This window comes from Betta splendens, chromosome 7, assembly GCF_900634795.4.
Source record: "Betta splendens chromosome 7, fBetSpl5.4, whole genome shotgun sequence".
Classification (NCBI taxonomy): Eukaryota; Metazoa; Chordata; class Actinopteri; order Anabantiformes; family Osphronemidae; genus Betta; species Betta splendens.
Window position 1 is genome coordinate 13,178,046 of NC_040887.2, and position 121,896 is coordinate 13,299,941.

At 44.3% G+C, this 121,896-nt stretch overlaps 12 protein-coding genes across 32 annotated transcripts; 3 read left to right on the forward strand and 9 right to left on the reverse strand.

Moving 5' to 3' along the window:
- Nucleotides 1-992: 992 nt before the first annotated feature.
- On the forward strand, nt 993-9,748 carry LOC129604292 (uncharacterized). 10 transcript variants are annotated; one of them, XR_008695069.1, is made up of 4 exons: nt 993-2,108; nt 2,693-5,081; nt 5,215-5,308; nt 7,870-9,748. XR_008695069.1 is itself a non-coding variant. In XM_055510072.1 (3 exons), exon 2 carries the CDS (start codon nt 2,961-2,963, stop codon nt 3,876-3,878), a length of 918 nt encoding a protein of 305 aa, XP_055366047.1. In that variant the 5' UTR covers nt 993-2,108; nt 2,693-2,960; the 3' UTR covers nt 3,879-3,927; nt 5,215-9,748. The 10 variants fall into 10 exon arrangements, 3 of the variants coding, with proteins under 3 accessions (XP_055366047.1, XP_055366046.1, XP_055366045.1); XR_008695070.1 differs by having other exon boundaries at nt 5,218-5,308; XR_008695071.1 differs by having other exon boundaries at nt 2,693-4,886; nt 5,218-5,308.
- Nucleotides 9,749-16,683: 6,935 nt separating this feature from the next.
- On the forward strand, nt 16,684-49,753 carry tns2a (tensin 2a). Of its 6 annotated transcripts, none has more exons than XM_029155713.3 (28): nt 16,684-17,250; nt 27,696-27,801; nt 27,956-27,993; nt 35,203-35,241; nt 35,548-35,589; nt 36,229-36,278; nt 36,503-36,686; nt 36,958-37,008; nt 37,118-37,240; nt 38,254-38,318; nt 38,748-38,831; nt 39,623-39,735; nt 40,164-40,224; nt 40,546-40,621; nt 40,916-41,045; nt 41,928-41,993; nt 42,132-42,248; nt 42,368-43,969; nt 44,156-44,321; nt 44,410-45,578; nt 45,661-45,792; nt 45,907-46,002; nt 46,119-46,196; nt 46,588-46,665; nt 46,801-46,969; nt 47,077-47,145; nt 47,462-47,491; nt 47,777-49,753. In XM_029155713.3, exons 1-28 carry the CDS (start codon nt 17,122-17,124, stop codon nt 47,913-47,915), a joined length of 5,202 nt encoding a protein of 1,733 aa, XP_029011546.1. In that variant the 5' UTR covers nt 16,684-17,121; the 3' UTR covers nt 47,916-49,753. The 6 variants fall into 6 exon arrangements, with proteins under 6 accessions (XP_029011546.1, XP_029011547.1, XP_029011548.1 ...); XM_029155714.3 differs by having other exon boundaries at nt 35,551-35,589; XM_029155717.3 differs by lacking the exon at nt 16,684-17,250 and adding an exon at nt 21,126-21,276.
- A 182-nt stretch (nt 49,754-49,935) lies between these two features.
- On the reverse strand, nt 49,936-54,984 carry tmem106c (transmembrane protein 106C). Its single transcript, XM_029155720.3, has 8 exons — nt 54,830-54,984; nt 54,290-54,579; nt 53,446-53,509; nt 53,121-53,280; nt 52,792-52,932; nt 52,391-52,440; nt 52,081-52,134; nt 49,936-51,280 (listed from the first exon to the last, which is right to left on the reverse strand). Exons 2-8 carry the CDS (start codon nt 54,501-54,503, stop codon nt 51,181-51,183), a joined length of 783 nt encoding a protein of 260 aa, XP_029011553.1. The 5' UTR covers nt 54,504-54,579; nt 54,830-54,984; the 3' UTR covers nt 49,936-51,180.
- A 91-nt stretch (nt 54,985-55,075) lies between these two features.
- On the reverse strand, nt 55,076-56,705 carry LOC114858450 (PTB domain-containing engulfment adapter protein 1-like). The gene is made up of 7 exons (XM_029155721.2): nt 56,642-56,705; nt 56,476-56,549; nt 56,306-56,377; nt 56,013-56,111; nt 55,715-55,852; nt 55,475-55,579; nt 55,076-55,368 (listed from the first exon to the last, which is right to left on the reverse strand). The coding sequence occupies exons 2-7, from the start codon at nt 56,521-56,523 to the stop codon at nt 55,306-55,308; spliced, it is 525 nt and encodes a 174-aa protein (XP_029011554.1). The 5' UTR covers nt 56,524-56,549; nt 56,642-56,705; the 3' UTR covers nt 55,076-55,305.
- Nucleotides 56,706-56,882: 177 nt separating this feature from the next.
- On the reverse strand, nt 56,883-62,027 carry sars1 (seryl-tRNA synthetase 1). Its single transcript, XM_029157132.3, has 11 exons — nt 61,838-62,027; nt 60,758-60,828; nt 60,562-60,642; nt 60,277-60,435; nt 59,851-59,994; nt 59,581-59,736; nt 59,103-59,324; nt 58,731-58,860; nt 58,416-58,573; nt 57,968-58,097; nt 56,883-57,836 (listed from the first exon to the last, which is right to left on the reverse strand). Exons 1-11 carry the CDS (start codon nt 61,971-61,973, stop codon nt 57,679-57,681), a joined length of 1,545 nt encoding a protein of 514 aa, XP_029012965.1. The 5' UTR covers nt 61,974-62,027; the 3' UTR covers nt 56,883-57,678.
- A 223-nt stretch (nt 62,028-62,250) lies between these two features.
- On the reverse strand, nt 62,251-68,138 carry si:ch211-207e14.4 (interleukin-17 receptor D). The gene is made up of 12 exons (XM_029157423.2): nt 67,895-68,138; nt 66,325-66,394; nt 65,580-65,738; nt 65,209-65,327; nt 64,941-65,064; nt 64,823-64,861; nt 64,569-64,714; nt 64,367-64,441; nt 64,195-64,261; nt 63,709-63,843; nt 63,449-63,615; nt 62,251-63,315 (listed from the first exon to the last, which is right to left on the reverse strand). The coding sequence occupies exons 1-12, from the start codon at nt 68,006-68,008 to the stop codon at nt 62,770-62,772; spliced, it is 1,761 nt and encodes a 586-aa protein (XP_029013256.1). The 5' UTR covers nt 68,009-68,138; the 3' UTR covers nt 62,251-62,769.
- A 211-nt stretch (nt 68,139-68,349) lies between these two features.
- On the reverse strand, nt 68,350-73,753 carry fam50a (family with sequence similarity 50 member A). The gene is made up of 13 exons (XM_029156278.2): nt 73,488-73,753; nt 73,217-73,301; nt 72,473-72,572; nt 71,817-71,974; nt 71,587-71,663; nt 71,177-71,243; nt 70,914-70,975; nt 70,684-70,760; nt 69,853-69,907; nt 69,638-69,686; nt 69,467-69,537; nt 69,285-69,395; nt 68,350-68,601 (listed from the first exon to the last, which is right to left on the reverse strand). The coding sequence occupies exons 1-13, from the start codon at nt 73,596-73,598 to the stop codon at nt 68,593-68,595; spliced, it is 1,032 nt and encodes a 343-aa protein (XP_029012111.1). The 5' UTR covers nt 73,599-73,753; the 3' UTR covers nt 68,350-68,592.
- Nucleotides 73,754-73,875: 122 nt separating this feature from the next.
- cav4b (caveolin 4b) lies at nt 73,876-76,630 on the reverse strand. Of its 2 annotated transcripts, XM_029156280.3 has the most exons (4): nt 76,376-76,630; nt 75,717-75,949; nt 75,142-75,329; nt 73,876-74,624 (listed from the first exon to the last, which is right to left on the reverse strand). In XM_029156280.3, the coding sequence occupies exons 2-4, from the start codon at nt 75,939-75,941 to the stop codon at nt 74,441-74,443; spliced, it is 597 nt and encodes a 198-aa protein (XP_029012113.1). In that variant the 5' UTR covers nt 75,942-75,949; nt 76,376-76,630; the 3' UTR covers nt 73,876-74,440. The 2 variants fall into 2 exon arrangements, with proteins under 2 accessions (XP_029012113.1, XP_029012112.1); XM_029156279.3 differs by having other exon boundaries at nt 75,717-76,630.
- Nucleotides 76,631-76,762: 132 nt separating this feature from the next.
- arhgap4b (Rho GTPase activating protein 4b) lies at nt 76,763-94,420 on the reverse strand. Of its 4 annotated transcripts, XM_055510556.1 has the most exons (25): nt 94,259-94,420; nt 93,676-93,747; nt 88,626-88,982; nt 86,988-87,159; nt 86,730-86,892; nt 86,183-86,245; nt 85,930-86,103; nt 85,631-85,759; nt 85,305-85,526; nt 85,113-85,214; nt 84,839-85,024; nt 84,565-84,649; nt 84,240-84,267; nt 83,944-84,040; nt 83,099-83,159; nt 82,807-82,884; nt 82,588-82,716; nt 82,046-82,151; nt 81,732-81,959; nt 80,955-81,010; nt 80,374-80,545; nt 79,453-79,554; nt 79,227-79,334; nt 78,700-78,802; nt 76,763-78,522 (listed from the first exon to the last, which is right to left on the reverse strand). In XM_055510556.1, exons 3-25 carry the CDS (start codon nt 88,693-88,695, stop codon nt 78,337-78,339), a joined length of 2,820 nt encoding a protein of 939 aa, XP_055366531.1. In that variant the 5' UTR covers nt 88,696-88,982; nt 93,676-93,747; nt 94,259-94,420; the 3' UTR covers nt 76,763-78,336. The 4 variants fall into 4 exon arrangements, with proteins under 4 accessions (XP_055366531.1, XP_029012108.1, XP_029012110.1 ...); XM_029156275.3 differs by lacking the exon at nt 93,676-93,747; XM_029156277.3 differs by lacking the exons at nt 83,944-84,040; nt 93,676-93,747 and adding an exon at nt 83,402-83,429 and having other exon boundaries at nt 94,259-94,419.
- Nucleotides 94,421-95,956: 1,536 nt separating this feature from the next.
- zgc:103759 (U8 snoRNA-decapping enzyme) lies at nt 95,957-98,631 on the reverse strand. 3 transcript variants are annotated; one of them, XM_055510379.1, is made up of 7 exons: nt 98,511-98,631; nt 98,247-98,403; nt 97,844-97,991; nt 97,582-97,713; nt 97,306-97,346; nt 96,437-96,683; nt 95,957-96,361 (listed from the first exon to the last, which is right to left on the reverse strand). In XM_055510379.1, exons 4-7 carry the CDS (start codon nt 97,711-97,713, stop codon nt 96,128-96,130), a joined length of 654 nt encoding a protein of 217 aa, XP_055366354.1. In that variant the 5' UTR covers nt 97,844-97,991; nt 98,247-98,403; nt 98,511-98,631; the 3' UTR covers nt 95,957-96,127. The 3 variants fall into 3 exon arrangements, with proteins under 3 accessions (XP_055366354.1, XP_029012861.1, XP_029012862.1); XM_029157028.3 differs by having other exon boundaries at nt 97,804-97,991; XM_029157029.3 differs by lacking the exon at nt 98,511-98,631 and having other exon boundaries at nt 98,247-98,408.
- A 74-nt stretch (nt 98,632-98,705) lies between these two features.
- gss (glutathione synthetase) lies at nt 98,706-104,567 on the forward strand. The gene is made up of 13 exons (XM_029157025.3): nt 98,706-98,988; nt 99,198-99,330; nt 100,620-100,765; nt 100,916-100,991; nt 101,218-101,357; nt 101,450-101,566; nt 101,759-101,839; nt 102,044-102,121; nt 102,198-102,267; nt 102,715-102,909; nt 103,022-103,103; nt 103,180-103,369; nt 103,757-104,567. Exons 2-13 carry the CDS (start codon nt 99,199-99,201, stop codon nt 103,878-103,880), a joined length of 1,431 nt encoding a protein of 476 aa, XP_029012858.1. The 5' UTR covers nt 98,706-98,988; nt 99,198; the 3' UTR covers nt 103,881-104,567.
- Nucleotides 104,568-117,338: 12,771 nt separating this feature from the next.
- Nucleotides 117,339-121,378, reverse strand: pim1 (Pim-1 proto-oncogene, serine/threonine kinase). The gene is made up of 6 exons (XM_029157057.3): nt 120,959-121,378; nt 120,659-120,765; nt 120,491-120,541; nt 119,966-120,332; nt 119,211-119,387; nt 117,339-119,107 (listed from the first exon to the last, which is right to left on the reverse strand). Exons 1-6 carry the CDS (start codon nt 121,029-121,031, stop codon nt 118,893-118,895), a joined length of 990 nt encoding a protein of 329 aa, XP_029012890.1. The 5' UTR covers nt 121,032-121,378; the 3' UTR covers nt 117,339-118,892.
- Nucleotides 121,379-121,896: the final 518 nt, after the last annotated feature.

Consider the following 121,896-nt stretch of genomic DNA (forward strand, 5'->3'; position numbering starts at 1 on the left):
CCAACAAAAACAGGCTCCTGTGCGCTGTACACGAACGGACAGTTACGATAACCAATCAGATCTCGAGACTTCTTCTTCGTCTTTTTTCTTTAGGTATTTGGCACTTGGCAAACTGGGTAGTGCATTACCGCCACCTTCTGAGTTGGAGTATGCATTATTATGGCAATTTCTGGGCATTTTCAGCTCAAACGCCTGGGAAACATACCTAAATTCAAACGAAAGCTGTTCTTCAACCATTTGCAGTATATCTAAAGGCTTGGGCTCTTTATGAAGGTAACACTCTGTAGTTATGTTGAGACTTGGTGCACCTTTCTCACAGATGCAGGTAGGTTCGCTCAGCCTCCAAACCTCTACAGCAGTTCTGAGTGGGAGGACTGCTCACCCGTCTGGATCGCCTCTGACGAGATCCAACGAACTCAAAATCCAACCTCTACTCTGCCCGGTGAGAGAGATTCCGTTTTGTTGCGACTTATTGAAGAAGAGAGAGAGAAAAAAAAAAGAAAACGGGTTTGAAATTGGTTTCAGGTATTCAGGGTTTACTTGGCTCTGATCATTTGGTTTAGGGAAAGTAAGGCAAATAACAATTAATTATAAAACATCCCCAACTAGACTTTAACAACGACAAAAGAAAATATAATAATTAGGACCAAACAACATTTTAATTTTAAAATTTAATATTCGGGTAGGAAAATTAACTAGGTCAAAGTCTGCTCTGGGTGGTGAGACGTCGGTTGCTAAGGGTTGGCTCGTGGAACCGAGCTTCCGTCTGTACTGAGGATACAGACATGTTTTTTGATCTGTGCGTGGTCCACACGTGGGTGACTGAGTATAAAAGACGGCTTCTGAAAGAGGGAGCGCGTTTGCAGAGTGAAGTATTTTCAAGATACGAGGGACCCGGGCCTAGAGGGGCCTAACGTTGAGGAAATACTTCGTGAAAGGCTCTGTCGCCAGATCAGGTTGGTTACCTTTTTACGGAGACGTCCGATAAAAAGGCATTTTGGGAAGGTTCCGGCCGGAACACACAAAGAATCAGGCAGGATTCAGGCAGGAAACCGCTGGACTCTGAAAGATGGGTTCGGGGCAATCCAAGTCGTCACCACCAGACAGTAACATTACGAAATTAATGAGGGGTAAATATGGTGATGAGTGCGTGTCATGTCTTCACGACTGGACAAAACTTTATGGGTTTCAAGAAGGTGGATCACTCAGTGTGAAGGACATACACGCTTTAAAAGAAAAATTAGAAGAAAAGGAGAAACAGCTCCTTAAAAGCAAAACAATTAAAGTTAAAACTTTAGAGGAAATTGAGTTAAACAACAGGTGTCTTGAGATTTGGGTTAAAGAATCCGAACGCAGGGAAAGATTAAAATGCCAAAAAGAACTAGGAGGGAGAAAGGATGAGAGTGGTGACGTAGCTGGCAGAAAAGATAACAACTCTGTGGAAGCTTGCACACCGCCACCGTACACACATACATACACACAACATGATGAGAAACAGAGCGCTCCCACTGTTTCTGCTTTGCATCCTTTTGCAGAGCTGAGCGCGATCAAGGTGAATCCCGACCTGGACTCCTTCTAAGTCAGCAGGAGGGCCGGGCAGGGTGGACAGCAGGACCAACAGCCTGACCAACAACAACAGCCTGATCCACAGCAACAGCCTGCCCCATATCAGCCTGCCCCATATCAACAGCCTGCCCCACACCAACAGCCTGGCCAACCTCTGTTATCAGGAGCTGCAACATGCAGAGCAGTCAGAGCATGTGGAGGACAGTGTAAATGCCACACCAACTCCTGGAATGGATGTAGAGACGTTCTGGGCCAATTCACCTGTCGGCTTCATTCCTACATCATCCACTGCCACAAGCTCTGCCCATGTGTAGCATGTGAACTACGATGTTTTATATTTCACCAATTATCCATCCATTGTTTTTTGTTTTATGTTATATTTTTGTATTATGTGTATGGTTTATGTGATTTTTATTTTGAGGGAATTTTTGTTTATTTATTATTTTTTGAATTTTATTTTCTTTGTGACCTCTGCCCTTTTGGCTATGTAATTTCCGGCCAAGTCGCGCTTCTTTCCTCAGTCGGCTTCGAGCCTCGTTGAGGTAAGGCGAATTTGTGCGGGTGCTCCTGTATATATGTTAACACATGTTGTTGATAAACGATAATTCTAAACTTGCATTTCGAAGTTAATAAATTATTTTTGTTTAAGCGTCAGTATTTATTTATATGTATTTTGTAAGAATGTACAGCACTGAAATGAAATGCTAAAGTTAGCTGTTCGTAAGCTAGGTTTGTGGAGCATGTGGTCGGTCTTTCATGCGGTGATTCTGTGTTTTTTTTGAAGGCTGTGTATGTGAGAGACTGATTGATGGAGTCGCTGTACTGTTTATTTTATTTTACACAGGTATGTTTATTCCCTCATTGTCCTTTTTATCTTTGGTTTCATTAAGAGTTTTAATTCTTTCATTTTTGTATTTACTGTTAACATTTGGTGTTGTCCAATGGAAACATATTATAAAAGTTGCCACTGGTATGTTAAAGAGTAATAGTAGATTGTTTGAAATAAGTATATGTTTATTAAGCTATATGATCATCCTGTGATTTATTTTTGTTCATATTAATTTAGTAAAATGTATAAACGGTGTGATGCACGTCTTGGCCTCAGTCGGCTTCGAGCCTCGTTGAGGCTGTGTATGTGAGAGACTGATTGATGGAGTCGCTGTACTGTTTATTTTATTTTACACAGATTTGCAAATAAACCAGTCGGCAAGGCAGCAGTCGTCCTGTTCTCAACATAAGAAAACACAACGCAGAAGATCTTTTCGGCCAAGACTAAGAGTGAGGATAGGCCGGCTACACATGCACCAACTGCCACTACGAGTGCTGCCTCTGCAACTACCAGCGTTCGTACCCTGAGGAGCAACACACCAGTAGCTCCAGAAATCAGCTTGCCCATGGTGGAAGTGGCCGGCCCTGAAGGAAGCATGTTAGTGCACAGACCATGGACTAGCGCTGACATAGCTGACTTTGCTCAAAATCTCCCAGACATCACTGTATCAGGAAAGACATTCGGTGCCAACCTTCTGGCTTTCTGCCAGGAGTACAGACCCAATGGAGCTGAGATCCGTCGCATCCTGGCCAAACGTCTTTCAGCCTGTGAATATCAAAAACTGACTGGACAATTGCCTGATGTGACACTTGCTCTCAAACACAAAGACTGGACAAACAACTTAAATGATGGATTCGTTGACGCAGTGAGGACGCTTGTCACCCACCTCGAAACTGCGTTCCCCGACAAAGTCTGTATGATTAAAGTCACGACATGCAAACAACAACCAGAGGAATCAGTTGATGACTTTGTTCACCGCCTCACCACCGCATACAACACACACGGAGGAGTTCACCCTCCCCCGGAAGGAGTGGGAAGACTCATCTGTTCAACATACGAGAGTCACCTGTGTGAACTGGTGATGAAAGGCTTACTCCCTGAAGTTTTTGACGCCGTGAAGCAGTCATACATCGGATGGAAAGAAGAAGCGTGTCTGTCTGACCTCACAAGACACGCACGCCATGCTTATGACACTCTCCAGCAGAAGAAGCTGGCGAAGAAGGAAAAACAACAGAGCGAATTGTATCTGCTATCCTTGGAGATGTTCTCTGCAATGCATAACAACAACAGAGGAGCGAGCAGGTTTCGCGGGCGAGGACGAGGAAGAAGAGACCTCAGACGGAATTGGCACAACAGAGACACAGGGGGCGCATCTGGAGATCCAGGAAACGCTTGCCACATCTGCAGCGAGATGGGACACTGGAGGAAGTACTGCCCCCGGCTACGTCAGGTTCCACCCTCCCGGGCACTCTCGTCAGACTGACTAGAGGAGGAGCCCAGCGAAGGTTTCCGTTCACACGATGACGTAGACGGTATCGCACAGACACACACACACTCGCTCACACTTGATACATGCTCAATCGATTCAAATTCATGCTTGCCTGCTTGCAATGAAGACTTGCTTTCTGCTCAAAATATCCCACAGAGTGATTCTGAAAAGAATAACAAACAGCTAAATGACAACTGCTGCATGACTTTACAGTCAAATGGTTTCAAACAATTTCCTGAGTTTGCTCTGACGCTCTGACGAAGGTGAACGTATGGTGTTTTTAGTAGACTCAGGAGCAACACATTTGGTAATAAAATCTTCCATGTTTTCCAATCCACCTAAAATGAGTGGACGATTTGTGGACACTATAGGTTCGTCTGGCCAGACAATAAAAGAAAAACTTACTGTGCCTCTTTCTTGCACAACATCAGACAGCAAGACACTCAAACATTCATTTTTGCTTTCAAACTTATGCCCAGTTAATCTATTAGGAAGAGATCTCATGTGTAGTTTAGGTATTTCACTGATTTCAACAACCAGGTCACAACCACGGACAATGTGAATAATTTTTCTTTTGTTTGTGTTAATTTCAGCTCAGAGCCGCTGCTCTACTCTTATCAGTGGCTGCTGAAGGGAGAGGCTGTAACTGAGGCCCTCATACAGGCTGCTCGACAGCTTGTTTCCTCACAGAATACGACCTTTAGAGACGCATCTGACCTGTCTTGTACAGCACATGTGTCCACTGGTCCTGATGAGAAGTTTGAAAAATCATGGTTACGCACACATGCGGACAAACTGACCTCAACCTCTCTATTTTGGGATGAACATAGGTCTGCGCTTGCGATTTCTCTCACTAACGAACAAGAGAGATTTGTTGATGCTTATTCTACAGATCCACATGTCCTTCTGTCAAAACATGACGGAGACAGATGGCAGGACTTGGGTCCTTTCGTGGACAGATGTCAACGGGAAGGAGACTGGCAAACGACTTCCGACCCAAATGTGATGTATTCACCTACTTTGCATGCTTACAAAAAACTTTTTCAGTCTAACTTTCATGCGCAGCGTACAGTGCAGTTGGTACCTCAACATTCCACGCACACTCGACACCACGTGTTTTTGTCGGAGGACGCTCTGACGCAGTATCCAGCCTTACAGGAAGTTCCAGCTTCCCTGTGGGCGACACACAAATATGATGTAGGTTTGATCAAAGGGTGTGACCCAGTGGTCATCACGCCAAAATCTGACTACAGACCATGCAAACGGCAATACCCTTTAAAGAGAGAAGCAATTGAAGGGATAACACCGGTGTTTAACTCTCTTTTGAAAGCAGGAGTCATCGTCCCGTGTGACAACTCTCCAGTGAGGACTCCACTCTTCCCAGTTAAGAAAATCAGAGACAAAGGACAGCCAACAGAATGGAGGTTTGTCCAGGATCTGCAAGCAGTAAATGCGGCGGTCTAACCACGCGCGCCTACGGTACCGAACTCCTACACCATTCTTTCTTAGGTTCCGCCCAAGGCAAAATTTTTTTCAGTAATTGATTTGGCCAATGCTTTTTTCAGCGTGCCCATTCACAAAGACAGTCAATTCTGGTTCGCTTTTGAATTTAATGGAAAGTCATACACCTTTACCAGACTGTGTCAGGGGTATTCAGAAAGCCCTACAATCTACAATATGGCACTGAAAGACAGCCTGAATGATCTTGTCTTGTCCCCAGGCACCGCCCTGCTGAGTGAGGATCAGGAAACTTGCACAGCAGACACGATCAAGCTGCTGAAACACCTGCATGCTGCTGGACACAGAGCAAGTCTGTCTAAATTACAGTTCGTTCAGACTGAAGTTACCTTCCTAGGTCACATCATCACCGCTGAAGGAAAATCCATTTCACCTAAAAGAGCTGAAGCTATTCAGAACCTGCCTAAACCGTGCACATACAAACAGCTTATGTCCTTTTTAGGCATGTGCTCTTATTGCAGGAATTTCATTCCTAACTGCGCCGTCTTGGAGGCTCCGCTTAGAGCTCTGATGCAGACATCTTCTGCATCCACCACCCGCCTCATGTGGACGTCTGAGGCTGAACAGGCGTTCACCGACCTCAAACTTGCTCTTCAGTCGGCTCCTACTTTGGGTCTGCCTGACCCTACGCGACCTTTCACCCAAACAGTGGATGAGAAATCAGGTTGTATGACCTCGGAGGGCGTCCACGCCCTGTAGCCTATTTCTCTGCGGGGCTCCCACGATGCCTCCGAGCAGTGGCTGCGGCAGAGAAAGCCGTGCTGGCATCACGTGACATTGTTGGCTATTCTGATGTCACCCTGCTGGTTCCTCATGCCGTGTCTTTGATCCTTTTGGAACAAAAAAATCACATCTTTCTACAGCCCGATGGCTTAGATACAACACCATCTTACTGGAAATGCCAAACATTACTGTCAAAAGGTGCAATGTGCTTAACCCAGCCACTTTGTTTCCAGGCCCTGACAATGGCGAGCCTCACAACTGTGTTTCGGTCTTGAACCAGGTCTGCACTCCGCGCCCAGATCTATCGGAGGTGCCAATTCCTAACTGTGACCTCGTTCTCTTTGTTGATGGCTCCGCCTCTAGAGACCCTGCTTCGGGCCACTGTCAGGTTGGATATGCAGTCTGCACCTCTCATACTGTTTTACAGTCTGGCGCTTTGCCAGGACATTACTCTGCTCAGGCTGCGGAGTTGATCGCACTGACCGAAGCCTGTAAATTGGCTGAAGGGAAGTCTGTTACTATCTACACAGACTCCAGATACGCTTTTGGCGTCACACATGACTTTGGTGCTCTGTGGAAACACAGAAAGTTTTTGAAATCTGATGGCAAACCTATCTTGCATCATGATAAGGTTGCTGATCTGCTCGATGCAATTCTGTTACCAGCTGCAATTGCTGTATGTAAGTGCCCTGCACACACTGGGGGCACTGATCCCATCTCTGCTGGAAACGCACGCGCTGATGCTGCTGCAAAGGCAGCTGCCCGACTTCCCCTTCCCTTTGTTCCCTGCCTCTTATCCTCCACCTCTACCCAACCTCCCTCTCCTCCCTCTGCTCTCCCTGATCTTCAGACATTCTCTACCCCACAGGAACGCAAGCTCTGGCTGACGAATGGCGCCACCAGTAGCCATGGCGTTTGGTATGGGCCCGACGGCAAACCTTGCCTACCTAAACACTTTTTCCCTCATTTCGCGAAGTTGACACATGGATTAGACCATGTATCAAAGGGGGGAATGTTAGATGCTCTTACAAAACATTGGTACACTAAGGGATTTTCAATCTATGTGCAAAAATACTGCGAAGCATGTATGACATGCGCCCAACACAACCCAGGTAAGACGACTGCCAAACCACTGGCAGCTCACCCACCACCGGAACAGGCGTTTGACCATTTAATGCTGGACTTCATCGAACTAACGCCAGCAGAAGGTAAAAAGTATTGTTTAGTGATTGTTGATATGTGGTCAAAATGGGTGGAGGCCTTCCCAGCTAAACATGCTAACAGCCATGCAGTTACCAAAGCCTTGCTGACAGAAATAATTCCCAGATGGGGGATTCCATCTAAAATCAGCAGTGACAACGGCTCACACTTTGCAAATCAAGCCCTTGAGGAAGTGGGAAAGTTTCTGAACATCAACATCAGAAAGCACTGCTCTTACCACCCTCAAAGCGGAGGGGCGGTAGAGAGAGAGAATGGCACTTTGAAAAACAAACTGGCTAAATGCTGCTCAGAGACTGGTCTCAAGTGGACTCAGGCTCTTCCCATTGTGCTCTCATACATGAGAATGAGGAGAAGGATGAGAACAAACCTCAGCCCGTATGAGATTCTATTTGGTAGACCTCCTATGATGGGACTCCACCCTGAGACTGAGACTAGGATTTTACCACCTACTGAAATGTGCGAAGACGCAATGCTACAGTACTGTAAGAACTTATCCTCTGTTCTTTCCCAAATCTCCAAACAGGTGAAAGCGTCTCTGCCCAAACAGGCGACAGAACCACTGCACATCATTCAACCAGGAGACTGGGTGATCATTAAGGAGCTTCGCAGGAAGCACTGGAACCCAAAGCGGTGGCAAGGTCCCTTCCAAGTCCTTCTGACGACCAACACGGCTGTGAAGATCGCAGAAAGAGCGACTTGATCCACTCCAGCCACTGCAGGAAGGTCCCGGATCCGACAGACGACCCTCCATCTACATCTACACCACACGAGAAAACTACCACTGACGAAAAGAACTGAGAAGGACGACCCTCGCTGTGCTCACACACGCACTGAGGCGAGGCTGCGTTGACCGTTCAGCTAAAGGTGTGAGCCAAGCGCCGCCTGAAGCTGCGCCGGTGAATCACACTATCAGACCATACATCTACACACACGCTCCTGAGAAAACACACACACGAGCAGCCTTGAGTTGCCGACGCTGGACGACGTGTAGACTCTTCACATCACGGGGAGTGACAGTGACTCAGACGACATTGGGAGGAAACCTGGCGGTGATAACGAACCCCAAGTGTCTCTGTGATCAGCTGATCACAACCTGAAGAACCCCAACGAACTGTCAAGGTGTCAACACACAGGTTGGAAACAATCTAACACCACTGTTCAACAGGAAGAAGAAGACATTGATTGTGATCCTGTTGTTTTAATCTTCACTGTATATTACTTTAATATTTGCTCTAAATTGTGTGGTTGATTTACATGTATGCCTCTCTGTGATTTTATCCACTATTTTTGAACAAAACATTTTACGTTTTCACTTGATTCACACTTTCACACAAATTTTTATCTTCCACTGACGCAAAATGACATCCACCAGACGAAACAAGATAAAAATGATTGTCATATCGACGATGACAGCAATATGCGTGGTCACTCTGACATTAGCATCAACCGAAGACACTCTTATCCACTGCACACCAGAGTCACCCACAAATCGATCATGCTTAGTTTGTGCCATTAGAGACCTGATGACCATGACGGAACAATTGCCCTACATAGCGAAGACAACATGGCAGAATAGAATGGCCTTAGAGATGTTATTAACAAAGATGGGAAGTGTTTGTGTCAGGTTTGGTAAAACATGCTGTACCTTTATTCAGGATGATTGAACATGAACTGATTGGAATCAATTATAGGCTTATGTCCCTGTCTTTCCCATACACAAGGGTTATTCTAGTATAACTACCCACAAAAAACAGCTCACAATCTTTTATCCCTACGCCATTTACATCTTTATAAGCAATACATTTAACAAATCATTTTTAAAGAATGCTTTATTACTACAGAATGAATACCACGATTGACAATTTTTATTCTTTCAATGTTTGATTAATGTGTAATCAAAAGGGGGGAAATGTAATGGAAAAATTGTACTTTAATGCTCTTGTGTTCATTTCTGACTCTGTATAATAACCATGCATTCTGTACTTGTTGATTAGACCCAGAACTGAACATTATTAGACAAACAATCTATCTTCCTCTCAAGGTTCTGTCGCACATTAAGTGCTGACATCTAATGTTGTGTTTGACTGACCGATTGTTTATGGCTTGTGTCTGCCTTTTACCCCTGGTCTCTGGCTCCTTTCTATCTGATGCCCGACCAGACCCAAGGCTGTAGACCTTGTGTATTCCCTGTGTAATGTAAACATCTTCACCCACAGTGTGATAGGAAGATTCCACCAGGTCCCGGGAGAGAGGTTAAAAAGGCAGAGACAACCTCAGAACGGGGTGATCTTTGTAATATACCTCTGTGGTGTATGTTCTGATCTCCCCAGCTGGCTTTTTATTTGCTTTCCTCATTACTTGTTATTTTCTTTATTATTTCAATAAATCGCACAAAAGGACAACTCTCTCTCATCTGCCTTTATTGCAAAATTTCCACCACAAACGAGGGAACCAGGAGATGAGCAACGGTAAATTCAACTACAATGTTCTTCAAGTATTTCTCTGATCTATTTACTCACTCTGTATTCTAATGCTTTCACTTTACCAGAGACAACTAATCTGGACCAAGAGCCGGCATTCCAAGCAGCCCGGACCTAAGCTGTCAAACCGATCGCAGGGAACCACAGCTGCACAATTACGTTCAGTAAGAATGACACGTCCTAGCTTATTCGTAGTCTGTACTTTACTTTATGTGCTCCTGAAGCCAATGTTTTTCATTTTGGTTGCGACAGGGTGCAGCTGTGGAGGCTGGAGAACTGTGACAACAAAGACCATAGGAACCACCTGGAGAGAAGTTGTCACCCTGTGTCTATGGAGGCTCAATGCAAGAAGTAATTACCTGAGTAGTAAAGTTGTGGTAAGCTTAACGACAATTATTTATGACAACGACGTCGTTGTCATAAATAATTTGAAACCAATTGAAATAAATAAGTTTCATGTTAAACATCAATCACTTTGTATTGCTTTGTGTTTCACTGAGATGTAGAATGGTACAAATAACTGCTTATTACTTATAACACTTTCATTAAGTGCTAAATAAATAAATGACTGAGATCAGAATAGTGTTGTAACACTACTCAGGTTGTTCATTTGTCCATATGAACTTCTTCCTAACTAAGTAAGTAAACTTCAGTTTACTATATACATTAACTTATTGAATACATATGTAATAATTAGGGAGTCTGCAACACTAATGATGTAACTGCATTTTGTGACCACACTGGTAAATGGCAATCTCCAGCTCTTGAGCTCAACTCTGGCAAAAGGAGAAAAGCTGATCTGAGACCAGTGGGAGAAGTAGAACAGCCTGATAATCTCACATAGGACAACCTTACATGTCCACATGTCCACAGAGCAGTCTGTAGGATGTAGAATACTATGTCCTCACAAAGATCTGTGTACTTTTATAGCAGAGTTTAGGATTTATTATTATTTAAATGTGGCATGTTACAGTAACCACTCTCTTACTGGGTTCTGCCCCTTTCAGTTTGAAGGTATGAAGGGACATTTTAACCTTATGTGTTGATATTATTATTATTATTATATTTTCTTAATAATTCTTGTATCTTCCATCAATGTTCAGCTCAAATTTAGGTACAAGTTTAAGCATGTGTTACCTCTAGGCTGGATTACTGTCACTCCTTTCTCATAGGACGTACTAAAGCTACCTAAATAGCCTACAGCTTATTCAAAATGCTGCAGCCCCAGTTCTGATGGGACCTGGCTGCTTATAAAATGATAGAATTTGAAATTCTCCAACTCGCCTACAAAGCACTTATTGATAAAGCTCCTTCTTATCTTAAAGACCTTTTAGCTCCTTATGCTCCCAACAGAATGCTGGTCTACTTGTGGTTCCTAGAGTTTTAAAATGTAGAATGCCCAAGCTCCTCTCCTGTGGAACCAGTTTCCTGCTCAGGTTTGAGAAGCTGACACACTCTACACTTTCAAGGTCAGGCTTAAAACCGCCCTTTTTGATTAATCTTGTTGTTCGAGATGGTTCAGGTCACTGGCAAAGACTGTTAGTTACAGGAGTCATCTCTTAGGTAGGCTGCAATAGAAATGGACCGCTGGGAGACCGCCAGGGGGCGGTAATCAACCGTTAAAGATGGCAGCCTCCGTCAAACAACCCAGAAGAAGATGAAGAAGTCGACGAAGTCTTGGTGTGGATTCCACACCGTAAATGTCTGGACTAAGCCGTCCCGTTCCTACTCCCCTAGCCATTTGGATAAAAACTATGTGCTAATAAATATAGTTTACTCAAAAATAAGCCCTGTGATATTTACTTAGGATTTCTTTGTGTAAATTGTTACCAGTAAATGCTACTGCACATTTTGTCAGTGCAAAGCCTGGCCTCTGCTGGGCTTTATTGTTCTGGTCGTAACAGATATCTAGGAAGTAAACATGGTCTTGACTGTGTTTCATGGGTCTATAAGTAGGAAACAGTTTCAAAAAGGAGGATCACTTCAAGATTCAAGATTCCTTGTCATTTCACTCATTATATGCAAAATACACAGGCTGAAACGAAAACAAAAGTTTCTCACCAGCTGCTTACAGTGTAGAATAGTAATAAAAAGAAATAATAAATAATTTCTACTTAAAAAAATACAGAATAAAAAGAAAGACTTACAATAGAAATAAGAAGATACTTCACCTGCATACACATACATTGTCATGGTGACACAGTGCAGGTACAGTAGATGGCAATCTTTCCACTCATTTAGTGTAAAGGCTGTAGTCTGGCGTGCGTCTCACAGCAGTGTGGATGCATGATGGAATATGCTCTACCCACACAGCCCTGATGGTAAAGCTCTTCCAGAAATGGGAGAGGGGCAACAACAGTTTTGCTGGCAGTTTAAAGGATCCTGTCAAGCTGTGTTTGTCCTGGTACATGCAGCTGCCAAACCAGGACGTGAAGATGTGGGTCAGGATGCTCTCGATGGTGCCCCTGTAGAATGTTATGAGGTGAGGTGTAGACCAGCTTCGAAGTCTCTGGAGAGAGTGGAGACGCTTTTGTGCTTTTTTAAGACTGCTATGGAGTTGGTGGTAGAGGACAGGTCTTTAGTTAGGTGCACAACCAGGATAGAGAACGACCTGCTAGCAGTGGTGTTTTCTGCACAAAAACTCCACCAGTTTGTGTTTGGTGTGTCGGTGGTGGTGCAGTCTGACATTAAAGCTTGATCTCCACTTGAATTGAAAGGGCGTTGTCTAGCCCCGGCTATCCACAATCAAACGGCATGGCAGAGAGGACCATTAAAACCATTAAGTTGATGCTGAAGAAAGCAGAGCAGACTAAGGCACATCCTCACCTTGCACTACTGGCTCTGAGAAACACGCTGGTCACAGCACTGGTGTCAGGATCCTCAGCTCATCCCTGCCTCCGTCTCCCTCACTTGCTTTCCCCCCGATTCTGCCCTTGATCCCCACCTCCTCCCTGATCTTCCCCTCTGCCACCTGAAACCTGGACTGATTCATTCATTCCACTTACCTGTCCTCTGCTCATATACCCCACTTCATTCACTCGACCCCTTGTAAGTCTGTCCATGTTTCCACGCTTTAGCTCCAGTTAGGTACTGTTCTCTGCCGGTTCCAGTTTACTTCCTGTTTTTTGTCTGTTTGGTTTTGTGCCTGTGAACACTGAGTTGCTTTTTGTTGCTTGTGCTATTGCTTTCTTTAGTACTTTTGTGTTCCTAGTGTTCATCCCTCCTGGTCTCTGAGCTAGGTTTGATTTGAAGGAGTGTTTTTGGGTCTTTTTGGCCTTTTGGCCTTTTTCCATTTGAGTCCTTTTATTAAACCTGTTCTGTGCCAGTGCTGCGCGTTGCTGGGTCCTCAATTCTGCTCTCATCTCTCTCATCTCCTTCCATCATTTTGTGGCATTCCTTTACAACTGGGGCTCACATCAGCTGAGATGTTAATGGGCCATGTGTTAAGGAGCACTCTCCCACTACTGCTGCTGTGCTCAGACCAAAGCACCCCACCAATGTCAAGCAAAAACTGGTGAAAATGCACCAGAAATAGGAAAAGTACTACAACCAACACCTGAGCAATACCACAGACCAATCCACTCCATGCCACATTGATGCAGTGATTCAGGCAAAAGAAGCCGCAACTCAGTATTGAGTGCTGTGAGTGCTCTTCAGTTGGCCATGAGCTTTAGAAGAAGGCTTTATTGGTCATTATTACATACAATGTAACAATGAAATTGGCCTTCTGCATTTAACCCATCCCCAATGGAATTTGTGAAATAAAAGTGCTGTATTGTATTGAAATAAATGTGTACTGTTTATACTAACAACCTGGGGGCCGACACCTGCCACAGTCAGTTCTGCTAGCTTAGCTAGCTATGCAGCTAACTGCCATAGATCTGAACCATATTGGTGAGAGTACCTGTGTCCCACACACCCAGCGACCCTAGGTACCTTGTAGCAGTAAAGAGAGAGTAACCACTATGGGGTGCCGAATGTAAAAGGAGAACATATAACTAGTTTTCTCACATTTAACTAAATGTGCAAAAGTCTAAATGATTGGTGAGTGTAAGACTGAATATTCATGAATGTGCAAGTAGACGACCGCGTGGCCACACCGCAACGTCCAGTGGCACTACAGCATAAAAACAAAATAGCCTTAATTTAATAAAACCATGGCGCTGCTAGCAGTCCAATCCATACATATCTTACCCCGTACAGCTGGTTCAGTCAATACTGCATCAGTTCTACAAACTGAAATTCATAAATTACTAACCAGCTAAAATGAAAGCTACAAAGGAGTAGGTGAGTGACTAAGATCCAAAGTGAGGAGATGAAAACTGTGTCCATGTGGATGTGACACATTTCCAGCCTGGCTTGACTTTTACTTCTGTTTCCTCCCATATTTTTCCAGGGTGACTAAGCTATTTTCCTGTGTTTCCGGCTTTTGTATTCTGTATGAGCTCTGGGTCTGATGCTAAGCTGTGGGTATGACTTTGATGCCTCACATTATGAAAATATTTGCCCAATAGCCACAATGCAAAGCTGTGCTACAACTATAATACTTTTTCTAATTCTGTCTTCTTTCTCATTTCTCTGATAGTGTTGCATTTCTAAACCTCATGAGGTTTTTATGACTACATAGTTTCTTTATTACCAACATATCCACAAAGAATTGAAGCCAACAATGTGGCAGCCCATGCCAGTAATGTCTGTGGCATCCAGGCCCAGACCTGACGCCCCCCCCCCATGGTTGGTAATGTTGGCCAACATGTTGGCCATATGTGACTTGTAATGTTTAGAACAGTGAACAGCGAATCCCAGGGGGATTCAGATATTCAAACGTGTTGTCATGTTACGTTCTTTTGTAAGACAACATTGAATCAGACTGAACCTATTGACCCACTAGGGGTCAGACAGACCTCAAAGGAAACCCAGAAACACGCAGCCGTTCGTCATTTCCAGTCAACATGTCTGTCTGCCGTTGGTTCTGTCCCTGCAGTGCTGTAGGCCTCATACTTGATGGGATCTGAGCTGAACCAGTGCACACACCCTTGGCACGGGCGTCCTCGGTTAGAAAGTGGCCAGACAAACATGTTATCGTTGTGCATATTTCACAAGCGCTCGATGAAGCTGTGGCGCTGTATGCGACTGACCGACGAAGACAGATGCACGGATGCAGCAGAAGGGGCAGGGAGAGGGCTGAGAGATGTCCATGTCTCTGATCTATTGAACAATGTTACAAAAGCAGCAAATCCAGCGTTTGTGGGTTCGGCTTACCGTCACCTTTTTTTTCAGTCTCTTTTCTCCATATTTAGACATTTATCTTGTCTGTGAGATCGCAGCATTAACAAAATGATGCCCACCCTGAGTTTATTTACATGTTCCAGGTCTAATAAACTTACCAACTAGCTTTAAAGTAAGTTTTAAAAAGTCAGCTACAGCTGTTTTCTGTTTTTTCAGTTTCGGGTGTGAGGGGTTGAGGGAGAGGCTTTAACTATGTTTACATCCCTGCTTATTTATAACAGTAAATAATGGCCCAATATGCAAAAGCTGCCATCGTTTCTCCATATTTTCCAGATGCAAAACTTGGGGTTTTGGCAAGACCCGAGTTAATTAAAAATAATTAATTTCGCAGAACATAAAACCAGGAGGGGGGCTCCTTGTAAACACTGTTTACAGACTGAGCTCATGTCTAAGAAGCTGAAATATACATGGAGGAGAAGGACGGGAGGAAAACAAGAGGGGTTAACTGGTTGAGGGTCTGGAGCCCTGAGGAGTGTGTGTGTGTGTGTGTGTGTGTGTGTGTGTGTGTGTGTGTGTGTGTGTGTGTGCGTGCGTGCGTGCGGTGCGTGCTGCGTGCGTGCGTGCGTGCGTGCGTGCGTGCGTGCGTGTGTGTGTTTGGGGGGGTGAACGGATGCGTGAACGGATTTATGGCATACGGAACGAGAGGCAAACACAGACACCTGGAAGGTTGTCCTGGGCCAAAGAGACGAGTGTCTCGCCAGCGGCTTTCCAGTCTGACGAGAGAAAAGAAAGATGAGTGGAGCCACAAGAGAGAGACAAAAACATGCGAGGGAAAGGGGGTTTGGGGGGAGGAGGGAGGCTTTGGAGACGCATCAAGAATTTGCCTTTTAAGGGGGTACAGTCCTACTCCTCCAAGCCCTGTGAGCTCAGCCAAACACTCAAGGGAGAAGAAATAAACAACTGGAGGAATAAAGAGTCTAGCAGTGATATTTTTTACACTTTGGGGTGAAAATAATCTTGCAAAGTGCTTGAAATACATGTTTCCCTGCTTATCTAGACAAAAAACAAAACTTTTTTAAACGCTTTGGTTAGGTGTGGTTTCTGTGGTAAACGATACCTTGTTCCACAGTTGCAACAAACAGGCCATTGCGCTGTAAACAAGGGCAAGCTCAGTCCAGGCCACTGTGAATCACTGCCTCACTCAGCATCCCAACAGCTGCAATCGCTGTTGTGGCTTTCTTGGTTGTTTTCTAGACAATGCTAACAATGTATCCCGTGAGCTAAGGAGAGACTGCCTGTATCTGGGAGCAGGAAACCGAGGGGAGCTGCGGAGGAGAGATGGGTGGAGGGCAGTGGGTGGGGGAACAGAGAGGTAATTGTCTATGTAAGAGTGAAGCAATCCTCCTAGAGGGGTAGAAGCAGGAGGAGAGGAAGAAAGAGGGAAGGGGGACGTGTTATTGGGATGGGACGAACGGGAGAGAAGGCGCACAGGTAGAGACAGGGGACGCGGAGGAACCTTCACAGGATGGGAAGAGGAAGTGTTGACATTTGGGACAAAGGTCAAGTGTGAGGCCGAGAAGTACTGTACAGCAGCTGGGGACTGATTGGGTGACAGAAAAGCGGAAAGAAGAAGCAATGCAAAGACTTGATGGCACTGAAGTTTGTAACAATGTACGTGAAACGAAGAATGCATGGGTGAAGGCACGAGTGGGTGGAGGCACAGAAACGGGGAATGCACATGCAGCGGGGCTGAGTTGGTGAGAGGGGTGTTTTTTTAAGTGTGTGTAGAAAGAAAAGGGGCTGGGTGGTGGCAGGGAGAGCACGCAGAGTGTGTCCTTCGCCCTGTCCCCGTAACGAAGCCCAACGAGAGCCAGGAAAAGGGGAAGGGCCTCCTCCACTGCATCTGCAAAAAAAAAAACAAAAAAAAAGAAAACAGCAGCTCAGGAGTCCGAGCTGGAGCCAGTTTAGAGGACAGGGGGAAGAGGACGGAGAGGGAGCGAGGAGGAGGGAGGACAGAAGAAGAGAGACGTGGGAGAGAGACCAGGATCAGGACCGCGTCCACCTATATGGGTTGTGTCCTGAGCACGGACTGGTGCGGGGAGGAGGAGGTGCAACCGGTGCCTGTGGCCAGGAGCTCCTCGCTGAAGAGACGGAGCCTGGAGAGGAGCGGGAGCAGCAGGATGAGGCTGACGAAGGTGAGTGGACGCGTGTGTTCACGTGAGGGTGTGACGATATTAGGTGTGAACAAAGTCTCTGTGATTGTTCATGCAAATATTCAAAAGCGTCACCCTGGGCTCTGTGACGATGCAGCAGCACGCGGCGTCTGAAGCTTTCAGACGCATGTGTGATGGCAAAGTGGGAGAAATATTTTAATCTGGCAGACGGGCAGATGTGAGGATAGAAGAAGAGACTGTTTCTATTGGACGCCTGTGCTGCCCGTGCTTTGTTGCGTTTGGCCTTCGTTTAAAGGATGATGCAGATGACGCTGCGCACGGGCCGCATCTGTGCAGACACAATAGCGCTGCTGTGATGCCGGACAGGAGCACTGGGAACACTGGGAACCCTGAGCGCTCGGCGGTTGGCGTCACTCGGGCTCGTCCGGCCACGGCTGACGCGCGTCTGAGTGCGCGTCACCGCCTCCAACCCGTGCGCGGCGCTGGCTCCGCATCCCGCGCCGAGCAGCGTGGGAACGCCGAGCCCTCCGCTCGCAGCATCCAGCAGCCGCCGACCCCACTGCGGGGTTGTGGGAACCGCTTAAATCCCACTCTCGGGGGAGGAGACGTTGTCTCGTGGTTTGTTATGGACTTGTTTTCAGTTTTTCTTGTGGGTGCGTGGGCAGCCGTGCTGTAGTGGTGAGAGCGTCTGCAGATGGGTTATCAGTGAGAACCTGACATAAATGCGATTCTAGGGAAGCGTTAATGTCTCAATGATGTCATTCTCTGTGAGGTTCTTGCCAAGAACTTCCTGGAAACCTGGCAGCAACACATGATGTTTCCATTAAATTTGTTATCATTGTTATATAATTGTGCTATGCTTACATAGTTTGCTCGTGTTATTAGAGGTACATTTAACTTAATGTGCTTTACTATCTCTGTTGTTGTTGTTCACAGAGATTAAACAAGTTCGGAAAAGAATCAATAAATTAGACTGGCCTTCTTCACAAATATGGCAATAAGTGGAACCTGCAGGTTGTGTGTTTGTCTTTGTTGAAAAGATAAAGGTTTTAATATCTTGGAAAGCTTGGTGGTAAAGCTGTGTGTAGTTTGGCAGGTATGAGAGTCATTATTGGAATCGCTTGGCGGCCTCAGTTGGTTCCTTTCACTCGCACTTGCTGCAGGATGATGATGATGATGATGCAGATGTGCCGTGAGGTTTGATGCTGGACTATATCTGCCAGTTCTCTAACTGTACTGGTTGGATTAGCTCGTGGAATGGATTGTGCAGCTGTTCACAGGTCCCATCCTCACACAATATTTGTCTGATACTTAGTTTGAACTAGTTTGGGAGCATTTCTAAGGCGATCTAGTGCAGCTTTCTCACCTCTGTCACGCAGGTGGGCGCATGCGAGGCGGATCAGCTGCTTGACGATCAGCTGAGGTGACTCTGACGGTCCACTATTTACTGAGACCTTAAGCAAAGAGTCAGCATCATTTCAACATAACCCTTCTTTGTTCTTGATTCTAACTCTGCAGCACGAGTGGTGAACACTATCACTGGTAGCTGGTAAATGTTGACCCTTCTGTGGGCGGTAGAAAAATGCAGTTGCACAATTTTTTGCTTTTTCTTGTGTTTGCTGTTGACTCTAGAAATATACGGGCACTGGTTTTCAGTATTTTTTTAAACTATTTATCCGGCTTCTCTGTAATTTCTCATGGACAACATAGTTTAGATTGGCTGTGACCAGCACTGAGGCCTTCAACCACAGGCATTCTCCACAAAACACACCCAGCACAGGAAGGAACACTGGCCGCTCTGGAGTAAATATAGACCCCCCAACGTCCAGAATAGAATAGAAGTAATTCTCACTCTGAAAAAGGTGAATTCCCGGAGAGTTGTTTATTCTTCCCCAGAGTCTGTGCGGGGTTTGAGGAGCAGTTGTGGTGTGCAGCAGGGACGCAGACGAAAGCTGAAGCCCCCCCAACAAATCCGCGCACCGCCCTAAAGAGGAACACCTCACACCGAAACTATGCATGAAATATTTCCTTCTCCTTGTGCTGATGTGGTTGTTTGGCCAAGGTTTGAAAAACGTCTTCGGGCTTAGGGAGCGTTTAAAGCGGCCGATGGACAGGAGATCATTCCACTGTGAACGTGCCCGTGTGTGTCCTCTGGATCTTCCTGTCTCGCCCACTCCTCTCACTTCATCCCTGTGCTGCTCCTTCGACAGCTGGACTTTATCAAGCCTTGGCTCAGCGCTGTCTTGCACAATTCTTCATCAGGCGACAGAGCCCCCTTCACGAGCCTCCTCCTCCCCACGTTTCCTGTTTGCCCCGGTTCCCACTCCGACTGTATCTTTCCCATTTACCCCCAAGCCTGATTCATGTCCTCCCACTTGCTCAAGGCTCTCGACTTATGATAGACTTATCATCACTAAAGCACCTTGCTTTGCCCTGTCCACGATGTCTAACGTAATAAAAGATCTCATTCCACATATTTTATTCTACTCCAAGTCCTTTAAATTTCTCCCTAGTTACTCGGTTCTCTCTCCTCGCATATATCGTTAACGTAACCATCCCCCACTTTGCTCACCGGCTCAACCCCTCATTCCAATCCCAAGCACCAGCTTCCTGTCTCTCGGGGTACTTCAGCAGTTGCATACATCACCCTCCAAACCTCTCTCGTTACCTTTTCCCCCTCACCACTTTGCTTTCTCTTTCTTAATCAGTCTCCCCTCGTCTCATTCCCCCATCATCCTGCCATGATCCAGAAGACGAAGAGACACACGTTCCACAAACAGTCAAACTTTCCCAGGACCCTAAATCCACCAGTCCTCCCTTTTTTTTTACTATAAATTCTTTAGTCATGAGTGAAAGGAAGGGACTGCATAGTGCACGTGTTGTTTTCAGGATTACATCATGAGTCGCAGTTAGATTGTGCACTTAACGGCGGGGAGAAACTGTGCAGCCCAAGTACCTGCATGTCAGTCTATCACATATGGAAACAACTAAGAGGTACGGGCCGCAGAAAGAACCACTTCACTGAGGATAATCAGTTTGAAGCCGAATAAATTCAGCAGCTTAGATATAAAGACAGTCAAGACAAAAAATGTTTTAAAAAAAACAGGGACGTAAAAAGAGTAATCACAGCATTGAGCACATACAGGAAGGCTGGCAAGAGATCAAAGATTCAGTCAATGAAAACAATCAGAACAGATGTCTCAGATTTTCCTTTAAATTAAAAAAAATCTTTTCATTTTTATGTTTTTTCTACAATATACAAACACGAGCTAATCTCTGCCCGCACTGACTGAAAGTGAACGGCTGCTGTCCTGTCGAAAAGTGATTAAGATGAGGGCGCGCGCTCTGCTCAGCAGTGCTTTATTTCCCGCGTTTCACCACTGGGTGGCGCCATTTACACACTGCTGAGCTGCAGCTTTAGTGGAAACCCGAACGCAGGCACATCCGTGTTTACCTGGATTTTTAGTGCACTTGGCACACCTAGGACAAAAAAGAAAGCAAAGAGGCGGGGACCTGTGGATTGGCAGGAGGAGGTGCCTATGAATAAAAACAAAAACAGGCTATAAATAGATAACTATAGATGGACTGCGAGGAGATGCTCAACTGCGAGGGGGAGCGCAGCAGTTTGAACTAGCAGCAGTTTGAACTATCCCCATTAAGTGCTACTGTTCCTGCTGGCCTGCTGGAATTACTTCACAATTAAAGCATTTAAATATGTAAAATGCCCGTGATGTCACTTCTGAACCAGCTCACGCGTCGGCCACACTGCAAGCCTTTGCAGGAACATTCTGGTGCGTCCTTCGGCCAATCCAAGTGGCGCCTCCACGCGCTCCCCTCCGGGAACGGACCAATGGAGAGGTGAAGGCCAGTAATAGTACTCCACACATGCTTTGGGCTGCGTGGAGGCTCCGCCCTCCTGTTCCAGCGCAGAGGGCGGACCGGGGTAGAGAAAACAAGCCGTCTCACAGTCGCGGGCCGTGTTAGTGATGGCCTCCCTGAGAGTGAGGGGCAGCGATTAGACTAACGATTAGCGGGAAAATGAACAAGGTAAGTCAAATGTTAGTCTGGAGAGAAACTTTTAAGGGCTTGGGGCTGTTTGTGTGACTGTCTGTGCGCTGCTGGTTAACAATTGATACCTGGAAGACTTTGGATCAATGTTGCGTATGATGCGAACTTTTTGTGCCTCAGCAATTGCGCACTTGGACAATCTGACATAACATTTTGTGTAGATCCCACAACAGTTTACGCAAAGTTCTGCCAGTATATTTTTAATGTTGGACCATCTTATAGGATAAAATGGTTATTCAGATATTTTTGAAGGTCTTTTCCTGCTCTGTGTACCTTTTAATTAGACACCTAATTGGGTGGTCGCCTACGTTTTCAAATTTTTTCCCTTTTTTTGTTCCTGCGTAATTAGTGACTTGTTGCTGTTCTTGACGCGTCGCACTTAATTAAACTGACGTGAAATGTTCGGTATCGGGTCATATGATGCACTAATCAGCCCCCACCCACCGCCCCCATTGTTCGTGCGTCAGCGCCAGTCAGGTATTGTTAACTTCATATTAGTGGGGAAAGTTTCCTCTCTGAAGTTTCTCATGAGCGCAGTGGGGTGACAGGTGATTTAAGTACAAGCAGTAATAAAAACAATTATTCAAAGTGGCCAAACTACGTTTGAAAGCTTGAGTAAACATTCCAAGGACGAGAGCTGCAGAGAGTGTTTGTATCAGATGTTCTTCTTTCTGTTACTTTTTTATTGAATTTGGATTTGTTAGATGATGAAGAGCAGACCTTTCTCTTGCTGTGGTGTATTAGAACAATAGGCTTGAAATAAAAGGATACTGTGATCTGTGATGTGTGTGCGTTTCCACAAACAAGCTCACTTTGCCAGTCCACAGGTTTTTATATATATTTCAATGTGGATGGTGATTTATGGCTGTTCATCCATCAGCCAATTAGTTTTAGCGCCATATCATGATCCCAGCCTGTCAAAGTTCCTATCCCACCGTGCAGAGCGAGGGAAACAACTGGATTAACAACAAGATAACATTGTCTAAACCCACCGAGCTTTCCTTTACCGATAACGGTGCAGTTTTTTTGCTATTTGTACCATAATTCATGGAGATAAGCTTTGGTTATCAAACTGGACACAAAGGCAAACCCTTGTCAGGAAATGAATGATCAGTAAATATCCTGTTTTGTCATTAAGTAAGGTACTGCAGGTACTCTGGTGGAGAAGCTCATGGGTACAACACCATAGTTGTGTTCAGGGCACAGAGGCATCCTATATTTGTAATAACTGGGTGTAACCTGGTGCCTAATGGCACATGATGATGGTTGTGTTTGTCTGGGAGTCAGGAGGCAGAAACAGAGGCTGGTTCACGTCCCCTGATTTCAGATCTACAGTGGCAGCTATTCACCAAATCATGCAGCATTGAACCAGGGTGGTACAAATACTTCCCCTCAAGTTTGCTGGGCTGTCCTACGATCGAGGCCGCAATCAGATCAGATCAGATCAGATCGGGTTCTACTTAACATGCTTAGCCATCACTTAATCATGGACCCTGGGTGATGTCAATCACTTACAGAGGCCACTTTCAAAACAGATGGTGCACTTCACCAGTAAAAATGACCAACCTCAGTAGGGGGTGTCGGCCATTCTGGACTGGAGCAGTGAGACCTTTCTGTGTGTGTGACTCTTAGCAAAGGAAGCATTACATGGAGGCGCGCTGACCTCACCTCAGGAACAGGCAGTGTAGGGAACAGAGACGGCCTGTTCCTGAGTCCCACCCTTTGGATATACACGCGTGCACTTACATACAAATGAAGTGACGCACGTTTATTAATGCACACGACGGTGTGCGGGTGAAGCAGGAATTAAGATACGGGCACACTCTCAATGCAGGGTGGGATTCAAGTAGACGAAACAAGCACATCACTGTTACAGTATAGCACAGACCAATATACTACAACTAGCAGCCATGACAACATCACCAGTGTTCTTGCTGGTTGTTCAGTTCACCCATCACAAACTAGAAACTTAAAACATCTCCTGAAACGTAGTGTCATGTCTGTAAATTCCTTTTTGAAGACCTAAAAACATTGCATACAGCCAAGTCCTGGGCTTGTGTCTGCATTATCTACAATTATCATAAAACATGCAAATCTGTACAATCTAATCAGTCAAGTTGAACCAGGGTTGAAATGTATGCACCCCATCCAGCCAGTTTTAAAAATAATGTTCAACATATTTGAAGATGAAGTCCTCTTATAAGTGACAGATCACTTGCCGGTTTCCCCCCGCAGGGCATTTTTAGCGTTTGCCCTCACTGACCATCTGCGGCTGACGCTTAAGTCACACAGGGTCTACTCTTGTAATAAGTCACGAACCGCTCCCATACAATGCACATCATTTCCCAAATATCAGAACTATATTTAGATCCGACAAAGAGGGCAGCGCCGCTTCCCGGCCTGTGTCCATGTGCACGAACGACCCTCCGCTGCTGCATTTGGATGCATAAATCTCTGCCTGTGTGTGTCTGACTTCTTCGGGCTCAATTCATCGAGTGTTCCATGACGGCTGGCAGACGTCTGTGAGGAAGGGGAGGGATCCCTGATTAGAAAGCATCTCTTTGACTCCAGAAACCTCTGGTTCTCTTTTTCTGCCAGAAGGCTGAAAATATTAGAAAAAGGACCTTGTGTTTGTAGCATATGTTGTTGAGGAGGTGGGATCTGTCCTGGTGCAGGGGAGGGATGTGGGGACGGGAAGAGGGAAAGGGAAGGCTGTCCATTTCCACTGACTGTCTGCAGGGACACACGTCTGCATGTGGGTAGGTGTGTGTATCTTCGTGTTTTTCTTCCTGAGGTCTCTGGTAGTTGTTAACAACTTTTGCCACCTCGGTGGAAGCGTAGGCAGGTCCCAACTAGTGGAGGCGTTGGAGCTGCAATGGTCACATAGTGGAGGTGTGTCAGCGATGTTAGATGGACTCTTGGTTTGAGGAAATGTATATTTACACTATGAGTAAATAGTTTGTTCTTTTTTCCTAAAATTTAAAAATTTATCCATTTAGACATTGAAGGTTCAACATCCAGGGGTTCTGCTTTTTATTAGCTCATAGTACTGAAACCCAAATATCTTTTCCTGGAGTAAGATGTTTTGACAGTAATTGCTATCCAGGGGTTCCAGCTCATACACTCACATTTTACCAGCTGTTTTCCTCCCTTCTTGCGTTGTAATCTTCCTCTAAGTTGTAAACTTCTTTCACTGTGGTTTCCTCCACTGGCTCCCAGGTTTATTAACTCACTTTGCCCAGTTTGCAGTCTGTACTGAATCTGTGATCCCTGCGTGATTCTGGATCAGTGTGGCCAGATTTATTTAATTGGCGTCAGGTGTCTCTGTTAACAGGATCACAACCAGGTGTGGTCTTGCCGATGCTCCGCAGGCTTTAAAGGATTCACAAAAGAACATAGCGAGGACTCCACCAGTCAGCTGTAAGAGAAATTGTGTACAAATGGAAAACAATCAACACTGTTGTTACTCTCCATGAAGAGTAAACCTGCAAGGATCCCACCATCAGCCCAGTTAATAGTCTAGGGTCTCAAAGAACCATAGAGCAATGAAGGCAGAAGTCATTGCTCTCCAAAAAGCACATTTCTGGCTATTTACAGCTTCTCCAAAGCTACGGAGGCCAGTACAAAGGTCACTGGAAGAATGTTCTGTGGGCAGATGAGGCCAAACTGAATGCGCTTTTATAATAAACATCCATCCATTTTCTACCACTGAATCCCATGTGGGGTCGCGGGGGGAGCTACACCCTGAACAGGTCGCCAGCCTATTGCAGGGCCACACTTATAATAAACAGATGATTATTTTAGATAGTAAACAATGTTGGATTTTTAAAATAAATCATCCAATCAAGTTTGTTGACTGAAAACAAACAAACAAAGGGGCTTTTGTTTAGGACCAGGAGCACAGTACCTCTACCTGTGCTTTTTCTAGATGAAGGTTTGTAATTAGTTGAGCCGATCTTTCGTACATTTTGCATGGTACATATTTGCAATGTGATTAAGAGTTAAGAGTTTTTCTACACCAGGGGAGATTCTGGGACTTTGGCACCTGGTAAAGAAAAGTTCTAGGAACTGGTTGGAAATTAACCCAATTAACATCCCTGTGTGGAAGCTGTTAGTGTGAATCTCCATCTATGTCAAAGTTATAATTTAACCTTTGACAGTCCTTACAGCTTAATATAGAGCTGCAGCGATCAAAAGCTGCTCTAACATCTAACCCTTCTTAAAGTTTGGGCCATCTAAAGAACAAATATCCACTGTTAGAAAACTACAAAAATGGCAGAAAACCAAAGATGAAGAGTGAAGCCAGAATAATCGTCTCTACTACTACTGTTTGTCGTTGACTGAAATATTTCTCATCCATGTTGGATTGAGTGTTTGTTTTACTGAACCTGGCGGTGAGTTGTGGCCAGCTGCTTTGCCCAAGAATGGAAATGAGCCCCACTGGGATAATTGGTGTTTTTACTCTAAAATAACCTTCTGCTCAAACAGAATATTTTGCCCTCTAGTACCCCCGCACCAAGCACGCTGTTGCAGTGTGAGCTGGTGTCAACTACGCGCCCTCGCTCAGCAGTCAGTAGCAGTGATAAGTGCCACTGTCTGACCATGATTGCATGTGGTTGGGCTGTATAGCTTTCTCGATTGTTCTTAAACAGGAGGAATGCTGCCAACCTCTCCTATGTGTTTATCTCCCGGCCCGCATCACCACCGTAGTTTAGCTGACGCTAACCAGTTGCTTTTTTTACACACATGGTAGATCTGAACGCCAGGGCCTGTTGAATCAGTCTGCCCTCACACTCACACAAGAAAAACAATGTGTGTCAAAGGCCAAATGTGACATTTCTGGTCAGTAGCTAGGCCTGCAAATGTTGAGTCAGAGCTACTAAACAAGGAACACATGGGGGAGTTTAACTTAAGACCTAATCAAGGGGAAGAGGTGTTTGTTTTGTTTGGAGATCAGAATTAATCAAAACCAGATCAAGATATGATAACATCAAATTTTAATCAACCCTTTGTGGATTTTGGGTCGTTACTGTGAGTAAAATATGAACTAGAATAGTCTTGTCACAGCTGACAGCATCCCAAGGTAATGGCTGCAGGGTATCGTATGACGGACAAACCCTGAGCCACCCACTTGGACCACCTCCGCCATCCAGGCTGCTGCGGTTCGTACTACACTTGTGCCGGTGCAGGCCAGCAACCACTGAACACAGCTGGCAGAGGGTGATGCCAGGCAGGCAGCTGTCCAAACACCGTCCAAGCCTGAGAGCGGAGTCAAAGCACTGGGGATAATGGAAAAAGTGTGCAAACAGCTCCGTTTTTTGTTACCAAGGAGAAAAAGCACACTGAGGAAACAAAACCCCCTTTGTGCGTATATGTCAGTGTAATTATCAAAGCTGTGGAAACACGAGTCGCGATCGCCTTCTCACGCGTCGCCGTGCTTCTCTGCGCATCGCGTGTTTGATCTGCACTCTACGTAAGTGTGAGCGCGCTTTCTGTCCCAAGTTCGGCACTTTTGACTGGACACCTGCCAGGTTCCACAGTATGCGATTTCCACACATGACATGCTGCTGGTTCATGTGCTCTAATTTTCCCCCACCTTATCCAATTATGCATCCATGCTTGAAGGTACACAACGCTGCGCTCGGTGGATTAGGACTCTCGTGCTCAGAGCCACGTCATGTGTGGATCCGACACCACCCATGACAACGCGCACACACACTCTTCCTTGTACTGTACTTACATTGAAGTGAGGACCTCCATTGACATAATACCTTCCCTAGCACCTTACCCCAACCCTAACCATCACAACTAAAGGCAGAACCTGTAATGCACTAATCGAACCAAAACTCAATTCTAACCTGAGCCCTGAAATCACATCTTAACTCTCAAATAGGTCTTCAAAGAAGTGAGAACCAGCCAAAATGTCATCACTTTGGTAGGAAAATACGCTTTTTGGCTCTCACTTTGATACAATTACAAGTACACACACACACACACACACACACACACACACACACACAGTGACATGGGAAAGAACTGCTCTTCTTTTAACGATCGCTCAAAGCATGTGCTCTCTTTCTTTCTTAGCCACACATACACTTACATTCATTATAAGGGTTTTAGTCGGGTATGGGTGGGAACCACAAGGATTATTACTGTAAGACAGTTACACAACCAGAACAGAAGTTCAAGAACCAAAGGGAGTAGAAGTAAAAGTAGAATATTAATGACCACACACTCATTCACACATGGAGACATACTGATTATTTTATAGTTTTTCTGTTTGAGGAAAGAGTTGGGCAAGTCCAGCTCCTTTATGTGTTGACATCTGCAAGGTCACACTCTTAGATGAAGGCTAAGAGTATCAACCCAGATTTTGTGTGTGTGTTTGTTGTCAGGCAGGGAAGGGAGAGCCCCACGTTTTCAAGGAGAAGACCTTCAAGAAGAAGCGTCAGTGCAGTGTGTGTCGCCAGAACATCGACAACGTGGGCTCCTTTTGCAGAGGTAAATGAAATTGTTTAACATTAGCATTACTGCATCAGAACCCTGTGCAACATGCAATAAGGGCACAAAGGGCTTGTTGAAAGTTTGCATCAGTAAACAATTTGTGCATATAAGAAAATGGAAGCATGACATTACTCTTTTCTCTCCGTTTTAGTATGTAAGACAGCTGCCCACAGGAAGTGCGAGGCTAAGGTAAGAACATAGTCATAATTACTGCAACAATTTGAATAAACTGAAGTCCAGTAACCGATTTTCTGCAAATAAACATGAAGGCAGCTCAGTTGCATTCCTCAAGAAGAGCTTGAAGGCTTGCTCCAACCCCGCACTGCAGCTTCTGTGAAAGAGTCCTTATTGGAGAGATGGCATAATGAATAGACAGAGAGATGTGTGTAGGGGGGTGATGCCAGAAATGGGCAGAGTGGCGAAGTGCGGGTAGAGTCTGTGGCCGGGAGGCCTTGGCAGGGCAGGTGAGGGAGAGCCAGCCAAAGGCGAAGGCATGTGGATGAGTCGAGATCATTCGTCCAGCGTCCCGCCATCATGCTGTCTTTTATCTGAGGAGGAGAGCCTTAAGGATGAATCCAGAGATGAAAGGGTGGCTTTGAAGTGATGCACGCAATACAACAGTCAAATCCGGCTCATCAGTACAACTTGTGGTATCATCCTCACGGTCTTAAGATGGGTTGCTTTTGCAGATCATGGGGTGCAATTCTTTATTCAATATAAATAACATAGACCTATTGCAATTGTGGCCGTTTTTTGTCTATTGAGTCTACAATAAGATGTTGCAGGACAGCTGGACTGTAACTGTCTGATGTATGGTTACTGACTGCTTGTTAAATAGTGATATCGATCGCTGCAGCCCAGGAAGGGAGAGGTCAGATAAGAAGAGGCGTGGAAGGCTGACGCTCGTATCCATCTCAGCTATTATCTAACCTTGTATGTAAGGGGGAAGGGAGCCCCCGACTTCAGCAGCTGTTATTACCTGTTTATATATTTGCTCACATTTGGCTTTTATTAGCTTTGACCTTGTGCATAAATCAAACACATCTACCCACTGTTATGAGCTCATTTACTGTTTATGTGCGCACGCATCTGGAGGTCTGCTGCCCTCAGCCATCCGGTTCTCACCAGGATTCTATTTACATCCCCAGCCGGCTGGTGTTGCCGTAAGTTTGATGACAAATTGTCTCGTTACTAGTGTCTAGTATACTGCAAATGCTTTCTGCTTCAGTTCTCTTGACAACAGCCCTACACTTAACCTAAACGCACTTCCCAGAAAGAGTGATTGGTGGTAGCAGGTTGTCTAAATCCAGCCCCCAGCTGGTCCTCTTCAGTTCTGTAACACACAGACTCTCTTGTGCTCATACACACAAACAGAAGGACATGAGTGCTTTAATTTTAGCATGTTTGTCTCTCAAAGAACAGTTTCCTCTTTATCTTAGACTCCCAGTGAAGCCTTTAGCCCTAGGGGAACTGGGGAGAGGGAGAGAAAGAGAGGGAGTAACTGGCCCAGCTGCAAAAGTGGTGGAGGTAAAGTTTGCGAAAAATAGACCCAGAGATAGGAGAGAGAAAGAGAAAAACAAGGCTGGAGGAGAAAACGATTCAAATGAGTGAAACGTAGGCTTGAATGTCTAATTGGGCAAGAAGAGGAATTTCCATAAGCTAGGAACTCGCCGTTCTCACTGGTCACACAGAAGAACCTCCACTGGTGGGAACAATCTGACATCTGAGGCTACATTCCTACATTATCAGATGTGTCTTTAAGGAAGCCAGTATAATGTAGACAGAGAGAGCAGATGTAATTCCGCGTTCACACTCTTAGTCCCGGTTGTCTGCCTCTGGCTCCTCCTGTGGTGTTTTAAGTGTATTTTGGACAGACAAACTGACAAAGAAACACTAAATTTCACAACAATAAAAAGGTCCAGAGACTATAATGGGCCTCAAAATGGGACAGGACTACTGGCGGGTGCAATTATTGATTGACTTCGGTGTAATCCTACTACCTGCGCCCCCTCGGAATTCTTATCTATTAAACATGCCAAAATCCTGTTTTACTTGAATGTAGTTGCACTGTCCCATTCCTCATCTTTACACGATTATGTCCAATCAAGTAGAGCTATATCTAGCGGATGTGGGGAAGGGGTAGTAGGGGTATGAGGGGAGGAGCAGTCTAACCCTTCTGATGTTTGTTTAGCATAAAGGTCTTTCATCAGGACAGTTGTGGTCCCCCAGTCCAACCTTTCCTTATTTTTGGGTGAAGACTCTAGAGTTTAGATGAAAGAGCAACACAGAAAAAAGTCACCAAGTGACTCTTTCGTCTTCTGATGTCATTCTGAGCCATTTTCTTAAAATAATGGACCTTGATTGAATGGCTTCCTAGTTGTTGCATTGATGGATGCCGTAATATGTCCCTGCAAGACTCTAAACACAAGAACATGAATGAGTAACATTTGTCTGCGTTTGGGTTATTGAACACAGGCGTCCGGTGTCTGGTTTCCCTCCCGTAGTCCCACAACTTCGCCAAACACACTTTGTGTACAGTAACTGTGTGACTCATTCAGTGTAACTGGAAACAAGTGTCTCGTGTTAACGTTGTAAAGGCCACAAAAGGAGTCACCGCTTCATCTCAGACGGCTCTGGTAATTGCTGAGATAAGCTGGCAAGTTTTTAGTTCGAACTGTGCTTGGGCTTTTCTGCATAAATGTGTGTGGGATTGTGCAGCGAGCACAGGTAGATGAAGGGAATAAACATGGGTGAGAAATGTTTACGGGACTTAAAACCATAAGCATGACAGTGAACTTTGCCAGTTTGGACTTTGCCAGTCTGCTGTTGGTGTGTTTGTGTGCCAGCTAGGGCCTGAGACACACTAATTGGCCCTTCTTAACTATAGGAAGAACTTAACTGTAACAGGAAGAGACCATTTGGCTCAAATGGTCCATTTGGCACTCATCAAAGAGTAATATATTTTCATCAGTCATATCCATTTTAATTATTTGTAACTAAAAATTTTAAATTATAACAATGTACAAACTTTAGAGTCTGACAAAAGCAAAGTCTCTGTTAGTTTGCCTTTCTTGCATTTGTGTCCCATCTGTCTAACTATTTCTCCTTAGTCCACAACTAGAAGATGGAACTAAAATATAAGACAGTGCCATGAAGACAATACAGTGCTCGACCACTTCCTGTTTGTCAGTTGTGGCATACCTCAGAGGAGGATGGGCCCTAAAGCAGCCATTGGCAGTGCACAATGGCTGGACACATTTTTGTGCATATCATAAACACTATGCTGCAAATATAGAATGAGAAGGGGACATTGTGCTTTTGGGAATTGTGCCTGTGTAAAGCTATCGCCACGACGAATGACAGACTGCGCATGAGGATGGAAGAGCTGTAATAATCTCTCATGTTGGTTGGTCCACCAGACATTTTTCCGTTGTTGATCTCTCTCACAGTCTCATACAGACTGATATCTTCCTGATTCGTTTATTTACCCAAGTTTATTTTAGTCCAGCTTCAAACTCGCGACCTTTATTTGACTTGGGAGGAGGGTGAGGATAGATGGAGAGGGCTCACTCTCATCTCTTGTTTCTCATCCATGTACCATACCAAGAGAACCTCCCGCACCATGTGCACATTCCTGTTTGTGTTTTCCATCTGCAGAACTGTATGAGCATGTTGCGTTGTCGGTAAGCTCCATAACAGGGACTTACATACCCACTCGGTCATTAAATCTTCACCACAGGGAGCCATGTGACCTACGATGTCTTCGGCCTCCCTCTCAGCTGCTTGGAGCACAATCAAAACAGCTAGACACAGAGGCAGTTTTCTTTCCTTCTGGGGTCAAAGCAAAGTGTGGGAATTAAACCAAACGATTCAGAGAGGGAGAGAGACACAGCTATATCCTCCTATAAGGCAAGTCACTCCTGTGACTAGGACCTTTAAGTTAAAGGGATAGACATGTTTCAACCAGAGGTGTTGTTTTTGCTTAGCTGTGAGTGTGCATCGACACAGCTTCTTGATTTTCAAATGAAGTCCACCTTGTCATGATTAAGAGGCATTTGACATGTGGGGAGCAGTTGAAGATTAGATATGCAGCTAAGTGAGGTACCTCTCAAAGCAGCCTTAAAGTAATGATTCCTGTCGGTTTGTGCTTAAGGGACATCTGCATTTTGTACTGTGGCTTTTGAGTTACATTCCTGTCAGTTTCCAGTCAGTGAGTTTGAAGACATCATTGAAGCTTTCATCAGCACTTTCTGCTTGGCTCTCCCAGGGGGAGCTTAAGGAAAGGAGGGGACTGTTAAGCTGACCATCAAAGGAAATGCTGTGATCATGCAGCAGGATAGACATTCTTTACATCTTTCCAGCAAGTCAACCATAAAGTATCTAAACAAGTCCAGAGTCACAACAAATTTCATTACAGATTTTCCCGTAATAAAATTTCCAGGTATTCCTGGGAATTCAAGGAACTATTTTTCTTTAGAAATGAAGAATATATGTCTAATACAAGGTAAGATGTGTTAATATTCTATACTAGCTCGACTGTGCCAGTTCAGAAAGCAAGTGCCTTGAACCTGCAGCTACCACGCTACTTCTGTCAAACGCCCATTTCCCACAATAATGACATACCAAGACTGCTCCCTCATCTCCTAGTTATCCCTCTCAAAGCCCACAGCTCCAAACCATGCGTTGACAAGCGAGAGCTGTGCATTATCCATTAGCCATGCTTCCTCTGGTTTTGGTGGATCAAAGAGCGTGCACTGAGCAAAACAGAATGGACTAAAACTAGCAGGACAGAAGTCTGGCAGTGATGCTGCGATGGGGAAGAAGTGGAAGGAGGGGGTGGACTGGAGAGATGTGGGAGAGGGTTATGGGGGTCAGGGCTTTTTAACCCACCTTATGTGGGGTGGAGGGAAAGGCAGCTCCTCATTTTACTGCCAGTGAGGAAGAGGCTTAAGCAAAGATGTGTGGTATGGATGTAGAAAAGAAAAAGAAAATTACAAAAATTTGGTACTGATGAACATAGCATTGATCCACTGAACCTTTATGACCATGAAAAATGTAAAAACAAGAGTGGAGGTTAAAAGAAAGTATGCAGTGAGTAAAACAAAAACAAAACACTATAGGTGAGGAACTTGGAGAGGTGACAGGAAGACAAACGGGAAGCATTTTGTTGGACATAGATTAGGAAAGAAAAGGGAAGGAAATGTTCGATGACGGAAAGTTGATAAACTCGGAAAGAAAGGGTGAGAAATCAGTAGATGACAGTAGAACAGTAGAACAAGACCAAAAAGAAAGAAGAGAGAGAGAGATATAATATGGAGAACTTTAGATAAAAGAGTGAATGGGATCAGAGAAAAAGGATGCAAGAGGGATGAGAGCACAGAGGAGCAGTTGGGTGGAGGTCTGTTAGCAGGAAGTTTGTACGTAAGAGCTGGCCCGGTGAGATGGAATTTGGGGTGATGTTATTGTTCTGGCCTGAGAGCAGCCCTCAGCAGGCCTGTCCACTGCTGGGAGAGAGGGATGTAGAAGAGCAAATACGCAAGAACGGGGAAAAAAGGGTGGGTTACTGACCAGCATAGCAGCACCCACGTACTGTAGGTACAGACTTAGAAAAGCTCTAAAAATTACAAAAAGCAAAAACTGGGTTACTGTACTCATAACAATTGGAAATTTGAAATGGGTGGATATAGTCCCAGACTGTGTAAGCGAATAGAAACTGGAACCAATGGATAATAACAGACGATCTGGATTTCTCTTGTTAGAAGCTGGTTGAATGTCTACGTCTTTTCCTGGCATGCATGGCACTAAACAAAGCCTCTGCAAAGCCTAAATGAACATTTACTTACACAGTAACATAGACAAGGTGGCTAACGCATCATTCAGACAGCCAGCGAGATGGATGACTCAGAGAATAAAAATGGGGAAAATACGTATTTGATTGGGACGGGAAGTAATTGCTTGCCGTGATAGTGGGAAATTTAGAGCTGCTGGGCAAAATGACATGAACAGGCTGCGGGATGCAAAATTCTGCTTTAACCCCAAGATCAGACCCAGACATGCAGCTAAGATTACGAGGGCCCAACTGGAAGCCACAGTTTTATCATAGTAGATGAGTTTCATATGTGACTGTACAGTACACGCACCGTCTTTTCACACAGGGCCCCAGGGGATATGTGGAGAAATTATGATTCAATAGCAAACATAAGTTTGTGGAGCCCAAAACTAACTGGTCAGGAAAAAGGTTTGAACAAGGAATAAATAAGGGCAGGATTTGTGCTTTCAGTCCTATGGAGAATTAAGCATGACCCCTCAAAATGAGTCACAGGAACAGTATCCATTTGGGTGTTAGAGCTAATGTTCAACCTGAACCCATTTCCTGTGACTTCTGTCCAACACGGCAAGGCTCGATTTAGCTCGTTATCTGTTCCTCTGCTTTCCTGTTGACGTTTTTAGTTTTGCACAAGCAACGGTAAGTGAGCGCGAATCTGAGCTTGAGCTTGATTATTGAGAAAGGGGGGGGTGAAAGATTAGCCAAACAGTACTACACACGCACACACTGTGGTGACACACCCCCAGGTTCAGGGCCTGTGTGACTTCCCTTTTGTGCACAGCGAGATATACACAAGCCCTTGCCCTTTTCCTGTATCCAAATAAACAGTCCAAAAAGGGCTATGTAGCTGGAACATTGCAGTGTGTGTGTGTGTGTGTGTGTGTGTGTGTGTGTGTGTGTGTGTGTGCGCGCGTGCGTGCGTGCGCATTACGTAAGCAACCTCAGCCCCTTCATTAGGGCTGCTGTTAAGCTCTGGCTCCTTTGGTCACAGTTCACTGGCCTGTAGACCCATAACAGACATGGGAATCGGATGTGTCGCTCTTGGCTCTCTCCCAGACGCGTATCTGTGTTTTTGACTTCACATTTGCATATACTTGCTTTTCAAACATTAGCTGTCTCCTTGGGTTAACAAACACAGTTGTGTTCAGTTGTCATGTCTTAATCCCCATGTAACACATAAAAGTGCTGCTGTCTGTGTATTTGTCCCTCTGTCTGGTCTCGACATGTTGGAATGTTTAATACCAGATGGGTTCGAATGTCATTATTCCCTATTCCATCATAGCAGTACACTAATTATTAATTATTAAAAAAAAAACAAAAAAAAACATTTGCTTTAACTTCATCATCATCTTCATCGCATCTTTGGCCTAGACTACTCTACAACATTACTTCAGTTTCCTGAGCTTTTTGGGCATTCACATATGTTTTAAGACCCCCACCCCAGTGTTTTAGTTTGGGTCGATGTCTCACTTCATTGTATCGTCTGATGGAGTTTGGCTCCCGCCTCAACTCTGAGCCCTGCTTTTCATCTTGATTCAGTCCTTCACTCAGATGTGGCTGTTGTTTTCCAGGTGACCTCTGTGTGTATCCCAGCTCCCTCCAATGACCTGGTAAGTCGCTTTTATTTGCACATTTTTTTGTACAGTGTTTTGTACAGATGGCTAGATTTCCCAGTTCGTCTATCCATAGTTACAAAGTACGGCTTCTCCAAAACCACAGTATGGTTTCCTCTTGAGGAATTTCTTTTGGGAAGCCAAGGCCTCAGTTCATTATGGTCGCAGTTCATTCCTGGAGTACTGCAGCATTCCAGTCCAGGAAGAAATATTGGTGTTGCTATAGGAAGTGCAGTAGTAATGTTTATACATCTGTCCATTTGTTTCTTCTCTCCCTTTTCTGTCCTTCTCCTTTGCATCCAGCAGCGAAGAGGGACCGCTCCTTCCCGTCACATCCAACACCTGGTGAGCAACTTTAACTTCCATCGTCTCTCCTTTTGCTTCTCTCTGTCAAAATGTTTCCTCATCTTGCCTCGTCTTTTATTGTTCTTCCTCCCCCAACGTCGCCTGCATCTTGCTGACAGTCTTGGAAACTTCCAAACTCAAAAGAACTGTTTGTAGTTTGATTAAATTTGATAAGCTGCCTCATAAATTACTTGAGTTAAAGTGAAGTCTCTGAAACAAGCAGCATTAATAAATGAGCACAAATGAATACCACATCTCATGCCGTGAAGTCCTTCTTAATCAAGCAGATTTATTCCATCGGAAACTGGGCTGGCTCAGCTACTTAAACAGTTATTTTAAGTGAATCTAACATGTAGAGAATGGAGCAAACAAGAAAATCAATGGCACCTAAATCAAGAGGGTTTTGTGTTTGATTTGTAAAAAAATGTCGGTCTAATGGAACTGCACTGAAAACATCATGACCTATCACAGCATCATGAATGTTAATCATTGCCACTTGATTGGGGGGCGTGGGGAGAAGGACTGTGTGCTGCTGCCACAAGGCCAGCTTATACATAGACTGACTGATTTTACCATAATTATGTCATCAATAACATAGATTTCAGTTAGTGTTTTCTGTATTTGTGTTTCTTTCAACAGGGGTCCACCAAGTCTCTGACCTGTACTAAGCAAAGAAATACCCTGCCAAGGTAAAGGCCCTGTTCTAACACATAACTTATTCAACACTTAGTATAAGTCTTTCGTTTTGGGGTGATTGTTGCTTTTGGTCCAACCCACGTCACACACAGAAATCAGCTCCCCGTCCATTCAATCATGAGTTTTACTGCAGTGTATAAAAAAACGCATTAAAGAAATTCAAAACCAGCCAGAATCAACACTTACATTTTGCCCATGTGCACCCTCTCTCCTCCAGGAGCTTCAGCGTAGACCGAGTGATGGAAAGAGTGATGGAGCGCCATTATGACTTCGACCTGACCTACATCACAGAGCGGATCATCTCTGTCTTCTTCCCCCCAAAGCTGGATGAGCAGCGTTACAGGCTCAATCTGAAGGAGGTGGCGGCCATGCTCAAGTCCAAACACCAGGACAAGTTTCTGGTGAGAGAGCAGAGGAGCATCAATCTGACACACTAATTACAGCAGCTGTCGTGTACTTTCACTGTGGTATGTGATCTAGCAGTTGACTTTAGCAAAAGATGCTGGTTACACAATGGACAAAGGAGATAACATGTTTTGACATACGGAATAGCCACAGGAAGCCACAAAGTACACTAAGCAAGCCACAAATTAGCAGCCTCTTTGTTTTTTGTCACACCCATGTTACAATGCCATTTGGTCACAGTGCAAAACATCTTTTTTCTTGTTTTAGCTTCTAAATCTCTCTGAACGCCGTCACGACATCAGCCGACTAAATCCAAAGGTATCAACTTTTTTATTTAACCTTTTGCTTCCCTGATCTTCCTGAACATGATGACATGGAGGCAGTTCACCCCTCCATATTAATCTACTTAAATCCTGTCCACCACCAGGTTCATGACTTTGGCTGGCCTGACCTCCACGCCCCACTGCTGGATAAGATCTGTGCCATATGTAAAGCCATGGAGATGTGGCTGACCTCTGACCCCCAGCATGTTGTGGTCCTGCACTGCAAGGTCAGATCAGGAGGCCGTCGCAGTCGCTAAAATAAGCAGATGTATAGGATCCAGCAAACAATTCCATTTATACCAATGCATTAAATTAAATGTAGTTTGTTTAAAGTTTAGAAATAAAGTCCAATGATTTCAGAGGGGTAAAAAGTAGCAGAAAATAACTTTGGCCAAGTAAACCCTTGTAGTAATTATGCTTGGTTTGTATGGCAACACAGCCAGATAATGATGCTGTTACAAGAGCTTTAATCAGCGTGAATCTGTTCAGCGAAGAGAGATACTGCAGTTAAAACACAAACTTGAGTAAAACCATAAGTAAAGAGTGCTTCACAGATTTCAGTGAGCCGGTCTCACCCTCACCAGGAAATTAACCACCCCATTAAGATCAAACTATGTCAAGTCCAGAGCTCCCTTGCAGCCTGTCCAGTTTCATTCAGTGAATTAAAATATTTTCCTCACTACTGTACCAGCGTGACCAGTTTATACCGGGGGTAATCGAGCTCCCACGGGTTGTCTGGATGTTTTATTTATTGGTTCTGGTCAGGAGAATTTAAATACTAAAACCAGACAACTTCTGTGGGTTACTGGTGTTCCAGAACATTCCAATTACAGGCAAGTTTTTCCCTGCTGCAGATCGTGCCAGGAAGCGGGAATAAACACGTTTTTGTCAGTGATCCTTCCTTAAGAGATGAGCCAAACAAGCTTTAATATGAGCCTGGAGTGTATGTGCAGCCTTCTTTCTGATATCTGGATGGGTCATGGTGGAAATTTGAGACTGAAATGTGTCAGGAAGTGTAGAGCCCAGTGGGGAAAACGCACCACAGGGAGCTTTTTAATTTGAACTCAACCTGCTTGTCCACATCGTTCTATGACCCCGCATCGTCTCGTCTCTCTTGATTTCCCTGTCAGCTCTTACAAGCTGTGGAAATCAGCTGTTTTTAGTGTCAACAACCAGACCCTAAAGAGAAAAAATGCATGAGATGACTTCACTTTACTGTTATGCCTTTTTCTTCCTGCAGGGCAACAAAGGAAAAACAGGCGTGATTGTGGCTGCCTACATGCACTACAGCAAGATCTCTGCAGGGTGAGTGTTTCTGTGGTGTCCAAGGCCACAATGTTATATTCTTCATCAGAAGATCCACACATGGAACACGTAAAAGATTTTGAACATGATATAAAAACATTACATTTATACTGCATCTGACTTACATGCAAGCCAAATATATTTTTAATAATATAGTTCATCTAGTGGCTGTTGTTTAGTTTGTTTCTAGTATATGCAGCACAATGATTTCTATTCAGATTTTGCTGTTATACTGTTTGATAAATGATGCCCTGTGGATTTTGCACAGGAACAGTGGAAACTGGTTTATCCTGTGGTCAGTGCCAGCTGTATCCTCTCCATGTACTTTCTGGCATCTAGAGAGTCTGGTGCAAATCCCATGATGGAAATATTTGTGTGTGTGTGTGTGTTTTTGTGTGTGTGTTTGTGTGTGCATGTGCACACTTGCAGGGCGGACCAGGCCCTCAGTACTCTCGCCATGAGGAAGTTCTGTGAAGATAAGGTGTCCCCGTCCCTCCAGCCATCTCAAAACAGGTAGAGGCCACAAGAAGATCAGAGGGGAAATTGGGAGGAGGTGCAGGATGAGGGGGATGTGAGGGTAACCTACATAACAGCAGACATTTTTAAATGCATCCTTGTTTTCAGCTTTAGGTGCCGCAGGATTTATCTTTAACCTCACTCTAGGTCTAGAATAAGTAACTGAATCAGTTTTTGAGGATTTGTTCTGCCTGAGCAAAACTTGTAGACTTTTGCACTCTTTCGTGCCGTGATCATTTGTTTAGTACCACTCAAAAAAGAAAAGTGTTTTTTTTTTAATTGAAATCAAAACATAGATCCTGTGGAATGTTTAGATTTTCTGAAATTTAGTTAAAAAACTATTAGTTGTGTCCCCAGAGGCTAGAGAGGTTTATGACCAGAAGGCTGCCAGTTTAATTCCGTGACTGTTGGGATACATTTAGTGAAGTGAAAAAGCAGAACTTCCTCCACTTTCTTCTCTCATCAACAACACGGGTACCTTTGAGCAAGGCCCCTTAACCCCCGTCTGTTCCTGTGGAGCTGCTCTAGTAGTTGCAGGTCAGACGGTGACCTCTCAAGCAAATAATGCACTGAAATGTTAGAAAAAAATGTAGGGATATCTTCAGTTGATGGTTCTACATGGTTTTTTTTTGTTTCTTTGTGGTGTTTGATTATAAGGCTAAGACAAAAACAATGTGTGACACGTTTTTAATAATTCAAACCACTTAAGAGGTAGGTTCCTTCTTTCATTTTTTCTACCATTTTATCTCAGGGTATATCACGACTGTCCCTCATCCTTTTTTTTCCAGGTATATCTATTACTTCGGGGGCCTTCTCTCTGGGGCGATCAAAATGAACAGCAGCCCTCTCTTCCTCCATCAGGTTCTCATTCCCTCGCTCCCAAACTTCGAGGGTGAAGGAAGTATGTGTGCCTGCAAAATCATTCAACACACTGCAGTATTTCCGCCCATTTTTAATCTATCTCCATGGATGCATCTGCTCTTGATCTGATGGCCTCAATTTGACCTCTGAAACCTCAATATTAAGTAGTTTAAATCAGTAAATTATCAAGACACAATGAATTTAGACAATGTTATAAGTAAGACAATGATTATTTCACTGTATGAGTAATCTTCCAGCTGAGTGATCAGTCTGAGGCACCAACTCACTCCAAGGCGACATTGCTGATTGCGGCTCTTAGTCACCCTCCTCCTGCCACGCACACACGTTTGTCTGTTTATCTTTAATCAGATGATCAAATCCAGAAAGAGAGCAGGCAGTCAGCACATTCCTGTCATTACGCTGATAGCGCTCGCTGTGTCTAAAATGCTCCCTTCCCTCTCACTTCAGGTTACTACCCCTTCCTGAAGATTTACCAGGCCATGCAGTTGGTCTACACCTCGGGCATCTAGTGAGTCTTCCTTTCTGTCATATGGCTGACATGGCAGATGAACACAGGGATATGTTTGGAGGCATAGGAGTGTTTTCTTTTATGACTTCCCAACAGAATAATTAGAGACATGAGAAAATTACCCGGAGGAATTTTCACAGCTTTCACAGCACGTATCTTTGTTGCTTAACCTGATGTATTTTAATTTCAAATCCTTTTTCAGTGGTGCTAAATTCATTTATTCAAACAATCTTGATTTTGTCATATTTGGTCAGAATGTCTTCTGGTTTCAGTAAGTACTGCCTCTAACAGGATTGTTTGTGTTCCTTGTGTTGCCTGCAGTGACCTTCAGGGCAGTGGAGGCAGGCGTCTGTGCGTGACCATCGAACCAGCACTGCTTTTAAAAGGTGACATCATGGTGAGTCACATGGGGAGGAAATGACAAACAGAAGTCCCCTGATGTGGGCAGGGATGTAATTATGAAGACTAAGTATTTATTTATTTTCAATAAACATAAAACAGATAGCAACTCTTTGAAGTTGCCATATTACATTTAACAAATGTTTTGTCACTTAATGAGTTTTGGGTAGTCATTTCGACATGTACAGTAGGTGTCGTGTTGGAACACAAAGCCTTACATTTTCTGTGCTTCTCATTATCCCACATGCATCTTGACCTATGGCTCTTCTCTCTGCTCTGCCTCCCTCTGCAGGTCAAATGCTACCACAGGCAAGCGCACAGTGCCGACAGGGACACCGTGTTCAGGCTGCAGTTCCACACATGCACCATCCACGGGTCCCAGCTCTGGTTTGGCAAAGGGGAGCTGGACCAAGCTTGTACGGGTGAGTGCTGTTGGATGGTAGACAAGAAAACACGTGATCCAAGAATTCAAGCGAGCATCCAGGAAAGAAGCCTGGGTTTGGCAAAAGAAGAAATGTTATGAGGCAATATGTGAAGAACCATCACAGGTGCATTAAGCAGATACACTAATGCCATACAGTTATATTTGTGTTGGTCCACCAACCATATGTGGTCCTATCAGACAAAGTAGTGTTTTGAACAAAGGCTATTTTTTTAGTTTAGATGTTGCTAGATGCTCCTTTCAAGGCCAGAGTGTCTTTCCCTTGATCTTGCTTCTACATTGTCGCCGTGGCACAATTTGTTAAGGGTGGCAGGATAATGACCACATAACAACTAACTGACATAATGGCAGCTGGTTAGATTGGCATTGTGGGCATGTATTCACAGTGGTTTCGCCTCATTCTACAGTGGTTAAATAAATCCCTAAATAGTAGTAGTGGAATCCCCATCCTGGAAGTAATAACAGCGCTCTGGTGGTGAGCATGATGAAAATAATCTCTGTGCTGTGTGCCAGGGTTGGTGTCACTTTGTAACACTCCTTGTGAATGATACCCAGGCAGCACCGGATTCCTTGAGCACATAATGAATATGCTCATTTCTCAATCGCCTCCCGTTTAATTTTCTGAGAGGAGCGAACAGAAGTAGCTCGGAAGCATCAAAGAAGGCCATGAATGTGGTTGTCAGTCCATTACACAAATACAAAAACATGACAACACGGCCAGAACGGTCTCCCCGGGAGCTGGCATTTCTTCTCAGTCATACGTAAACTACCGTATACATTAATTTAATGTGAAAAAATATTTCTGTTCCTTGAGTAGTTAATGTGTTTTTGAGAGTTCTTTCTTCACTTTTCCTTTTCCCAGATGAACGTTTTCCATCTGACGCCACAGTGGAGTTCGTCTTCTCCTCGGGACCCGAGAAGATCAAAGGTTTGATTCTGTTTTATATACTTGCTCTAATATGTAGTTCATTATGCTAAAGGGCTAAAACAAAAATGCATGGAGTCTTTCTTTTCAGGACTCTCTAGGGGAAGGAAGGAAGTTGAAATTAAATGTTTCTTTCCTCAGGACGCGAGTACCACAAGAATGATCCAGCTGTCACAGTGGACTACAACACTGCTGACCCAGTGGTGCGATGGGATTCCTATGAGAACTTTAACCAGCGATACCAAGACAGCCTGGATGGTAACACAGCAACAGTTTATTTAATCATAACTTAATTTAATTTAAATGATTAAAAGCTGGCTGAGTAAAGTTGACAGTCTTCCTAACAGTAGTGTCACTGATCGTTCTTTTTGTCGTAGATATTGCCCACACCCGAGGTCCTCTAGATGGCAGTCTGTACGCGCAGATAAAAAAGCGCAGAGGGCCCGGCTCTGGTTCGCTCACCTCCACTAGTGGCAGCAGCCCAGGGTCAGGCATCCACGAAGACAGATCCGATCATCTCCTCGCTCAGGGTTCTGACCTCTCAGGCCACTCCATCCATTTGAATCAGTCATCTATCCATCCAGACTGCCAGGAGGAGCCCCTTCGTCCCCCGCCTCCAACAAGACAAGAGAGAGAAGAGCTTGAACGCCTTCTCGGAGGCATCGAAGGAAACCGAGACGGTGAGCGCGAGACTGCCATCTTGGATGATGGGGATTCTCTGCCCTCTGAGCAGTCTGGAACGTTGAGGCTCATGCGATCATGTTCCTGCCGCGAAGGTTACCGGTCCCAGCGCTGTGCTGAGCCTGGATGCGACCGCACCCTTCTGATGCCTAATGGATACTGCCTTGACAGGGCCCCCGGAACAAATGGACACTGCCTTGATAGGGCTCCTGGAGCCAATGGGCACCACGGGACAACCCCTGCTACCTCCAACCCTGTTGCTCCTCCGTCCCACATGGATCTGTGCCAGCACTACAGCCCCCACCCTCATCAGTCTCTTCCACCACCAGATTTGGTCTGGGACCGCCAGAGTGGCCTGCCGCACTATCTACACCGCTCCTGTTCAGAGAGTCCCTCATCTCGACATATGTGTTCATACCCATCATCAAACCTTAACGCTCACTCTCATAGCCATTCCCATCACCACCCTCTGTCTGCACCGGGTCGCCTCTGCTGTCGAGAAGAGGACTACAGCCCTTACCATCACCCTCCTACAACTCACAGCCACCACCACCCCCATGCACACCACCCTAAACCCTCCAACAGCCCTACCTATCATGATATAATGCTTATGGATGGCCTGCCAGCCCCTGGCTGCCCTTGCAGAGACTGCAGCATTAGGAGAGAAGATTCAACGGGTTATCACAGCTTAAGGCTGGACCGAGGCGACAGCTTTCACTGGGACAGAGAGGGGGAGCTTCCACAGAGAGAGGTGAGCCTTAGGAGAGCCAGGGATGCAGAGTTACCCCGAGGGTCAGAGCTGCACTGGGAGAGGGACCCAGGACTAAGGCGAGGCAGAGAGCTGTCCCTCCACTGGGAGCGAGACAGAGAGGCTGAGCTACAGTGGGAGAGGGAGAGAGAAGCCGAATATTGGCACAGAAGGGCCACAGTAGCCTCCTACGGGTCACAAGGTCATGATCTTCCAGCCTTTGCATTTGACCCCCTGCCATCGGGTCACCCAGCTTATCCTGAGGCGTCAAGGTCCCATGCTCATTCCCACCTGGATTTGAAGTACAGCAGCAGCAGCAGTGGTTACCAAACACCCCGCCAGGTGTGCCCATATTCACCCTACCAGCCCTCTCCATCTGAGAGCAGGGGCTACGCGTCTGGCTACCAGTCTGAGTCCACATCTCCACTCCCACCTGCTTCCTCCATGACGGGACCCTGCAGCCATAGTAACGGACAAGCAGAGCAAAACCACAACCACAACCACCATCACCCGAATTCACAGCAGGCATACGGCTCTGACTCACACACTGGTGAGTCATGGTAAACCAGAAATGCTGAGAACTGCATTTTCTTTTAATATGACTGAGTAGTGCTTAAGTTATGTTTAATCAGCAAACCTATACACTTAGAATGTGTGTTTAGCAAGGCAAAAGCCTTACACGCAAAACCGTTCGTTTTTGTAAATGCTTCATCCATTTTCTCCCATCCTATCAAAGACGGCCTTCGTAGCTCTGGTGAAAGTGTGGGCTGGAGAGACCACATCACACATGGGTCTTTTAGGAGGCCCCACAGAGACGGCCATGCCACATGCTCCACGCCATCTGACATGTCTGGCCCTCCCACTCCTGTCCACACAAGCAGCCCTCTGCGCACACAAGAAAGGTATTTTTAAATTGTACTATTTTTCTATGTACTATACATCAAAGCAGAAATTGTCTGTAGCAGTAAGACTGATGTCTGTTCATTTAAGCCCCAGTCCAGGAGGGAGGGAGTATGAAATCCGGACTACAGACATCATCAGCAGTGACTGCGAAGCCTCCCAGTCTCCAGATGGACACTATCAAGTCAAGTCGAGTAATACCATTCAGGAGTTGGCAGAAAGTCAAACAAGCAGCACAGAGGCACCATCCCTGCCAGCTTCCACCAAAGAAACACAGTCACAGACAACCAAGCTTTCTCAAACTGTCCTCCACAATAACTGCACTGTGCCAACAGACCCATCCCCTAAAGCTCTCCAACAGCAGCTCTGCAGCACAGATTTGGCATCAGCTTCTAGTTGTGACTCTGTGCCACAAACCACAACCAACCAAGAACATTCCCATGTTCATTTATCCCCTAGCCATGCTTCATCTGCGCTGGATGCGCCCCCCCAACCTGGCCCCCTCGCTCTGCAGACTCCTCAACCGTCAGAAGCCATAACACAGCTGGAGTCCCAGCCTCAAAGTCCAACTCAAACCCAAGTCACAGCCTCTGTAGGAACAATTCCAGCACAAGTCAATGGATCTTCTCCAACCAGGGAACCTCACACTGAGGCCATAAAACCTGCCAACCCCCAAGCCCCTGTATCTCCCACTCTAGCTTCTTCATCATCCCTCCAGCCTGCTTCCAGCAGCATGGAGGGCTCCCCTGTCAATGAAGCCCCAGTTCCTGGCTTTGCCACCCTGGGTAGGAGGTTGATGCTGACCGGGCTTGACTCCCACCACCCGAACCACATCCAGCAGCATCCACATAACCACTACCCACCCGTTGACCACAGTACAGCTGTGGACACTAACAAGAAGCAAAGTTACTCGGCTCACACTCCTCAGCTTCACCCATCCTCCTACTCCAATTACTCCACCATCTCAATCCCCCTTCCTCACCCCCAGCCTCCTTTACCAGAAAAGCGACACCTGCCAGCCCAGCCAGGATTAACCAGCGAAGGGGTGAGAGTAGCTGCGGGTTATGTGCCTCCATTGCCAACCAGTCCCACACAGCATCAGCACCATGTCACATTTTCCCCCACTGTGGGGGAATTTGCTCCCACTGCAGGCCAGAATGATGAACTGGCTGCAGTGGAGCCTGCAAACAGGGTCAGTGTAAAGTTTGTCCAGGATAGTTCAAGGTTCTGGTACAAGCCTGGCATTTCCAGAGAGCAAGGTAGGCCTGGAAGAGTAGGTTTTTATTTCAATTTTTCATCAGTCATATAACATAATTAACTTTTGGTTGTATATGGTTTTAGCAATTGCAGCTCTAAAGGAGCGAGAACCAGGTTCCTTTCTCATTAGGGACAGTAACTCTTTCCAGGGGGCCTATGGTCTGGCCCTGAAGGTTTCAACACCTCCACCTAATGTCAACAACCACAACAGCAAAGGTGAATGTACTGTCCTCTTACTAATCAGCAGCTGTACAATTTTGCAATTTAATTTCCAACAATAGTAGTAGAGAACAGTAGAGATATCTGCATATTGTATTTCTGCTGTTGCAGCGAACGACCCTCTGGAACAACTTGTCAGACACTTCCTAATAGAAACAGGCCCTCGAGGAGTGAAGATTAAAGGATGTCAGAACGAGCCCTACTTTGGTTAGCTCTTATCTGTTTTAATTGTTTTATTAATTTTTTGAATATTCCACTGATGAGACACTTTTAGAGGAGGTACCTTTAGGGAATGTAAAGGACTTTTTGTTGTCAATTCACAGGGAGTCTGTCAGCATTAGTCTACCAACACTCCATTACACCCATCTCCTTGCCCTGCACTCTGAAGATCCCAGATAAAGGTTTGTAAACAAGAAGAAATTCTTTATTTGTCATATGTCACACTTAAAATGTCACAATGAAATTAGTCTGAATTTAACCCATCCCCTGGGGGAGCAGTGGGCTGCCATGCAGGGCACCCTGGGAGCTACTGCAAACTGAGCTACCAGTCCAAGGCTGCAACTTGTGATTAATGTAATCTATAATATAGTTTTAAAATCTTGAAATTTTTTGTTTTACTGTCTTGTAAATCACACAATACAATTGAGCATCAGGAATTTAGTAAGGGGTTAGAACAATCAGTCCAGTCTTTTTTTGAATTTCAACAAACACATCTTGGGTCATAAAAATTTTAAATTTCTAATGTAAACTTTTAGCTAATATATCTGATTATATGTATTTGTGTGCTGGCAGATCTTATCGGGGAGGTGCAGGAAGTTCAACTAGTCAGTAATGTAAGCACAGCTGCAGACCTGCTCAAACAAGGAGCAGGTGAGTTCTGCATCCGGCCAGCTGTGTCTCCACACACACACACACACACACACACACGCACACACACACACACAGTTTAATGCAGATCTCCACCTGCTATACTCACCTATTATTCTCTCATCTCTCTCCCATCAGCCTGTAATGTCCTCTACCTGAACTCTGTGGAAACAGAGTCTCTGACCGGCCCCCAGGCCATCGCCAAGGCAACAGATGCTACTTTGGGGCGTAACCTTCGTCCTGTTGCCACTGTTGTGCAGTTCAAGGTGACGTCACAGGGGATTACGCTAACTGACAGCCAGCGCAGGTAAGAAATATCCTAATCTACAGTAATATCAATGTTGTCGTTAAATATTAGTTCCCTGCTTTGACTATACTGTCTAGACTTTTTATTATCTTGCTATATACTTACAGGGTTTTCTTCAGAAGACATTATCCAGTGAACAGTGTAACCTACAGCAGCATCGACCCAAAGGACAGAAGGTGAGAAATTCAAAGATTAACATTCTTCTGTACCTGTGGTTGGAACCATAACAACATAAAATCTGCAAAAATATTAACAGCATAACTGCAACCAATCATTCATTGCACTTGTAATCATTCACTGCATTTGCCATTTGATGCTGTTAGCTTTCGCATGGTTCTTTTATTTGGGAGCGTTATTGACGATCAATATGTGAGCGTGCACGAGAGACAGGTTCTAATGTTTGCAAGCATGATGGCTGTGGCTGTTTAGCAGCGCTGCCTCTGTATGTCTGAGCCCGGTTTCTGTCTCTCTCTCTTTCTTTCTCGGCTTTAGGTGGACTAACTCAGACAACACCACTGTTAAGTAAGTGCTTTGTTTGTGATTGGTGTCTCAAAGTGTGTGTGTGTGTGTGTGTGTGTGTGTGTGTGAGTGTATTTTAAGTGGTGTGTAGAGTAAACCATGGCTTAGAAGTCAATGATATTAATGCCTTTGCATGGCATCAGATTGCGTGTGAGCCCCGGCTAATATGGTTTGATGTTCAAAATTGAGTTTTATGTGGCCTCTTACACACGATACTAACCACTCTGTTGCATACATAGTTAATTCTTATTTGCACAGTTACATTGCTCTGTGCCATTTTCTTCTCAGGGTGTTTGGTTTCGTAGCCAAAAAGCCCGGCAGCCTGGCAGAAAACGTTTGCCACCTGTTTGCAGAATTAGACCCCGAACAACCTGCCTCCGCCATCGTCAACTTTATCAACAAAGTCATGTTGGCGCAGCGCCGGTAGATGGAGAGACGTCATGCAAGCAAGGCACATGCAGTATTAAACTGTTGACAAGGAATTTACTAATGTCCGAATACCAGTACTTGTATTCGCCAGGTTTGGACCATAACACTATGTTGTCTTTCTTGTCCAACTGATAATGTGACACAGATGTTAGTAATTGAAACACGATGATGCACACTGCTGTTCCCCATAAAACCTCTCTAAGGGGAACATATACTGTAACACTGCATTTCAGTTTTTATATGAATGATGTGGATGCAAAATACACAACAAAATACAGTGTTTAGAAAAAGTCGATGTATAGTGTTGCAAATTTTTCAAGGATGAGAAGACTTCAGTGGAGACGTCAGCAATCCAATCCGCAGGGGCCAGCATCATGAAAACATGTTTGTGTGTTGGCTCCCAGAACTGAGATTTCCTTACATGGAACAGGAGGATATCACAATGCAGGGTGTGGCTACACTGTTCAGGAACAGCTTTAGTTCCAAGTACAGTATAAGGAAGATATAACACTGCACACCCTGTTGTTGCAGCAGACAACCTCATTTTAGTGAATATATTTTTATTCTCATCAGTAGTCCAAGTATCAAACGCAAATAAAAAAAAATCTTAAGTAATGAGTCTGATGATGCTGTTATAGTTTCTGGGCTCTGTAGTCTCACAGTAATGTAGCAATAGCTGAGTGGGTGAGCCAAGAGGTAATGGAGCCAGATCAGATTTACACTGACTGAAGCCAAATATCCCAAAGTCAGCCAGACTAATTCTAACAGATCATGATACCGGCCCCTGGTAAAATAGTGGTTAAATGCAGTTTTTATTAGCATGGTGTCCAGTCAAATTATGAGCTAAATGTAGCATTGAGGACAAAGTGATTACAATGAGGATGTTTCCTTGCACTGGTAGAGGGCAACAAATCCCTAGAGATTTGACAAAAGAGCAGGTGTTTATATTTTGTAACGTTACAAAATCCCTTGTTTGTTTAAAAGAGCAACCAAAGTTCTGCTAATGTAATCTAGTTTCTGTATGTATGTTCAGGTATTGATGTATATAAAGCATATTTAGAGACACTCTTGCCTTCAACCACAGACCAGAGCATTTTTACCAGTATAACACATTTGACAATCAAGTTTTATTTTGTTGCCGATGTTTTTCCACTCAGACACATAGTAACTAAAGCAAGTGAGAAATATACAGTAACTCTCTAATGAAAGTAATCACGAAAGTGACGTGTTTAAGTGTGTGTGTGTGTGTGTATGTATGTTTTGAGGGTTCTGGTGCGCTGAGGGTATTAAGGCCAATATGCTGGGTCATGGTCCTGTGTCACTGTAGGTCTAGTTGTAGAGAAATGCATGTGAAAAGGGGAAGAGCTAGATGGGGAAGGAAGTAGGAAGATGGAGCACACCACTGCCGTGAAGTGTTTGGTGTCCATTTACTGCTTCACTTGCTGTGGCCAAGTCCACCACAGAGCATATTCACACACACTATAACCTGTCCAACAGGAGACACATAAGCAGATGTACTTAACCAAAGACGAAGCACTCGTGTATTAATGAGCTTATTCTCTAGCTATATTTTTATACTTATTGTCTCTTGTATTTTTACTACGCATTTATTTAGCGTTTCCCTGTTACAGTCTAGAAAAACACTTGTCTTATAGCGATAATATATTAACTGTTTTCTTGTCGACGTCTATATTGTGTAGTAATATATTTTCACATGCAGCTATAGGACAGTGTATGAGATATTAAAAGAAAGGGTTTGTCTTTGAAAAGAATATTATGCTATTTTGTATGCAAAAAAGAGAGAACCAAATTAAACTGAAAGATGTGGTACCTAAAGTGTTTTGGCTCAGGGGTCATTATTGAGTTTATGTTTACCAAGCAGCAACTGACTGCAACTCAATGTAAAAGTGTAAATGTCCCTGTTTCGCCGACGTAACATTTTGTTTCCAGTCCTATTACAAATAAAAAACCTCACATTTAAAAATGGCATTTGTTTAGAAAAAATTATAGAATCAATATAATGTACATGTTTTTTTTATTCACAAATACCTTTATACATATTTTTGATATAGAATCAAGCACAAAAATATTTTTTAAAAATTGTAAAAGCTTTCATTCTTACATTTACAAACAAGTGTCCCTTAAGAAAGGTTTACCTGCTTCCTCGTGACAAAAGGTATGCAGGAGATACTGAAGTCATAGGAACACTCAATAAATCAGTCAACCTTTACCAACCAACAGGCCCTGAGACAAGAGAGGACCTAAAATGCTTAATGCTCACATTATGAAAAGCATGCCGCAAATCCAGATGATTAATAGCTGGTAGTAGATGAGGTAGGTGGGTGGTCGTTTCACAAACTGTAAATGACCAACTAGAGAATCAGTAGTTCCACCTCAGAGTGATCTAAAACTAATCTGAGAACAGTTTTCCCTCTGTATGAACTGGGATCATAACCGTAGAGAAATACTTACTATATAAATACTGATTATTTCATTAAAAACCTGATAATTTAAATGTGCAAATGCCAACTTTAGAAATTGTTCAACATCAAAGCAAAAACAGGGTTCAACAATATGTCTTCAGGGCACAAGAACACAATATTGTCCCTTGTGTTAAACCCAAAATACAAATGGGTCAATTCCTTTCTTTTCATTTTTACAGAAATTACAGCTGTCAATTGTGTAACTGTGCCAAACATTATTCAGGCTGTGTCAAATATTTCCATCTTGGTGTTAAAACGGCAGCAGCAGCAAACAGAGTCCTGCATTGATACTTAATACAATTCATACATTTTGGCAAAAAGGCCATGTCTCCTTTGTTAGTTAGGAATGTCAACCATTCTCCTTAAAAATAATGGTTGATAGTCCCTTCTCCATCATTTGGCTATAAGGAGCTTATTGGCACGGACTTATTCAATTTGCCTCTTGGATTACGCAAGAGGAACGTGTGACGCATCCTTAGAACAAGTGCATTGTTCAGCCGGTCGCAGCAAAAGCAACACAACTGTCCTTTTGTCTCCAGGCTGCCTCATACAGTATTGCATGCTCAGAAAAAGCTGTTAACAGCAACTGAATCTAACCAAATCTGCCTAAGCTTTGAAAAAAGAGCAGCTAGCTATTGACAGCAAGTTAACACTGATACTTTTCTCCTCCAGACACTTGGCCCAAGTTGTAACATGCTTCTCAGACTTCTACACTCAACAAATGGGGCTAAACGATGTGGCCGATCAGTGGGTAGAGGAGAGGTCCGTGTGATACTTGGCTTAGTGGTGGTATGTGGAATTCGAACCGCAGTCTATGTAGCGATAGGCTTCGAGGCTGTTCTGGGACGTTCTCACCATGTACGAGGTTTTCACTGACGTTCTGAAAGCAACCAATGAGAGAAAAATAAGGTTCAGTCTGCCTCGCACCCACGGCTGCCTGTCACTATAGATTTGTTACAGACACAAAGCAGGATGGAACCACATAATAAATGTCAACGTGGCCTTTCCCACAGCTGCAGCATTTAACCATTCACAATGAAAATGCATGTGAGGAAGGGATCGTTCACACTCACACGCACACGCACACTCACATGTACACACGTACACACACGTACACACACACACACACGTACACACACACGTACACACACACGTACACACACACGTACACAGAGAGGAGGAAGTGGTTTAAGCAGTAACAAGTTTAACTAGCACAACGCAAAGCTGAACTGTGTTTCAGTTTCTCTGTCGAGTGCAAACGTACATATTTTTTTGCACCACTTCATCATGATGACGTCTGTATATAAATGCACAAGAACAGTTTGGAAGGTCATTATAACTAAAGTCAGTTAACACCAAGTGTGCCTTTACATGAGAACAACTAAGCTAAAGCAGTTATGGCCACAGCTACTGGATTTTCTTGTTTGGAGGTTAAGGCGTTAACATTCCAAGGTTCACTCGCTTCTTCCACCTGCACTGTTCATTTGCCTGTGAGTTGTTTTCATTGAAGACACAAAAGCATGTATTTATGCCCAAGCTTGATGTTCTGGTGTTTAAGTGTGTGACTAATATGAAGATTAAACTATGTTTTAAACATGCTGCTGCAGTCAGTCAGAACCAATCCAGACAATATTAAAAGTACAGTGTCTTCAGTAAAATGTAATTATTTCAAGGACTTACTGCATTAATACGACAATGTTGTGGACCTTGATGGTAGGCATGGTGCAAAAGGCACTGGAAAAAAAAGCACATGTTTAACTGCATGACCTTTGGTTGGGCCCATGTACAAACTCTTCAGCAGACAAATACAAATCACTGTCATGTAAAGATTTCTCTTTGGGTAGTTTACAGTACTACAGTACACAAGAATATCTCACATCTCAACATTAATAGTTAAACTTTATTCATTTAGGACCTTCTGTGCCGCTACATTTTTTTTATTACAAAAAAATTGTAATAAATAAATTTTAGGCCAAGAATTATTACTTACTAGACGTAGGGTGCACTGCTGCCAATCTCCACACTGACTGTGAAGTTCACCTACAAAACATTATTAGTTATACAACAGCAGCTGAATGGCAAACAGATTTGCAATCATCAGTAATAAAAAGTAAAATGTATTATTTTTATAGTAAAAATATTTGATTACACATACGTGTCAATAAATGCCCATGTTAAACTATAACTATAAACACATTAATTCTTGGTTATGTGAATGACATGTGCACAGAAGATAATTTTAAAACACTACATCAAACAGACACAACATCCTCCCAGAGTTACACTTGTAACAGCCCGCACTTGTTTGCAGACTGAACTCTGGAAAAAAAAAGGAATTGATCTTTTTAATAACTTTGTTTATATGACATGTAAATCTCAATTTTCCTATACCTGACTTTGACTGAGTGGCAGGATGGTGGTGACATTGTCCAGCTGTCCGGTTCCAATCACAGTCTTCATGTAAAGGACCTGGCAGCTTACACTCTGCACCAGCACTGAGAAGAAGTTTGGGTTGCGAAAGTTCAGCGTGCTCTGATGAGAGGTTTAAAAGATAAAGAATGAATTAACATATAATGCAGCATGGTTAATAGCAAAACGTCCACCGCAAACAAACAGTTGTTTTAAAAACAAGCTTGACCTGCTTCTAATCTAAATAACAGGTTTTATTGGAATTTAAATTATTAAACAGCGGTACATTGCAAATGTGAGCGAAAGCTTACCGTCATGTTCATCAGAACCTTTGAATTGGGGTTGTCGAAGTGCACAATAACTGAGCGTATCCCACCATCCACCACCACTACTGGTCGAGGGAAAAGGAAGAAGGCCACAAGCAGAGACACCAGGAGGCACAAAACAACCGACAGGACCACATACAGCTTCCTAAAACACAGTTTCAGTTCACAGTTTTCAGTACTAAAAGAAAAGTTTCACACATCAATTTTACTGTAAAATATATCCATTTGCTTTAGCACTGTACACACATAAAATAATAGGTAGACAGTATCCAATTGTAAACGCACCAACCACGACCAGTTGTGTACTTACGTTCTCTGAGGCTGCAATCTTTGGTCGTTGTATGGGATCAATGCAACCAGTTCATTCACTTGATCTATCAGAAAACATAACGGGTCATCCAACATGTTTATTGTTATTACTACTTGCATTAGAAAACTGTTTACACAATGCTTCACACTTTGTAGGGCATTGTTTTATTGATTTCGGTGTAGCTATGTCGCCATTAAGTGAGATCAAAGCAGAAAACGTGAACAAAAACACGCACAGGTCTGGAAACCTGTGACATTTATTCTACAGCTGGATCACCGCTGGAGACAAGCCGTGCATCCTAGAATACACCGCGGTCAAGCTGGTTTGAGGTTGGACATTCTGCAAACATTCGACTGTAAGCACATTCGGACAAGCGATCCGCATTCGCTACAGGGTCACAGAACGAGACCACTTCCCACATGAGGACGTTGACTGAGGGATCCTATTGATTAATTATTCGGATTTTCAAGAAATTAATAATTCAATAGCGTCCAAACTATATGACCTACTGGTCCAAAACCTGCTCCAAAATGTGTGTCTATATGTCCTCATTAGGGCACAACCAATTTTGAGACACACAGCAGGTTTTGGACCAAGAGGTCATACGCTATTGAAATTTTACTGTGTTATTAAGACTAAAATATTATTGAAAAATATGCAACATGACTACATCCTCATAAAATTGGCAAACCAACTTCACCGCGGTCTAGAACCGTGCATCAAGAGACTTAAGATTGTGTGTGATTTATGCACCCTGTTACTGTTCAGGATGTTCATCTAAACTTTGCCAGCTTCGAGTCGACAGAAGAAGTCTCGCTGCTTTTATCCAGCCGTGTCTACTCACCTGAGGGAATGCGTCCACTGCCTTGACATGTCGGGCACGTTATGCTGTCCCTGCCGGTGAATTCCACGTAGGGGAACTGCGCTATGTCCTCCCGTCTGTCGAGTCCGTCCAAAGAGTCATTATCGGCGTTTCTGTACTGCTCTCGACGCCCAGAACGCTGCTTCTCCGGTAGCAGCGACAGGCTGCTGCCGCTTCGGGACAACCGCGCCCCCATGTCGGTTAAGCTCGGACGCGCAAAGTTAAGCCAATGTTTGTCATGGACTACTGGCCGTCTGCAGGTAGATGAACCACTGAGCCAGACAAAATAAAACAGAACGTTGACTCCAGTTTCTACGTTCGTAACTTCGTAAGCTTTATTAAATAAACGTCATTAAAATACCGCTGGCAGCATGAGTCGGTGCTGCTCGCGGTGGCGTCTTTAAGCTAATTAGTTAGCTTGCGTTGCTAATAGGAATATTCTAATACACGACTTAGCTGTTGGCTAGAAGTGCCTAAACCGACCGTCGCATTAGTTAGAACAAAACCACAACTTGTACTCACTTTTTACACTAAACAAGTCGTCGTTGCCATCATAAAGTTTTGTTTACATCAGTGCAGGGTACGTCTGTCACACCGGGGTGGAAAAAAACTCCCTGTCACTAAAGTAAGCGTTCCTCGTGTGCTGCTTTCAAGGACAGTCCGCAATCCAAGAGTGACTGTGGTGCATTTAAGCCCGCTTCACTCGTGTTATAGTACCAACAACAAAAACACTAAACGCCGTATTTCAAATCCAATTTATTATTCAAATGCAATAATTATTTAACTGTTTGTCGTTGTCACTAAAACTATAGCAAAAGTAAAAGTAGAGTAATATTCCCGGTTTCTGTTAGTTATGGTATGTTAGTTCAAGCAGTGCTATTCAATTAGTTTTTCACGAAGACAGACATTCAAAGGTAATGTCTCTTTATCCAGTTTATGCAAAGCTACAAATGTCAATAAAAAGAGAAAAGAGGAAAAATACAACTAGGGTTTTTTGATTAGTCAGATTTTTCTGCACACATCCTCTTCAGCTCAGAATTTTCTCTTTGCAGCATTTTATTCTATACGATGAAACAAGAGACAGTTTTAAAATGTTGTTTTTAAATCAGCAAATAATTTAATTTAGTAAGTTTATCAATTATAATAAGAATAATAGGTAAAACTGACCTTGTGTCTGAGTGCCTCTACTATCAGGTCTCGTCCTCCTTTGATGCTATCCTCCTTTTTCGAGGCTTGAAAGGCATCCCCAATAATTGAGACCAGCACATGAGACTGGAAAGTGTAGAGATTCATATGTAAACTATGACAGCTTCAATGTGTTATTCAATACTTATCTAGGGACAATTATTCCTAATTGTCACATTAATATCTAGTGGTAATCTATTATGCTCAGGTAGGATTACTTACAAACTTCTTGCTCTGGAACAGATAACAGTGGTACGTGTCGGCTGCAGGGTGTCTGGCCACAAAACCAAAAACTTTAGGCGAGGACGGCAGGACGGCACAGAAGGAAATAGAAGAGAGGGGGCACGTGTACAGCAGAAACTGGGGAAAGATATCAATGATAAGAATAAGAATAATAAGAAAATGATCAACGGCCAAAAAAGCTTTATGTTTAATTATTAATTAAAATTTGAATGAATTTAATTATGTCTACCATGCAAATTTTGACTTGTATGACACCTTATACACTTTTGTTACAAACCTTGGTTTTGTTTTCCAAAATGTCTATCCCATTTCTGGACACGAAGAGATGAATTTTGCTCTTCTTAGCTGCTTTTTCTGATGAGAATTTATCTGGCGCCTGAAGGTGAAAGGGAAAAATTAAAAGATACATCATGTCATGTGGGCTACTGCCTCTGTGTGGCCAAAGTAAGTGCTTCAGTGAGGCAAGAGATTAGGATTTATTCAGAAAAATGTAAGTGCTTTTTCTTGCTGAAAACTTTTAAAACTGCCTCTAATGTAAATCACTGATTTATTGAGAGATTAATTGCTTACCTCGATGCTCTGGGCTGCTTCATTCAGGATCTGTAGTCCATTAGGGCGAATCACCTCAACTCGACCTAAAAACTACAGTGAAGAAAAAACACAATATTTTGGTAAATTGTCTAACTGACATAAGTCCTAAATATTTTACCTTTTTGCAGACTTTTGACTCTACTGCTCACCTTTGCCTGAAAGGTGATCTCACTGTAATCTTCCGAGGTGTCACTCATCTCGACTCACCTGGCGCTTACTGTACCTGTTGTTTTTCAAATCTTATCAAGTAAATCAAGAATAAAAGTACATAATGTGCAGGTGTTTGAAATAAGCTCCGTAAAATATACTTGTTACCTTTTCACAAATAAATATCCAGTGAATCGACTTCCTACTGAATTTCGAACAGACAGGTATAAAGTCTACTGGAGTTAATAAGTAACAAACATCTTCCTTATTGCCTCTGTGGCCGGGAAGTGATACACATTTAAGTTTTATTTATTATCCAGTGGCTCAAGTATTTTTTGTAACATGACAGGCTTTTATAAATAAGCAATTGTGTAAAACTACACTCAGAAAACAGACACAAAAAAGAACCTCCATATCAACTATTTATTTGTTTACAGCGAGTGCCACTTCAGTGCTCAATCATATACTGTAGAGAGAGATCTAAATTTGCAAGTGCATACAAGGTCAGTGTCTCCATCACAAGCTAATGAGCTGCATTACGGTTGACAATGATATTTAAGGAACAAGGTCTAAAATGGTCATGTTAAATGAGCCTAAAACAGATGTTAAAATGCATGGTCACACTTATTGAGACATATTTTAAAGTTCCATACTTTAATGCCATTTCAGACATGAGAAGAAATTTAGGTTTTATTCTTAACAAGCCCCAAAGGAAAAAAATTTCCAACAGTTGTATAGGAGAGCAAACAAACCACAGCTTTCAACGATGCAAATATATGCCTGTATACAACCAGTAAGTGCCCTAACCGAAATAACTACCTGCTGTGGAAATGAGGCCAGACATGAACATTCAGCAAGACAGATCAAACATAGGAATCCGTTTGTTTTAGGCTCAGAGTGGCGGCAGATGAGAGAACATGACAGACAGCTGGAAGTGGACTCTGAGGTGCATTGTGGGTGGGAGGAGGACAGAGTTCTCCCTTTTTGTGTGGAGATTTATAAGAATGAGGAGAAACACTGGCGATGAATATCACCATCCATTTAGACAGACAGACGGGATAGAGCCAAGCCTTTAGATCAAGTCACCGTTTGTGTGAGTTCCCCACTGACTCAAAACTGATTTTATATTTTATTTTACATGAGGCTATATTCCATCACTTTCTATCTGTGAGGCTGGTGAAGTAATGCCATCATCATGTCTGAGTCTAGGAGTCATTGACAGACATGTTCTCCATGGCGTTAGGCAAGTTCTGGTCTCCTCCTTGCTTTTTCTTCTTGCCTCCTTCTTGCTGTTTCTTTGCTTTCTTTGACATCTCTTGATCAATAGGAGCAGGCTTGACAAACTTAATGATCTCATTTAAACCTGAAGAAGAATAAGTTAAAATAGATTTAAAAATAATTATTGATATGTCTTTCTAGACACATAAGTACATGCCAATATGTTTGCATTGAGCTATCAGTTGATATTACTAACACAACACCAGCACAGCTTACCAGGGGGCATGAAATCCCTGAGCTTCTCTGGAATAACGATGCCCTCTTCAGTTTGGTAATTCTCCAGAATGGCACACATAACACGTGTGGTGGCACACATGGTGGCGTTCAACATGTGCACAAAGTCTGCCTATAAAACATACAGGAGGTGAAGCATGTTTAGTGTGTGCAGCTTCAGACTAACTAGCATGTCAGAGAGGTTAAATGGTTCTGATTAATGAAAAAAAGAAACAAGCTAAAGCTCATTGGAACTGCATCAGTGTCTCTGCAACAGCTGAGGTTGCATTAGTGCTATGAGAGTTTTGATTACAGAAACAGCCAATATCTAAATCAAGGTTCTGATGTTTGATAGATAAGTAAAATGTGTTATTTTTGATTTATTAAACATATTTTATTATCTGACTTATTTGTTGAGATGTATAGCTGTGTTGAAATGGAGCATCCTCACCTTGTCCATCATCTTTTTGGTCTGGCCATAGCGGATGCGGAGGCGTCTCGCCTGGTAGTCCGTGCAGTTTGAACAGGAGACCAGCTCTCTGAAAGCGCCAGAGCCTGGGAACCAGGCCTCCAGATCCAGCTTCTTACTGGCTGCATGGTTCAGGGCACCTATGATAAGATGTAGTAATGAGAAGTTAAAGCAAGATATATCCAAAAGGGATACATCAATTTAAAAATTTTCAATATAAAATATTTAATATTGACTTGAACTGCTCAAAACGTAGGCAATAGCAACAGTTTCAGTATGTGCTTGTGTTTCTTTTACCAGAGACAATGTTCACAATGCGATAAGGAATTCCTAGAGACTGGTAGAACTCCTCTGCCGTGCCAATCATCTCATCAAACATCTCCCATGATTTGCCGTCATGTGGAGAGGCATAGACAAATTGTTCAATCTACAATGACAAAAAGAAAAATAATGATGGATCAGCTCCACACGAGTTACAATTTGTATAATTAAGGAAAATAAAAAGTATAACAGGTTTAAATAGTTTTCATTACGCAGTTTTGATGTAATTTGTGTAAACAGATTGATTGTTTTCTTTCAAATTGTTTGACGCATTGCCATTCGCTAGTATTCCAGATTTTTATAGAATTGCCTATTTATTTATTTGAACCAAAAGTGTATTGAACTAACCTTTTCAAACTGGTGCACCCTGAAGATGCCACGGGTGTCTCGGCCATGGGAGCCCACTTCCTGTCTGAAGCATGTAGAAAAGCCAGCGTATCGCATAGGCAGGTCCTCAGGTTTAAGCCATTCTTCCCGCAGAAAGGCTGCGATGGGTTGCTCAGAGGTGGCAATGAGATACTTTTCATCTATCGTGCTGTCATCTGATTTCTCACTGCTCTTACCGATGACCTGATATAAAACACATGAAGAAAATGAGGGGGAAAAAAACAATGACAGATTGTAGAAATCCAGAAATTGACTGCAATCCTTGAGATGTGATAGGATAAATTTATGCAGAATGATTTAAAACTCATTTATATTACTTTGACTTGCAGGGACGTAAATTGTGAGTGCAGCAACTGTGTTTTTTAAGTTGAAATGTGCAGCTCTGTTCTTTAAAGTTAGACCTCAAGGTGGCATTGTTGTGTAGTGTAAGACTCTGTACCTTGTAAAGCTCTTCATCAAACTGGCTGAGCTGGGCAACTTCCTGCATGACCTCCTTCCTCATAAAGAAGGGAGTATAGAGCATGGTGTATTTCTTGCTGTAGAGGATCCTCAAGGCATAATTGATAAGAGCCTGCTCTAGAAACACCAGCGGCCCCTGAACAGAAGTGTTAAGTAACACGTGATCAACGGATCTCCTGGTTAAGTAAGTATTGTTTGTGTTTCGCATCCATGTCCATACATAAATGTTGGCACTTATTATTGAATTCACCTTCAGAAAATATCCCCTGCTCCCAGCCACTACAGCCCCCCTCTCTCCATCGAAACCATCAATCATGACCACCAGGTCAACATGAGAGTACTTTTTCTGGACAGTGCAGTCACCCCACGTACGTTCCACTTTGTTGTCTGCATCCTGTTATATGAAAATATAAAAAGTGAGGCATGACAATACAGAGGGATAATAACACTTTAAACTTGTGTATATGCATTAGTGGAGCCTCAAAAATAAACCAAAAACCTTGAATTAAGCATAGTAGAGGCAGTTTAAAAAAGACAGCAGAAAATATACATACATTAGAAACTATGTGCATATAATATTTACTAAATCTGTACTATTGATTTATGTAAACCTATACCTTTTGGTCCACTGATTGATCCACTTAATTGCTAAAGATAATATGAGTCTTCAACCCACCTCATCATTGCTGATGGGTACAGAAGGGTGCAGAAGGTTGCCAATTTCCCTCAGGTATTCAAAGCGCTCCGCCTCCAGCTTTATCCTGTCACTGTCAGTTTTCAACACTGCCTCTTCCACCAACAAACGCACCTTCTTGATTTGTGTTACTGTCAATGCCTGAGACAGAAAAATGCAGAGATACAATGTAGGCTTACAAATACAGAGAGATACAAAAAAAGAGAACCCTAAAATGAAACAAAGTCTTGATTCTGATTCTTTATCACTTAGAGCACACCATCATACCGATAGCGTTTCAGCTGTTAGAGACTCCAGGTTCTGTGCCTCCTCAGGTAAAGATTCATCATCCCCAACTGGCTCCTTCTTCTAAATAAAGAACAACAACAGAGCAATGTGTAAGGAATACAAAATTAAATGCTAAAACTTTCAAAACAGCTTCCCAAGTCTGAAAAACTGTGGAGAACAAGGCCTGCTTACTTACCTTCATTTTCTCACCAATGCTCTTGCTGCAGAGGTTCTTTGCTTTGTTGAGGTTGTCTGCAGTGAAGCGGCCTGTTATGGGGGAGATCACAGCGAGTCTGCTGATCAATAAACCAGGCTATGAGTCTGCGTGAATGAGCTGCAGTGGCAAGTGTGGTGTGCGTGGTGGCAGGTGCTGTCACAACAACCAGCACACGTAGGATGATAAAAATGTAAATAAACGAAAAGTAATTCTTGAACCGTTGCAACAATTTACAAATAAAATCAATACTCCCATCAACGTGGATCAATCACTGTAACTAGTTACACTGCAGGGCGAGGTAGACTTCTCATCGTCAGCTGGGATTGCATCAGATTGCACGTTACCCGGCATTGCTAAGCTAACACAGTATTAAGGTTAGCCAACCCTTCATATTACACTACAGGTTGCTAACAAGTGCTCGCTGGGTGTAAATTCTAACATTGGGTAAATTAAGTTATTGCGCCGACGTCAACTGCGTGGCGTTTAACCATATGGCTCATGTCGATTCGCTAAACTGAGCTAGACACGCTAACATTAGCATGCTATACCCTTCCAAACTACCTTCAAATCTTGCTCTAAATTAACCTGTGTAATGTGTTCTTAAATTTGACTGAAATAATCTTCCCTGAGGAACAATATGTATAAATAGTTTAATATGATGCACAATGCTCAACCTTAAATGTATTTTCTAATTTAATGTTATTGAAATGACTCATTCCCCTGCAGTACAGCGTTAGTCAACACTTGCTCACTGCAGTGACCGACGGTAAAGATCCTATTAGCATAACCAAGCATATTCATTATAAAAACATATTGTGTAGAGGTATTTAAAAGTCCAATACGCCGAATAGAGGACAAGGTCCTAGAAATAGATATGATCCTGTTTGTCCCACATAGGACACAATAATTAGCTATTTTCCAAGGTTAAGTAAAAACTACGACTTCTTAAAATTGAGTTTGGCGTTAGCTCGTCTCCACACACTAACACTACGCTAACACGAGCATCATTAGCCAACATGCTAACGTTAGCTACCTTGAACACAAACCAAAAACGCTTACATTTTCTCCACTCTGTATCCGCGGCGACGAGTTTATCGACAAGTGTAACATCTTTAAATCTCTTCCTCTGAGTCTCACGGACGATTTCTGGGTCGCCGCCTTTGTCGGTGCGAAACAGGTCCAAGTCGAGCACCATCTTTCCACGCTGTCAGAGAGCGACTGAATGAGCCCGCAGCGATGACGCTACCATCCGGGTTGCCAGATCCAGTTCTTCGTGTAACTAAACCGAAATCACGTCGTAACTTTTGTTTCGCGTTAGTGCGTTTGTTAATAATATGGAATCAAAATTATAATTTGTTTATTATATTTTATAATTTGCTGAGATTCATTTATTTAAAGCATCTTCATGCAGTTTGGGAGGTTATGTTCTAGTCAACGACAGATAAATATAACTGTGGTTAATTAACAGACAATACTTTTAAATGTTACTTTATTGGCTTGGTAAGGAATAAGAATATATATTACACAAACGTATAATATGAAACACAGGATGACTCAAAGATTAAAAAAATTAAATAACTATAAACACGCATGCATGCAAAGTTCAGGTGCTTGAAGGTAAAAAAATTCGTATATAGCAACTCAGAAACATACCAATGTATTCTGGTATTAAGGGAATTGCATTTTAATTGGTATTAACTTTATTATGACGCATAATGAGAATGCCTGTCAAAACGAGCTGCACCTTTGGTGACCACCTAACACATTTCTGGGCATATTTTACACACACAACACAAACATACACACACACACAGTGTGTAGCATACAAACATGAGGTAAAAGCGCACAGTTGATGCTGCCCCACTGAGGCAGATGTAGTTGTATGTCGCTAAATAGCGCATAGATTGCATACCAGTCATTCTCCAGCGGACTAGGTATGGGAGCAGCAAGTATATCTATCTATATCTATAAGGCATATTTATTGCTTGACTTTAGTTCCCACCCTTCACAGAAATATTGGCCTGCATTGCCATCCTAGCCTCTTGGATGGAGCCCTGCAAAGCTGCTCCAGCCGGTAACTTTGTAAAACCTTCCTCTGTGATGTGGTTTATCTTCAGAAACCCTCCTGGTCTGTGCAGAGGCACTCCATGGAGGTGGGAGAAGAGCAGTGGCAAGTCACTTGTCAGCACGTAGTGAGGTACCAACCTCAGCTCAATGGGTATGTCCGTTTCCTGGGAGTACTCAAAAATGGCTGCCATGTATTTGGACAGGTCATGACCTCTAGCCTTGGCTCGACCTACCTCTGCTCCAATGAGCTCGACTGCTGCGTTAGAGCTGAGGACACTAGTGTCAAGGTTTTGTTCTCTGGCTGCTTGTTCGTCTTCGTCGTCACCTTGTGGCTCTAGAGGCTCGGACCTGTGTTTGAGTCCCCGAGAGCAGATCACTAAAACAAAGTCGCACTCTCTGAGCTGTCGACAGTACCAGGCCATGCTGCCCTCCTCAGCCACACTCAGGAAGTCCCACAGGTCCAGGCACACCTGAGGAGGAAATGGTAAACTGTTCCTTTGGACCAGAACAAAGAATGTGTGAATGTTGACTACTTAATTATCCTACCATTTATAATACAAAACTAGTAAATGCATCAAAGTCATGAAATGTAGTGGCCAGTACCTGGGTGGCCATGTACTGCTGAATGAAGGCTCCTAACTGCATGACAGCATTGACATGAGCAGGGCCATCACAGCTGCTGTAGCATATCAGAAGACGAGGAGGAGTAAAGCTGCTTTTGTCCGGTGCCACCAGTTCCTCCTGAGTCTCTTTATTTTGCTTTATAATATCTGAATGCATGAAAAGAAATCCCTATTTTTTAGCATTTATCCGATTAAGTGAGATTTTTATTTTTACTTTATATGGTTGGTTGGTTTTTGCACCTGGTTTAATGTCAAGTTTTATCATCCGCAGTGTGGATGTCTTTTTGGTGATAGCAGCAAGGAATGCTGAAAGTAGGACTGCCACAGTCAGGCTCAGAGGAAGAATCAGGTCCACGGAGGGAGTAAAGGAAACATCTGCAGATGAATTTGCATTGGATTAAATGAACTGACCAGAGATAGAAAAAACACCTGGTGGCCACAACACAGTAAAAGGAAAATGATTAAAAAGCAGGAATTAATTGCCTGAAAAAAAGAGATAAGGACCCAAAATAAAACCTGACCAGTTCAAGATTCCTTGGACTGATACATGTAGAATAATGAATAATGAAGGATGAAGAAAATAAACATCTTACGATCCAAACTATCCAAATATATCATGTGTCAAACAGAGCGTTGAGCGCAAAGAAAATCTTTCCTCTTTGGTATTAATCAAGGATGAAACACACACACTGTGACTGTGCAGACCAGCAGCAGCAGTTCCTCTACCTTTCTGAGTGTGCGTCACATAAACTTTGAACTTTTTTCTCACCGCATCCATTTCATCAGCTGCAATCTGTGGCACAAGAAAGATAGAAATTCAAACTTTCACTAAATGATTGAAATCTGTGCTTTGTACACTTTAATTATTTGTTCTAAACTTAAATACATAATATTTTACCTCACAAGTGTAATTGATTCCTTCTTGAAGACCGTGAAGCTGATAACTGTGGTGAGTTTTGTTTTTCGTGAAATTCTAGGTAAATTAAATTAGTGGTTAATTGTAAAATATTTTTGCATCCATGGTAATGAAAATGAAATACAGTAAAAATAATGTAGGAAAGCAAACAAAATATTAAGCTGCATTAGATGAATCCACTCACAGGTGTTATGCCTTTGTACATTTTCCTACTGTTTGCATAACACAGTGAGAAGTAGCGTCTGATGCCAAGGTTTGCAGGTGCCAAGTTAAAAGTCACAGTGACGTTAGTCCCTTTCTGCTCCACCGTGACATTTTTAGGGTACCAATCTACAAACAGACAGTTGGAAAGCTGCTCATGCCAAAAATATTTTAATACTTGACTGTTCAACACTGGAGTTTATTGTAGAGAATAAGTGATAAAGCAGCTTCTTTCACCTGTTTTACATTGCTCCAGACTGTTCTTCTCTGCACATGCTGTACCAACATAATCAGCATATTACCTAAAATTTTAAATCATTTGTGACATGTAACCCAAAATTTAAAGTTTCATTACTGCGTGTAGAAAAGATCCTGCTGCGGTAGAATTTCTCCCACTCCTCAGGCACTGGTAGAGCCATGACAGTGACAGCATACTGGGACCCAAGGGGGAGCCCGGGGAAAGGGTCTGACTTGTACACCTGCAAAATACACTTTTAGTCATGACATTGGTTTTCTTTAAAATTGCTGTACACTAAACCTGACATGCTATTTAAAAATATCAACTTACTATGGTTTAACACTAACTACTTAGTAACCTAGTAACAAACAATAAGACTTCCTACCCTATGAGCATGTGATGGTGGGAGAGTGAGGTTGCGATTGAAAAGAAAAAGTTGGCAGGCGACACCGGTGCCTCCCAGAGCCTGGAGGGACACCTGAAAGCCTCGCAAGAAGGCAATTCCTGCAACGTGTACAAAAAGGACATCAGAGAAATCAGTGTCATGTACTGGACAGCTCTAATCCGCCATCCGAGCAGTCAGGCTTTTATCGTGCTGTTGAAATAATTCTCATAAAACAAGGTATGTTTATACCAATGACAGACCAAAGTTTGTCACATCTAATTTAGGCTTTTGAAGGCAGTTACTGCAACATAGTGCCTACAGAAAGCAAGAGTATATAATTTCTGTTCTAGTTACTACTCTACATACTGTACCAAAGTAACTGGGCTTCCAGGAAACAACAATGGTGTCGGAGTCAGGGTTTGGCTCATCCACAAACTCAACTTCCACATCATTTGGTGCGTGAACGTAGTGCTGACAGATTTGCGGGTCTTCTTTTCCTACCAGTTCAAAGCATGGCCATGGAATACAACCTGAGAGGAAACAGTGGTGCAGTGTTTTAGACATTTGCACTGCGTTATGATAATTCCTAGAAAAGACATCAAATTTCTCATTGGTAAAAGGTCAGGGGGTTGCCACTGTTGCCATGGTGACAACAACACTGACAATGATCTCCTTCCTTCACTGAGATTGACCAACATGTCCAAAGCTTGGGACACTGTTTTTGCCTAAACCTAATAGTTAATTTCATTCTGCATAACTTCATTCCTGAATCAAGGCCATCAGACCTGACATCTGCTACTGTGGCAGCTCTGCCGGTTTGTCTCCTGTTCGGTTTCTTTTGAGGTTAGTTTGTGTTCTGTTCCTTATGTGAAATGCAAACAATACAATTGTTACGCCCACACAAGCCTTGAAGTTGCAAGTTAAACATCATCATACAGCTGCCAAATTATACACTCACCCTGCTCCAGCTAATACTGATCACCTCCGCCAGGTGTGTTTAGTCAAACAGCAGCTAACTGACACACCTGATCAAGGTAATCAGCAGTGAGAGTTGGAAAACCAGTAGCTCTCGAGGACTAGGGTTGGACACCGCTGGTGTAGTATTTGGAGACTTACTTCCAAATGCTTTGATGGAGTTCTTCACATCACCCGAGCTTATCCTGCAGTATTGGCATCCAGGTCCTCCCTGCAGAATAGAAAGCAGTGACTTATTATTAGCATATAGTAAAGTTTGGAGATCAAACCAATCACAAGGGAAAACATTGGAACCCAAAGAATGTTCGTTACAAGGAGCCAAGCATGGAGCAGAAAGGATCTCTGACTTCATAACATCTGCACATTCTCATATCTATGGCAAAAATAATTGAACAGTCTCTGTGTTTATTGGTTTTAATACTGATGCACATGGAGTGAAATGAACTACTTTGTAACAGAGTACTAGAGAAGAGATAAACACACACCACACTATGTTAAGTTGGAGACAACAACAAGCCCAACAGGTGGAAAAACAAGGTGAAGGAGCAATTATGAGATTGCCTCAGGCATGACAGGGACAGACACGAACGGTGTGAGCTGATTCACACTATTGTAATTAACTGCCAAGTTCTTTAACAGGGGTTAGTTTTTCCATAGCTGAAATACTTTCTTGCATGCAAGGTAATAAATGACTGTAATAAACAAGGCCCGGTTCAAGGCGTTCACTTACAACACTTACATTAACTGTTCATAAAAACATTTTTAGTTTTTAAATAATAATTATTCTCTTAGATCTGTACATACGTCTAAATAATATTCATTTACACGTATGTACAGATCTAAGATGAAGATGAAGATATATCTAAGAAAACATATGGAAATATCTAGGACTTAAAATACTGCGTAGCGCTTGTAGACGTGTGGTCAGATGATAAATTCTAGTGATATAAAGAATTTCTAGGAAATCAAATCATTGACCTTGGATCTTTAACCAAGATGATGTAACTTATTTATCCCTCTGACACAGTGGACATCTGTGCCAAACCTGACACTGTAATATTGCATTTGCAAAAGAGGGTCGAACAGATGAACGACAAAGCAGCAGCTGCACAAACCAAACCAGATGAAATGGAATAAGATAAATCGAACAGTCTGGGTGAGGGAAACTTGCTCAACTTGCTGTTGAGAAGTTGGCCAAACTCCCTGTTGCCAAAAAACTTACAAAGGATTTAGTTATGTTTCAGAAGTAAAGTCTTTTTGTTATTGGTTTTATTCATTTCTTCTGCTTTCGCAGAAAGGTAAAACCAAAGCAGACTGTCCTGTTTTTTTGGTCACCTGTTTGTTGTTGCACCACCTGAAAGAGTGCGATGAAAGAATGACATGGTACTATAAGCTGTATTAAAGCAGAGTTGTTCCACCTTGACATGAAAGGCGCCCGCCGTCCTCTTGTTTTGACCTTCACCATGACACCATAGCTTTTATTGACCTGCTACTTCAGCCAGTTTGTCAGGAGTCATATTTGACATCACGTGGAACAAGTCACACAAAGGAGTGTGTGTGGTTAATATGGAGCTTCTCCACTGCAGCCAGAACGATTTAATCACATGCAGCACAGCGAGCTTATGACAAAACAGGTTAGCGCTCCCATCAGCCATCACACTGTCATCCTGCAGCACACTGAACATATAGATAAAAAGTTAAACCACCTTACCTGTCTGACACAGTCCAGACTACAGTTCTGTGCAGTTGTTGACACATCGTCCTGAGCCCACTGAGGCCGTACAAGTGCCAGGAGCTGGTACAAAACAACAACCGCCCTCCACATGCTACTACATCCAGCTTGACATTTTTCAGCTGCAAGCACCAAACCCTGGAGTCTGAGAAGAAACCCAGACTCTCCAAACAACAGCTGTAAGAAGCAGCTGCTCTGCTTGTAGTGAAGCGCGCAGTCTGAGGTTGTAGTGACAGGCCCCCAAGAGGAGGGAGGAAAGTCGACGAGGGGAGTGGCGCCTTCAGGCTAGATGGAGGTTCAGCCAGAAAGTTCACTGTGCATGTTTTAACAGTCCTGGTATCAGAGCAGGAGGCACATACCATAATTAATAAGTACCTGAATGAACAATGAAACTTCATGATTCATCAAGTGACAAATGAATCACAACATGTGTCTTATGATGATAGTCAGGCTCAATTTATTAAGCACAGGTGGTACAACGTTATGATCTATATACATATGAAGGTGGGCCTGGTTTTAAAGGAAATGTTATATCGGCAAATCTAGTAAACCTGGAGAAACTAGGACCTCAAATACCAATAAAATCGTGATGAAGTCTTCATACAATAGAGTGAAGTAAAAGAAAATTAACAATGAAACATCTGTCAAGAATCCTGGAGACCGAAGAGGAGCACGTTTTACCGAATCTGAAAAACAAACAAGGAATGAAATAACACCAAACCCATCAAACACATAAGGTTCAAGTAACAAAGCATACAAAGCATTACCATAAAAGAATTCTGATTTTTCCACCTTTCTTCTTCTTACCCTTATTAGATCCAATCAGTTGTTCACAAATTAAAGCAGTAGTGTTATAAATTGGTATAGAGAACAAATTAGTTACGCCACATTTGGGAGGACTGTATTCACAGAACAACCAAACCGACACTAACATGCTGCATATCCAGTTTCCCAGTGGGAGGAATTTTCACACACTGGAACATGTAAACAGGTTTCTACTGAAGTTATATTAGAGCATGATCAAAATAGGAAAGTGGTAAATATGCTTCCTTTCAATTTGTTCCAGTATCAACGATTAAACATCTTACTTTGGTTCATATCTACAACCTGCGAGAGTTTCAGGGGAATGTACAGCATCCAAAAATCATCTCATATTTTCTGATAGGTATGTTTAGTGCTCACGTCCAGACTAGACTTGTAATACAGGTACAGACTCTATCTCTGTCTGCATGGGAAGTCTAATTGGAACTGATATGACAACCTCACACGACGACATTTAAAAGAGAAACTCTTATGGGTAAAAACAAAAGGAAGTAGCAACTTTCTCCCTTGAATGCAGCACACCCACGTTGAGCAAATAGATTCTCACCGTGTATTTGTCCCATTTCTTCTCTGGGTCATAGGGCTCCCAGCGACTAGCAGGGAAGATGTGCTTGTTCTTCTCATACCAGCTTCTCAGCACCACTTTGCCTGCATGAGACTTCAGACAAAGGAGCATTTCTGAATGCTGCATGTTCACATTTGAATTTTAATGAATAATTCCAATCTAACCTCATCTTTCTCTACGGTGGCATCATTCACGAGTCGAATATCATCATGGACATCAAAGCTGAACAAAGGACCTGGGGAAGGAAAACAGAGAAAAGGCAACACATGCAGCACATGGTGATAGCTATTAAAATCAAATTCAAAGGCTCTTGAAGGCTGTCGAAGTTCACTCACCAGATTTGCCTCTTGCCTTGGTCACAATAAAATCGTAAAAGCTGTGGTGCTAAAGGGTAAAATGAAATAAAATTTAAATTAAATTTAATTAGAATTTCATTGACAGTTTATTTTGAGTCTGCTCCTGCGAGTCATGTAGAAAGGCATGTTGTGGACTGATGTGGGTGACAGCTGTGGTTCTATAAATGTTTCAGTAACACAATCACAGTACTTACATGTGGAATAATCAGATCCTCTTTGATGTACATTAACTGCTCCACTCCAGCAGATCTGCATAGACGAGAAACAGAATTAGGTCACATGTCAAGGTGCCCTGACTTGTTGTTGACTCTAACCTCCACCTCCATCCACACTACGATACCATACAAAGGTGGACGCTTATATATGCACAGATTCTTTGCACAACTCTTTCCAAGTATTAGTTTATCAAATTTGTTAAAAACATCATGAACACAACACACTATTTAATGCCCTAATGACCACCATGTCAATGTTAATTAATTGGTATCAGGTCTTCCTACAGAAGGTCTGTGCAGTGGCAGATCTGCTCTCACAGTAAAAGAACAGACAATGAGTATTCCTCTTTTTTTACGGCTCTGAGGCTTCTGGACAAACTGAGATCCTTTGAGCTGTGCACACAGCAGCATTGACAAGTTAATGAAGGCAAAACCTTTAATACAAGTCTGACAGCTGTCAAATACTTTAATAAAACGAATACATTAAATCATTTTACACAATATGTATATATTGACCTGTTGCAGTTATTGTTGAAAGAAATACATTAAACATGTTTATTAAATCTGGGTATCTTTTAAATAGAATTTCAAGCTGCGGTATATTACTCAAGCTGAAGGATGGAGACACATTTTATTACTTAAAAACAAGCACTCTGATTAGATATAAAGAACTATCTGCCCTTGTAACTGATTTTATATTATTTTGAAAAGCTTTAAATTGCATGTACAACTCCTATATTGCAAAATGACTGGCAGATAGACTACAGCTAAAGTACATGGTTGCTAACACAGGCTGCTTTAACATCTCACCTAAGCTCGCTGAAGTCCTTTCTAAGGACCTCCAGGGCTCTCTGCAGGAAGTTTTGGATGGTGTTTCCCTTCTTCATCTGCAGAGAAAACGCACACAAAGACAATGAGGATATGACTTTATGCAGGGTTTTGTATTGCCACCAGACAATTATTAATACTCCATATATTTTTATTGTTGAAGTACAGCATATCACCATAATGAAGTAGTGTTGCAGCTCATCTTACTTTACCTTGACAGTCTTACGATGTCCAGAGCCATCCCAGTAGCTGAATGTAATCTCAATCTCTTCGTCTGTAGACAAAGATACGCGTCACTATTATGCTGACGGCTGCGAATGTATTTATGTTTGTATTTGCAAGAGTGAAGAAATGGAAAAGACATCTGAGATATGAATGTCTGCTTGTAATTACAGATAAAGTTTTAATATATTGATTAATTTAAGTAACGACAAAAAATGTGTACGTGTGTGTATGTCTGTGTCCCAACACTCACTTTTAATCTTCTCTTGTTTAAGCTCCCATTCCTGCCTGAGTTCCTCCCTTAGACGATTCTCTTCTTCCTGAAAGAGAAAATGCGATGAAAAGCTTAATTTTTATGTTAGAGGGCCAACATAAACGTAGAGTCCAAGATAAACATAAATTACACAAAAAATGTAACTTGTTAACAAAAGCGCAGGTTACAGTATTTTAATTTAACTGTATGAGGAGCATTCCTAGAACTAATAGTGTTATTCAAATAGCTATGAAAAACAGAAACATAAATGATACAGTTAAGCTTTATCTCATAGGAGTAAAAACAAAATAAAAAAAACATAGTTGCTGTAGACAATTTTAAATGGCACACAGAAAACGAAACATCGTAAACAACATCATAGTGTTATAGGACAATTATAGTAACATCACCTCTCTGTCTCGATCAGGGAGGAAACTCGTGTCCACATCTGGATTTTTCCCCAGTTTCTTCTTCTTAACTGGAACATCTAAATGAGAAAGGCATACAACTGTTAAGTTAAATTAACAGACTGATTAATTGATTGATATTTAATACTATTGATTAGTTTCCACTAAATGCCTCTGACAGATTTAAGACTGTCATTACGCTCTACTAGATCATTATTAACACCAGTACTCACAACTCTGCTCTTCTTCTATTTCGTCGTCATCTTCCCCTTCCTCCTCCTCCTCCTCATCTTCATCTTCATCCTCTTCATCTTCTGGATTGAATGACAAACTGGCTATTTTCCTTTTCTGTTCCTCCTTGCGTTTTTTCTCCTTCTGTTTCTCAAGTTTGCTACATGAAAGCAATGAAGGAAAAAAAGCTTTTTTGAATATATAAAAGTTCTTGCTGTTTCCTGTGGCTGCTCTGGCAATTGAATTTCCCTATTGTGGGATGAATTAAGTGTATTTTGTCTTAAAGTTACTTTATGCAGAATAAAAAAATGGAATTCATATAATAACCAGTCATCTACAAGACATACAGTTTCAGATATCAAACTAATGCCCAGCATAATGAATTTGATGAATAATATATGTATATAATAATAAATAATTTGATAAAATACAGCAGTTTTCTGTGCTAGCATTGACAAGCCTGAAACACAAGTCAGGACACAAGCCAGTGTTACTAATTTTTATGGTTGTCGTGAATCTTTTTCTACTTTTGTCTGGTGTTTTTTATTGCATTGAGCAGCAATTAATGTTTTTGGTGAAGCAAAAAAATGTCACATCTGTTCAGGATTAAAAAGTCGAAAGGTAAAGTGAGGCAGCAAGTACTCATACTGCAACTTACAGCTGGAGCTCCTTGGACTGCTCCTTCTTAGCCAGCTGCTTTTCTCTCTCCTTTACCAATGCCTCCTGCTTGGCCTTCATATCGTTCAGTGTCACCAAACCTGATAATAACGTCAAAGACATGATTCAGTATGTAAAAGACAAGGAATATTAGTGCATATAGGCAAAATCTGATCATATAAATTATAGCACAATTAAGGTATAATGGCTTTATAAATATAATATGATACTGCAAGCAAAGTGGCATATGCCAATATATTATATTATATATAATCTTAGGAAAATTGCCACAGTGTAAATTAACACTAGCCCACACGGATACTTTCTGAGTGGGGGAAAAAAATCAAAACATACACAACACTGTCCCCTACTGCTCACGCCTGGACAATACAAAAAATACAAAATAAACCACTGACACGAATCTCTCGTGTTACTCGAAATCAATAAACCATAACACAGTACAATATTGCTGCACTCAAGTGTATCAATACTATTTTACACTCCTAACTAAAATAGGTTTAAATAACAAAAAATTGATGATCAAGATTATTTGTCCAATCAAACGAGTTATACATTTGGCTAGATCAGGATTTACGTTATTAAAATTATTACTCTTTAAATATGTGTTGATGCTAAGTTTAAAAAAAATTTGCTCTCGTCACAGCCATGCCACACACTTCAGTCAATTCTTTTATTGACAGGATGCATTTTTACAGCATTCCTGTGCAACTGCTATGACACTTACCAACTGTGCTGGACTTCAGTTCTGCCTCTACAGCATCATAGTGAGCTGAGAATTTCTTATCAATGTTGGCTTTCACCATGTTGTCCTGGGGAAAAACAACAGAAACAGCAGCTATCACTGTTAGAGACTACATGCTAGCCAATAAGCTAACTTTGCTCAGTTTAAAACATATAGTATATAGTTATTACATGGATCTCCAAACCACGGGGGGCAAATAAACTTAAACTGTTACAGATGAACACGTTAGAATATAGAGTGAAAAGTTACAAACCTCCGCAATCTTCTGTTTCAGCTGTTCGAGGTGTTCTCGCTCCTTTTCTCGCTTTTTCATCAGCTGCATGGCTCTTCCAGCCTCACTGGCCGCGCCTTTGTACTGAGCCATGTTGGTTCGTTTATCTCCTGCGCTCAAGTAGAAGAAGTGTTGAGACACAAACAAGACAAAGCCAAGTCAAAGGCTACAATGAGACGCCGATTTTTTCCAGGAATGTGGAGGTACAGCTACTCCTAGCCCACCACAACAACAAAAATGGCAGCGACCGAGTGCATTGTGGGAAGTAAGTCTGTTGCACATTCAAGTACCAGAGTAAAGCTTGGAATTCTAAGCACGCGCTCTTTCGCCAGCTTTTATCAAAAGGTGGCAAAACAGTGTTTTCAGCAGAATACTGCATTAATTTAAACAAGTACTATACATACTTTTAGTAGACCTCCATGCTAATATAATCTATTCTAGATTTGCAATACATGCCTGGAAAATAATGTTTCTGCAGAAAAGTGTTCAATTCATCTAGACACTACCATATAAAATTTGGACAAATAGACAATTTATTTAAAAGCAAGATGAGTAGTAAGGCTGTAAACCAGTGTTTGTTTTTGTTTTTATATCTGACTTACATGACTAAACTTTAGTCTAAATGCTTGTATTTGTTGAACTGTTTATAAAGCCATTCATGATTAATCATCTATTTGTAAAAACAAGAAAAATGCACAAGAATTTCTTTTTTTAAATTAATTTTACTCATAATTTACATGTTGTATCAGAATTACATTTGAAGTAAGTGTAAAATAAAGACAACTAGTCATACTACTAATAATAACATTTCTAGAGACTTGGTTGTAAATGTAGAAAACAACAAATTTTCAGAATGGCGCCAATTAAGAACTAACTCTCTCTCTGCTGTTCACTCAGTCACTCACGCAGTGTGTTTTACTCTGTATATTTCACACTCACACGGCCTCCCTGTTTCTCATTTGATGCCAGTCCTTGTTGGACAGCGAGATAGCAATTTGACTGCAGCAGAGAGCAAGAGATGCACAAAATGGAGAAACCACAACGTCCACGGCGCACATGCACAAGGACCGCAGGCATGGAATGAAGGTGTTGCTCAGCTGTATGCAAGGCGCCAGAAACCTAAAGAGAGAGAGAAAGAGATTTACACCATCAGGGCATTCATTGCTCTCCATGAGGATGAGCCATCTGTCATTTCAGTGTGTATATGTGGGAAACCCAAAAACTCAATAAATGAACATAAATGGTAACGCAGTACAGATTATTTTTGCCTTGAGCTGTTTTACGTGTCTAATGTTTTATTTATTGAATGGTAATGTGACACGTAAAGATAGTAATGTTATGGCGTTATCATATTTAATAATTTTACTGTTAATAATAAACAAATGCAGCCTAATAATAAAAGATAATTACTTTTAGGTCATATTGGATGTTTTGGGTGGGACCAGACAAACAATTTGTTTGAAAGGCTTCCACTTGCAGACAATTTCTAATTAAAAAAACATTAGCTTTTTTTGTGCATTACAAGGAGACATTTATTTGCTCATATCAAAAAACTCCATAAGTGCTACCGAAGTTTATATATCCTCATTTTTTGTTTTGGTAAATTTGTGACAATATGACTTCTGTATTGTCATACCAGACATGAAGACAAGCTAGAACCGCCAAAAAAATGCCACATAGCAGAGCGAAGGGCACAGCAAAGAGCAGGGTGAGGCAGCGGTACGTCCAGACACGAGTCCTCTCAAAGCCAACTGTGCTGTAAAGCCACACTCGGTCGAAGGTACGAGGTGTCGAAGGTTCTGCCAGCACGTCACTGACCTCCACCTACAGACGGGCACATGCTTCATGTTATTTTGTAGGAAATGTTTAACAGGAAGTGCCAAATGAAGCTTCTACCTGCACAAAGAGACATAACAGAAAAAATGTAAAAGTCACCAAATCCAATTGTACTTTCCCTCTAATTTGAAAAAGCGAGTGTAAATTTATTTCAGACAGGTTTGGCGCATTAAGGTTCAAAGAGCAGCCAATCAGAGACCAGACCTCAGAGATGCTGTGAAATAAACCTGAAGTCTTAAACATGTGGTCGAAAGTGTGAGGGAGGAGGATCCACTATTGCATCTGAATGTTGCAGAAAACCAGGAAGTTCCCAACGTGTGGATCACTTGTTTTTACTCCTGCTGATTCAAAATGAGTAGGAAACGAAATCAGAACCTTTAGGTGTTTGTTGATGCCATGAGGGTCCCGGCTGGGCGGGAGACAGGAGGGTGTGGGTGCAGCAGGGGCTGTAGGAGGGGTCGGAGGTTTCGGCGCAGGAGTCGAGGCTTTGGATGCAAACTCGGGAGGAGGAGGCGGCGTGTTCATCTGTTCCCCTCCTTCGCTGTCGTCATCACTGTCGTCGTCGATCTTACACTCCACAAAAGAGTCGTCGTTCATCATCGCCGTTACTGCAGGAGAAGTCACACGGAGACAGTCGAATCAGTCTGAGTGAGGGGATCTGAACCGGTGGGCTCTCTCATACAGTAGCAGAGGCTCCTGCAGCAGATTGCAAGCGTGCAGAGTGTGAGAGCAAGCTGAGCGTCGGCGCTGCCACCTGTTCTGCAGCCCCCAAAAAGGAGCCAAAGCAAATTCTGTAAATAGCAGCTGGTCATTTTGAAATTCGGGTTTCAAAAATTAGACGCGTCCTCTACAAAGTAGACATAAAGTATCTGAAGATAAAGTGTTAAAGTAGTTTTAGGCTTGCAAAATTCACAGCAACCCTCTTGAGGGTGATGATACCATCAATTGTACAACAGGTTCTGCAAAGTGAAAATAAGTGTAGTTGCAGCCAAAAACAAAGCAGCAGCAGAATAGATGGCTCACGTCTGACTTACCGGATTTTAAAGAGCTTTCTTAATCCTGTATTCGTGACAGAATCCCTTTCACGGAGCTGTGGTGAGGGACCCCTGCAGAGAGTGCTATTTCAAAATGTCACTGAGATCAGTAAAACCCTCACACATTCATACAGAGGCCGACTGTACAGAAAAGTGCTAACGTGGAAACGTGTCTCTTGTTCTTTCTCCTTCTATGTGTGCCTGGTTCACTGGAAGTGGTTATTTTAGGAGGAGCAGTGGATGCGTCTGAAAGCTCACGTTACAGCACTCGGGTGCTGCCTTAATACAGAAACGTGTAAAAGTATAACAGGAGTGATGAGCGAATCATTCAAAAAGTCAGAAACTGCCACATACAAACAATGTTGACCTTAATAAGCCCACAACCGCTTTCTCATTCATCGCTTCATCAACTTTATTGTATGCATGTTTTTTAACCACATATACAACTGGACACATTAAATTTAGTGACATCACCAAACGGGGTGTTCATCATAGGAGCAGAATCAATGTATAAAAAAGGATTCTGCTGCTACGGTTCCAATACCGAAACACAACAAAGTAGTTTACGTGTAGAAACACCTCAAATGCTTTTGGGGTCAAACTAGTCACACACCTTTAAACAATACGTTCAAATGGGACCTGTGGATGCTGCTCAATAGGGGGCCGTAATGTATGGATGAACGAGACACGGGTTTGGATCTTGGTGCCAACACATCAGCACATTCACAGTTTAAAGTAGAGGCAATCAACGTCCTCTCTGACAAGGGGCCGTTCTGGCTTCTTGAGGCAAGGGCGCAGTTTCCCAGTTGAGTCCAGTAAGTCAACCAAAGCCCTGAGTGAGAAAAACCTTTACTTGTGTCTTAGTCGCCAAACCTGAGTTAGCCGATCTCTAACTCTGCAAAAGCCCTGAGATTTGGCCCGTGCACCAGGCCGTGGATCACGCGTGTGTGCTAACGCTGCATGCTTCTATAAAACACCAACTCCTGCTGCTAACAGCTGTCCCAGCTAACTTACATGTAGCATCACAGTGTTCAGCATTAAATACATATTATGGAATAAAGCGTTGAATAAACTGTTATAAAAAAGTTAATTAACATCAGTTTGTGAAATAATGAAAAGACAGCAGAAACACAATGTAGCATTATGTTATTATATTAATTAGACATAAAATAAAAGTGATAACGGGACCAAAATAATAATTATTCTTTTTACTATCAATAACTTAACGGGTACACACAAATAGTTCTATTAAAATGTACTAAAACCCAACTGATTGTTATTTAACTAATAAATTAAATAACCCTTTAACAATTATAATAATAACAACCCGTTAGGTTTAAAATCAGTCTTTTACAAATTGTTGGTCCATTTATATATGTTATACAGTTTATTTAACCCTATATTCCAAAAAGTGTGATTTTATGTATTTAATTTTGAACACTTGGATTTTCTTGTAGACACCTGCCTAGGTCACATTCTCTTTTAAATTATGACGCAGAATTCAAGCCTGCCATTTTTTCTCATGTGAAGAGTAAAGAATGTGACGATACACAGGTCCAAGATCAGGTTTGCGTTTGTCAAAAAACAAGATTAGTAGGAGGACAGAGCTCAGACCTGCCACTAGGGGGCGGCCTAAGTATTTAGTTGCTTTTGATGAATTGTGATGAATCAAGTTTTAATAATCCATCTGGTGATATCACTGGTGACGTCACATCCCTGATTCTCCAAAAAATTGCAAAAGCCTGGAGAACAAAACCAAACCGAAAACACAAAAAGACCGAAACCAGACACACTGGACATACAGTAACACAACACTGAGACTAGTGGCACTATGAGATGGCAGAGACGCAAGTATTATACATGTGTCCAAAAATAAGATCTTCACCAAATGCATCATCTTCATCATCATCATCATGTCGGCAAACAGCGAAGCAGTTTTCACAGTCATCCACTGCTTTCTCTCAGTCCACCGGCCTGAAAAGAGCCCGTCCTCTGATGCCGAATCCGACCTTTTTGGCAGCGGGGGCAGCTTGAGGAAGAGACGAGGAGGAGGAGGCTGAGGCGGTGGCAGGGGAGGACGGCTGGACAGGAGGCTGGCGTGAGAGGAGTTCCTTGAACACCGAGTTCATCTGACGGTTGATCATCTCCTGAGAGGGAGAGAAAGAGGAGAAGCAAAGGAAGACGTGGAGGAGGGTGAACGGGGAGTGAGGGACGAGTCTCAGCATTCACACAGACATGCAGCAATAAATACTTCTACAGAGCTACAGGAGCTATTAAGTGTAACTGAGAGAAGGCCTCACAGGGGTCAACATTGAATACTATACCTTGTCGATTGCTGTTTTTTCTACCTGACCAGCCGGGGGCCTGTCTGTGGTCCTCAAGCTGCCCTGTCTCAGATTATCCAGAGTGTGCCTCCTCTCCTGAGACCTGGAAGACAGTTAAGTAGGTGAAGCAGCTCAGATGAACACATCAGCCCATGCAAAGATCACAACCAGCAGCACACTTTTATTTAAGTCTGCAATAACCGAACAAAACCAACATATTGCTAATTTAAAAAGCCAACAGGTGGCACAAAACTATTGGCTGTTTCAACGTTGGCACGTGATTCTGTCAGCGAGTTGAGGGGGGTTTCTAGCTTCTAGCGCTGGTTTTGTTTGAAAATCTCTCGCCTGAAACTGAAACAATGAACTGAAAGCCGAAAGTCTTTCTGCAATTTCCTCACTACGATTGACACCTTCCACACACACAAAAAATCGATCTAAAATATGTGACTGAGGCTGCTGGATATCAGACAGCTGCATTGCAGGCCCGTCGCTGTTGCACTCATGGCGTACGTGTGCGTCCGTCTTACACGGGTAAGTGTCGAGCAGCAGGGGAGGTTGGCGGCTTGCGACTGGGACTCCCCTCACTTCCTCTTTGTCGCCCAGGCAACGAAGCGCTGTCGCTGTTCACCCGCATCCTGTCAGGATGTGCGAAGGAACTTAGTAACTTTGCATTGAGCTGTGTGCAGTAATGTGGAAGTGAGTATTTTTGTCTGCTGAACGCTGCAGCGTGCAGCTGGCTGTCTGTGCACATACCGGGTTGTGTTCTCTGTCTGCGGATCCTCTGTTGTCAGGTTTCCAGTGCTGCCTCCTCCTCCTCCTCCTCCTCCTCCTTCTTCTCGTTTTCCTCTCTCTGACCTGAGGGAGGAGAAGAAAAAAGATATCTAAAGCCTATATTTCACTACAGAAAGTACAACCAGTGCATTTTTAAATATGGAATGAAGACTGAGGCAAATAGGTTGTGGGAGGGAGCAGAAGACAAATTAAATGTGGTTATGTATGTATCTTAAGATTGGATGGGTAGCGATTTGGAGTTTAAACTCTCACCCAGGCTCTTAATATGAAGCTGAAGTCCAAATAACCTCCTCTGAATTTTTAAACTAGTTATATGAAAACCTTTTTTAACTGTGGCACCTGTTCAGGGGATTTGTTTGGTGGCACCTGACCACCACGCATGCACGTTCTCCTCCTGGCTTTGGCTCTCAGACAGCTGGAAGCCAGGATGCTGCATTCCTATAGGCCTATGTATCTGCTGCCCCATCCAACAGCTGTTATTCCCACATGATGTGAACCTTAACATGACAAAACCTCGAGCTAATGTGGCAGAAATCATTCAACCTGCAAAACTACACATTTTGGACATACACTTTTTCACCAAGCTTTTGTTTTTAGCAGAAATGTCTCCTTAAGGAGGAATCAAGTGGAGTTTTCCACCCAGGAAGAAGTCCAGAATATGAAACCACATTTTACTCTAGTTAGTTGGCTTATCCACAGTGTTTTAATAGTAATATAGTAATTTTAAGACATTTGAAGTGTCTTTAATGTGCTTCAGAAGCATTTGAGCTATTAGTTAGCAAGTTGTGGCAGCAAGGACCCTGTAATGGTCAAACAAGGAAATAGGAGCATAACCTTCATCTTTGTGTTCAAATGCCCAGAAGAAGCAGAAAGTGCACTCACACTTCCAGCACACTGATGTACTTGTGAGGGATGAGACCTTTGACCCCTCCAACCTCGCCTCGCCACCAGTCGCAGGACGCCTTGCTGTAAAGGATTATGAGATCTCCCTGTCTGAACGTCAGTTCTGCTGGAGATCTGGCCATGTAGTCAAACATGGCCACGGCCTCCCACTCTGCACACACATGTGAACACACAGCTCATTTATCAGCTCATCCACATGTATGTTTTCAAATGATTCATTCAAGGCTATTAGGATTCATGCAAGATTAGGAATCATGAGTCAAAGCGGTTCTTTACACTTGGTTTGTGTTGCCCTGGTGTAACATGAGATGATGCATAGCCTGTTACTAATGAAAGCTCGTCATGAGCATTGGCTTGACATGAACAGCTGCATTTTTATCATCACATCATTGGATCATTGGTGTGTGTGTGTGCGTGCGTGTGTGTGTGTGTGTGTGTGTGTGTGCGTGCGTGCGTGTGTGTGTGCGTGTGTGTGTGTGTGTGTGCATGCATGCGTGTGTGCGCGTGTGTGTGTGTGTGTGTGTGTGCGTGTGTGTGTGTGTGTGTGTGTGTGTACTCACCGTCCTCACTGGGCAGATGCTCAGCTTCCCCGTCTCCCTCCTCTGTGATTGGTTCACTGCATACAAGCAAGAAATGAGTTGGGGGTCATGCACAAGCACATTCATGCATATTCCTCAGAAAATCATTAGCAATGTCAAAATGTAAAATTAGCGATATTCATGAAGGGAACAGACAGTTGCACTGAACTGAGCTGATTTGAGGACTTTAAACTATCCATGTACGCTGCTGATAGGCTGGAGGCTCGAGTTCAATTTTAGCGAGCAATCAGCTTAATAGTATTAAACAGTCGTAGCACAGAAATGCCTTTGGCGTGGCATTAAATTCAGTTTCAAGAGGATCAGCCGTGAAAGAATGGGGCTAATCTACTGTATGTACTTGGAATCGGCGCTGAGTGCGAATTCAACTCTAACATGATCGTCAAACCTCTGGAGGAATGTGACGCTGTCACCCCCTCATTAATTTACTACAAGTCATATGGGGGCAGAAATGAGTCAAAATAGTTTGACTAAATGTGTCAAGAACCTTTTCCTACTGAGACCCTCAGGATAAAAGAAACCAGGCCTCAATCAATAATACTGACATTTAAATCTGTTTAGAGGTCTTACACAGTATTAATGATGGTTAATGCTAGTTTTGGCCTCAGTCACATAAGGGAATGAGAAGTAAAAATCCTTTCATAGTCTTCTAGTCTCTTGACGTAAATGTAACGAGCTTCAAACTTGTCACACTCAAGGCTCCATGTTTTTGTTGTGTTACGCATTTGTAGCGTCTCTCACCAGTACTCCTGCTCCAGAGTCATGTGCTTCTCGTACACGGGGCCCGGCTGCTCTGATTGGCTAGGGAAGATGATGTCGTGTTGGAGGATCATAGTTTTGACGAGGTCGTTAACCTGTGGCTGCCTAGCAACTGCATCATCAGAGTCTGTTCCCCTCAGCAGGCTCGGTCCGAAGCAGACGGCCAGGTTGTAGGGCTGCATCATGTTCTCATCGCTGTACTGGGACACGCTGGTAAAAAACACACACAACAGCTGACTTGCTGTTTGTGGCCTTGACTGATCACTGGGGTTATTACGGGCCGCGATGGAGCTTACTGATTGAGGAAAGCGAAAAGGTAGCGCATCACGATGAGGAGAGGCCGCGAGAAGGTGGAGACAATCGCTTTGATCTGGGCAGCTCTGTCCAACTCCTCCTCGATTTCTGATTAGGATATGGTACGAAAGACAAATGGCAAATCACAAAATGCAAATCCTAAACCATCATAACAAGGCATGAGTACCAAATCACGTGTTAAATTGTGAAATGTTCTGACAGCTACTTGACACTAAGGTGAGGTGTTTGGGTCGCATCTAGCAGACTGACAGGAAACCTAAATATTTATGTGGAGTAAAGGACCTGAACAACTCTGGGTTCAGCCACGCAAACTGTCACTCAGCATCTGGATGAATAACATGAACGCAGTGAAGAACATAACAACAGAGACCAGAGTGGTAGTTGCACCACATTGCATCAACATCAACAGTACTTGGAGGTGTAGTCCTATAAACAAGCGCCCCTGTACTGTAGGGGATGACTGACAGAAGCTCAAACCAAACACACACATATATAAATGTTAGAGCACATAAAGGGGTCTTACGGACACACTCCAGCAGCTGAGAGTAGCTGTCGTAGGGGAAGAGAGGAGGCTCGAGGCCCCTGAAGTAAAGCTTCAACACACCGGCCACAGAGTCCAGGTCACACTCACTGTCTGACAGAGGATCGTCTCCTACAGGCAGGTTTGACACATGTGCAAGGTAAATATACAGATGTGGCAACACCTGGATGAAGACTGAGGGAAACATCAGTAATAACGCACCTCTTTCAAATGCATCTCTGAGAAGGTTAACCTCCCTCTGGGACCCAGGAACTCTGAATATTCCCTCATGGTGGAGGCCTGAGACACACACACACACACACACACACACACACACACACACACACACACACACACACACACACACACACACACACACACACACACACACACACACACACACACACACACAAACTACACTTTTGTATCTGCAGATGCTTCATGCACAAACAACTTCTCCTATCAATGCAGAGCTCTCTGGCCATGCAGCGCTGAATCATAAAAACTGACTCACCATGAAGGTTTATAAAACGGATGCAGCTTTCAACCACCACAGGAATCTGCTGGCCAGAGCTCTGGAGAAGAAAGACGATTATAGCGGGACAGAGACAGCATTAGAGACGGAAGCACGGCTCTGATGCAGATGCAACGAAGGAGGAGGCAAGACATCAGTATGAGCCATTTTACAGTATGCACAGTATTTTGCATAGGATTGAAGCGAGTTATGTCTGGGTTGCAGCTCATGAGCTCATTGCCCTCAGTGGTACAGCTACAGCCCCGGACGCGGCCCACATGCTGGCACACAGTGCGTAAGTACCTGTGTCCGAGACATTCTCCTTCTCCTCCTGCACCGAGCCAAGCAGCGCAGCACAGAGACAGAGAAAAAGCCTGGATTAAAAATGGAGAGTGAGGGGAAAAAGGGGGAATAAAGAGCCAAGGAGAAGAGGCAGTGGGAAGAGGCGCACAAAAGCACACGCACGCACTCAATAGAGGAGTCGAGAGAGGAGGCAGCAAAGAGGCCAACGCATTTTAATCCCTTTCACAAGAGAGGAAGAGATAAAAGAGGGGGGTATGGATTGAAAGGAGAGGAAGCCAGCAATAAGCCATAAGCATGACCACATGAAGGCAGCAGTAAGTACTGGGAGGGGGGGGTGCATGTGTGCATGTGCTTCCCATCCATCTGCATCAGTGTGACAGGGTTTTCCAAATCATTTGCTGCGGAGCTTTGAGAAGCGGCGAGCCACAGTGCAGCAGGCAAATAAAGATGAGAATCTGTCAAGCAACGCTTTGTTATATGCTTCAAGTGTCACGTGTGTGTGTGTGTGTGTGTGTGTGTGTGTGTGTGTGTGTGTGTGTTACCTGTATGTAGGAGAGTATGTCTGTGGTGAAGAGTGTGTGGCAGAATTGGGATACGGGTCTGGACTTCCGTACGCGCACTGACCGAGCACATTGCATTCTGGGAAATATAATAGATACAGCAGATGAGAGCTGTTTGACTCTGGGCTGGTGAATGAGTCTCCAGTTCAAAAACATGCATTTGGTTTAATTCGGGTCAATCTCCTTCCTCTTCTCTCTGCCTCTCTGCTCTCTCCACGTCTCTGCGCCTCTCTCGGTCACACTGTGTTTATGCTCGGCCGTGTGAACGCGGCATTTACCTTGAAGGGTCGCTGTCGACGGCCTCCGCTGGAAGAGAGGGACAGAAAATAAAGTGAGGGTAGTGATGTATGGGCTCCAGATGCAACGGCCGTGCAGCGCCATCAAAGAGGAAGTGTGTTTAGCACATCAAACCCCGTAAACAGGCATCACTGCTGCATGTGTGATAAAAAGGCTGCATCACGCCTCGAGGCAACATTAGTCTTACTAGATTAACATAAGACACCTGAATCTCAGACTGAATAACAAAATAGGCTCATGCATAGGATCTTCATTGCAGTCCGTCACCTCTGTTCTGACCCTACGTATCATCAGGCAGGCCGGTACCTTTCTGTATGGCAAACTGTAGAAGGTCGTGTTTGGCTTGAAGTTTGGAGGCCAGGGAACTGCTGGTGAGGAACTCCTTGACTTTCTGTGACAGACATAACAGATTGGGTTTTTAGTCATCTCTTATCAGACCACCTGCTGCTCCTGGCAGGATTGCGGATCTGTTACTGATCCATGTCGTTACAAACAACAGCACGCAGGTCACGTCACAAATGCACGGCACCAATAGGATAATGAACCTCAACAGAAGATGTATGAGTCTGCAGCAACTCACTGTAAAATAGTAGGTCTCTGTTTCCTGCTGATTGGCTCGACGCTTGGCTAGGGTGTGTTTTGGGGCGGAGCTTCCCCCAGAGGTCTCGTGCGATAGGGTGCTGGGCACATCAGGGGAGGGGTTACAGTCGCTGTCACATATAGTGTCCAGCAGAGCCGTCAGCGTGGCTTTAAGCGTTTTACTGATCTGGAAAGAGTAAAGAAATGTTTCGGATTTAAAAGAGTAACTCAGTGACTGACAGACTGGAATCACGTAGTGGGAATGATCAGCTGACCTCCTCCGTTTCCAAAATAACAGCTGCGAGTCGGGACTGGAGCTGCTGGAAGCGGGTCTCCAGCTCGTACCTCACCTGGCTGTCCGCAATCACCTCACACACCTGACGAGCACGCACAAGACAGAATTGACCCTCGATGGATCCTCCTAGGATTTCAAAACAGGCGGGATGTTGGACAACTCTCCGACTCACCTGGTCGCCCTCGTGCGGGTGGTAGTTGAATCTGAATGGAAGGCAGAAGGCGGCGTCGTGTTGCTGTAGTAACCCGTCTCTGTCTCCTCCCTGGTCCAGAGACGTCACCGCCGCCTCCAGTTGCTTCAGCCCCGTCTCCTCCGTCTTCTGGATTCGCCACCTGCTGGCCAGGTAGCACTTCATCACCCGCTCCACAGACAGATGGAAACCCAGGTCACAGCACTGTGAGGGCATGGGGGAGGGGGGAGGGGGGAAAGAAAGAAAGCGTGCCTATTAGCCATCCCATCATGTCTTAGCTTCTCTTCCTCAAACGCAGCATTTCTTACGTCGATGAGCGTGCTGACGTCCTGCAGGTAGTACTTGTTCATGGCGGCGTTCGCTGCTGCCAGGTTGAGCAGGTAGTCGTTGCGGGCCTTGGTGCACTTCAGCTGGGTCTCCTGTACTCTTCCGAGCCTCTGCTCACACACACACGAGTCAGATAAGACGTTCTCATGAAACCCAGCGGTGTGACGATAAAACGCACGGCATTGTGACGGTGCCGCATCAAGGACAGGAAATGGTTTGCTCTGTGGAGAACCCATGTCGAGACTTCCTGTGACCTACTCTCGCTCTCTCTCACGCTCACCTTCTCCATCAGTCGCTCCATCTTCTTGACGGAGCTCCGCCTCTGCCCCCCCGACTGGCCCGGGCCGAGCTCGGCCGACTTGCCCGTGTGCCTCTCCTCCAGCCGCTCGGCCTCCTTCAGCTTCCCCTCCGCTATCAGGCAGTCCGTGTGGTACAGGTTGTACGTCTTGAGAGCCTTCATCGAGACACAGGCCAAACTTTAGCGTCGTCACAGCGCATTATCCTGCGCTGGTCCACGTGAAAACAGCGCTCACCGTCTGCAGTTCGGTTGTGACCTTCAGCAGCTCGTCCTGCATTTGAGTTCCAACTTCTTTACTCTGCAATTCACAAACGCCTTTCATTGTCATTATACAGGTCAGATTCCAACCTGGAGAAACTTTTAAAGGGAAATATTTATTTTGTCATGTTGTACAGCTGCGTAGCACCCACATATATATAGTAACGTATTCAGTGTTCTGGCAGCAGTGAGAGGTGCTGCCCTGCTCAGCGTCAGGCCCAACAACACCTCCTCTTTTTCTGGAGAGACTGTAGCGGTTCAATTAAAATTCTGCAAGGTACACACAGCCAGTGTGACAACCAGTAATTTGAGCAAGATGAGTGTGCGCGCGCTGCAAAATGAACAAAGATACATAACAGCAGCGACACAAGCACAAGGAGTCGCATAAAGGTTGTAATTGTGCAGTAGATCAGCTTCATCCTCAAAGCGTCTGTTCGAGGTCGACAATAACAGCGACAGTCGTTCAAGCGAGGCCTTAAATTACAGAGTCGATCAAGCGGCCGTGAAGGCAACACGTCACCCACCCGTTTGTGCAGACGGTGCGTGTCCTCGGTGCCGTGCGTGAGCTTCTGGGTGAGCGCGTTGCAGCAGGTGTCGCCCAGCGCCGCGTGCTCCCGGCTCTCCAGACGGGTCTGAGTCAGCAAAACGGACCAGACCTGGCACACGGACTGGCCCCACTGCTCCTTCCTAGGGAGGCGCACACACACACACACGGCCACTTGGAAAAAAACAGCAGGAGAAAAACACAGCGAAACCTCAGCGCGTCCTGGCGACGCACTCACTTCTTAGTTTTGTGGGTGAATCTCTCCGTGAGTTTGTCGAGGGCGCGGGCGTATTCGGCCTCGATGTCGCCCCGGCGCCGGAGGAACTCTGAGAGGTCGGAGAGCTGCTGCTGCTTCACCTCCACCTGGGAATCTAGAATCTTAATCTGGTCTGTCAGCTGGGCCCGCAGGTCTGACACAGACAGACAGACAGACAGACAGACAGACAGACAGACAGACAGACAGACAGACAGACAGACACACGCACGCACGCACGCACGCACGCACGCACGCACGCACGCACGCACGCACACACACACACACACACACACACACACACACACACACACACACACACACACACACACACACACACACACACACACACGATTACTTACTCATCCAAGACATAAATAATTTACTCAACCTCAAACCGAGCCAGGAGGAGACTTATGCATCTTTGTTGGTGTCATCTCAGGAGATTTAGCTCCAGTGGTTGCACAAACGCAACATCGGTGTTTGCACTGACCAACAATGTTGTACCTTTATGAATGTAAGCATGCGGACCGTGCCGTCAGCAGCAGTGCTTTACTTTCCTCGATACACTAATCCGGTGGGACCTGTCTGTGCTAGTTGTAGCCCTCACTTGCTGGTTACCAGATGTCAGCTGCTCAACAACCTGTGGTTGTTGGTTTTCCTCTTCAGAAGAATGTGCGCGCACAGACAATCGTATCGTTACAATGTGGGTACATACTATGTTTATACGGGAGGAAGTTCGCTACGAGCTAATACGTACATGCAGGTGTAATTCGCTGCAGCCCTTTGAGACGCGTGATAGCGACACAGCGGTTCACAAAAGGAGATAAATAAAACACATCCAGTAAGAGAACACACAACTATGTATAAACTATTAATTCCAAATCAGTTGACATGATTGAACCTCAAACTGGCCATGCTGTCATTTGTGGGTGAGATTGTGTCTGTGCTGAGTAATTTGACGTCAACACCTGGAGATTCCTACGCACGGCTCCGTTCCAGCATCGCAACACATCTGCGAGCAGCACAGCAACACAAACACAGCCGGGTCAGAGCGAGCGCGGCCCGGTGCAGCTCAGCGCTAACACACGCTCTCGGGGAGCGCTGCCTTAAGTTGCTCTGTCACTTTTCTCTCTTCTTCACGTTCTCCACTCTCTCCTGTTGTCTTGACCACCTCCCCCTCCCTCTTTCCCCTCTTTACTCGTTTCCTCTGTCTCTGTGTGAGTACACAGCCCTGGGCTGACTGGATGTGAGGAGACAGCATCACTAATACTGGCTATAAATACACCCTTGTAGTACAGTACAGAGCGCCAGCCAGCCATGGCATGCACCCTCTCTCCAAAACACAGCAAGCACCACACACACGCACTGTACGTGCAGGAAAGATCCCGCGACCCGTTGACATTAGCGCTGCGCGTGGGTTGTCACCGAGATTCAAACCTAAGGGATTTTTCTCCCCAGTTACTGAGGATAGATGCACATGCAGAGCGCGCGTGGCTGGGTGAACGTGCAACGCATGGATGCACATGCGCTGCTTTGCATGGGCGTGCGCGTCGATGCACATTTACAAACAGAAGCGTGGTAGAAAACGCACAGACGCACGGCCCGCGCGGAGAGACTCACCTTTCATCTGCGATTCGTACTCGGCCAGACTCCCCTTCTCCTTCCTCAGCTTTACGTGGGACGTCATCATTTTTCACCTCTTAAAAGCTGTCCGTCGCCGAGACTTGCTTTTAAAAATGTTAATTCTTCTTCTAGATTGACAGCGGCCCCTTCAGAAAACCTTCGATCTCAGTGCCTGCTTAGGCTGTTTTGTCAGTGACCTTTCACCCCTGACCCCCTGGCCTCGCTGCTCTACAGCTGTGACCTGCGTATCCGCATCAGTGTCGATCGGCAGCTCTCAACGTGGACGCCAGTCGGGTTGTGAGCGTTGAATCCCCAGGGTTCCTGGTTTGAAGGCTGATCCATAGATGAACAGGCCTGAAGGGGAAAGAGTCAGAGACGGAGCAAAGGGATGATATTAGTGGAGAAAACGTGCATAGAGGTGACAAGGTGACAAATGAAGGCAAGTGAGACAGATTTAGTGCAACCGCATGGAGAGAATGGAGGAGTCAGGGGAAGAGGATAAATGAGGCCAAAGCGACAAGACAGAAAGAGACAGTGACACCAGAGAGGGAGATTTAATAGGAAGGAGGGCGAGATGGGGCCAGAACGCAGAATGGACAGTAGGAGCAGAGAGACGGGGACACAAGGGAAGAGGGATGGAGGGGGGGTGGGGTTGGGAAGATGAGAGGTGATGAGCTACATCAGCACTGAGAGACAATTGGTGTCTCGAGGCCAAGATGTGGGGACGTCCATGAAGGTGATGGTCATGGTAAACAAGCAAGTATTTCAATTCATGACGTTTTAAACAGTTTCCCAAAGATGCAGCTCTAGAGTCTCGAGATCCATCACAGCTCCTGACCTGCGGCTTTGTGACGTTTGAATTTCTCACAGTTGGTTTTTGTGGCTCACCTTTGCTGTCTACATATGGTGAAAGGGGGAGTCACCAAAATATAACAACACACAAATCACTTGTAATAACCAAATAGATGGTCGATAGATGCCACCAGGCATTTTTTTGTTCTACAGAAATGCTTCTCCCCGTAGATGATGGAATGATCCCACGGCCACTAGTTTGATGTATTTCACCTCTGTCAGGTCTCGTGATCAATGTTCGGCCACTGAAGTTGTGAAAGTCTTGCACTTTGAACACAAGGTGAATTTTAGAGGAAGCAATGATAGCAGTGAAAAGGGAAAGTCGATGTGCAAATGTTTTTTGACTGCTTTTTTCTTTTTTTTTTTAATACAGGAAAGAGGAAACAGATAGAGCTGAAGTTTAGAATTGACTCAGTCAGAAGCTGAGCTGGTTCATTAAAAGATCTGAAGTGAAGTTTAGCTTTGCAGTAATTCAACCGGGAACCTTTAATTTCTGTCCGTGCTTTTATGGAGTCACCGAGCCCTGTCTGTGGAAACCAACGAGTGGGACTTCTGCAAGCAGTGGCGCCCAGAATATCCCCTCCCACTTCTCAGCTCCACTAGAAATGCATCATATCAGGGACATCGCGTTAAAAAACGCTGGGCTGTTTATCAGTGTGAGTGTGAACTGCATCACGCTGCAACTATTTTGGGATCGAGAATTTCAGCGTTTCTCTGAAACCTAAGCGAGCGATGAGCCAGAATCTGACAAAGAGAACGAAAAACTGGACTAAATGCTTACGTTACACAAAATACAGGCGTTTGGATCCTTATTAGTCAACTTGAAGTGTTCTGAGAACATTTGTTCAATGAGTTCAGCTACACGCACTCACACTGTCTCGGTTTTTACTTTTCAAACACAGGGGCACCTTCGTCGCCCACATCCTGTGTCAGTTTCTCAACAGCTTAGAGCAAAACATGGCACGATGTGGTGCCTTCACCCTGCGCGCAGCTCTGGGGTCAGTCTCAAGCAGTACTTGTTGTTGTTGTTGAATGGATGCAGGGCCCGAAAATGAAAAATACATGTAGGAATGGTCTGGCGAGACCCAGCGAGCTCCTCTGCTCTCATTTCCTCTCCCTTTGCCGGCTAGTGGATGTGATCCAGACGACGTTTAATTAAGAGGTGGTTTTAAACAGAACCAGGAAATAAATGGAGAAGTGCGGGAATGAACACAGAGGAGATTTCTGCGAGACCGCGAGAGCGCCGGGGACCTTCGAGGCTCCAGAGGGCTTCATCAGCGCGCGACCATAATCTGCGCAGAACAAAGCGAATGTTAATGATCTGAGGAAGCGAGAGAGGAGGAGGAGGAGGAGGAGGAGCAGATTCACCAAAACACCGGGAAAGATCGAGGTTACAGAGGAGCAGCTTTGCAGACTTCAAGTCAAGGGCAAGAAAGGAGGAGGTCGTGGGGAGAAACGTAGTGAATATCAAATAAAAAGAGGACAAAAGCGGATCCATGTGGTGCAGTGTGATAGATCCATAGTGACACTAAGGGGATTTTCTGCTAATTTCTCAGAAAGAAGAAAAAATCATGCACTAAGCAAAAGTAATGCAGGATAGAAAAAGGAGATTGTGCTTGATGCTGTGGCTGCAGCAGATTGGGGATTTCCTGACACCGCTGGAGCCAACCACACTCCCACAATGACCCTGTCACTGTACAGGCGCAGCCTTATCTCAGAGCAGGTTCGTGCAGAAACCCATTCCTACAGCTGCGCCTCAGACCAGCTGCTTTCTCCGTGCAGGAACTCACCCCTTGTCTCCGTAGACCTGGGACGAGGCCAGGCCCGTAGCCGAGGCACAGCAGCGCGCCGGGGAGGGAGAAGCGCGAGGGCGTCAGCCGCAAGCTCGGCCAGATGAGCTCACGTCCGACCGAGTGGACGTTTGGGAAGAACGGGCTTCCGCTTGAGCCGTGAGAACGCTGTCTGTGACGGCGCGGTACGATCGCACAAACGTGCACGAGAGCGTCTGACGACAACCTGTGCCACGAGTCAGGTAGAGTCAGGTGAGAGGAGCAGCCTGATTAAAGTGGCTTTTACTGATACAGACGTGGCCAAGAAAGGATGGAGCAAAAAGACAAAAAAAACATATTTGGAATGTTGCTGGGAACAAAATCCCTTTGAATGTTGAAATGCTGTAAAGTAGGTGCAGTGCTGACATGAAGTGTGACAGAATTAACCCAAATGATCAACAGCGCTGTGCTGTCACAGCTTACAGCAGCTTTTCCTCTGCGCGCAGTGCTACCTGAGGTTGTTTTAGCAGGGGATTCATTTGTGTTTCAATTAATGTTGAACCATGAGCCACTGACCTCTGTCAACACCAGTCTACGTGTCATTTTTTCCACCTGTGTTGTAGATTTCCTCCCCTGAGGATGGGATTATTTGATGGTACAGTACAACCCGAATCATTCTGCACATAAAAGCAGGTCTATCAATATTTGTGAATAATATAAAAGCTTTCTGGACTTATTCCTGAGAGATGCTAGTCCAGTTCTGTTTGCCAAAGCCTGCAAATCATCCCCAGCTGCCATCTAGAATCTAAACTGGTAAAAAAAACAGAGATCTGAGCAGGAGTTCTCATTTTAAAGAAATGTTGGAGCAAGTCACAGAAAACCCAGCTGGAGCAACTGTAGATGGAGAGTGGGTGGTTCCTTTGCACAGAGCAAGCTAATGGGAGCTTTGCACCGACGCTGGAAACGGGGCAGGAGGAGCGAGGAGGGAGGGGATGTAGTCCCTCAGGAGCAAAGGTGTATGATCATGAGTTTCTTTAGGTTATTTGATGGCTCTAATAAATGTCCTAATATTAGTCTGGTGCTGGTCTGGAGGGAACACTAAAAAAAATGATGTGACTGGTCTTGTAGTCTACAGGATTATACCCGAAGGCTGGCATTAAAAACTGGATGTCCAGTTTGAGAAGCACAGACGTTTAGCAGGAGCTGATGAAGGATGCGCTACACAGGAGCCGGTGTTTTCCATATTTGTCCCTCAGATATTCTATGTCTGCTGTTTGCAATGGACCTGGACCCAAAGCAGCTTTTACACAGCCACAATAAGGAATAGGGCTAAACGCAGAAAGCAGAACTGAAGACCTGCGTCGTTAAAGGAACGGGCCGACTCAGCAGAATACGGCTGAACACCAGTTAGCGACAGCCACTGGTCTAAAAGCCGCTGTTCACACTAGGCCGAGTGCGGCAAACCACGACCCGTCCGTTGATTCACTGGCTGCTAAAGCTGAACGGGGCTGCACGACGACAGGTAGAACGGCCCCAGGTTTCATTCAGAACGTGTCATAAGATTTAAAGAGATGCCAAGTTGGCAGAAGTTAAATTCTTCACATCAGCTCCAAAGTCACTGACAAAGTTTGCTTGGTGCCAAAGCCCCAACTGCACCACGCTGCATCGGCCTCACTGTATCCTGTGATCCCACAGGCTTCCACACATGAGCCATGTGCAGAGAAGTACTGTGTACCTGCAAATCTGAAAGTTTGCATAGTGAACTGGCCGTGTGCTGGAACAGATGGGCCTCTGCAAAAGGTGAAAGGGAACCTCAGGCCCATTTGCCGGATTCTGGCAATTTAGCATCTGACAGAGCTGCAAAACTCAAAGTCAGAGACCACAGAGAAGTTTCCACAGGTGTGGTTCTGCCACGTCCCAATGTGATGTAGAGGATCGTTTACAGGTAATGTTTGTGGAGGACATATCTGCAGGTCCTGGCAGAGGGCACCGGGGTGGGTGCAAAAAAGTGAAGTGAAAACAGTTTGGGACAATGGGGCAACTGTGAGGAGAGGGTCTGAGAGTCTGCCCACATCCTCCACAGTTTACTCCAAACCTCCTTTGACGGAGAAAATGTCTTCGTAACGTTCTTCATTACGAGCTCCTTCACTTCAGGTCCTCTGAGTAAATGCAATGCAAGTAGCCGTGTGGCTTTACAGATGCTTTCTGCTCGGCGGGAGGCGAGTGAACCTGCCGCCGGGGGGGGGGGGGTTAAACTACAGTCAGTGTCACTTTGGGCAAGTGCAACACGTACGCAGCCCGTCGGCCGCGGCCGCCGGGAGCATTGTTGCGCGGGTGCGTGATAGAGCGCTGAAGAAGAACCTGATGCTGGAACAGGATTTCCTTTCACGGTTGCATCAACTTCAACTAATCAAATGACGGCAAACCTTCCTATAAGAGCTGCTCCCGATGCTGCTGCTGCTGCTGCTGCTGCCGCCGGTTCACCCTCCGCTGTTGACCTGCAAAACCAGCATCTCAGCCACAACACTGGCTACTGGATGCATCCGAACTGACACTTTGATAGATAATTTTTGCTTATCTTCAAACTATCACCCCAGAATGGTGCATGTGATAAGCAGGTAGGGGGGGGGGGGGGGGGGGGGGGGCAGAGGAGAACGCCGTTCTATTTACAGTGGCTGTAAATCAGCCCATATGGTCAAGGCAGTGAAGCAGGGCTCCACACAATGGCCACATAAACACCTCGGCATAATTACACAAGCCCGTAAACACACACGGGCGCACACACAGCATCAACAGTGAAAATGGTGCACACGTATTACATAATTGATACCTCAGTAAGCCACATCCATTTGTCCATTAGAAAGCCCCAAGTGTATACAATAAAAGACTAAACTAAATATAAACACGCAGGCACCCTCACTCCGGTCACGCGTGTACACAAGCATGCATGCATTATCACACACACGCACGCACACAGGTTGTTATTAAATGCATGACAGGCGTACATACCTTACTTTGTGCTGCTCTGTTATCTCTTTCTATGTGTTCCTCGCTCTCTCCTCATCCCTCGTTCTGTCTCACACACGTTCACACACAGAACAGTGTGTTTGAATCTGACAGATTTCTCTCAGCTCAGTTCCCTCCTCTCTCTCTCTCTCTCTCTCTCTCATTTCTCAGGCACACACTCAAAAAAACAGCCCTCCCTCCCTCCCTCCTTTCTTTCTTCCCTCTTCTGCCAAATATGCCAAACAGCCTCCCTCTCCCGCTCTCTCTCACTGGCGCCGGGGCTGCCTCTCTCCTCCCATCCCCTCCCTCTCTCCCTCTCCGCCTTGTGAAGCAGTGCGAAAGCCCAGACCCAAGCCACGCCCCCTCTCTCTCCTCTCCTCTGGGCGGCTATAAATGCCGCTGCTGCTATGAATATACCGCCTTTCTCCCTCAGCATCCCTCGCTCACGCTCCATCCATCCATCCATTCCTCTCCTGCACTGCCCTGCCCCCTTCCATCGCTCCATCTCTGTTTTTTTTTTTTGTTATGATGACCTTGTCTTATTCCTCCTCACAACACAGTCACCTGACAGCATCATTTCCATTTGCGTGCGCATGCACACACACACACACACACACACACACACACACACACACACACACACACACACACACACACACACACACACACACACACACACGGCTCGAAGGTGGCATGTCATCACGAGCACCCACACAAAGACCCACAGACGTGCAAAAACGCAACCACAAACGACAAGCGTTTGAAACTACCCCGTCTCCTGTGCTTCCTGTCTGTTGCACCGGATGCGGTGCGTTTTTTCCTCCTGACAGCTGAGAATAACACACCGATCGAAAGGCTTATATCGACAGCAAATTGAAGACGAGTCGATCAATGTGTAGTCGTGGTTAAAGGATGCTTCTAATGCACAACACACATCTCCAAGACATCTATTAAATTGCAAACCTGAATAAAAGATGAGTAAATTCTTCATCTTGACTCCATGCTTTATTTACGCCCTGTGTCCGATTTATGAACACTGTGGAAAACCCGCTGAGGGATTAATAAACCAAACATCGCATTATTTTTTTTTTCTTTAGTCATTAGCATAAAAATAAATCAGTCAGGTTAATTCATTCGAAAAATACTAGGGCCCAGATTCAGGTTGCATTGACTGTACAGGAGGTATGAGGATACATTAGGCAGCATCATGGCTCTGCTCTGCTCTCACTCATTGCCAGGAAGATTGTCTTGGGAATGAGGTTACTAACATCTGGTGCAAGTGTGTTATGTGCACCCAGGGTACACTTAAACCAAATCAAATCTTCGCCTGCAGGCTGTATAGTATGTCACGGACGTAATTAATCCTCGGATTGCACCGGTGCTGCTGCACTAGAAGTTTGTAAATAATACCAGCGAAAACGCAAGCGGCACAAAGACAATACCCAAGAAACAGCCCGAGTAGAGAAAGATGTTTCCGCTATGCTGTGCACAACAGGGTGCCTATGCATTACCATATAAGGCCTTGCATAGCATATCAGCGTGAAGTCATACAGGGTTCACCTTTTTGTTGCATGCCTGTAGCTTATAAAATGTGTCAGAATAAAATCATTTCATACATACACTGAGCCATAAACAAACTTGCTTTAGTTTGAAATCACTCAATGATTCAAAAGGAGTAAAATGACAAGCCTGACCATGACGGACAGTGTGAATGGCTTTATTTGTCTTTATGGTAAAGCAGTTGATTATGTGATCTCCAAACTGTTTGGTGCAATTATGAGTCACCATGTTCAGTATTGGTATGACAGCAAGTGTGTGTGGCTGCGCGAGTGAGCGTCTGTGTTTATGTGCTGATGCAGGTTCAGGTGGGTGTTACGCCTCCGTCAGCGCCAGGGCCGCGCGCAGGTCCTCCGTAGTCTGCCTTTGCATCCTCAGCGAGTGCGTGAGGGCCCTGTGCACGTCCCTGGGGGCCAGCAGGTTGAGGCGCAGCAGGGCGCTGACCAGCTGTAAGCGCGCGTTGCCGATGAACGACTGTGACAGAAAACACGAGAGCCCCCCCGCTCCTCTTTTCAGCAGGTAGAGCGGGACTCTGACCATTCCTAGAACCTGGGAGAAAATGAGCGAGAGAGCATGAGAGCAAATGAGTGTGCTTCTTTTTTGTTATGCTCGCACACAAATTACCTCTTGTCCATGATCTTTCGCAGTGCATACAGCCGCTCTCTCCACCTCCTTAATCTTGTCTTCTTCAATTTTCTTCACATAGAAGTGAAGGACAAGATTAGAGCCCGAGGATGAGGAGGGGAATGAAGGAGGAAGTATCCGAGACTCCACGTGGTCGTCTACCGATACAGAAATAGCCACACCCAACTCCTCTAACAATTCCCTGCTCAGGCCTTCCTCCAGCGTCTCCGTCTGGGGGTTAACCATGCTAAATGTGGGGGTTGGGGTCAAAGGTCAGTCAGATTTGAAAGCAGATAAAAACATCAGCTTGTATTGCTCTTTGAGACTCCACAGCAAAGAGGTAAATGAAACCACCGGATTGAAAAGCTAAGTGGATTTTTAGCCTAAATGGACTTCGCAGAGGTTGCATAGAGCAGGACAGATGCAAACCACTGGACATTAGAACTTAAATTAGACACTAGTGGAAATCATCGCATTGTTTTTTTATTCTACAAATGTGTTCATTTGTCCAATTCTTTAGTTTCCATGTTGCGTAATTTCATCATGTTGGCAAACGACGCCCTAGAAATCTTGGCAGCCGTTGTAAAGCAGATAAACGGCGCAAGTAATTCATATCAAGTTGACTAATAATTGAGCTGTACATGTCTGACAGTGGCCATTTAAAATGATGTTGGAAGCAAGATGGGAAAGTCAGGACAGCAGCATCTTCACAGGATGACATATTCCCTGTGTGTGTGTGTGTGTGTGTGTGTGTATTAAGTGACACCGCATCTTTCTGCAAATGTAAAGTAGATTAGTATTACACGTAGGTTAAGGCAAACAAGTCTGCATGGAAGCATGCAACAAAAGCAGCACCGGGAAAGACTCACCCACCAGGGAAACCAAGCAGGCCGTCAAAGCGCATCTGCATCTGTGGAAAGCGACAGAGGCCGGTACACACTCACACAAAGATGTGTCGCCACACGCAGACGAGCACAAGTATGACTGTGTGTGTGTGTGTGTGTGTGTGTGTGTGTGTGTGTGTGTGTGTGTGCATGTCCATCTATGCAGCAGATGTGCCCATTTACCTGTATGCAAGTTAAGTTCACCAACCATTTCCATCTATATACGACTCGTACAAACTAACAAACACACACGCTACTCACCAGTATGATATGCCTCATGGAATTTCTGCCGAACAGCCGAGATTTTGTGTCCGAGTAGAGCATCACATGACACGCATGTCTGCAGTCCGAGCGGGCCAGCGCCTCGGCCCTCGACATCTGTCCACTCGCCATCTATTAGGTACATGCAAACACAGAGCAAAATGACATCATGGCAGTTTAACAGCCCCACTTGCCCTGCTATGGTAACATTTGCAAACTAACGCTGGCTGTGTTGTTCTCCCCTTTTCCCTCAAGCACTTACTGTCTAGCTTGGGCCTGTGCGTTAAAACTGTAAGGGGTGGAACCAGGAAGTCTGAAGAATAACAGTGTAACGTTTCATTTTAAAAGCTCTAGCGCCCTCTGATGGTGTGGAGTAGACTGGAACTGGGGGAATCCCTTCTCGTTGTACCCTGAATAAAACATTAGATCAAGTTTAGATTAATGTCATATTTGAGTGATTTCTTAGCTTCTACACTAAATTCTCTAATAGGTTACTATATAATCGTTTTATTTTAGAGCCAGAACAATAAAGTAGACAAGGGACATTGAGAATGCTTAGGTGAGTTGACCAGGTGAGTATCAGAGCTTTGAACTTCGACGATAGCAGTGACTTGAAACCAGGGCAGGGTTAAACAGGTGTGCGACACGTGTTGTCTTTGACTTACTGCTCCATTTTGGCTCATCTGGATAGGTTTGATGTCATTTTTAATACTGGCACGGATTACAGAAGCTATGCTTGACTGGTTTAGTCAAGCATAGCTTGCATAGCTAGCAACCCAGATGAGGAGTCATGCGGTGAAAAGGGCAGAAGTTGAGCATCATCTGTCGAAAAATGATATTAAAAGCACAGTGATAACCAAAGTCGTGTGGATGTGGAGCTGCTTACTTCCTCCTCAAAACCTTTTTACTTTCAAAAGACACAGACTCACATCAGCCTCCACAGAAAAGCCTCGTCACGGGTAAGGTGAGGCCGCAAAGTGCTGTGTCATACTCCAGTCAGCGTCTGCGAACAGGTCACTCAATGCTGTGCAGGACCAGAGCGTTGTGGTGACGTCTAGCACACTGATTGGATGGACAGACCACGTGGGCGTGTGTGACCAATAGGAGGTCCCCATCGTCTATGACGGGAGTTAATGAATGAGAGTTTAGCACCTCCGGCAGTGTCACGCTGTAGCGCAGGAGGGAGAAGGTGGCTGTCGCCGTCGGGGGCATCGTTTTCGTAGATTTGCACGCCGGACTTTGATATTAATTGTTTAACTCTGGGCTAAACATTGCCCTGCAGAGGCTTCCGTGTAGGACACAAACTGACTAAATAACTGTTGAGCTAGCCTAAGCTAGCGCTACGCCCCCTCGTAGCCTGAGGCGACCAACACAAACTGCTGTTGAAGTCATTAGCACTAGCGCCAGGTAAGAGCAGCTATATTTGGTATTTTTGTTGCCTTGTTGGAGTTTAAAAGTGTAATTCACTTTATTGCATTTCTTTTTATTGCTGTTGATTATGCATCTGTCTGCTTAGTAGCACTATTACAGAGCATTAAGACTGGTATGAATTGAATCTTTGCTCGTTTCACCTCTTATAGTATTTAATTGAGCGATTTGTGACTTTATGACTTCAGAATGGCCCAGGGAATACCAGGCGAGGTTTTGATGAACGATGAACTGATCAAAGACTTGGCAGATGTGGCAAAAGATGCAGCACTGCTGCAGGGTGTTTTGATGAGGCTCCACGAGACCCCCAACTCCTCGGAGGTAAGTTAACCATCTTTTTTACCACCCATTTTATTAGGCTTTTCACAAATATCTCAAGGCCAATTTATGCGAGTCAAACTGTACTCAAACATTAACTTATACTAGCAGAGATTTCCAAAGATGGCAAATACAAACCTAATTTTAAGAACAGTTTGGATTTTAACCATCTGAAGTAGTAACATAAATTTTGCAGTGATTTTTCAATGATTTCATGTTTTCAAATAGTTTGCACATTTGCTGTCTTTGCTTTTTGTTTATACTTTTTAACTCTTTTTTTTTTTTAACTAAAGATAGTAACGGTCGACTGTCGATTTTAGATGTTTGCTGTCCATGCTAACAGTTGTCTAAGTCTCTTCCTTTTTGAGCCATACAGTATGTTTTTAACAGGACATTGCAGGACAGTAGACTGGCCAGATGAGCACACACTTTGCATATATATGAATCCTTGATATTGCAGCACATCTAGAATTAGACTGGTGCTGTCTTCTGGAATATCTGTCTTTTTGGAAAAAGCGGTTGTATAGAAGCCAGCATACTTACTATTTGTGTTTTGTCTTTTTTATTTTAAATAGAAGTTCAAATGCATTTGGTTATTGTATTTTAAAAGAAGCCTCAACTTGAAATGGGTTTTTGTTGATCATGCTCAAATTCAAAGGACTGCGCATAAAGTGATGGACAGCTTCGGAAAGTGGATGATAAAAATATTTCCACTTGCCAGAATGGTTCAAGCGTGAAGTCCATTTAGGAATTTCACTCCGTAGCGACATCATAAGGCTTCAAAGAAAAGTGTGAACAAACCAGAACAGACAATACAGAATATAAATTAAGGCTGCTCACATGAGGATTCAAACAAGATATTTGACCAAAACAACAAGAGAGTAAGAACCTAAAAAAGGAAGCTAGAAAGGTGGAGGAGGAATGTACATACGGTATAAATGGTTTTGCAGAGTCACTGTTTATACAAACAGAATGGGCTTCATAGTTCTACTTGCAAGGATATAAGCAACAGGAATTTTACCTAAGAATGTTCATAAATCTTTATATTGCAGACAAACACACACACACACACGCATCTGTTTATCTGACAAAGTAAGTTCCATAACAGTGCTCCGTTAATCCATGGCTGTTGTGTCAATGGGAAGTGATGTTAGTGATTTGTTCTGCTTCAAGGCAAAGGATTTTTTGCCTCTGCTTATTTTCATTCCTCGCCTGCCTCGCCCAGGGGTTGTTTGTTCTGATGAATAGTTTCTTCATGTCAGCATTCTTACATTCTACAACTTGTTTTTCAGTGTGTGACGTATGCTCCATTCACACTCTTCCCCTCGCCTGTGCCTAAGGCAGCATTCCTCCAAGCGCTGGCGGCACAAACTCACTACAACACGCTGGTTGACAAGATCAGCCAAGATCCAGACTTTCTGCGAGAGGCTCTCGCCAGGTATGATTTACCGTTGATCCATTTGTCAACTTCTGTGTGTGCGTGTGTGCGCATGTGTGTGTATGTATGTATGTATGTATGTATGTATGTATGTATATGTGTGTGTGTGTGTTTGCGCATGCGATATTGACTTCTTTTATTGGTTTACAGCACCATTGCTGTGGATGATTTCACTGCAAAGTTGTTCAGGATTCATGAACAAATCCTGAAAGAAGGAAGGTCCCAGGTATGTCAACTGTCAACCAGGCTTTGTTAGTCTGAAGTTTAAAGAAACAAACTTTATCCGTCCTGGCATAGTACACTGTAACATTAAACCGTACATTACAGTACATTTAAGAAAATACAACAAAAACAGTTAACTAACAAATCAATGTGTGAAAAATACAAGCAGGCATGTGGTGTAGGGGTGAGTCCTACGTAGTGTTAAACGTATTGCTTAACTTTCCTCTCAGTCTATTGTGTTGGGGCTCAATCGCTCGGATTACATGTTAGACCAGAGAGAGGATGGAGCGTCGCCTCTGAAACAGATAGAGATCAATACCATTGCTGCCAGTTTTGGAGGCCTCTCTTCACACATGCCAGACGTGCACCGGTAAGAAGGACAATAGTCCCTCACACACAGACAAAAAATATTAACGCATAATTTGCCTTGATCCACAAAGTTTATGCCACCTTTCCTAATAGACACGTCCTTAAGTTGGCTGGACTGTTGGAGGAGAGTCAGCGCATCCTGGACAACAATCCTGCATCTGGTCTGGCTGCAGCTGTAGCTAAAGCCTGGGAGCTTTACGGATCCAAGAGGTGAGCCCCAACTTTAAATTAAACAAAGTACAAAAGGTACAAAAATACTGAACCTTGTGAAACTCCAGGTTTTTGCCCATAGAATGCACTTTTACTAACACTGTTACGGTAATGCTACAAAATAAAGTGTAGTATTGACTGTAAGTTTATTGAGAAACTGCAATTACAAGAGTTTTTTTTGTGTGTTTACAGAGCAGTTGTCATGTTCTTGGTGGAGGATAATCAAAGGAACATCATTGATCAACGGTGCATTGAACAAGAACTGTGGAAGAGGTGAGGTTATGCAGAAGTAAGCTGCCCCTGAGTGGTCTTGGCCCATTTTTGTCACTAGCTCCAGGTTATGTTATCTCTAACCCAAATGTTAGGACAGAATCTATTTTGACATAGAAGTTTAAGAACATCCTGCATATTGTAAACCGCGTGGAGAATTTACTCATTAAACTAACACCTTTTTAAACAGGATCTTTTGTGTTTCAGAAACATTCCAACAATAAGGAGGCGTTTTGATGACGTTTATAAAACCGGATCCCTTGATCAGGACAAGACGCTGTTTGTGTGAGTGTGTATCAGTAAAAAATACAATGTGGTTCATATATGGACAGAAGAATGATTTGTTGAACTTACTTTTCAGTGATGGCAGAGAGGTTGCAGTGGTGTATTTCAGAAATGGCTACATGCCACAGAACTATGTTTCTGAACAGGTTGGTGTAATTAATCACACATTACACAATATGTTACACACATTCATTTAAACCCTTGCAGGTTATTTGATTTGACAGTCATCCAGTTGTCGTACAGAGCCACACTTGTTGACTTGACTGGTTTTAGCTCCTTGAAAGCTGGAGAGTGTGCACGTGTATAATGACTATAATGACTAATAGACCAAGACCACTAATAGACGAATAAATTGGCCCATTTCTTTCAATCTTCTGATAATGAAAGAGACATTCTCTGAACAGTATCATCTGAGTCAACTTTCATGAGATCAGAACTGTATATAACCTACAGTATATTGGTTACATTGTATTCCTGCGCTGATGGTCTAGTTTCCTCCAGATGACTCAACCTCAAACTTCACATTTTGTGTGGTCCTGGTGTTTAGCACATACCTGTAGGAACGTGTTCGATTAACCTTGTTTGAATTGTAGAGTTGGGACGCTCGCCTCCTGATGGAGCGCTCTCGAGCCGTGAAATGTCCCGACATCAGCACCCACCTGGTTGGAACCAAGAAGGTCCAGCAGGTGCTCGCAAGGTCTGGAGTTGTGGAAAGGTTCTTCCCCGATCAGCCTGAAGTAGTGAAGCAGATCAGAGCGACGTTCGCTGGCCTCTACACTCTGGATATTGTGAGAAATTAGTACAAATAGAATAATACAAAAGGTTGATTTTTTTTTTTTTGTACAGTGTCCTGAAAAGTTTTTTTATTTTTTTTTTATTAAATCTATTAATTGTGTTCAGGGCCCAGAGGGTGACAAAACAGTCGAAATGGCTTTATCGACACCTGACCGGTTTGTCCTGAAGCCTCAGAGAGAAGGAGGAGGTGCGTTTAGAGAAAGTTCTGTAGAAATGAATTTATTGTTGTGGACCTGTGTATTTCTAATGTTTCATTTTCCTAGGCAACAACATCTATGGATCAGAAATCTGCCAGGTCCTGGAGGGAGTGAAGAACAGCACAGAGAGGATGGCCTATATCCTGATGGATAAAATTAACCCTACACCTGTACAGAACTACCTGCTGCGGCGAGACGCTCCCCTCAGGATCAGCTGTTGTGTCAGCGAACTGGGCGTGTTTGGCGTTTATGTCAGGTAGTAAAGTTAAGCTCAGTAGCAAATCTGCTCTACATCATCTTGGCTCATTTTTGTGGGACGATGCCTAGAAAGGTGTGGTGTTTCTTTTCCTGCACTGTGGTTGTTTTTTATGACTCACTGCCCCCCCCCCCCCCCCCCCCCCCCCCCCCCCCTGCTGCTACATTTAAGTAGTGCAGTGATCCCCGGGTTACATGTGTGGAAATCGAGAAAAGACACGTCTGGTTCAAAAGAGTAAAAAGCAATTAGTGAAACCAAACCAGACCACACTACGTGTCGTTAACCTAAGTTATAAATGTTTTATCGGGCCTCTGTAGGAATTAATGGCATTGAATTATGTTCTATATCCTTGTGTAAATGTGTTTACCTTTTTATCTCCACTTACAGGAAGGGTACAGAGATGGTGATGAATGAATGTGCGGGGCATCTACTGAGGACCAAGAGTTCAGAACACTCAGATGGAGGCGTGGCAGCAGGAGTGGCTGTGCTGGACAATCCTCTCCTGGTGTGAGAAGATGCAAGTCAGCCCGGCAGGCACGCGTGGAAAACGCTGACGTGAAGTAGTGGAGCCAAACTGTAAATGTGGCTTCTACAGCATGACATTAGTGCTGATCCACATATAACATCCATGGGGGATGGATGGCGATGCTAGACAGAATTACTTCCAGCCCTGGGAGTGTTGGAGTGGACGTGCTGTGCACAGCAGGTTTAAATGCAACACTTGGGGGAAAAAAACGTTTTATAACACTTGTTTAATGTTAAAGCAGAGCAGCTCATCTGTTTTTGTTTAATGCAAACGTAGATCTGATTTTAGCATTGTAAATATTAAATTAAAAAAAACTAACAATATACTGTAATGAAGCCAAAGGTGAGAAAACATTTAGATTTCTCATGTAATCACCTATACTATATATTTTACGGTGATTTATTTTTTTTGGAACACAGAGGTTAAAATAAATTGTAAACATTTTTTTGGTAAATTTTTAAGCCCTTGCTCAAATAATGCGTCAGGTGGTCTGACAGGTATCTGTTCCTCAAATGGCTGTTCGATGAATGTGTGAAATTATACTAGATAAAGGTGTGTATATCTAGAATGGTGTAGTAGAAGCACAGTAGTGAAATTCTTGAACCAAATGCTCGTCTGGACCAAAAATGTTGAGTGTCTTGTCAAAAAAATAAAGTTAAACTTTATAAAAGACTTTTGTCTTAAAGTTTGTATTGACTACTGCCAACTATTGTTAAGAATCTTGAAAAAGGGCAAAGTGATTGTTTGATTTCGTTTTAAACATTCATAATCGAACACAAAGTTCATTTAATGTTAGTTATAATAAACCTTTAAAAACACACTTTTCCTCATCCTGATGTCCATGCTGGGCAATTACTGCATTACTTCAAAGTAGCAGTAACAGCTGAATGTTTGAGTGAATTGTACGTTTTACCACAGTAGTACTAATTTATGTTTTTTTTCTGCCTTTAAATCAATTACTATCTCTGTCACTAGGATTTTTTAATCTGCTTAACAGTAAAGTAAAAATGTAGGCTTGTTTAATTTTAACAAATTAAAATGAATGACTTGGAGATGGACCTTATACAGCTCAAAATAGAGGAGAAGAGACTGGCCATCAAAAAGGCTACACTTGAAATCGAAATCCTGGAACAGCGCCTTAAGGTTTGGACTTTATCTGAACATTAATGTTACAATTTAAAGTGTGGGTGCGTAAAGCAATGTAAATAATGGTCCATTTTCTGTTTCAGGACATGAAGAAACGAAGAGCACTGTTGGGGCAGGAACATTTTAATAAAAACGATTCTGACAAATCATCTGTCCTAAGAGTCTTCCATCTCTGTGGTTGGTTCACTACTGGATCCTCTTGGTCATCTTCCGCAGGACAAGAAGGGTGGCTCTCTCTCTCTCTCGTATCGTGGCAATGTTGTGAAGGACAACACAAGCCACTGTAATGTCACATGCCCTCTCTGGACTGACCCTGAGGCCACGCAGACACTGGAACCTCGCCTTCAGGATGCCTGTAGTCATCTCCACCTTGGCCGTGTTCTGCTGTGGGCCCGGTTGAACCGTGTCTGTGGTCCAGGCTCAGGTTCAGGGTAGGGTGTCTTCAAATAGGGCAGACAAGGGAACCCTCTGTCCCCCAGAAAGAAGCCATTGTAGTGTCCTGTAATGATTGAAATGTGTAAAACAATACAGTAAAAACATGAACCTGTGTAAATTACAACATACTTTGTTCAAATGTGTGGCATAGTGATGATTCCCTGAAGATTCTGGAATCATGTACCAACCCTGGCCATTTTGCTTCCACATTTGTGATGAGATGGGTTGCATCACATATACCTAGTTAGTGGAAACAGTAATGAGTTTAGTGGTCTGTACATCAAAAGATTCTGGACAGGAAATATTTGTTACCTGCACATTGATACTGTGAAATGACTTCCTATTAACATAGTGTCCTTCATTGAGTGAAGGAGCTTTAATAGGAATCTGGGTGCCATCAATGCACCCAATCACGTTTGGAAACCCTGAAATGGAAAGTGTGTGTGTGCAGTACGTCCGAGGTGTACGTATTAAAATATGTGTCATAGATCATCGTAGAAGGGACAAACCTGCCACTCTGTGGAATTCATCTTTAATGACACGCAGAGGTTTGTGGCCAGGGAAGTGTGCAGGAACCGTTTCAGTGCCAGACACACGGTACGAACGGCTCTACACACTGTTGCCTTTCCCACATGCTCTGCATCGCCCAAATTATATAAAAAATGTGATGCAAAAAAAAACGAAGAGCTACGCACAGAATGCTTTCTGTAGTAAATGCAGACCCGCGGTTTGTTATGTTCAAAATGAAAGGTTTCAAAAGGTTTGTTAAATAAATTAACGATTCTTTAGAGAAACGATAACGCTCCTTCAAATAATCATCAGGATATAACAAAACATCGATACGTGGCCTCATCACCCTCTCACGATGGAAGAATCCTCGACTAACCCGCTTTCTGGAACACACCCCAGGTGCTCGCAAGTTACTATGAAGAACTTCTTCTATTAGCCTCAAGCTATGGAGCTTATCAGAGAGATATTTGCTGACCTCTACACTCTATACACGTTGAGGGAGCATTACACAGTCTTAATGTTTCAGATTTCAATGCCATGTGATGTATAAGTCAATAAGCCACGTGCTACATTACAGTAATGGGGGTGAGGAGTTGTTGTGGGTCCAACTCAACATTACCACACTTTCTGGTTGACTAATGAACGTTTTTCTCTTATGAGACTTTACAAACTGTACGAGTGTGACTGTACGTAGCTTGGTTTGGGAAGCAGAAGGTCAGCGGTTCGATCTCCCACCTCCGGCACCTGGTGTGTTCTTGAGCAAGACTCAAGAAGACTCAAGACTCATAATAAATTATTATTATTTAGGGACACCAGCCAGTCAAGTGCAGCAGCTTGCAGTTCAACAGGCTGAACAGCAGGTGGAACTAAATCCAAAGGCATTTCCCTCCGACAGCTCTGACATCCTGTCTGTCCAGAGACCCAAAGAGTTCAACAAGGACGAACAAGGTACTGGGGTTCAAACGAGAAGTTCTACATTGTTGACTTAGTCATATGTATATATTTTTTTTAAGTTCCTCATGTTTTGCTGAGTAATGTTTTGTCTTAATCTGACACCTGCAGCTGTGGAAAGTTGTAAAGTACAATGACCGAAGTAATGTATTAATGTATTTTATCACAAATGTTAAGGAAGTATTTCTATTTGATGAGTGAAAAACAGAACTTACTTAAATACTTAAATAGAAACAATGACGTAATTGCAGTCAAGAAAAATATTCACTCGTAAGAAAAAAGACATTCTGCATGAAGATGAATACGTATTTTGATACTTGGGTGTAATGTTTTCAAGGATTTTGTTCACCGTTGCTCGGAAACACATCTGTGAGATAAATCTAGTGAAGTACAGAGCAGGTTTCCTCTTGGGGTGTAGTGAGGTAGAGGTCACGATAAGGTGGAAAGTGAAGTATTTCCCTTTTCTGACTCAAAGGAAATACTTCACTTTCCATTTAAGTGGAAGTGCTGAACCTGCAATGGTTGCCCAAGGATGTGAATGAACACAGATCGTCACCATCAGTACCCTTGGACCATTTTTATGGCCTAAATGCCAAAGTGAACGTGACCACTTCACTGATACTGTTTGCTCGAATGAATGTTTTCATCTCTTTGCAGTGACCGTGATACTAAATTGAAACATGCGTAGACGACTTCTTCTAATTTAATCTCTTTATGAGAGCAAGTGTTTGGTCGGAGCTCGTGTATCAGCGGCCGGTATCATTATGAGTGTTCATCAGGCGTCGTATCGGGGCCACTGAAGGTTCCAGAGTCTGCTTGGCTGGAGGCTGTGGATGAACTTGTCCCAGTGTCATCTCTGGGTTTCTACGTAGTCTTTGGGACTTTTTGCTGTGCAAATGTTTATTTCGACTCAACTGGTTTATCCAGTACCTTGTTGTCGTCTTTGGTGCTGACTTGCCAGTGTGACACATTCCAGTCTCCGCCCTGGGTCATCGAGCCGAGCTGAGGGTCATTGTCAGTGAGGGCCACCGGCACCAGAGCATCTCCCACAGGAAGCACGCCTGCATGTGCTGTTCACGCCGCCGGAGCAGCTGAAGGAAAACACGTCTTTATTTTGGTTAGATTGAGCCGCTGCTCCTGATTTACAAAACACCGGGTTATGAAAGCAGTTCCCGCTGCTCACCTCACCAGACTTGGAGTGTAATAAGCCTGTTACACAAGCGCTGGCCCACTTAGCCAGTGACCTCTGGTAAGTGTGAGGAGCGAGCGAGCGTGTGTGGATGCGAGTGCGTTGCTCAGGCAGTCGTCGGGGGCAGAGAGTCCAGATGTGGGCCGTGGCAGGATGTAAGTGGGTCAGAGTAACCCTGCTGTTCTTAACGCTGTTCTGGAGAAGAGGAAGCGTGGGGAGCAGCGGCGTCAGCGTGATTAGATATCATAGAGCGAGTGTGTTATTTAAAAGGGGCCGTCTTGTGAAGTGTACTGTGTGTGTGCGCTTATCCTTTGGCACCATTAGAACTCTGAGGACACACTCGCTGCTTTGTTCCTGCCACTTCCACTACGTCCTGTTATTAAGAATAGCCGGAGGTAAAAGCACCTCTGTCGGTGGCCAGAACATGCGCCCTCTGACGCCCCTCCAGCATTCTCCACCAAGACCGTCCGTCCTCCTCCTTTTCCTATTGTCGTATCAATGGTGTCTCTCCTCGCTGAAGAGGACGGAACGCCTAAGAACGGAGCCGGCAGCTGACGTCATCCAACCTCTGTTGCCGTATTGTCCAGGAAACCACCTAGAGTTGTGCTATAATAAGCCTTGGTTCCGTGGAACAAACACCCTCCCCTGCACCTATTTTGTTGTTGTACTACAGGTTTGAACAGGAAATCCAGTGCAAAATAACATTTGATCTGTCAATAGGTCGTTTGATTATTTGCCAGTATTAAACACCAGACATTCCTGGCACGGATACGTCTAAACGTTCACTTGCAATGGCAACAAGTACATTTTGTACAGACATTCATGGTTTCCAGAGGATGCGTCACAACAACTAATGGGATCTATAGTCTTATTTAATAGCTAGTTTTTGAGTTCAATATCTTTTGATGTAAACATTTTACAATGTCATGTTAAATATCAATATTGGATTGGTTTATGTTGCATTCGGTGCATGCTCCCTACAAGTACAGCCCTTCATCAACCTGAGCTGCAGAGGCTGCAGAGAGGCCCTCTGCAGCCTGACCAACCCTGACCCTGAACCATGACCTGCCTCATCTGCTCATGTTATAGTGTCTAGGGGGAAAACTATCCGTATTTAAGGTGTCAGTCAGCAGCTTTGCTTGTTTTACCTTTGACCCACATATAACCCTGCGATGTGTAACACAGTCGCAAGAGATTGCTCAAGTGTTTGATTTAGTACTCGGCCTTGACAATAGTGCTTGGTTTTAGACTTTACTGTCTTTTGTCATTATCACAGTGCTCTTGCTCCATTTACTGCATCAGCAGAGAACAACGTGCCACCGCGCCACCGTGTGCACAGTTTTATAGTTGCATAGTTAAGGGTGAGTATCACAGCGTGGCGATGATGACCCTGTGCACTGTTAGAAGCAGGGCTCGTATCTGTCAAGATGCTGACAGACACTTTCAACATGCAGGATCTCCCAGGCGTGCCATGTACATTCCCTTATGACAGACACACACATGCACACACACCTGAGCTGGTAGGAAGCAGACTTGGCTCCACGCGCCACACAAACAGCCAACAGGAAGAGTCGAGGTCAGATCCTGTTTTTGTACATTCTCGACTTCTTCATTACTGTAAGCTGTGCGTCGCGTGATCCCCAGTTTCCTTTAATAATGACTGATTAACAAACAGCCCGATGGAAAGTTCACAGAGTCCTGCCAGGGCAGCTTATTTTGTTGATGGCTCTCCCTACTCAGCAGTTACTATCAGCCCGGCTGGAGCCGGAAATCCTGCAGTGTAAATGGGGGGGTCATTGGATTGTTATAGTCACTGCTGGAAAATAAGACCTTTTTAAAATGTGGCCAAAACATGTTGTCTAAGTTGATGTACATTGATTTAGTGTGGAGCGACAAGCATTAGTTTCTTCAGTATGTGTGTGTTGGTTCATCTTCACTCAGTTTGAACCGGTAGATTTTAGGTGTGCTTTATCCTCCACTGGCCACCGGACACCAGTTATGCTGTGGTTTTATTCTTCTGACACAATCTACTTGTTCTCTGATTGCAACATTTGAACTGTGCTGATTTTTGTAGTAAATAGATAAAAGCAGCCATAAACCGCAAAGGTTATTTCTTAATTCTTGTTTGTCTGGCGTGGCCCAGCCTTTACATTCTCTCTCTGCACCTGCATCGCTTTCATGTCGCCCTCTTAATCACACAGAAACCAGTCATCTCCATTTACAAGTCCACAACAACAAAAAAAGCCCGCTGAAATGCGGCTTATCAACATCGCATATCTCATTTCCTAACACAAGCACACTCAGAGCGGCCGCAGCCTGTGCGAGCAAGCAGAAGCTCGAGAGTTGCCACATCAATGTTCTTTATTGGTTTTGCAGGAATGAGGAAGTGTGTGAGGCAGCATCTTTACGGGAAGGCTGCAAGTGCGGCAGGGAGGGGCTAATGGGAATGCGTGTGGGTGGGGAGGTTATGACAAGTATTTGCTAAGCTGGACAGGAAGAGCAGGATGAAGTGAGGCAAAGTGCAAAGCTGGGACGCTGTAATTGCGTTTGGGAGCAGGCAATCGCATTTGCCTGTAACCGGCGCAGACCTCGGCCTCCGCGTTCACGCCCAGCTTTTCGGAGCGTCACTGCTTCTGTGCCTCTACCTGCAGCCTCGCTGGCAAACGTGAGCATTGTTGTGAAAGGAATTCACACCGGTGTCTTAATTGGCAAACTGAAAGCTCATTTCACAAGGGGAATTATTGTAGCCTGGGGCAAAGATACATGGTGTCCTGTTTGAGTGTTGTGTTCCAGTGGAAGGAACTGGAACAGGCAGGAAAATAGCACACAGCGGAAAAAAAGAGTCAGCGTGAGCCACGAGTTGGTGGCTCACGTTGACACCACGTTATTAGCAGCGGGTGTTGGAGCCCCCTTTTACCTGTATCTGCTCAGTGAGTCTGACAGCTTCAGTGCTTCCTATCAACTGACCTTTCTCATAGAGAAGGCAGGTGTGTGTGTGTGTGTGTGTGTGTGTGTGTGTGTGTGTGTGTGTGTGTGTGTGTGTGTGTGTGTGTGTGTGTCATCTCATAGACTGAAATTATATCTCTGCTTGTAAATGCCCTGAATCTGAAGGCCCGCTTTGCAGGAATCTGTCACTGGCTACGCCCAGATTCCTCTGGGTAGATTAGTTTGAACCAGGTTGACCTTGTTGGACTCATGCTTGTTTTTATCTTCAGTCCAAAGGTAAAAACAAGTCACGAACCATAATGCTTTTACTTTTACTTCTGTTTAAACATAACTTAAAGAAGGCTGCTGCACTTTGGAATGTTATTTTTTTACAGCATGTTGTGACTTCTCCCATTTAACAATTATAAAATGGATATAAAATATGCATAAAACGGAGAACATGCATCAATTCAGTTTAATCCAACTATGAACACATTGTAATCACATGTAATTGGGACCAAACATCCAACTGTGCTGTTGGTTTCTGTCGCTGATGACATGCAAAGATGGGGATGTCCAATAAATACGGTTGTTATTTCTTGATGTGCCGTTGACAAACGAGCGTTTCGACATCAGCTTTCAGCATCAACTCTGCGGCGCTGATACCAAAGGTCCCAGGTTCTGGCACTAGCCTCAGCACTGGCTCTGGAAACCCAACCGAGGGCTGCAGATGCCACTTAAACAAAATAAATGTGGCGGCTTTGTTTTTTTAACCCACTGCCACAACATTACGAACTTATTTTCCTCATGTTTTTAATAAGTTGTGTCCTGAGATCAACTCTTTTTCCCAGGCTGCCTTAAATGATGTCCACTCCGGTCCTACTGCTAAGCAAAGCTAATTGGTTCTGGGCCCCGGCCTCACACTGACTGGACGGACGTTGGTATTGATTTGCTTCTCTAACCGCTGGCATGAAGCAGCTATTTCCCTTTAAACGTTGAACTGTTGTTCTGCATTCAGAACCCCCCCCCCCCCAGTAATTGGACATTTATAGAGACACACTGGAGAACGACATGTTTCAGGTCGTGACACGGGCTTAAACACGCACCACCGTGAATGCAGAGCAGAACCCTTTTTTGGAGATTTTGTCCCTGTTCATTCTTCTGAGCTTCCTAAGTCTCCCCTTCCCATAACCTCTCACATTCGAGGATCTGGTGCCCCCCCCCCCCACCCCCCCCACCTCCTCCTCCCGCGGCCCATCAGCTGCTTACAGACTTGGCCAACGACAACGTCAGGGTCACCTCTGGCTCGGACCAGTTACTCCCACTACCCTGGAAACCCGACAGGCATCCTGGAGACAAACACAGAGCTACCACAGCGAGTTCCCGGATTCCCACAGTTCTCAGCGAGGCCTGGGAAAAATACTCACTGAAAATGTTTAACACACAGCAAATAAAGAGAGAAGGGGCTGTTCTGTGAGAAACTCCAACCTCCTAATTTCCCTTTTAGGCGACTGTTTTATGTTCTAAGGGTTTATTCTTGTCAATACAAGGGGAACTTTAAGTGCATCTTGTGTTGTTTGAATATTTATTTTTCCCTCTGGCACCACATACAAAGCAACCTGATCTCCTTGTATGCATGTTAAGGTTATCACTTTACTGCCCGTTGTGTAGCTCCTGAGAGTGAATCGTCATTCATTCATTGTGTCACCAATGTTGTTGAGATGCTGCCACACGTGAGAACGCCGCTTCCCGTCGTTTCTCGTCCCCGATTCAGGCATTTTTTCCAGGGAACTTCAACCCACCGGGCGGGAAAGCGAGGTTGCAACAGGAGCCGTTGCTCAACGTGGTGGCACCTCTGTGTTTGTGCGGCCGGGCCACGCCACACGCCCCTCGTACCTTCAGCCTGGGTGCCCGTGTCCAGGCACGTTAGCCGCGGAGGCGTGACGCGGTCAGGGACGGCCACGGCCCCGTGGGAGCCGGAACCGTTGGGAGAGCAGAAAGCCGTCTGTCCGCCCTCTCTCTCTCTCTCTCGCTTCCTTTGTTGTTAAAAATGCTTGAGTCATTCACAAAAATGCGAAAACAAAGTCAACAGCAAAACCGCCTTCGTGTGACTACAAGTCGAGAGGGAGCGAGCGCTGGATGTCCTGTCACGCCGATTACAGGAGCAGAGAAGCACATTCTTATTTAATGAGGCAATAAATAAAAGCGCCATGGGAACATCGCTAAACCAGCAACGCGCGTTTGCACTCACGCGTTTCACACATGACCGTTTCCTATTGACGGAATTTGAAGTTTGACCTTTGCAGAAAATCCAGCTCCCACCGTGAGTGGGGGACTGTGGAGGCGCTGCGAGTCAGTTCAGGTGACACCGATGACGCAACAATAAGCACATAAATCATAGGCCATGAGACGTTGCGGTAGCTGAATTGGTTGGCGTTGGAGATGGGCCTCGGTGCCCGTGTGAACGGGGAGAGGTTCGGGCCTGGAGGGCAAAGGGAGTGACGTGCGACGCTTCGCTGGAGTCCTGCACACGTGCAGCCAAACTCTCATAACTCATAATAACTGCAGCTGGAAGTAACATCGCTGGTGTTTCCTCTTTGCTGCCTTTAGATTATTCCAAATTGCTTCTCATCTATTCCTTTCTAAAGACCTGCACTCGCACACAAAGGACAGTGTGATGGCAAGATTTAGTACAGCTTTATGAGACTATAAATCACTCTGTATTGAATTCCTTACTGGAGGTGAACTAGTGTGATGGAAAACTTCTGAGTGCTCCTTGAGTTTATCGTCTCAGTGTCTTTGAGATGCTTTGTAGATAAGATCTGGAATCTATCAAACAGTGGCTGATTCTTAGTGTCTGCGTTTGATGACATATAAACACTTCAATCACGTAGAGGAGGTACATTCGTTAGAACAATGCTAGTCTAAATAGTGAATGCTGAAAACGATGCAGAGTTTTACCTCGAGCTTCAGGATTAACTGAGGTCTTGGCCGTTTTCTGATTGTCAGCAGGTTGCAGCTGTAGTTGTGCCACATTTTAGAACTCTATCATTGTGTGACTTGCTGCAATGTGAATGAATGGGAGCTGTGAGGTCCTGCTTGGCCCCTCCCTGGGCCTCCAGCCAGTCCGCTGTTGCTGTGGGTCTTCCTGTGTTGAGGTTGACAGAAAGGTGCAGGGAATGTGGAAACGGGGGGACTTTTTGCTTTATGTATTACCAGCAGAGAAATTGCAAAATAATTGGAAAAAATCAGGTAAATACCAGAAAATGCTCTTTATTGTGACGTTTAACCAGAGAATCGTCATTTATTCTTGCCCACTACTGTTTTTTCGCATCGTACGTTCTGTGCCCTGCACGTTTTGCAACACCTGCCCTGACGTACCCCCGGCTGAACCTGCAACCGTTTCCCAACATTACAGATTACGCTCTCCGTCAGCGGACATACAGGATTTCCCATTTGTGCAACAAACGCAGGCCCCTGTGGTTTGTTCCTCGAGCAGAGGAGAAAGCTGCAGACGAAGGCCCGGCGCCGAGATAAGGGCCGCAGTTCCTGACATTACCCAACAGCTCCAGTCGGGTGTCTTAACAGTTGGAGCAGGGAGGAGGTCCATTACGCAACAGCTGAGCTTTCTGTTTCTTTCTCATAAGGAGGTGTAACACGGCTTACGGGAAAAGGGCAAATCAAGATGGATGGAGGCAGACGAACGGGCCCCGCTGAGGATGCAGCGCACACGTGGGAGCAGGACATTTTGAACTTGTTGGCTCGTCTTCAGTGTGATTCAGACTCTCATTGACTCACTGTCACATATTAGCCGTCTGTGAGTCTTTCCCTCCGAACAGTGTTGTTGCGCACGCGGTCTGACGCCGCGTCCTGCTTTGGCCGTGACTCAATGTTGAACCGAGTGACTCACCAGCAGCTCATGCAAATACTCCACCGTGTTAGTCTTTCCCCATGTGCAGGTAAAATGATGGTCAACAAACAATGGTACGAACAATAGGACAAAGAAGTCAGTGTTCTGCCTGGAGAGACCCGAGGCGAACAAGGACTCGGGGTTAATATTTGTAGGGAGCTTGTGCAGAAACTGGCTCGATCTCCAGGATGAGAAACCTGAAACTCGCTCGTGTTTAATGGTTTCACCCTTCGTTGGCTGATTTGCATTTTTGTACATCGCTGCTGGTTTCACAGACAGACAAGTGCTGGTGATTCCAGGAAGTGTGAGGCCCACAGACTAAACATAAAGTCGTAACTTTTCTTTTTTTCCTGTACGTTTAAAAATAAAAATGTGATGCGGTTTATATTAATAACAAACCAGAAAGTCCAAAGAAATGAAAATAATTGCATCTCGCTGTTAGTTGAACTTGTTTACGCACTGCAAGATTCTTTTAAGGTTTGTGTTTAAATCATATATAATATAAACAAAAAAGTAGGAAGTAGTTTATCTTCAACTACTTCTAATTTTTTCATTTACAAGTTTTTAATCCCAGTGTTTGACAATGATAAAGATTTTGTTGTATTTCATTGTCTTTAAGCCATTTGTCTTCCATGCGTCTGCGTTTACCAGCGGCGCGCTTTGACTGAAAGAAACAAAGACCAAAACAAGCCGACGCGCGGCGTTTCATGCAACGTGGTTCTCAGAATGAGAAAGGAAACGAGTGGTGGCGTCATTCGTGGAAACAGCGTGTGGTCGCCAATATGTTGTAATGTCTTCAGGGAAACTGTCGTTTAAATATCTGCATAAAAGAAAGTCAGTGTCAGATCAAAGAATCGGTGAACGCTGACATTACGTCCTGAATTCACTCTGGAGTCATTTTATTTTTAGGCCTGGTTTTCTTTGATGACTTCTGTTTATTATTATCGGAAAGACAAAGACATTCGCTGACTTGCAGTGTGCTGGAACAGTTAAAAATGGACATTTGTGAATGAAACTAGACACATCCTGATGAATGAAGATTGTGAGGTTGTACGTGAAGGTCCTCAGGTCAACAGTAGAGAAGCAGGACATGAAACTGAGCTACGGAGCTGAGGCTGTACGATGCTGTTCTCTGGCTGCTTGCCTGTATTCATGGCCCCCATCCATCTATTCCCATTAGAGCTGGCGAACACACATTATGTTTACCCGACAGGCGCTACCTGGGTCTGATGGGAGCAGCGCGGCTTCCAGCCTGGCGTTATCTCACTGCTCTGCAAATCTGTGTGTGCTCTCCAGGTGAGGCAGTGCTGTCGGGAGGGAGATTAGCAGCGAGGGCAGGAGTCTCACGGGAGCATCGCAGGCGATTAAACCTACAGCTCCCATGTATCCAGGAGGGCAGGTCCCTGATGGAGCGCTGTCTGCCGCTCGCTATCACCGATCATGTCCAGATTAAAGCGCAGAGGCACCTGCACACTGTCAAGCACATGACGAGAAGTGGTGGCCCTCACCCAGCGTTGCCACTAGAGTTTTTAGAGACTTTTAAGCAGAAATAGATGTACGACATGATTGATTGATTTTACTATTTATTTATTTGTTTTTTGTCACATTTAATCTGTTAAAAACGGTTACTATTACTGTTAAGAACAGCTCTAAACGGTTGTCAGTAGAAAGTAGTGAGACATGAATAAGAGTCATGATCTTTTACCTCAAATCTATCAAGAGTTATCGTGCAGTATTTTCTATTAAGCACTAGATATTAATACTGGATTTTATGCCTTGTGAGACACACAAACAGTTCTCATCAAGCTGTCGGGTGTGGTTTGTTTGATGAAGCTGGAATCCTGCAGTGACTCATGGTAGTGTCTTTGTTCCGATGCATTCACAGTCGAATCAATGGATCCAACCATTTATTTAGTCATGTCACCTTAAAAAAACATCTGAGCGGCAGCTCAACAGCTGAACCAAATCTCCTCATTTGTACTAGTGCTCATATCACACTTAATGCTGGGTTCAGTTTATGCCAGGCTTTAATATGTTCGCATTCGGCAGCGAACCTGTGCACCCTGCCCCCTTTTTGCTGCCATCTGCATCTCACCAGCCTCTTATCTCTTCATCTGTTTTCTGTATCTGCTGCTCTTCTACCAACGTGTGAACAGGAAAAGGAAGCTTGCTGAGGAAATTGTTTACCCTTCTGACCTAGTAAATTCTATTTATGTTAAAACATCCACCTAGTTCTGCAGCAAACCCATTTTATGCTTTAAAAACAACATCCAGCACAAGCTAGTGACTGACACATGTGCACCACATGGTCTCACGTTAATCTGACAGCGAATCACAGTGTTAACTGTCACACATGAAGCAACACAACAAAGTCAGGTTCTATAGTTAGAAAAATATTTATTGAACTTGTATAAAAATAGTTTCTAGCATAATTTACAATTCTAATTTCAATGAATGAAAAAACAACAGCAATCCGAGCTGCGATCATGCAACCAGAACATGTTTCTCATTCCCACGTCGTTCTCTTCACACACACACACACACACACACACACACACACACACACACACACACACACACACACACACACACACACACACACACACACACACACACACACACACACACACACTTTGCTATCCACTCACTCCTGCAGCAAACGACAAAGTAACATAACCAGTTACCATCAGTAGACGTTCGACGTTTACACTAACATATTTACACAGTATTTACATTACATACACAAACATACACACACGCATCTGCTCTTTTAGAATTTTAAGCCATAAATATGGTCAAGAGAAATTTGTCTCCTTTTAAATAATCTGTGGGCCCTCCAGTGACTGTGGAATGAAATACACATATATACGGTACAGCCGAAATTCTCTCATAAATAAATAAATAAATTCTGCAACAAAATGCTTATCAGGCGTGAGAAACAACTCACAGCAATAATAAATATTGTTGTTATTTACAATTCCCGTGCCCTCACTGCACTTTAAGACCCACGTGAGGCACTGCTTTATAGAATTGAAGTGAAGAGCAGAGGATGTTGTATCTTGGTATGGTTATATTTGCATTGCGGTGTGCGTTCAGGTAGGTGTGAATGAGCGGGCGCCTAAGCCTTGTGTTTGTATACACTACAACACGAGTAGAGGAGGAAGTGGAGGTTGTAGAGTAGAGGTGGATGCTGTAGTAAACAGAGTGAGGTAAGTCCAGTGTTTTCTTTGTTTATGGTTTGTTTGCACAGGTTGCTGTCAGAGCTATGAGGTTACCTTGTTGCTAATGACATTGGAGTAGAAGCAGTGGCAATAGTGGTTGTAAATGGCACAGGCTTTACTGATCTAGGCCCATGAGAGGAAAAAGAAAAACACAATATAAAGTCTTGTGTAAGGAACAAAAAGGCCACCAGGAAGAAGAGCCTTTTTGTGTTCGTGAATTCAAGTATTTTCAGGTTCCCCCAACAATCTCACAGAAGGCACTTTTGAGAATAACACTCCTCTGCCCACGCTGCTGTGACAGACAGCAGAAATGGGAGAGAACAGAGCACAGTGCAGCGAGGGGGTTACATAACTCGGACTGTCCGCTTGCCATTCAGCAGATCAGAGAGCACATGGACTGTGTGCTGCACACAGGTGTTCGTGCATGATAGCACGCCTTCGCGCAAGCCAGCAGACGCCTGCTGCACCTGCCGTGTTCTGACACTGAGCGACAACTGGGATAATCAAGTAGTTGGGGTGGAGAGGGTGCTGCCAGGCTGAAGCCAGGTGACGTCTCCTCTGTGTGTTGTTGACACGCCTGTATCAGGACCATCTCTCCTGGGCGCTGCCCACCCCCTCCGCTCTGCTTCAAGACTGTTACATAAGTCTTTTGTAATAGTCTTTTGTGTCAGTGGAGTCCAGTTCAGACCAGAACCAACTGTTTGCCTCCATCACCGGGCCACGGTCACAGCGCTGGATGTGAAAGCTGCGGGTTCGTGGCTGATGCTGTGTAGTCTGATCTCTGTGGTTGCCTTCTCCGTCTGCACGGGCGCTTGGACTACAGAGGAGGAGGTGCCCTGCATCCACGAGTGGTTGAATATGTCCTCGAAGGACGGGCGGTCCGCCGGCCGCAGAGACAAACACCACTTAATCAGCTGCTGGCATTCTGGAGAAAGAGGAGGAGGAAATCAGCGTGGCTCAAAATCCTGACTATAAAGTACACAATCAGTTACCAGAACACCAGGATGGAAATCACAATGGCAATTTACCTGTAGAGATTCTCCTCCGGAAGAGGATCTGCCCTCTAATGATCTCCTCGTCGTGTTCAAATGGGATGTCCCCACACACCATGTCATACAGCAGGACGCCCAGGGACCAAACTGTGGCAGAGCGCCCATGATAGCGGTGGTATTTGATCCATTCAGGTGGGCTATACACTCTTGTACCTGTCACACAAAAATAACAAATGAACATTTTAAAACCATATAAAAATATGCATAGACTTTGCATCACAAAAGATAAATAGAATCAAACACTGCAGTGTTTCCTACCTAACAATTATCTTATTATTGTAATATTACTCAGCCCAGAATTGCTGCTGCTCAACAAGGAATGCAGACTTATCGGCTGAGCCTGATTCTGAGGATATAACGTGGGCTCAGGCGCCAGGGAGCGTGACAGACTGGGTGTGTGTGTTTAAGAGCCAGAGCTGGGTTCCCGTGCGGGAGGGGGAGCAGGCATGTGACTTTGTTTACAAACTTTGAGTTGTAAAAATGCCACTCTTCGCCGAAAGGGGGCGCCCAACCTGCTGCAATGTCGCCCGGTCGGTATTTACCGGCGCTTAGAGGAGGGGAGGAAAGGGGGTGTCAGAGATGACACAACCATGGAATTTCTGCAGGCGCCTGAGGCTCACATCATAAGACTAAAAGGTCTACTGAAAAATGTCATTAAGAATTAAGAAAAAGGACGCGCTACAGAAATAAATAAAAGGACTCCCTAAAACCACCACGGGCACATGACTCACCATCAAAGTCGGTGTAAATGGTGTCCTTCAGCAAGGCTCCCGAGCCGAAGTCGATGAGCTTCATCTCGCCGGTGCGGAGGTCGATGAGGATATTCTCGTCCTTGATGTCCCGGTGCACCACGCCGCAGCTGTGGCAGTGGCGCACGGCCTCCAGCACCTGGCGGAAAAAGCTGCGCGCCAGCTCCTCCGACAGGGCGCCTTTCTCCGTGATGAAGTCAAACAGGTCCTTGACGTTCTCGGGCCTCTCCATGACGATGATGAAGCTGTCCGGCCGCTCGAACCAGTCCAGCATCTTGATCACGCCGCGGAAGCCAGTCCCGACTTTCTTCAGCAGGACGATCTCCATGGGGACCCTGGAGCCGTTAGGCTGAGGACACGCCGATAAATATTAGCGCGCGCGCACTAAAATAACGGCTTCCTCAAAACAAAACAGTGTAGGGATTCAACTAAATGCTAATTATTTAAATTAAACACCAGGTTGACTAAGCACATTCAGCACAATTAGCGTGATAAAATCGTCCTTACCAGCTCTCCCCACTCGGAGACTCTGTCCTTGGCTACGTGTTTGACAGCGACCTAGTCAAAGCAAAGAGACACCGCAGTCAGGCGACACGTACATTAAGCCCACAACACCCGAAGCAGGTGAATTATTAAAATGCGGCGTGGCGTTATTAATAACTCGTGGGTACTGACCGGGGCTCCGTCGGCCAGCCTCGTTCCGGAGTAGACGGTGCCAAAGCCGCCGCTGCCCAGCACCGCGCCGACCTGATACAGCTTCTCGAAAGGCTCCCTCTCCTTCACTGTGGACATAGGAACACGGGCCGTGAGCCACGATAACACCCATACGTGTACAGAGAAATCGCCGCCGCTGCCGATGTGGCCGCTAAAATGCACGGTCGTCCTTGACATTTGGCCGGGAGAACGCGCGCCGCCGGCCGCGGCCGCAGCCGCGTCCTCCGCGACAGCGCCGTAGGAAAAAAAAGGGCGTCTAACCTTGGTGAACTTGGAGCTTGGGCATGTCGACGGTGGAGATGTGCGCCAGAGAATTGAGCTTGGACAGCAGCATTCCTTCACAAATCTTCACCGCAGCTCGACGACGTGTCCCCGTTGTCCTTCCGCGCGCCTCTGGGCTGGAGGTCGACCGTGATACCGGTAATTTTATTCCGACAGAGCGACTCTCTCGTCTCCCGAGTCGAGCGTAAAGTCCACGTTGGAGGATCCTCGCATCCGCATGGAAGGAAATAAAGGGTCCAGCGAAAGGTAGCTCCCCGCGTCCTGGCGACTGGATATCGGAGCGAAACTACGGCTGTTACCGCAATGTTTTGTAAACAGTCGAGTGAAATTCAGGCGTAAGCAGGTAACGCGTTCAATAGACCAATGCCTCCGTCAGAGACCGGCTCCTGGAAGCACGGAATGGGGGCGAGGACGGTTATAAGGCAGTAGTAAGTAGGCGTGGCCATGCGTCTCGAAATCCTCCCTTCCGCCGCCCTCTTCCGCTCTCTCCTCCAATGAGAAGCCGAGACACAACCAAACGCACGTCAATCACAGAATGAAAATATTGCCACAACCGGCCGAACCAGACACAGACGTGGCGGGAATCAAAACGCGCCAAAAAGGGTGGAGACTGACGCGATAACTATGAATTCATGTTAGACACAAATGCAAATTCAAAGCCAAGTTTCGCCCCCCGCGCCTCTGTTTCCCGGGAAAGGAAGATATGAGCAGATTATTGTCAGCCGGCATCAACTCACATGTTGGGAGCATCAAGTTACTGAAATTGGATCTGTAGTAGTTAAGTTCTAATTCCATTAGAAAACGCAGGATATAGTAGATGCCCGCGAGATGCGTGTGATCATTTTCTAAATTTGCAGTTGCAGTCTCGGTTTTTGAATTTGTCTCTGCATTTTTCTCCGTGCGTGTGTGCGTGTTTG

Excerpts from the sequence above, each read along its gene's own strand:
- LOC129604292 (XM_055510070.1), top strand. The coding sequence starts at position 2,961 with ATGGTGGAAGTGGCCGGCCCTGAAGGAAGCATGTTAGTGCACAGACCA.
- tns2a (XM_029155713.3), top strand. The coding sequence starts at position 17,122 with ATGGGTTGTGTCCTGAGCACGGACTGGTGCGGGGAGGAGGAGGTGCAA. Across the intron at positions 41,994-42,131 it reads GGGACCCGAGAAGATCAAAG|GACGCGAGTACCACAAGAAT; the intron begins GTTTGATTCTGT and ends TTCTTTCCTCAG. Across the intron at positions 47,492-47,776 it reads TCAGACAACACCACTGTTAA|GGTGTTTGGTTTCGTAGCCA; the intron begins GTAAGTGCTTTG and ends TTTTCTTCTCAG.
- tmem106c (XM_029155720.3), bottom strand. The coding sequence starts at position 54,503 with ATGGGGGCGCGGTTGTCCCGAAGCGGCAGCAGCCTGTCGCTGCTACCG. Across the intron at positions 52,933-53,120 it reads AGGTTCTGATGAACATGACG|AGCACGCTGAACTTTCGCAA; the intron begins GTAAGCTTTCGC and ends ACCTCTCATCAG. Across the intron at positions 52,135-52,390 it reads AGCAGTGCACCCTACGTCTA|TGCCTTTTGCACCATGCCTA; the intron begins GTAAGTAATAAT and ends TTTTTTTTCCAG.
- LOC114858450 (XM_029155721.2), bottom strand. The coding sequence starts at position 56,523 with ATGAGTGACACCTCGGAAGATTACAGTGAGATCACCTTTCAGGCAAAG. Across the intron at positions 56,378-56,475 it reads AGATCACCTTTCAGGCAAAG|TTTTTAGGTCGAGTTGAGGT; the intron begins GTGAGCAGTAGA and ends TCTTCACTGTAG. Across the intron at positions 55,369-55,474 it reads TAGAGGCACTCAGACACAAG|AATAAAATGCTGCAAAGAGA; the intron begins GTCAGTTTTACC and ends TTCATCGTATAG.
- sars1 (XM_029157132.3), bottom strand. The coding sequence starts at position 61,973 with ATGGTGCTCGACTTGGACCTGTTTCGCACCGACAAAGGCGGCGACCCA. Across the intron at positions 59,325-59,580 it reads TTGATGAAGAGCTTTACAAG|GTCATCGGTAAGAGCAGTGA; the intron begins GTACAGAGTCTT and ends GTTTTATATCAG. Across the intron at positions 58,861-59,102 it reads GGGTGCACCAGTTTGAAAAG|ATTGAACAATTTGTCTATGC; the intron begins GTTAGTTCAATA and ends TTGTCATTGTAG.
- si:ch211-207e14.4 (XM_029157423.2), bottom strand. The coding sequence starts at position 68,008 with ATGTGGAGGGCGGTTGTTGTTTTGTACCAGCTCCTGGCACTTGTACGG. Across the intron at positions 65,328-65,579 it reads CTGGAAGCCCAGTTACTTTG|GAATTGCCTTCTTGCGAGGC; the intron begins GTACAGTATGTA and ends TACACGTTGCAG. Across the intron at positions 65,065-65,208 it reads CACCATCACATGCTCATAGG|GTGTACAAGTCAGACCCTTT; the intron begins GTAGGAAGTCTT and ends TGTATTTTGCAG.
- fam50a (XM_029156278.2), bottom strand. The coding sequence starts at position 73,598 with ATGGCTCAGTACAAAGGCGCGGCCAGTGAGGCTGGAAGAGCCATGCAG. Across the intron at positions 72,573-73,216 it reads ACTGAAGTCCAGCACAGTTG|GTTTGGTGACACTGAACGAT; the intron begins GTAAGTGTCATA and ends CGTTATTATCAG. Across the intron at positions 69,538-69,637 it reads CAAGGCAAGAGGCAAATCTG|GTCCTTTGTTCAGCTTTGAT; the intron begins GTGAGTGAACTT and ends TTCCTTCCCCAG.
- cav4b (XM_029156280.3), bottom strand. The coding sequence starts at position 75,941 with ATGATGAACGACGACTCTTTTGTGGAGTGTAAGATCGACGACGACAGT. Across the intron at positions 75,330-75,716 it reads GCATCAACAAACACCTAAAG|GTGGAGGTCAGTGACGTGCT; the intron begins GTTCTGATTTCG and ends GCCCGTCTGTAG. Across the intron at positions 74,625-75,141 it reads CTAGCTTGTCTTCATGTCTG|GTTTCTGGCGCCTTGCATAC; the intron begins GTATGACAATAC and ends CTCTCTCTTTAG.
- arhgap4b (XM_029156275.3), bottom strand. The coding sequence starts at position 88,695 with ATGATGACGTCCCACGTAAAGCTGAGGAAGGAGAAGGGGAGTCTGGCC. Across the intron at positions 86,246-86,729 it reads CGCACCGTCTGCACAAACGG|AGTAAAGAAGTTGGAACTCA; the intron begins GTGGGTGACGTG and ends TGTGAATTGCAG. Across the intron at positions 78,523-78,699 it reads AAAAAACAGCAATCGACAAG|GAGATGATCAACCGTCAGAT; the intron begins GTATAGTATTCA and ends TCTCCCTCTCAG.
- zgc:103759 (XM_055510379.1), bottom strand. The coding sequence starts at position 97,713 with ATGGCGAGTGGACAGATGTCGAGGGCCGAGGCGCTGGCCCGCTCGGAC. Across the intron at positions 97,347-97,581 it reads CCATGAGGCATATCATACTG|ATGCAGATGCGCTTTGACGG; the intron begins GTGAGTAGCGTG and ends CGCTTTCCACAG. Across the intron at positions 96,362-96,436 it reads CGAAAGATCATGGACAAGAG|GTTCTAGGAATGGTCAGAGT; the intron begins GTAATTTGTGTG and ends ATTTTCTCCCAG.
- gss (XM_029157025.3), top strand. The coding sequence starts at position 99,199 with ATGGCCCAGGGAATACCAGGCGAGGTTTTGATGAACGATGAACTGATC. Across the intron at positions 100,992-101,217 it reads TGAAAGAAGGAAGGTCCCAG|TCTATTGTGTTGGGGCTCAA; the intron begins GTATGTCAACTG and ends CTTTCCTCTCAG. Across the intron at positions 103,104-103,179 it reads GCCTCAGAGAGAAGGAGGAG|GCAACAACATCTATGGATCA; the intron begins GTGCGTTTAGAG and ends TCATTTTCCTAG.
- pim1 (XM_029157057.3), bottom strand. The coding sequence starts at position 121,031 with ATGCTGCTGTCCAAGCTCAATTCTCTGGCGCACATCTCCACCGTCGAC. Across the intron at positions 120,766-120,958 it reads CAAGCTCCAAGTTCACCAAG|TGAAGGAGAGGGAGCCTTTC; the intron begins GTTAGACGCCCT and ends CTATGTCCACAG. Across the intron at positions 120,542-120,658 it reads GGCTGGCCGACGGAGCCCCG|GTCGCTGTCAAACACGTAGC; the intron begins GTCAGTACCCAC and ends TGCTTTGACTAG.